The following is a 144,179-nucleotide window of genomic DNA, read 5'->3' as shown; positions in this document are numbered from 1 at the left end:
TATCATAAAATAATAAAGAAAACAAAAGATAACATAAGACACAAAGCTTTAATATGGTTCACCCAATCCTTGGGCTACATCCACCAACAATGAGTACAATATTATTATTATCTAGTGATTTCAACTTGACTATAATTTGCAATCCCTTATAGCTCAATACCACGACAAGAAGCTACTAAATCATCATACATTATAAACTACTTGACCCTAAGCCATTATATACAAGTTTTATATTGCTTACAAAATTAGGGCTACAATAACTTGACCAATAGAAAACATAACTCTTGAAATCTTTATAATAGTAAATTCATTTATGGCTTTGAGGATGTTGCCCCTAGACCTTTCTCTATATCATGACAAGGATCGCACCTGGGTCCCTTGAACCCATGAGCCCACAAGAAGCATTGTCCCTTAACTTTGCCTAGGATGCTACCCCAAGACCTTGCAAGGGGTGTTTTCCCTTGAGCCTTAGAGAATGGGGGTGTTGTCTAGTTGTAAAATGTGGGATGAAACATCGTTGAATAAGTGGAAAAAAATTAACCTCTAAATCTAATTAGGCTTCACATAAGAATAGATAGAACCACAACTTGAATGAAGAAATCCAAAACCTTATCAATTCTAATATTACCTTGAAGAAGGGAAGGAAATACAAGCTCATTCATGACCCCATCATGTAGATGGGGGTTAACTACATTGTGTCATAGAAGATATACAATAGCATTATTTATGTATTCATGTTGTACGAAAAATAATTGGGAGCATTAACCTTCCAATGACTCCTAAAAAGAGACCTAACATTGAATATTGAATGTTTTGTCCATAAAGACCACCTAAAACAAAGTAACAAGCAATAACCATTTGTATTATTTGATTGAATTACAAAACATAGACAACAAGCTCAAGTCACAAAGTACAATGATCACAACTCAACTAGATCAACAAGTACACAAATTCATAGATTACATAATAAATCTAATTGTGCACTATGCAAAGTTAGTATTGTGATGTACTCATAGACAACAATATAAATACATCAGATAACTATTTGTGCACTGTTACCAATTTTCATCACCGTGAAAAAAATTGGTAGAAGGGTTGACCAGTCTTTTCCATCTAAGGTGGTAGCCATAGTTCATGTCCTTTTATTTGATTCATTAAATGTCATGCAAATTAGAGTTTTATTTGATTCATTAAATGTCATGCAAATTAGAAGGGTACGTAAAAAGGAAAAAACATGCATATATTTTTATCCCTAGGTTTTTGGTCATACTGCCTTGTTATTTTTTACCTCTAACATATCTTAAGTTGAGACTAAGCAATCAATACATGGTGGTTGTCACAGCTTCACAAGGGTGAAGAATGCAATTACATTTTATGTGGCGACGGTGTGACATAGTTAATTAGGAAGTTAAAGTAATCCATGTTCACATGCTTGCAATGAGTTAAATTTAATCTGAGTTAAAGGTGACGATGTTGCAAAAGCCTTGTTCACACAGTCATGGGAGTTTAAGGATAATCATGGGTTTATGTGGTGAGGATGCGAAAGCTTGTATCTCTTGATCGCAAGAGTTAATGGCCAGTAAAAAATTTGTTGAGATAATGGGTGTTGCACACATTGCATAATATTGTTATTTTATTATTTTATTTTATTATGTAATGTTCCATCTAGATGGACGTGCAACATGTAAAGATTCCCATGGAATATTCTTGATGAGTTATATTGTAACATTGTGAAAATATTTCATGTAATTATTTAATATTGGGGAAAATAATTAAATGCCCAATATTAAATGTGGGGTCAGTGGGTTAAGTAGCACATGGTTTTAGCACATGGTTTATGTAATACCACTTGGTGGTTTTGTGGGACTTGCTACTATATAAGCAGCCACAAGCGTAGTTGTTGTATAGGGAGAAAGAGTGACAAGGAGAAGACAAAAGGCAAGAGTTGAGCAGGACAAGGCTTGACAGGTTAGCCAAGGGAGCATTTGTGAAGGTTGAAAGCATGGCATGGGATGTGTGGATTCATGCTTGTTCACATAGTTTGCTCGGTTGTGGCTATGGCCATGAAGGCTTCCATGGTTGTATGGCAATGGTTATTTTGCTGAATAATACATGGTGATGGATGCTTTTGGAGGCTGGGTTTTCCCTCAATGAGGGTTTCCCAAGGTATATCTTGTGTCACATTTTATGGGTATGTTGTCTATTCTCTTGCATGTGGATTTTAATTCCGTGTTTATTTTAGATCTATTATGGGTTATGTGGAAACGGTTATATTCTTTATTGCCAAGTTTCCTTACAAAATTTAAGTTGCAACAATGCATTTGTGTGTAAAGTAGTCAGTCAAATAGTTAATCACATAATTGTAGGACTAAATGCTAAAAGCAAGAGCTAAGTTGAAAAAGGGTGGAATGATGACACATGTACCAGGTGGGCCCATCTCACATTTTCAGATAGTTTAATCAGTTCTTCCAAAACCATTAGATCTTAGAAGATCTACAATTGCCATATACCCACTTTTAAAAGATGAGAAAAGTTTAACGAAAGTGGGAAAACACCCATGTGACACGTGTCTTGGTGGAACAGGATTACGAGTTTTAGCCGCTTAGTAAATAATGGGCCAGAGTAACCTAATGAGGTGGTAGTATATGATTCATCAGGAGTACTATTGTGCCAAGTTTTTTCAAGCTTTTCAACCACCCTCAGATATTAGAAGATCTATGGTCAACTTATTCCCACTTTCTGAACATGAACAAACTTTAAGAAATATGGGAATATGCCCAAACAATGTGTGTCATGGTTGACCTGTCATTTTCAGAGATCCTTGATCGCAGCTTTGCAAGTAATAAACTCTAAAAAAATCATGCATTGAATGAGGGCTAAAGATGTTAAATTGATATCTTCTATCAAAGAAAGCTTTAAAGTAATAATTTGTGATTGAGCGATCAAATCTTATGGCAGTTGTCATAAGTTCACAACGATGAATGATGTAGTCACATCTTATGGTACGACTGGGTGAAGAAGTTAATCAAGTGGTTGAAGCAATGGTTCACATAGTCGCAAAAGGTTAATGTTGATCATGAGTTAAGCCTATGATGATGCAAAAAGGTCCTATTTGCAAAATCACATAGAGTTAAGCATTAACTAGAGTTCTAGCTGCGATGATGTGTTTTCCTTGTCACTTGATTGCAAGAGTTAAATTCAAGTTAAGTCGTTCAAGTTGCAAAGTGGCAATTAGAGTTAAGGTATGCATTTGTCACCTGGTCACACTGAGTTAAAGTTAATTTGAGGTAAAGGTAGTGATAACGTGATTCCTCCTTGGTCACATGGTCACGAGGTGAAAATCTTAATCCCTGGTTATGACTGTAAAGGTGCAAAAGAGTGATATCTATGTTATGGGCATCATTATTTTTTAAAGAGAACAGATGCATCTTCCTAGATCAAGGGCGGACGTATGCATACATTCTGAAGATGATCATGGTTTAAAGAAAGTATGGATATACTTGCATGACACGTGTACCATTGGACCAATTTTTTAACAATAGATCATATGCCCTTATCACAGGATCGCAATGGGTTAATTGTAACATAAGGTTGAGGTTCTGATGTAGTGATTCCTTTTTTTCTTGGTTGAAAGGGTTAATGTTGAGTTATTCTTTCAAGTTGTGACTGATCAATCAATGGATAGATGCGCCTTTGTCACATGGTCGCATGAAGTTTACTTTAACCTTGGATTTATGGTGTGAAGTAGTGAAAGGTAATGGATTGCATGATTGTTGGGGTCAATGGAAATCATGGGTTAATGTTCTAAAGGTGTGACCAGCAGCCACATATGGATAAACTAGATGACATGGTAGTGCAGTGTTAGGGTGACATGGCATACAAAAGGTTCTTGAGTGGTCATTTTTACTGGCATGAATGTCAAATCGATGTTTTCTCCTCGTTGTTAGATGATCAATGATTGATGGTGGGTGTATGACCATATTTTGAAGATGTGCATAGTTTAATGAAAGTGAAAATACACCAAGCTAACATGTGGACAAGGTGGAACATGTTTCAGTTTGGGGGGCACAAATGGGAGGATATCATATTGAGTTGGCATACAAATGCCTTCCAATTGGTCAACGAGATTGACATAGACAAAAGATGAATTTTTTTCCCAGCCATTAGATGATGAAGATCAACAATCTACATATGCCCACATTCTAAAGGTAATCGACAGTTAACTAATGTGGGGATACACCCTTTGACATGTGTCCTAGGTGGGCCAAAATGGTGAAGCTAGGGTAGGAAGCGAGAAAATTAGGTGATGACACATGGCATGCTCTAGATGGTTGAATAGTCAACAAGAAAATAGTGGGCCAATTTTTTGTATGAGCTTCATGTGCTTGATTGATAAAACATAATATATGTTCATTAGATATATTCATTTTAAGAGTAGTTAACATTCAAGTCTGCCACATGGTTGTATTGGTTTTTGGTTAAACATGAGTTAATGTTGTGAGGTGGTAATTGCTTTGTCGCATTTCTGCATGGGTTAAAGGTTGAGTGTATACTTAAGTTGTTAACCTATGATTTCATGTCAAAAGGTCAAGAGTCAATTTTATGTTTTGGCACATCGTTGCAACCCAAATCCAATGGTTAGAAAAAGTGTTGCAAAGTTACAATATGGTCAATGTTCCTACCTGTTGCATGTTCATGATCAGAAGTGATGCTAGGAGGTTAACTATTGCAAAGGTTTGATTCCAGTTTGATTACAGTGTCAAAGCTTCACATGATTGCATGACATGGTAAAGTTCAAGTTATTGAATGAATATGGGATCGATAATGCTAATGTATGTTCATTCAAAATTTATTTTGACAAAGAAATTCAAGGGATAAGTCGCGATGGTGCAATGATTCATTGTTTCTATCATATCATCATGTTGTTGTTGAGTTGCAAGGTGGGCTCATTTTTAATTGTCGAAGGAATATTGATCAAAACCCAAAGAATGCATTCATCTGATGTATCATTTAGTTGAAAAGAAAGGAGTTACAATCTTATGCTCAGTCATAAGATCATATGAGAAAAAGGTGGTGAACCTTGCCTGTCAAATGATGACATGTGGCTCTTGCTAGACAGTCAGTTAGAATTTGAGCAAAGGTGGCAGAAATGATAGTTTCAAGCTTTAAATCACAAAAGGGAATATGAAGATTGGATTCCAGATAAAACAAAACTAGAAAAGAGTATCATGATTAAAGGGAGTGGAAGAAAAAGAATCAATTAGGGAGTCCCTATAGAAAATGTGAAAAGATGTATCATGATCATCTTAATGGTTTTAATCAAATACAGAAATGGTAAATGTAAGATGTAATTTTCTAAAAATATTTGTGTTCTTCCAATAGTTTTTTTTCATGTGCCCTTTCCATCTGAAGCTTGTTGCAATCCCTCTCTTTATAAGGATTTCCAAGATGTGGAAAAGGGGTTGGCTTGTTGAATTCTTAGAGTTTCTATGTAGAATTGATTTTTTCATGATCTCTTCTGAGTCCTTCATAGCTTTTTTTGTATTTTTGCTTATAGTTAGTCTGGAGGAATGTTGTAGAACTACCTTTAAAATATAAATAAAGGAATAATTTAGAAGTCCTTATTATGTCTTTGCTTCTTAAATTATTGACGTAATATAGCTTTCATCATTTATTCTGAATCCCTAAGTCTGTGTCTTAGTTTTATTTGCAATTACAGTTTTAGATCTGTTCATGTAGGTCATTATTCGTGAATCTATGCTTCATCTCAAATAGTTAACTGTGAATGTTAGTATTCCCCTTAGCATCTTGTCTAAAGTGCTTTCATTCTTATAAAATATAAATGTATGAGTTTCCAAAGATTAATATTGTGTTTATTTCAATTATTTAAAAGTGTTTCATCATGCCAGTCCAACAATATCCTCGTATTGATACTTGGTGTATCACCTCAATTTATCTTTCAGCATTTCCTTTCAAGCAATCCGTCTATCCCTTTCCCCCTCAATTTTAATTTTAGTTTGAAGAAATAAATAGGTGAACATCATAAGGAATTGACCTATAATCTAGAGATTCACTCCTAACCTTGGTACACCCACTACCTAGGAGTGTTTCCATCTTACTCAAAGTTGACTGAGATAGAATCCAATCTAGGTGCAACTTCTAGAGATAACAATTCTGGCACTCCTAATGGGATTGAGAAAACAGTTTCCAGTCTTTTCTTCAAATTTTCTTGTTGTTTTTGATGTGTACAATAGTGAATCAACTTGTTTAGAGGTAAAATAATTTACACATCTAGCAACTCTAACTATGAAAAGAAAGACAAGTGCATATGGTTTATGAGAAGAGTGCAAACAAGAAGCCACTCTACAAGTCTTAAATATAGAGAGTTGTCCCCACCTAGAAGGAAAGGTGGAACAAGATAAAGGATCCAGGATACCCTCGTTCATATGAGAAATGCTAGATCTACTCCTCCACCAACAATCCATGTCGTTGTTGCAGTTCCAAGGAGAATTTTTCAAACACCAAAATTAATGCAATTTTCTTTCATCCCTTTTAATCAAGGGAGTCCACTACTTTTCACTCAACATCATGATATTCCTCTATCTACCTTGAAGAGTTTACCAAATTTTACTAGAGAAGACTAGACAACAACATTTGAGCATTTTAGAGATGTTGCAACATTATGCAAGGTGCATCATGTCATTGAGGAAGACATTGTTGTGAAGCTCCTTCCAACCTCATTCAAAGGAAAAGCTCTACAATGGTTTCAAAGCCTTGTTGTGGGTTCAATCAATTACTGGGATGTATTGGGAGATGTCTTGACAAAACATTTTGAAGACAAGTTAGATTTTTTGTCTCTTGTTGAACAACTTACAACCATCAAGTGTTCTCCTTGTGAGCATATGATGGATTTCAACTATAGATTTCAAAGGACATGGAGCAGAATACCAATTCAGGTAAGGCCTTTAGAAGAACATGTTTTTCTATATCATTTGAGGAGCCTAAATAGTGATATCTCTACCATGATCCAATCTATGGGAAGTTATTCATTACCACAAGGTTATGACATTTCTTTAAGAGCTGAGAATAGTCTTATTCAAGCGGGTAAAATTGCTCCTAGGCCTCCAATGCCTATATATCCAGATATCCAACCTAATACATCCCTAGCCATACCACCTTTTAACCCATTATCAATTATTCCAAGCTAAGAAGTCATGGATATAGGCCCTTCACAAGAGCTAACATATGGCCAAAAAAGGATGGAAAGCCTCGTGCAAAACCTGACCAATGAGCTAGTAAATATTAAGAAGGGAGGGTAATAGGCTAGGCATCCATCCTAACCTCAGAATTAGTTTCCAAATTAGCCTTCCTAGTAGCAATTTCAAAGCCAATACCCACCTAATAAACAATCCTTTAAATACTACTCCTCCTCCAAATACTGTTAGAGATATAGTCCCTATTCAAAATAACCTAGTAATAGACTATGATTGGTGCTATCCTTGTAATCAACAACATAATCAGGCTACATGCTCCAATGCGATGATGAATCAAGCCTTAATGGTGCAAGGTGCTTCTAGTGCACAACCTACATTTGATGTTGATGTTGAGAGGTAACCAAAGGTTCCTCTTGGAGATGCTACATTTATGAACTAGCAAGAAGAAGAACATTGTGGTGTGAATAGATATAGTACCACAAGTGGTGTCTACACTAGATCAAAGAAAAGAGCCCTAAATGGTGATGTAGGGACAAGTAAAGACATGTTAGATGAGAAGCCATCCTCACCCTAAGGACAAAAGGAGAAACAAAGAAATCTTCTTGTTGTCACTCAAGAACAATCACAACAACAAATAAATCCTGTTGTTCCTAAGGTTCAAGCAAAGGTGCATGCTACTGTGCCATTTAATATTGTGGAAAACATGAAAAGGATGAGCATCACCATGTCTATGTGGGATTCTCTAGCTATTCTAGAAAAAACTGACTTGTTGAAGGAGGCCTTGGTAGAAAACATTTCAAATCAAGCTGATGTTGAGCCTCACAAGGTTGTTCTCACAAACCAAGGAACAATTACTCTAGCTAGTTGCAAGAAGGAAAATCAGATTCAAGGTAAGAATGTAAAACATCCACCATTTTATGTTTCATTGATTATTGGATACAATTTGGTTCATAATTATATGGTAGGCAATGGGGCCACAAGCTATGTTATGTCCAAGAAGATAGCAAACCAACTAGTTTTGAAATATGAACCCTTATAGAAAGGTGTAGTCTAGCTAGATGGTTCATGTGTCAACACATTAGGTCTCATAAAGAATGCAAGTCTATACCTCCATGTATGTCCTACTTTCTCTATTCCCCAAGATATCTTTGTGATATATTTACCCCCATATTTTTCCCTTTTCTTATCAAGAGAGTTCACAACCAAGATAAGAGGCTATTTATTAGTAGACTGGTCTCACATGCTATTTAGGACCATATATGGAACCAAAGTAACAATCAGATCTCACTTGCTTGCCAAAAACCATATTGAACCTTACCAACCCAGTGTGATCAATGTTATTTGTATTGCACTTGATCAAGAAGAAGAAATTGTTGCCCAAGATACAAATACTCAAATTGATAGCATCCCTGATGTCTTGCTAGATGAGTGGGCAACAAAAAACACCCCAACAAATGAGACCAATGACATTAACATTCAAGATATTACAAATATTGGTCTAGGGAATTATGTCTTCCAAGAGGCTAGGTTAGTGATGTCAAACCTTGTCAAGGAAACAACTGATCATCTTGAGCAACAATATCAGATTTGGGAGTTATACTTTGATGACTCTAGGTGCAAGAATGGTTCAGGTGGGGAAGCAATGTTGATCTCTCCTCGGGGAGGTAAATATTATACAACCTTTTATTTCAATTTGGCATGCACAAAAAATATAGCTGAATATGAAGGGTTGATCCAAGGATTAGAATGGGCCAAAATAATAGATATCAAATGCATAAAAGTATCTAGAGATAATGAGTTAGTTGTCAACTAGGTGAGAGGATTGCACATGACTAAGAATGAAAAATTAAAAGGATATAATCAAAGAGTGTGGGATATAATTGAATATTTTGATGATTTTAATATAGTTGTTATTCCTAGAAGATTGAATTAGCATGCTAATAGATTGGCTATTGTAGGGGCACAGTTTGATATAGTTGAAAAAATTAGCAAAGAAGATGTATAAAGGCATATCAAAGTTGTGGTCAGACCCTCCATACCTGATAATGATGTTAATTGGGAAGTTTTTGATAGTGATGAAAAAATTTTGAATTTTCTTCTTGAAGAAGGCATGCATTCAACTTTCAACCAACATAGAGTAAAGGAACAATATGGTGATTAGGTTATACAACTGAGTTCCAATAAACTACTCAAGGGGTCAGTTACTCTAGATTTTGTCTTTAACACAAATGACCAAGTCAAAATTAATAAAACCAGGTTGGTGATTCAACAACATCACTATGAAGATCTTGAGATTGTAGAAGGAAAGAATTTAAAGTTTCGTAAGGCAATTCCTGCTGAAGAAAGGCAACAATGATGTTTTTTCTTGGGGATATGCAGACCTTAAGGGTTTTGATCCATGCCTTGCCCAACATACTATTGAGTTAGAATCCAATTCCAAACCCATAAGGAAAATGCAAATCCCAGTCAATCCAAGGTTAGAACCTTTAATGCAAAAAGAGGTTTTCAAACTCATTGAGAGTGGAATAATATTTCTTATCAAACACACTAGTTGGGTGTCAAATTTGGCTTTTTTTAGATTAAAGAATGGGGAGCTGAGATTATGTGTTGATTTTAGAGACCTATATAGAGTGTCATTAAAGGATTGTCACCCTTTTCCATCCATAGAAAAAATGCTTCAATATATTTTAGGTTCTAAGAGATTTTCACTTCTTGATGGATATTCTGGTTATAATCAAATTCTAGTCAAGGAGCAAGACCAACTAAAAACTACATTCACCATAAAATGGGGAAACATAGCATACAGAAGGATGTCTTTTGGCTTGTCCAATACAGGGGCAACTTTTCAAAAGGCCATGAAAATGGCTTTCAGTAATTTGATATACAAATTTGTGCTAATCTATCTAGATGATATCACCATTTTCTCCAAGCATGCTTTAGATCACCTTGGACATCTGAGGAAAATCTTAGAAAGATGTAGAGAGTTTGGCATATCTCTCAATCTAAAGAAGTGTGTGTTTTTTGTCCACAAGGGAAAATTATTGGGATATGTTGTATGCAAGAAAGGCATCACCATTGATCCAAAAAGGGTTGCAGCCATCCTAGAGTTGCCTTTGCCACATCACAAGAAAGTTTTGCAAAGTTTCATTGGGAGCATCAACTTTGTCAAATGCTTTACTCCAGATATTGCTAACTTAAACCATTGAGCTCAATGCTTAAGAAAAATATTGTTATCAGCTGGTCAAAGGAAGCCAAAAGTAGTTTTGAAGCAATAAAAGAAGCATTATCAGCTGCACCTACTTTGGTAAATCTCATTTTCTCAAAAGATTTCACATTGTATGCATATGGTAGTATGGATACAATTTTTGCAGTGTTGGTTCAGCAAAATGATCAAGGTTTATAACAACCCATTGCTTTATTTAGTAAGGGTTTATAAGAATATGAGAAAAGATACAGTTTCATTGAAAAACATGTTCTTGTTGTGGTAAAAAGCCTAAAAAATTTCAAACATATGGTTTCTAGCAATAAGATTCATCTTATGGTAGCTCATCCCAGTGCGAAAGAATTCTTGTTAAGTAGGGATCTCAATGAAAAGAGAGCTAGTTTTATAACTCGAGTCATGGAATATGACGTAGATATCTAGGTGACCAAGCTTGTTAGAGGAAAAGGCTTATGTGAACAAGTAACAAATGAGAAGGTTCAAACCATTGGTGATATAGAAAAAGTTGTCCTTGTTAATCAATTTGTTCCACAACAGAACTAGTCAGAGAGCTAGATACAAGATATGGTTCATTACTCACGAACTGGAGAATGTTCTCCATCCCTAGACAAAGCTAAACAAAGGTATTTCAGGTTACAATATGTACCTTACATTTTAGTTGATGCTCTTTTTTTTCAGGAAAGACATGAATGGAGTCCTCCTTAGGTGCATTGACAATGACTGCACCAGTAAGTTTTTGGAGAAATTCCATGATGATGGAGGTCACTTATCTACAAAGATAACAACTTATAAGATCATGAGGATTGGATATTATTAGCCCAACCTATTCAAGGATTCTCATGCATGGGCAAGACAGTGCAAGCAGTGTGCATTATTTTTTGGAAAAGAAAGGGTGGTTGCTTTAATTGAAGAACCATTCATGAAACGGGGCATCAATTTTATAGGCCCTATAAATCCAAATTCTAGTGTTGGCCACAAATGGATCTTGACAGCCACAGATTATTTCACACATTGGATAGAGGTAATGTTAGAAACAATAGTCCACCAAGACAACTAAGAGTGGGGGGGGGGGGGGCGCGGCTGTTGAATCAATTATCCAATAATTAAAACATTTATCAACCTTAAACAATCTTATCCATTCAACCAAAGTAAACAACAACCATACAAAGATGTACATACACAATTACACCATATATGTTAACTAGGGAAACCCTTGATTAGAGGGAAAACCCTGGTGGGAATGATGCCCACAAGATGATGTACTAATATAAATATTCCTTGTTAGAGGATGGATCCTGTTAGGAGTCTATTACAACATTTAGTACATATGAGTCCCTATTAGGAGACTTTGAATCCTTGTTAGAAGATTTCAACCCTGTTAGGAGTAGTAGAAGACAAAAGGACCCACTATCCAAACAACTTCTAGAGCAAGATCACTGAACTCATTGTCCAACTAATCTCTCAATTATTCCTTGCAGAATAATTGTATGTAATAAAATTTAACTTCTTTCCTATGTCCTATCAACCAGACCAATCAATGTCAAACCTTGTAGACCAGGTCAGGAAATCAGATCATAGTATCCAACTTCAGATCACACAATAAAACCTCAACAATGGAGTTTCCTTCACTTCTGCTCTACTCTGCTTATCTTCACATTCTACTCTTTGTGTTGCTTACAATCATTCATATTCCTCCTTACAAGATAAAGGAAAATGTCCTTCTTTATATTGAATTCATAAAATAATTCCCTGAGTTTACTGCTACACCTTGTTAATTAATTATTATAGGACTACGTTAAGAACACGTCACACTTAGCGATAACATCAATCTTTCACCTTGTAACTTGAATAACTTTCTATACATGTAACATTATGATGAGCAAGCTTAGCCACACCATCATCAACATGTCTTCTTTACTTCTTTAACTTTGGCTTCTTAGAATAACAAATCTACTAAGAGATATAACAAGTTTACCAGAACATGCCTCTGTAAACTCTATCTTAGAACAGTCTTCACTAAAACTTGCATAACTTCTTCCAGCCTTAATATCTCATGCTTCTAAGGTTAGCTGCATATACTAGACACATAGTATAATCTCCCTTTAACCTTGCTACTTGAAAGTACTCAACAATCTATGTGTATCAACTTGATCTTTACCTCTATTCTTCTGTTAGATACCACATAAAATTGCTTTGTTGACATCAATGACAAACACAGTCATGTATGTAACTATCATCATGATAATGATTTAATCATGTTTCTACAATACTCCCCCATAGGAATATCATCACTATTCATGCTTCCAACAGGAAATAGCTCTAAAGGAGGCCAATGAAACCACTATATTGAACTTCTATGATGATTTGATTTGTAGGTTTGGAGTTCCAGACTCCATCATCTCTGATAATGCCTTGGCATTTGTGGGGACAAAAATAACTGAATAGGCATTGAAGAATGGAGTATATCTCAATACTTCATCAAACTATTATCCTCAAGGTAATGACCTAGCTGAAAGTACTAATAAGAACCTACTGAGGATTTTGAAAAGAACTTTAGTAGACAACAAGCTTGATTGGCACTTTGAGTTGAAGTCAACCTTATGGCTTGATAGAATCACTCCCAAATAGATTCTTGGAAATTTAACTTATGTTCTAGTATACGGGAAACAAGCCAAGATGCCTATTTATGTAGAATTTACCTCATTAGAGCTGGCTGATAACCTAATGTTTTTTGAAGAAGATGATCCATTAAAGATGAGGAATGCTAAATTACTAGAGCTCGAAGAGAAGAGGAATAAAGCATTCCAGACAATGGAATAACAATAGCTTTAGACTAAGAAGGTGTTCAACAACAAATCCAAGCTCAAAGTTTTTAAAGAAGGAGATTTGGTTCTACGTTGGGATGTTTTAAAAAGTAGACTGGGCCACCATAACAAGTTTGATAACATGTGGACTAGGTCGTTCATGATTTCTAAGTGCAAAGAGCACAATGCCTACCAGCTATCAACTATGAAAGGAGATGTTTTTCCAACCCCTATGAATGGGATTCACCTCGAGCTTTGTTTTGAGGTATGATCTTCAGGTTCCTTCTTGTATATAGCTTTTCTTGTTTTCATTCTCCCTAAGTGTTGTTCCAACACAAGTGTGTTTAGTTTCAATTTTTCCCTATTTTTAATAAAGTTCCTGAATTTCAAAGGTTCATGCAAGAAAAGTGTTGCATTCATGCTAGTATAGAAGCATCCTCATTCATAGCCATTTCTACAACTATTCATGACCCAACTACATATTTTTTAGCATAGATAACTAGTTTTGAACCCCATTATCATATCTATTTCAACTCTATACCAATAGATCACGCAAGGCCATTGGTTTGATGTCTAACAGGTAGCCATTTAGTAGAAGTCACCAAAAGTGTTACCAAAATTTTCATCACTGTGAAAAAATTTGGTAGAAGGGTTGACCAGTCTTTTCCATATAAGGTGGTAGCCATAGTTCACATCCTCTTATTTGATTCATTAAATGCCATGCAAATTAGAAGGGTACGTAAAAAGGAAAAAAAAATGCATATATTTTTATCCCTATGTTTCTAGTCATACTGCCTTGTTAATTCAATACCTGTAACATATCTTAAGTTGTGACTGAGTGATAAATACATGGTGGTTGTCATGGCTTCACAAGAGTGAAGAATGCAGTTACATCTTATGTGGCGATGGTGCAACACAATTAATTAGGTGGTTAAAGAAATCTATGTTTGCATGCTTGCAAAAAATTAAAGTTAATATAAGGTAAAGGTGACGATGTTGCAAAAGTGTTGTTCATACAATCACAGTAGTTTATGAATAATCATGGGTTTATGTGACAAGGATGCGAAAACTTGTATCGCTTGATCGCAAGAGTTAATAGCCAATTAAAATTTTAAGTTACGATAATGTGTTTGTGGGTGAATCAGTTAGTGAAACAGTTAATCACGTGATCATGAGACTAAATGCTAAAAGCAAGAGCTAAGTTGCAAAAGGGAAAAATGATAAAACATGTACGCAATAGGCCCATCTCACATTTTTAGATAGTTTAATCAATTTTTCCAAAACCATCAGATCTCAGAAGATCTATAGTCGACATATCCTCACTTTTTAACTATGAGCAAAGTTTAACAAAATTAGGAAAACACCCATGTGACACGCATCCTAGTGGAGCCAGATTAAGAGTTTAAGTTGCACAATAAATAGTTGGCCAGAGTAACATGATGAGGTGGTAGTATCTGATTCGTCAGGGCTACTATTGTGCAAAGTTTTTTCAAGCTTTTTAGCCATCGTAAGATCTTAAAATATCTATAGTCGACATATTCTCATTTTTTGAACATGAGCAAACTTTAACAAATGCGGGAATACACCCAAGTGATGCATGTCATTATGGACCCATCATTTTCAAAGATCCTTGGTCACAGCTTCTCAAGTGATAAACTCCAAAAAAATCATTCATCAAATGAAGGCTAAAGATGTTGAATCAATATCTTCTATCAAAGAAAAGATTCAAAGCAATAAGTTGTGACTAAGCGATCAAATGTTATGGGAGTTGTCGCAACTTCACAAGAATGAATGATGCAATCATATCTTATGTTGTGAGTAGTTGAAGAAATTAATCAAGAGGTTGAAGCAATGGTTCACATAGTCATAGAAGGTTAATGCTAATCATGAGTTAAGCCTATGATGATGCAAAAAGGTCATGTTCATGTAGTCGCATAGAGTTAAGCATTAACTAGAGTTCCATCTACGACAATGTGTTTTCCTTGTCACTTGATCGCAAGAGTTAAATTCAAGTTAAGTTGTTCAAGTTGCGAAGTGGAGATCAGAGTTAAGGTATGCATTTTTTGCCTAGTCATGTTGAGTTAAAATTAATCTAAGGTAAATGTGGCAATAATGCAACTCCTCCTTGGTTTGCGAGGTTAAAACCTTAATCCTTGGTTATGACTATGAAGGTGCGAAGGAGTGGCATCTGTGTTATGGGCCTCATTGTATTTTTAAAGAGAATAGATGCATCTTCAAAATTATCAGATCTTCCTAGATCAAGGGTGGGTGTATGCCTGCATTATGAACCCTCAACCGTGTTAGGCTCTCTGGTGTAGGCCACTCCACAATAACACGAATCTTATATGGGTCCATGCAAACTCCATCAACACCGATAATATGCCCCAAATAAAGTAACTCCGTCATACCAAGAGCACACTTGGACTCCTTGCCATAAAAGGAATCATAGTTTTAAAAAAGTGTAGATACGCCTACATGACACATGTACCAATTGTCCCATTTTCATTATGGTAGTTCATATGCCCTTGTCGCAGGATTGCAATGGGTTAATTGTAACCTGAGGTTGAGGTTCTTACGTAGCCATGCCTTTGTCGCTTGGTTGATAGGGTTAATGTTGATTTATGTTTTCAAGTTATGACTAAGTGGTCAATGGATAGATGCACCTTTGTTGCATGGTTGTGTGAAGTTTACTTTAACCCTAGATTTATGGTGCGAAGCAGTAAAAGGTAATGGATCACATGATTGTTGGGGTCAAATGGAAATCATGGGTTAGTGTTCCCAAAGGTGTGACCAATCACCACATATGGATAAACTAGATAACATGGTAGTACATTGTCAGGGTGACATGGCATATAGAAGGTTCCTAAGTGGTCAGTTGTACTGACATGAATGTCAAATGGATGTTTTTTGCTAGCCGTCAGATGATCAATGATCAATGATCAATGATGGGTGTATGCATGCATTTTGAAGATGTGCATAGTTTAATGAAAGCAAGGATATGCCAAGCTAACACATGGACAAGGTGGGACCTATTCTAGTTTGTGGGCCGCAAACAAGAGGATTGCAAAGTGAGTTTCCATAGATATGCCTTCTAATTGGTCAATGAGACTGACATAGATAGAAGGAAGGATGTTGTTTCCTAGTTGTCAAATGATGAAGATCAATGATTTGTGTATGCATGCATTCTGAAGGTGATTGAAAATTAACTAATGCAAGGATACACCCTTTTGATGTGTTTCCTAAGTGGGCTCGGACGGTGAAGCTAGGGCAAGAAATTAACAAATCACATGACATGCTCCAGATGGTTGAATAGTCAATAGGAAAATGGTGGGTCAATTTTCGAATGAGCTTCATGTGCTTGATCAATAAAACATAATGTATGTTCATTTGATATATTCATTCGAAGAGCAGTTAACATTCGAGCCTGCAGCATGGTCACACTGGTTTTTGGTTAACCATGAGTTAATGTTGTGAGGTGGTGATTACTTTGTCACATGTCCACATGGGTTAAAGGTTGAGTTTATACTTAAGTTGTGAACCTGTGATTTCATATCAAAAGGTCAATAGTCAATTTTATGTTTTTTCGCATCATCATATCTCGAATCCAAGGGTTAGAAAAAGTGTTGCAAAGTTGTGATATGGTTAATGTTCTTGCTTGTCGCATGTTCATGGTTAGAAGTGATGTTAGGATATTAATTATTGTGAAGGTACATTTTTGGTTTGATTGCAGCATCGGAGCTTTGCATGATCACATGGCATGGTAAAGTTCAAGTTATCAAATGAATATGGGATTGATAATGCTCACATTTGGTTTATTTGAAATTTCTTTCAATGGAGCAGTTCAAGGGATAAGTCATGATGGTGTGATGATTCATGTTTCTATCATAGCATCATGTTTTTCGTTGGGTCACAAGGTGGGCCCTCTTTAATTATCAAAGGACTATTGATCGAAGGAAGAAGAATGCATTCATCTAATGTATCATTTAGGTGAAAAGAAAGGAGTTATGATCTTATGCTCAGCCATAAGATCGTCTGACCAAAAGGTGGCAAAACTTTCCTATCAAATGATGACACATGGCTCTTGCTAGACAATTAGTTATAATTTGACCAAAGGTAGCAGAAATCAACAGTTTCAAGCTTTAAATCACAAAAGGAAAGATGAAGATCAAATTCTAGATAAAACAAAACCATAAAAGAGTTTCATGATTAAAGGGAGTGGAAGAAACAAAATCAGTTAAGGAGTCCCTGTAGCAAATATCGCCATATGTATCATGATAATCTTTCTGGTTTTACTCGAATATAGAAATGGTAAATGTAAGATGTAATTTTCTAAAAATATCTATGTTCTTCCAATAGTTTTTTGAAATGTGCCCCTCCCATCTAAAGCTTGTTGCAATCCTTCTCTTTACAAGGATTTCCAAGATGTGGAAAAGGGGCTAGTTGGTTGAATTGTTAGAGTTTCTATGCAGAATTGATGTTGTTAAGTCCTTCATAGATTTTTTTGTATTTTTGCTTATAGTCAGTCTGGAGGAATGTTGTGGAACTACCTTTGAAATCTAAATAAAGGAAGAGTTCAGAAGTCCTTATTGTGTTTTTGCTACTTAAATTATTGATATGATATAGCTTTTTTGATTTATTCTAAATCCCTGAGTCTATGTTTCAATTTTATTTGCTAGTAGATTTTTGGATGTGTTCATGGATGTCATTAAGTCATGAATTTGTGCTTCATCTCAAATAGTTAATTGTGAATGTTAGCATTCCCCTTAGCATCTTGTCTGAAGTTCTTTCCTTCTTATGAAATACTTATGTATGAGTTTGCAATGATAAATATTGTTCTTATTTCAATTCTTCAAAAGTATTTCATTATGCCAATCCAACAATATCCTCATATTAATATTTGGTGTATCACCTCAGTTTATCTTTCAACATTTACTTTCAAGCAATCTTTCTATCCCTTTCCCCCTCAAGTTTAATTTTAGCTTGAAGAAATAAATAGGTGAACATCATAAGGAACCAACCTATAATCCAAAGATTCACTCCTAACCTTGGCACACCCACTACCTAGGAGTGTTTCCATGTTACTCAAAGTTGATTGAGTTAGAATCTAGTCTAGGCACAACTTCTAGAGATAACATGCACAATGCAAAGTTAAGTACATTTCATCAGTAAACACATCACCTAACTAATTGTACAAAATTAATGTACTCATTCACAACATGATATAAATGAACATGGAACAACATGGTATTCATTAAAACATTAGAAAAGTAAGACAATGTTGTGAAATTTGAGAGTACACTTAAAATAACACTAGTAGATAGACATGTACATTTAATTGTACAATACATTATAAAACTATTTGTGTAGAATGCACAACTAGTTTTGAAATGTACTCATTGACAAAATTACAAAATGAAGAGAGCAATGTGAATTCTAGGTGTAGAAAAAAAAAAATTGGTAGAATGACGACTATATTTCATGGGTGAATACATCGCATAACTAAAATCACATTATGCAAACTTCATTTAGTAATGTACTCATCAATAACTTAGTGTAAAAATAAATAGGAATACAATGACAAAAGAAAGGCTTATAGTTTTCAACATACATTAAGCATCACCATAAAACATTCATTAAACATATACACTAAGCAGTCAAAGTAGAAAAATATGAAAAAAATCATGCAATAGAAGTTGAGAAAATGGATGAAGTACTTATATTGAACTTTATGAAAGCCTACATTATGCATATGATAACATGAAAAAAGTAGGATGAAACAAAGAGAAATAATGCACATACCTTACAACATATGTTAGTCATGACCATGAAGTACTCAGTTAGTAGTCAAAGAAGTAAAATTGGATAAAATACATAATTTAGAAGTAGACAAACTATGAAAAATCATGCATAAAAAGCACGAAAATATGGAAAAATGTTGTGCTTTCAAACCACTAAATTAGGAAAGAAACATGAATTGAATGGTATGTTACAAGCTTGAACAAGCACATAGAATTCACTGACTGTAGAAAATAAGGTTTGGGAGGATTTAGACAAGGAATTTTTCCACTATCCTAAATATAAAAAACTTACAGAATGTAGAACATTAATAGTAAAATATCACAAATAACATCCACACAAGTTTGACACTAGGATTTAATGTGAAAACCCAATTTGGGAAAAACATCCAGTAACATGTCACTAATATTTTCACTCTTTTGAAGTGAGCTCTGTTAGGAGCCAACCCTATAAAAATTACAAAACACACAGCTAAATGTGACTTTGTTTAAGGGTTTAATCACATTGTTAGGAGTGGCATTGTTAGAAGACTTTAGAAAATTCCATTAGAATGCCACCCTAATTAAAGAATTTACATATGATTGTTAGGTCAACCTTGATTAAAGGATTTCAATACTGATACAATGGTTAGAAAGTAACAATAGGTTTTGATCTGACAAATACAACTCAGTTTGCAAATACATATCACAGTTTGACTCACATGTTGATCCACTGACTGACCTTTATTGTCATCTCTTTCTCTGATCTTCCTGGCAACCCTTCAAGCAATCACACTTCACCTCTTCACAACTCTTCTCAGGCTCCTACTTAAGTTCACCAGTCAATAGCATCAACAACTGCTCCAACCTTATTAGGCTAGCCCTTGTACCTCCTTAAATAGGTAATTATGATATTTTTTCACTTGAAAACCATCGTAGATCTTAGGTTTAGGTTAGATTTATCGAATCCTTACAACATTTCATCTCCTCTTTTGTGTTCTAGAAACTTCTCCAAACTTCTCCTTTAATCCTTGTATAGAAACATGCAAACACAGTCTCCCTAGATTTAAATGTTCTAGGTCATCCATCCTTATCTTCAACACACTTTACATATTCCAAGAGATCAACTTTGTCAGTAAAAAATCATGATTTTCTCATAAACTATTAAAATGTTGTCAGTCGGCCAACACTGTGTTTTAATGTTCAATCATCACTGGGTTACTTAGTCACTACCAACATTCTTGTTCGGCATATATATACTGATACTTGGTCAATATTGATGCTTGGTCAATACTGATGGTCAATCATCACTATTTCTGCTTGGCACATACAACCACTTAGTTGACACTAGCATTACTTGACAAACAATGCAAGTTCCTTAATCTTCTGCTCTTTTGCTTGGTTAAGCCTATGCATTTGGTCAATCTTTGATTACTTCTTCAAGGCTTCAGTACAATTGTCTTCTTCACTTATAGCATGATTAAACGATCACTTTATCTTGTTAAAGTCTAACTAATCAAGTGTCCATTGTAGTTTCTTCTCATAACTCAACCTTTCCTCTGGGTGTTATTGTTATGACCAACTTCTCAAATCCCCTTCATCAATAATCTAGATATGACACTCGAATCAGATAGAAAATTGTCTGATAAATAAGGTTTGACATCAATGACAACATAAGAATTGTTCCAATTGTAGTTTCCAATACCTTCATGCGATGAATTCCTGATTTCAAATTCTTATTATTTGTTTTTTTTTTTTATGCTTTCATCTATTTAATTTAATTCAATTTCTTAATTTAATTCAATTGGTGAGCCTTATAGCATTAACCTTCATCTATAAAAGAAATTGACTCTAATAAGTGATTCACATTGGTAACATCAAATGATATTCAACTAAAATAATTATTGAACAACTTGAAAATGAAGTTTATCACTTAATTGTAGACAAAAATGCTTGACATTGCACATAGATTTAGGGGAACATTAGGTCAATGTAAACTTGTTGTGGAAAGAATGTTAGGTGAAGAATGGAAAGTAGCAGGTAAAAAACTAGAGTAATGCATAGAATGGAAGTGAGTTGAAGAATGGACACATGCATACAATGACTTTCAACAGAAAATACATACATGTAATGGTAATTTGAGGAATGCATATAGTTGATATCAACTTGACATATCATACATTTAATGTCAACTTTGCAGGGCACACAATCAATATCAACTTAACAATTCAAATAGTCAATGTCAACTTAAGAATGCACAGAATCAATGTCAACTAAGCAATGCATACATTGATGACAACCTAATAATGCATGTAGTTACTTGAATAAGGCAATGCAGTCAAATAGATGTATGCAAATGAGTATATTTAGGGTGGCCAATAAATGAATGTCAAATTAAGAAAGGTCATAGGTAAGGTAAGTTTTACAAAGGTGGGTGGTGGGAAGCATGAGCAGGTGTTGTAGGTTTTTGGAATAACAGTAAGTGGAAGAAAATGATGAGCACAAACAAATCCCCATATCTTAAATGAAGAGTGGAAGAAACTATGGAGATACACAAATAATATAATGTAAGAAGTAATGATTATATTGACAATGTACACTATTTCTCCACCATTTCTTCTAATTAGTTTTTTCTATCACATTATGTGTAATGATTTGAAGGTGAAAAGATGGTAACATAAATCTATGGAAAGATTGAATCAGAAAAGCACAAAAGAAAACCAATCTCTATTTTCAACAATGTAGACAATTACTTGACCATTTCAACTAATTATTTGTTCTTATGGTTGTACATTCAATGATTAAAAACCCTTAAATCATTGAAAACACTTGACCCTAAATTATATTACAAACCCTTGAATCATCCCAAAACCCTTAACTGCAATTCAATTATCATTTCAAAGAATCCCTTTTATATTTTATCTAATCTTTGCGAAACCAATTGAGACCCCATTTCATTTCCTTTTTCTTGTAATGATTTCCTTCATTGACATTATTAGTTGCAACAAAACCTTAAAAAATTATTGAAACACAATAAAAATAATAATTTCAGTAAATATGTAAAAGAAAATCATAAACATAGACTAAACCCTATATTTGTGCTGAAACTTGTAGGCTACTTCAAACATTCACAAAAATCACAACAAAAAATGATGATTATATTGACATTCTACACTAGTTCTTTGCCATTTTGACTAATTATTTGTTTCTATCGCTATACATTAAATGATTAAAAATCATTAAATTTAAAAAAAGATAATAATAATAAGAAAAAACCTTAATCTCAATGATTAAAAAGCCTTGAATAATCCCAAAACCCTTAATCTCATACCAAAACTCTCGAATACCCCTTCTACAAAACCAAAATTCAAATTCAATGATTAAAAGCCCTTAAATCATTACAAACCCATAACCAAAAATCAATTCACATTTAAAAGAATCCCTTCTACATTTTATCTATTTTTTCAAAACCATTTGAAATCCCATTTTTCCATTTTCCTTTTCCTATAATGATTTCCTTCATTGACATTATTAGTTGCAACAGAACCTTACAAAATGATTGAAACACACTACAAACAATGATTTCGGTAAATATGTCAAAACAAATTGGACACAAACAAAAGCCCATATTTCTATTGAAACCTACAAGATACTTAAAACATTCACAAAAAACACAAAAGAAAGCAATGATTATATCGACATTCTACACTTTTTCTTTACCATATCCTCTAATTATTTCTTTCTATTACATTGCATACAATCATTTTACAGTGAAACCAAAAAAATCATGCAACAAAAACTACATGAAAATCATGGAAACAATAGGTGAATGATAAATAATCGCGGGTGGTAATGTGAGATTTGGTGAACATGGAAACGTATCACCGCGAACAAGTTTATGGTCGGTTGTGGTTAAGTGGAGTGCACAAAGGGGCACAATAACACGAGGTTTTGATTATCACTAGGAACAATGTGTTTTAATTAAAATGACCCCCTCGCCATCTTTTCTATCTAGTGCACATGTTCACATTATAAAGTGAACATTTATTGACACAAAAGCTAATGCTAATTAGATAGATTGTAACTGTTTTTTGGATTAAAAGATATCAGTCATGGGGGGTTCTGAGTGGTAGGTTCTGGATGAACATTTTAAAATTACACTTTTTGACCACCTTGCACTCTAAGAGTTCTACAGAGAGCTCTGTAAATGTGGGAGAGCTGAAAGGTTAGCTTTAAGCTCTTCATTCACCTACATAAATTTATCAAAAATATTGACAAATTTCAACATACGAATTGAAAACTATAAATATGTGAAATTAGCCTCTACAACTACTAACTCGTCTCCTCTACCCATTACAAATATATTATAACATAACAAAACAATCTTAATTAAAATGGATCCCAATATAAGCAAAAGTGAATGACAATTCAAATTAATCCTTTTTACTCTATCCAAACTTCATCAAATTATTAAAGTGGCTCCCACAACCAACCCAAGACAAGGACAATTAGGAGAGGGCCATATACACGTAATAGCCTTGGTGTACAGCTCCATTATTAGAGACAAAATTCTTGTTTCATCTGTAGTAAGAAACCAACCAGCAAGTCTCCATAGTCTGCCAAAGATCATGACTTATTGTAATTAACGCTGGCACAACCTTCGTTGGGTTGTTCACAGACAACTCTCTCCCTTTCTTTGCCGTCACCGCCAATCCCTATGCAAACTTCTTAGTATTCTCACCATCCCTGTTTCTTTCCATTAAGGTTGGCTCTGGTTTTGGCTTGAACTTGTTGGGTCTGGTTTTGGCTTGAACTTCAATTTCAATTCTATTCTACACATCAAAAATTTCAGAGATTCCCATACTATATCTGATATTAAGTTATAATTCCTTCTCCAAAGAATCGCTTAAAAAAGGCTGGTACAATTTACCAGGTTGGAAAGAATTGGGCAGATTTTGTTGGCCTCATGAATAATCAAAGTATGAGGAGTCCTAAGCGACTCTATCGAATTTGGAAGGGCAGAAATGTAATGTCCAATCTCAACCCTGTTTTTAATGGTTTTTCAGTTTTATCTTCTTTGTTTGTTGAGTGTTTATCTATGGATGTTTCAAGTTCTGGTTAATAATAATGTGAGGTCTGGAATAGGACTGTGGAGATAATTAAATCTTAGAACAATTGAAATGCATTGATAGATTGATAGATTATGTATAAGTGATTTTATTATAGAAAGTTAAGTTCAGCAATATAGTCTGAGATAATCTATCTTTTATACAATGTATGGTTATAGTTGTGGTTCTTTCTTTTATTTATGTTTTATGAGAAAGGTTTACAAGAATTTATCTCTTACAATAATGAATGGTACATTTACTATTTTCAGGCAATGTTCAAAGAGATGAAACATTAGACATGTAGTTTTCAAGTCAAACCTATGTAACATGAGTAATTTTGAAGAACTCATCTTTTATGAGAATGAATAATACATTTATAATCATTGCATTTAGGTGATGCTCCATAAGTAAAACATTGAGCCTTTTTAGATGTTCCCTTATTCTAAAACTCTCCAACTCAAATGACCTTAAACATAAAATTTCTAATATAAATTTGTTTCTGAATTCAATTGTAAATTTTTTTGACATCAACATTTTAGATCACATTATCTAAACCATCATCAGAATTCGAAAATAGAATTAAAAAAAAAGGTAAATATAAAATTTCTCCCATATATTTACAAAACTTTCAAACAAATTTTATTTTTAAAAACATCCTTTTTTCTTCTTCTTAATCCTGTAGTCAGCTTTATCTTTTACACAGCGGTCCTCTTCATTTCCAAATCTTCGCTAGAAAATCATTTGGGTGCTTGTTGACTGGAAGGCATCATAACCAATGGACCAGTTGTGAATCTGCATTCAAAATGTGACTTATCCCATAAAGGAAGAATGGTATATCCAAATGCAACCAAAAAAATAATCAGATAGAGACAGAATTAGTTACACAGTCGATGCGGCCATGAAATTTTTAATCCTAAAATATAAATTCAATTCATCAAATATAGCTTTGACACTTCGATATTAACTACAAAGTTTGTCACTTTATAACGTACAAAAATATTTCACAACTGGAGCGCCTCGTAAGAAAGACAAAATACAGCATATTGGGAACGATGAAATTAGTTTGACTTAGAATATATAAGATTTATATAATCTGAACGGCAAATTAAATACGTTTTACTTAAATATAATTTTTGTGTTATCATACTAACCATTTGTAAGGATGAGGAGATGTAGTCTAAAATTTTAATACACCCAGTTTTTGTCAGAATAATCTTCTTCTTACTAAAATCTAAAATCTCCTTAAAAAACACAACTTTAAAAAAAAATTTAAAAAATTATGCACATTATTTTTAAGAAACTTTTAAAAAATAAATTTAATTTATATTTGTAATAATAGTATTTTTAAGAACCTTTTTCAATATATTTTGAGTAATATATGTAATAATTTTCACTTTTTCTAATGTTAATTTATATAATTTCATATGATAGAATTTTTAAAAGAATGAAATAAAATTTTGGAAATAAAAATTAAATTATTAAAATATTAATTTGAATTGTTAATTATTAAACATAAGATTATTGATCTATTTAAAAAATTGAAGCCTTTTTAGTTTTTACCTTTTCTTTCATTTTAATTAATATTGAAATATATTATTAAATAATCATAAATTTTGTTGTATAATTATTTTTAAATTGAACAAAGTGAATTTATATATGAAAAATAGAATTTTAAATACTTGATTTATATTGCAATAGAATTGGATCTCCCTTTTTGAATGATTGAAATTTTATTTTGTCTTAACAAACATTATAATCTTAACAAGTTCAAATTCTACAAGAAATAAAATATGTACATGTCATTTATAGAACTATAAACGAACCAATCTATCTTTCTTTCTTTCCATCATGATATTGTCCTATAATCTCTTAATTTTTATTTTCCCCAAATACTAAATTGAATGTTCCATAAAATATGAAATTCACCTCCTTTATTGCTAGAGCACTCTTAACTTTTCCTTGATTTTATTTTTGAAAACTTTTTAAAAATATTTATTAAAAAATAAAAAAATTATATAAATGTTTAAATTAATTAATTTTTTCTTATTAATTAGTGGTGAAAAGGTGGACTACATGTGATATCTTGTTATGAAAAGGGTGGTGCAATAAAATAATGCTTTTAGAATTCATAAATAATTAAATACTATAAACCAAGAAAAACTTTTCAAAGTGTTACTAACAAATAAAAGACATATCGATTGCAAAATCGTTATCTTGAATGGATATGATAAGTGTTTTACGTTTGAACCTTTAAAGGGACACCACCACCACCACTACTCATGCAAGTGATAAGCATAACAACTAAGCACATGTTGATGTAGTGCAAGGTAGGAGAATCCCCAAAGGAGATGTCTTAGCCCCCAACAAATAACCACACAACATAAACACAACACAAGATACAAGATCTGATATCGATTATGACTCTTTATTCATAAAATAATTGATTACATGCAATGTGTTAGGCTATGATGCCTTCCCAATTATGGCCAAATACAATAGCAATTACAATAATAGTTCTGCAAGATTCCTCAAGATCCAACTCAAGTACTAGCTAGTCTAGATCCACACTCTTGTAGAAATCTCTAAGGAAGATCTAAACTTGTGCAACTAACTTAGTAAGTGGTGAATCCTCAAGTGTAGATTCTTTTTTATTGATAAAAATAAATATTTTATCAAAGAAAGAAGAGACTAAAGAAAACCTTTACAACCTATTTTTTTGGTGGAATCAACAAAACTACGTTTTGATTGAAAACCAGATTTTGTCGAAGTCAGGTTTTGTATTTCAAAATCTAGTTTTGTAAAAATTATTTGTCCCATTTGATTCACCTGGAAGATGAGTAAGAAGATACATCTTTTGTGTTTGGTTCGTAAATATTATGTGGGAATATGGGTAACTAATGATCAAAGAGACCACCGTTGAATCCACCGGGAGGAGCAGAGACACCTTCATATTGTGCACCTTTTAATCCTACATATGAGAACACATGCGATGGTTGAAAACTATTTGGTAGAACATTTGCGCTAGTTTTCAACAGATATAATGCATATAATTGGGGTTAACCATGAAATGGTTGACCAAATATCCAGAATACCTCAATGTCCTATTGGCTGCAACTACAGGAAGTCAATAGAAACGAATTCATATTCTTAGGAACAATGGAAGAGAGCGTGGACATACACTAAACCCTTTATGTTGTTTAGATTATATTTCCCCAAGATCAAATAGAAGGCACGACAAAGACAAGGTAATGCCATTTATTAATAAATACCCTCATATCCAGAACAAATATATGCAATACTTGGCATGATATGAAGAAATATTTACAAAGAATGAGTACCCGATCAAGCGTGCATAAACAAAGAGAGCAAAAATTATAGTGAGAGCAGAAAATGCCAAAGATTTGTACAAGGGAGACGCCATGGACTTAGACACAAGTACTATTAGAAAATAATATACAATGCAAATAAAAATGAATTTCCTCATTACCTTCTGCAATAGAAAAAGCTTGATAACCGAACCAAACCAGTAAATTGTTAAAAATGGTTACAAAAAATAATGCTCGCATGGTAACATATCTCGTGTTAAAATATATTAGGTCAAAAAAAAGGAGAGGACTTAAAAATCATTCGATTTTACTTTTATTCCAATTCTAAAAAATTCAAACTTTGGATTCAATTCTCAATTCCACCTATTGGAGTGGAAGTGTGGTAACCTCATTTTGGGGCAAAATTAGAATTCTCCAATTCTAATTCCACTTTATCATTTTTGACCCAAACGACGAATTTGACAAAACTAGATTATTGCTATCCCAATTCCGATCCAATTCTAGGAAACAAACGGGGCCTTAGTGTAGCCTACTACTTTTTTCAATATTTTTATAATCCAGATTCATGAGATTCAAGCATTTACATATCCGAAATTTATCTATATAACTTTTAGGTTCATAATTTCACCATCTTATTAGATAGATAAAACAATAAATAATAATGTCAATCATCTTAGCCAAGTGGCTAATCTTCCAAGTTCACAATATTTGTAGATTGAGTTCTCACTACTACACTTAAACAGTGCCAATATATAGGATTCTCATCTCTTCAAATTTGAAATAATGTTAAGACAAAGACAGTAATCATGAAAAAGAATTGTAGTTATCTTCTTAGATCAAAATTTAACAATCAAATTTCTAGAATTCTTACTTCACATAATGAAGTCATCTAAAATTTGATAATCTATTATTTATCAACATCAATCAACTCGTGACTAAAATTATTTTAAGATTTTTGAACTATTTTAAATTATTTAAAGAAGAAAAAATAATTAGTTTTTTAAAGATTTAGAAAACAATCTTAAATCAATTTTGAAGTCAATCTAATTTAGAATATCATGTAATTGAAATACATTCTATAGATTAATTTTTTCCTACGTCAATATATACGAAACTCAAGTAGATTCAATACAATGCATTGTAACGTATTCCTATTAATGATATCATTGTATATGTTATTTAATCATAAGTTAAATTTTAAAAATATTTTATTAAAGCAATAATTTTATAATTTTTTTTGAGTATATTTTTAAAGATAATTCTGTAAAAAGTCAATAAATACTTTTATCAAAATGTTATTTTTAGGCGAACATTTGAAAACCTTCGAGAAAAAAAGGAGGAAACCTATCTATAGAATTGAGAAAGCCTAATTTATCAATTTTAAATCATCTAAAATTTACACCAGATCACTTCAGATTGGAACATCTGCAAGGAAGGATGGCATTACGAATCTCCAAAAAGTTAAAACGGAATGAGGACATATTTTTAGTGCGGCGCCATCCGTTAAGAGTCCGCGGAATTCGGAGAACAACTTATGCATATCTAGGGTTTCGAAGATACCCTCTGTGAAAGCGTGCAGGGCTGGCCTTCAATCTTTGCAACTCTATCAAATTGCCCTCTTCTTGAGTCTTCATGCTCAATGTACTAGTGCAATCATCTTTCTCTAACCACTTGTCGAAGAAAACCCTCTGTGCTCTTCCTTCTCCTAGATGTCTTCTCCTTGACACTCTTCTAACCTCTTCCCTCTTTGGCACTCATGTAGCAGCACTTGCTTCTTGGTCTATGACTCCTTAAATAGAAGTCTTGGAGTTCTTTTCTTGCTTGATTTTTCCTTCTTTTAATTTCAATTCATATGGATTAGGTAGGATTCATTGTATCTAACCCTTATTTTGTTTCCTCTACAAAATTCTTGAATAATTCTTTTGAATTCACTCAAAAATGGTTTACATAAAAATTTGTACCACCAGCTGTTGCACCCCAATCGTATAATTTGCCGCTGAACGAAAACTCCGAATTCGAACGAAAAACAGATATCAATTCGGAAACAATGCAAGATATGAATAAACTCAAATGTGAAAAGTATTCTTTCAATAAACAAAAGATGACATCACAAAGGCAGAGACAAGAGTTTTTGAACACCGTTTATCCTTCAAGCCCTCAATGTACATTTTGCTGTCTAGCTGGCATTGGCTACAACGGTCGTTTGCACGATTTGGATAGCGAACAGGTGCTAATCCAATCTATCAGACGCATAACCATTTTTGCTATATCTAGACAGAGTAAGGGGAGAATGAGCAAGTAATTCAGCGGGTTGAAGAATTTTGTGACGAATTGGTTGATGAGACTGGCGAGAACATGGCTATTTCTACAGAACATTTGAAGACCTCACTGTAATATGAAATCCTACCATCTTTTTGTAAATCAATGTTTTATTTTGCTTGTGAAGTGGAATGAATGCCTTTTCATAAGATGGTATTAAACTCCTGTTTATGCAATCCCGGTAAGCGTTTTAGAAGTGATTAGAAAGGATGATAGCCTAAATGTGGATCGACGGCCCTAATGCTCTTTTCTACTGGCCAAAAAATCCAAAAGAGGTGTATTACAAACTTGTACAGCATTTACAAACTTAATTCATTACTACAGAACTGCAGATGCAAGGATAAAACAGGTTCGTACTGGTCAGACTTGGGCAGAAGCCACAGTAGATCATATGGAAGACGAGTAGCAGAACGATCTCCAGAGAATCAAACAAAGATATAGGTATTAACAAAGCTCTTTAAAGAAGGTATCCAAGAAATTGGAGCAAATTAGACCTTATGTCAAAAAGATCAGAGTTACACAAGCAGAAAAAGAGAGCTGTGATGGCGAAACGGATAAGGCTATCCATTACTGGTTCTTGATTATAAGTCACACCAAGAAGGAGATGTCACAAAGCCACCACATGGACAACAACTTTTGATAAGGAAAACTGTTTGAACAATTCAAATTAAAAGCTGTTGTTGAAATAAAGAAAGATTGGTTAGAAGAAGCAGGCATTAGTGAACGAGTCAAACTCCTGATTATGTAATCATGTTAGGCATTTTAGAGGTGACAAGGATGACAGCCTAAACAAGGCTTGACATAGTGTATTCAGATTATAAAAATCAAATAACGTCTACAGCTAGAAATTTGAAAGCATTGATGTTTTATCATTTTCTCTCCTTGTTTCCTTGCTTTTTGCATGGCAAATCTAATTCTAGGATTGTTGTTAATTGGGTGTACCTTTTTAGTTGGTCCCAAAAACACCCTTTTCATCATGGGGATCCAAATGGATGCTCTGAACGCCATAAGTCCAAAAATCATGTAAATAGATGGAAATCTCGGACTTTGCCAAGGCCCAAAAAAATAAGCTGGGAGGAAAACTCAGTAACTTGAAAAATTGCTTAAAACTAATTAGAAATGCTTTTGTTTTGCCAAGTTCAATGAGGAAATATCTCATGAGTCAGAAATTGAGTAAACAAAAGAAATAAGTTGAGTCTAGATATATTTAAGTGCAAATTGGGTACAATACGACATCCTCATGTGGAATGCTGATGACCGGTATCTTGTTAGTCTGAAGCAAAATTAGAATAGAAAATTGTCTTTGTAAAACTATAAGTGAATACAACATCAAAACAATCAACATCTCCCTCTTCCCCTTCCTAACAGCTCCAGTAAAAACTATGGGAGGGGTAGGGGGTCTAGTCTTAGGAGTCCATTGTGGCTTTGCCTCCTAGCTTGATAGGACTGGCCGTGATTCGATCTCCATCCTGAAGTAGATGTTGCTATTATTGGCATTGGCAATGACTCCTCATTATCCTCAACCTCCTCATCTTCCTCAATGTCACCCAATACTAGTTCAAATCCACCCCCCTCCTCAATAGTCTTCCTCTCCAAATCATAGATCTCATCCTCTGTAGACAATGGAGGCTGGTCTAGTGATGTTCAATCATTGTAAGGAGCTATGCCATCCAAATCAAGTAGACCAGTTAGTATTTTCTCTACCTTTTTTGTGCGCAATTGAAGGTTATATTGCACAAACACAAGGTCATTGAGGCATTTCTGTGCTAACTTCTTCCTCTTCTTAGTGTGGGTTGCCTCAAACAAACTCTAGGTGGGCTCACAACTGGATGAACTACAAGGTTGACATAAGATCCAGAGGGAATTTTTTTGCAGATTTGGGACATTTTCAACCCAATTTCACCACCGACCATCCGCAAAATAAAATATTGAAGAGTTCGAAAGCAAGATGAAAACACATTTTAATATTTATCCACTTATTATGCATATGAAAGATTCCAAAATCCAAATATTATAACTGGAGTATCAGATTTGGGATATTTTCAACCCAATTTCACCACTAACCATCCTCAAAATAAAATATTGAAGAGTTAGAAAGCAAGGTGAAAACACATTTTAATTTTTATCTACTTATTATGCATATGAAAGATTCCAAAATCCAAATATTGTAACTAGAGTATGAGTTGTTCTTCCTCTCTAGGCCAAGTCTAAAGAGAGTAGCTTGCCCCTTGAATTTTTGTAAGTGTCTTATCTAGACACAATGAGTTCTCTCAGCTCAATCTCAGACATAATCTAATGCATGTAGTGAGACCTCCACGATCTCTGCGTTGTGATCCGAGTAGGATGATGAGAAGCAGACACGAAGGTTGAGGGAGTACTCTGGTGAATGAATAGGTTGGTGGAACTAATTGTTCCACCTTTTATAAATAATTTCCCATATGGGGTCAAATTTGAGGTCGTTCTGCTTTAGTAATTTTTGATAGACTCCTTGGCCTTATCCATGGCCTCATAAAGATACCCCATTGGGCTTCGATGGTCCTCTACCAAGCGGAGAACTCTAAATAAGGGCTCCAACACTTAGAAATTAGAAGTGCAAAATGATTAATGACAATTGTTAATTACAATGTAATAATGAAAAACTTCAATACAAAAAAAAATTTCTGGTTTTCAAGTTTTCTTCACAACCTCCTTAGCTCTTCGAGAAAATATGTTGTCAAAGATAATGTATGTAGCACTCTCTCCTTTAGGCTTCTTCAAATAACTTGAGTCTATCCACTCTTTTACAAACATTTGATTCAAAGCTATCAAAGAACTAAGAATACTTTGTGTTGGCTCCTGACTTAACAGTGATTTTAACTACCAAGTAGCAAAGACAAGATTACATCTAAGGGAAGCTATCTCCTATGATGGACACAATTTGTCAAGAACCTAGGCCAACAATAAGGCTGAACTCCTTCTAGTTTAGGCTCTGCAAAACCTAGGCGGGTAGACCTTTAGATTCGTTCATATGGTACTAGTTCAAAGCATACATCTGAATCTATACAAAGCAGATTAAACCCTTATTTCTCCTATACTTATGCAATAAAAAAGGTATGCAATAGAAAGTTACAAGACCTATGAAATCCACAAGCTGATGAGGGTATCCCTTCAGCTCCTAAACAGAAAGGGAAAAAGGATAATTGATATTTGATTTTGAATCAGCAAAACCCCATATGCAACAACAAGCTGAATTGATCCTGTAGCTGATCAGTGCCCTATCCATTGGGTATTTCACAAATCGCAACATACATCCTGGATATCAATGATCTATCATATGCATCAAGTTATCAGATCAATCCTATCACTTTGTGAATTAGACATCTATGTTCATACTGAACCTCATATTTATCAGACATCCTTCTCATGAAATCTGCAACCCTATAAAATATATCAAGCATTTACTTGATTCTTTGAACCAAAAGCAAAACACATCAAGATATACAACTCAAAACGAGATGCAATTGGACCTATATTCTTTGTCCACAGATCACAAAAGTTTGCAAACAATAGAGGCAAGAGACAAGATTTGGAATGAAACTAAATAACTTGCTGCTCTTTGCATTCATTCCTTTGAAATAAGTACATTCAAGATGCATGAAAGACTCATAAAACACATAATAGATCAGAACTATACTATATCTTTATTATTGCTGTTCATACAGAGAAAATGTTGAGGAGAATGGTGGAGTCACAACTAGAGTTCTGCTCAATAGTTTGGAACCAACAACATCCAACCGTAGTGGTATCACACCTATGGAAACCTGTCCAAAAGTCTAGAACCTGTTGAGTTGTCATTTTGCACGATGCTTAACGACAGGAATCCTTTCGAACTCCTCTCTTAAAAAACTAATTTGGGATCAACTCCAAGGTTCTGTGTGATCTTGCGACCTACTGTAATCCACTCAGTAGAAGATAAATGTGAGTGTTCACGAGGAGGCCTTTGCTGGTTTTGAACAATTTCGGATAAGATATGGAATTTGCTTGCTATCTCAAAAGAAAAACCACACAAAAAGAAATATATTTTTATATTTTTTTGTTTTTTATGAATGCAATTTTAACTATGCAACTATATGAATTCCTAAATTAACCAAGTATTTGTAAAAGCAAATAAAGAAGATAGGGTAACAAGAAGTTTAAGCAAATAACTTGAAAAGTAAATGCCTAACAGACATAAGCCATAGAAACAACACGTCTGCGAGTTAAGCCTTTGAAAAGATCAGTAGGTAACCAATGAAAATAGGAGCATCGCTTCTTTAATTCCATTGATGCAGTCGTCAATGGGAATTCAGTAACCGTAAGATGTTTCACTTTTCATTAGATCACAAGGCCATGGAAAGTGTGCTCATGTGAGACAAAAAACTATGTAGGAACAATAGGGTGATCTCTTCTCCAATTAAGTACGTCAGCGGAATTTGTAAATATGTGGCAAACACCAGAATTAAAAGATCGCTCAATCAAAATAACATAATAAAACTATTGGCTCAATTACACTCCATGAACATACATTCACAAAATATAACACACTTAGGCAAGAATAACTACATTCCAAATGAGAGCACCAATAGCATGTATTATTGCATCAAAATAATGGCCCGGAATACATATTACAATCTTGAATTTATAAGAAATCATCTCCTCAATTTGTGTTGAGAGTGAGAGATCTCTTTATGCAAACATATTCTTCTAAACTAATAAAACAAATCTATTTATGTACAAACTGACTCTCTAACTGGTGCTAAGTAGGACTCCACCTTATTTATATCATTTAACGGGTGCATGAGCCTTTACATGTCTTAAAACAAAGAGATCATGAGAAAATAAGAAGAAGAAAGCCATTAGATGATGTAGGAGTCTCTGGAGATGCTAAAAATAGAAGCTCAACCTTCTCTGGATGTTTTTAGGAGTCAAACTGCTGTTAGAATGCATTTCCGGTACATGGAAAGCTCTAAATTTGGAATTAGTAGTTAACTGTCGGTGCCCCTAAAACTTCTTCTAAAAATTCCGGTGCACCTTTGGAGAAGTGCACCTTGGAAGACAGGTCCAAAAAATGCAAAATTTTACCAAGTGTCAAAACTGAAATTCTAGCTTTTGGGTTTTGTTCCCCTTCATACTATAGCTATGTTTGGGTATTTGCTCTTGAATTTCTCTATAATCTCCGTCACTTGAGTTGCATCCGGCAAATCTAAAGCATCAGATTCATCCTTTACTTTTGTCAATAATTGCCCACCTTTATGCGAGTCTCTACAAAATCTCCCAATTTCCCATCTAATTCTAGCAATGCCTCTTCGGTCTTAAATGCATGTCTAATATCCTCATCAGTGGAAGCTTCTTCAAAAGTCTTCTGAAATTGTTCAACAACTGCTTGCACAGTCATTAGTTTATCTCTTGAATCATCTTCAAAAATGTCCAAACAAGCATCGCTGTGATGTCTCTCTGCCTCCAAAGTCTGCTCGTAGGTTTGATCCTTGAGCTTATGAATGTCCACATATAATGTTTCCATTACTTTATTACCATCCGCAATCTTCTCTATCCAACCATCTATCTTATCTAACTCATCTGCAGTATATACATCCATCAACATCCGCTACCTCCAACCCTTTATTGATTGTAACGCTTGTAGGTCTTTACCCCAGGTATGTACTTCATCCATTAATCCAAAATCCTAGTTCAATATAGCAACCAGCTTATCTGCACTATTCTGCATGTGGTGTAGCAGTTTAAGATTTCCTTGTATGATCTGCACACCTTTCTCTTCAAAAATTTCCCACCATTGTTGACAAGCCTTCAAAAATGGATCTAATTGTGCAGTCTCCTTATCCCTCTTATCAAGTGCTGCCTCTAAAGTCTCCTCGGGATTTTCAGGATCAATGGACCAACTACTTTGTTCGGATAACCCCTTAGGATTTCATTATGCTTTTGGAGGTTTAACAATTCAGGCTCGTTCTGTTCTAAGTGCCTAAACACTTCTTTGATTCCCGTAGTAACCATCAATTTGGCAGTATCCACAGTGGCTTTACCAAGCAAGCCCTCCTTGATTTGATAATCTTTTGGAGTCAAATCCTCAATATCTACATGTAGAGGAGGGATAGCAACATGGGCGAACAAGTCTTGATTTTGATCACTCATAACAAAGGCCAATGTTTGTGCATCACCTACGGGTGGCTTAGGTTTCTTGAGAGCTTCAATTAATTCTCTCATTCCCTCTTCCTCAGTACAATACAACTGCCTTTTGTGTCTAAACATCACCTCATTTCTCAACCATCTTGGAGTATCTTCCGTCAGAGATTTATCCTTAGATGAAGGAGCTTTACCGCTAAGCCTTTTCCCATATCACTCCTTTTCGAAGTCTTCTCCTTTTGTGAGAGATCCACATCAGGCATCTCTGTGTCTGTTGAGTCCACAGTCCTCACCTCTGTATCTTGGGAAGTCTGTTGAGGTTCCTCATATATTTGACCCTCTTTTGATACTTCATCAGCAAGTATTTGTTGTGGCTCTTCTTCCTGTTCAGCTTGTACCTGTTCTTCATTACTTGGAGGGAGAGGAGTGATTGAACCTTTATCAAAGCAAGATAAATCTTGACTTGATGATGGTGAAGCAATTAAAGGTCCTTGTGGCTGAGGCAGCAATTGATTCCAATCCTCTCGTGGAGGATGATTTGTCGGGATATCCCTTATCTTGTCACCTACTAGGTCAGTACCTATAGGCATGAAATCAAAATCTGACATCTTAAAGACATCAGCCCCTTGGTCTTCTTGCTCATCAATCCATTGTTGTAACTCATCCTCTGAAGTTGTAGCCTGAATAGGTTGTGTAGGAATGGATGGTGGTGTTATAGTGGAGCTTCTTCTCCGTTCTACCTCTGTAGCCCTAGCAAGACGAGTCCTTTGAATCAAGGGAAGGTTATCGTCTTCGTCTTCGTCATCCTCTTCTTCTTCTTGAATAATTTTTGGGACTAATGGAAAAGGAGTAACCTTTCTTATCACCTTTTGTCTCCTTGTCCTTTTAATCGGAGTTTTCATCTTTCTCTTCTTGGGAGCCGATGGAGAGGCTTCTTCCTCTTGTGCAGGTGGAGACACTTCCTGTGCTTCTGCTTCAGCTTCTTGCCCTTGTTTTGGTAGTGGCATTGGCAGATTATCCTAAATCTGGATGACTTCTACATTTTCTGCCCTTTCTAAATTCTTTGCCCCTTGGTGTTCTGGTGCTTGAGTTGCCTCTTCTTCAGGCTCAGCTTGTTGAGGGGAAGTTCTTTTTCTTTTATTTTTACCCTTTTGTGCCTTGAAGTATCCAACTTCTCTATCAAGCTGATGCACTGTTTCTGGCCTTTTGGAGACTGAGCTTTGAATGTTGGCACTGTCACCTTCGCTCCTCTACCTTTCACTGGGCGAGCTATAGCTTGGAAAACTACAATTTGTGGAATCGGATCTAGCTTGAATGGTCTCTTGATCCAATCCTTGGTTAATTGGATGATATGCCTCGCCCTATGATTGATATATGCATTTTCTTCTCTATCAATCTCTGCATTCATGATAGGCTGATCAGATATCTTATCTCTGTTATATAAGGGATCTAAGACCTCTTCAGTGCCTTGTTGCACAATCTTTAATGGGACCTTCATTTTCAAGGCATTGCCTGCCAAATAGAGAGTCATCCTACAATAATCCCTTATTCGGATTCCGTAGTCATCCACTGCATTCATCCAATGATCCTTTATGGCATCTTCATGGTGGAACTGTTTTCCTGCCAAGTACTGAACTCTGCCAATGTTATCAAAACAGGGACTAGGAGAGTTATAATCCTCCAAGGGATACTGATCCCATTCAGACTCAAACGTCGCGATATCTTGCTTCTGTTTAACACTAAACAAACCTATACTGATGGGCCATACCTAGGTCTTCTTGTGTTGCTTCCTTACTCTCTCATATGTAGACGAGAGTTGTCGTGCAATCTCTAGCAATATGAGTCTATCACATGGATACCTTGGGGGGTTTTTTGGATTCACAGTTGTACCCGCTACCTCAAATAGGTGAATGTCTTAAATTGGATGTAGTAGGCGCTGATTTCTAGAATCTTTACTGCTGCCTCTTCTAACATCCTTTTTGCATAATCTCCTTCGATGAACTGGATGATTGCAAAAATGAAGACATCATTCACTATTCTATATTTCTTCTTGTGATCCGAAAGCTTTTTCTTTCCAACTGGGGGTATACCACATAAGGCCATGCGTTAGCATCTTGCAAGTTGCCCTTTTTGAACAACCCCGGATAATTTGTTGCTCTTGCAGCTAACAAATACACCAAATAAGATGTAATATAGAACCTTTGGTTGTTTTTGACTGCCACCAGTTGTTCATCTAAATTCTCACTGAGAATTGAGGCCCAGTCAATTGGCATCTTTGTCGTTTTGATGGTTTCAATGAAGTGTACCATCCATATATTCAAGTGTCCTGCTCTTGGTAATCCCATGACTCTACTCAGGAGCATTATGGAATGTCCGATATCATCTTTCATATAGCCCCTCATCATATCTACTTTACTTGCCTTTTTCCTAGGAGGAGTCTTATCGATGAGATACGAAGATTGGATAATTTCTGATGCTTCCTCTCCATGCTCTCTATACTATCTTCTTGCTTGATGATATGTTAGTCTTATATATTGCTCTAGCCTTGGAAGATGGAATACTTTCTTGATGTTCGTAGGTGTTAGATCTAGGACAATCTTTCTCGTTATGCTTTTTACAAGTCTCTCCTTTGAAACATAGTTTTCTGCCAATGCCATAATCAACTTTGAAGACTATACTGAAATCAGGTGTGACGCTGCGTTTACTAGTCCCGATCTAATAAGTGTAGATACCGTAGGGAGCCTTTCATTTGGCTTGTTGCATAGCACCACGAATGTGTTCGAGTCAATATGGCCTAGCTCAGTGTCTCAGATCTCTGAATATGCATCCTGGAAGTGTGATTTGAAGACCACCAGTTTTGGAACCATCTTTGTAGCGAGGGAGGACGAGGAGGAAGCCATTTAATCTGCCCAAAACATACATCCATTAGTTTGGAATGTTGAAAAAAAAATTTAAAAAAACCCTAGTTATGACAAAAAAAAGCCCAGAAACCCTAAATCCCGAAGACTACAACAAAACACTTTAAAAACCTATAAAACATCACTGATGGGGAAAAAAAATTGGTGCACCTTGCGCACCTTAAGGGTGTGTTAGGTGCGCACCCTTATAGTGCCAAGTATGCCAAGTGTAGAAAACAGGGTGTGCACATAGTGCACATAGCGCACCCTTATTTTGAATAGGGGAAGGTTTTGCCTTTGTAAAGGTGTGAAGGTGCGCACATGCGCACCTTCACCTATAGTGAAGTTAGCTTAGATTTAGTTTAAAGTTTGTTTGTTAAGTGTTTTATTAAGTTTGTGCAAAATGGGTGCGTACCTTTTTTGGTTGCTCTAATGTGTTTGTGTGTTGTGTGTGCAGGTTTGCAAGGATGAAACGCACCTCACAATGTGCAGAGGTGCGCTTGTCAAAGACTTAGAAAGAAGAATGAGATAAGGAAGGGTGGGTCCCGGGCTTTTATAGGCCTAGGACAGAGCACACCTTTGGAGGTGAGCACCAGCGCATGTGCGCACTTCCAAAGGGAAGTGCTTCCACACTAGTGCGCTTAGCACACTAGCGCACCTTGAAGAGTGCGCTAGGTGCACCAAGTGCGCTAGTGCGCCCTTCTAAATAAAAATTGATTTTTTCTCCTTAAAATCTCCAGTTCTCGGCAACTAGGTTTTTCGGTAAACTAAAAAAAAAACACTAGGTAAAACCCTAAAAAGGACTCAAACCTCGGACTAGGGATCTGAAAAGCTAAAAAAAATATGCTAGGGGGTCAATGGGGCGTGCGTTGTGAAACCACAAAAAAACCCTTTTTAATGAGAGAAGAAAGAAAGATATAGAAGAAGGAAGAAATCTCGGATCTGACCTGGAATTGACACTTGTCCACTTGAAAATCTTCCATCTGTTGAAGCCAAGCCTCTCACTTCTCTCTACAACTGAAAACCAGATCAAACCCCATCATTCTACATAACCAATTCTGAAAATATCTCTCTGAATAATGAGAAAAGTCTCTTTCTAAAAAAATATCTAATTTGTTGACAAAAGTTTCCAAAACCCCTACCAAACTGATTTGGAGGCAAAATAATACTTCTAGAATGAATCTCTCCAAGTTTGGTGCATACCCATCTAACTGTTTAGCCACAAACTGAATCTGAACTGCTCACACCATAATGCAGTTGAAAAAGAGTACCGCGGACAAAACTGATCACAGCTACTTCCCACTGATACCTGTGCAGAATCTGATGGCATATCTGGAAAGTAGATATCGAGAGCTTTCCGACGATATATGATAAGCCTATACTTGCTTAAGAGAACTGCCCAAGGCAGCCATTTGAAGTTGTAGGTTGAAAATTGGTTATCAGACCTTGGTTTCTTGCAAATGTTTCATTTTATGCTAAAGTTTGAACTATATGATAAAACCAGTTTTAATTTAAAAAGTTTGAATGTTTATTTCTAAAAAATCAATAACATAATATTTTTTGGAACTTTGCATTTTTCCCAATTTTCCAATTCGGGTCAAACTTGGTTGACCAGCCACTTGACACGTGGCGCTCTTTGATTAGCTGGCTTTGCACAGTCATAAATGACATCAGCATCCACTTGCCACCTCCGCCACATCATCGCCACATGTCATGATTTGATTCGCTCACACATTTGCCATCTCAACTGCTCGCAAGCCCCTCAATGCCACGTGTCGTCATTTCGCGCCTTTGCAACTCTAAACTTTAACTACTTGCTAACCGTGGCGACTATGCGACTAATCACTAGTGGTTAGTTGCATGGTTGAAACCACTAGCATCTAATTACGCTCTTAACTGCTGACCACGCGACTAACAACTAGTCGCATGGTCGAAACTGCCAGCCTGAAACCACTACTTAACTGCCGACCACGCGAAACCGCCAACTGAACCACTTCATGCTGTCGCAACCGCCAATCGTTAGCCGCCAGTCTAATTGCCGACTTCATGACCATCGGGCTCACCTCGGGATGTGTGCCATGTGGTCTCATTTGCCCATTTGCCTCAAACTCGTGCCAAGTGTCACATTTTGATTTGACCTTAGGCTGCCACATGTCGCTGCCTGGTTGGTCCTCCGGTCATGATGTCACCTATCTGGTCCACGTCATAGTCCAAGTCATCGCCACAAGGTTTGTTCAAAATTATCTTATTGTGCCCTCTAGCTGGCCGAGGGCCCACATGCGAAGCTTGATGTCTCAAAAGGCAGACATCTTTAATACAAATCCTTATTGTGCCTTTGAGTATAAAAACATCAAAATGTTGCAGCACACAACCAATATGGGATTAACATCCTGCCTCTGATCAAAATACATTAGCTTCAATGAGCGCACCATAATACGGGGAAAAATCCTTTGAAACAGAGACGAGTGGAGATTTTTTACCCTCAATTGTGTGGTGCCTCCATGGATCTCTTAAATTCACAATCTAATGCTTCTTTTGTTGAAAGGAAATGATCTTCGCAAGTATCAAACCCTTTCTTTTGCGTGTGCTTCACTGTGTTTGGCAGTCATGGCAAAACATCGACTCCTTATTTATTTCCACCAGTATGAACTTCCTCAACTTGCACAACACGGACTATTGTAGGGCATATCGCAAGTCTCCATTTGATTTAGTTTCACTAACCTGGGAAATTTTATCATTTTGAAAGCTGCATCATCCTTGCATTATGTTTTTTGCCTGTCTCTGAACTGTGTCTTCCTCAACAATAAGCTTGGTTAGCATTTACTTCTCCATTATGGTTATAAAATACATCAGTGCTATGTGCATTATTGCCCTCTACCTGGAGAAATGGCATCAAACTTATTTTGAAAATAATGCCTCCAACAAAGTTCTTTTGCACTTCAAGATTTGCAAGCAGCATTTAGACTCAGAGAATTCACATGTTCATTTTTGATATGGCTCTCCACAGACCATATATTTGATTTGGCGAAGGAAACTAAGCTGAAACAATCCATTTGTTATCCTGCGGAATTTGGAGCAGTGAATTCAATGTTGTAGGCTCTTAACTTTGGTTATGAATAACAAGGATGATGCACCATCGAACCCTATATTAAAATCTCTACCCTTTTCCCCTCTCTAAGAACTATCCATTTTGTGTCAATAGGCCCCAGAACTGGCCTTAAAACTGACAAAAACACCTGATAAAACCTTAGCACCTAGCCTACTTGCTCTCTGGTCAACAAACTCTCATTCTACAAATTATCAGCTCATGATGACGTCTGGGTCAAAAGTTATTGATTGTCAAAGTTATGCTTTTCAAACTACTTGCAATCAAACATGTCAGAAACAATAAATTGGATTCGGTTTTGACTTTGAAAACAGGTTAGAAGAACAGTTGTGGGCCTGAAATCTGGGGCATTAGTTTATTGTCATATGAAGAGTATAAGTTTGCGGTTTGAGCTCATTATGAATAATAGGGCAGATTTGGCAAGTGTGTGAAGTCGGGTACTTGGAAATGCAGAACTGGGTACACTAGTAGAACAATGATTTTCACAAACGGAATGGACCTGGGAAAGTGTGCAGATGGATTCGTCAAGACTTGAAAACTGACACACTTGAAGTATTTTTAGAGTAGAACACAGTGGTACAATCCATTTGGCTCAAAATATCATGGTTCCAAGGTTATAACATCTTGAACATGCCTTCTGATCAATTTGCACTTTTAGTTACTAGTAAAACTTCAAAAATTGCATTTGGAATCGATTTTGCAAACTAGTCAAACGGATTCGTCATGTGCGCAAAATTGGAACACAGCAATTCACTGACCCCTAGAATGTAATGCAAAAGGAATCTTCTCATTTCGGTCAATTGGGTCAAAATTATAACTGGTGAAACAGGGCTACTCGAAATTTTGAGCAATATGCATTAGTATGACAATAGTGAACAATCAATTTTGAGGGATTCAAAACCTGGTCAAAACATATCGAAACTACTTGAAATCTGAAACATAGGTATTCTGATATGCATACTAAACACTTCCAAAGTGGTGAGTCATGAAACTTAACTGGGTCCAAGGTCTTCAATTGCAAACTAGGCTTCCTGTCATTGTTTGACACTCAAGCAAAAATGCAGATTTGAGCAATGCTCAAAATGATGCTTTACGGAATGACTTGGAATTACAATTTATCATCATAGGACACATGCATGTACTGAATGAAAGGTGTTAAACAAATGAAACACATCATAGGCCTCAAAATGACGGCCGGCTACATATGCATGAAAAGCTCTTATAGGGGCTTATTTAGGCTTAGTTTTCGGAATGGTACTCAAACTCAATGCTTCAATTTTGTGTCCCAACACTTTGCAACATGAAGGAAATTGTTATAAACCTTGTGACACCCACCCTTACCAACTTTATCCTATGGGTGTGTTCTCTCGCATCCAACGAAGAAGTCGAGGGCAATTTTCAATGTATTTTGTGGTCTTCCTTGCATCCTCTACAACCAGTCTTGCCCAATCTAGCTTTCCTAAGTCCTCTAAAAGAAGGTCAAGGACACGAGCTACACAAGGCGACCAAAAAAGTGCACTATGTTTCTCTTGGGGGATTTTACCCCCTTCCACATATACTGCTGCATCATTGATTCTTATTGCATTTTCAATTTCGACATTTATGGCAAGTTTCAACATTATTTTTGGCAACATCTACAATTCTGCACATAAAAGCAAGCATAGTTGAATCTCACTTATCATGTTGCAATTGAAAATCAAAATAATAACCAATAATGCAACGATATATGTGGAAGCTGGTAGAATCCTCTAAGAGAAACATAGTGCACTTTTTTGGACATCTTGTGTGACACGTGTCCTTGACCTTCTTTAGAGGACTTAGGAAAGCTAGATTTGGTGAGACCAGTTGTAGAGGATGCAAGGAAGATCACAAAATACATCTACAATCGCCCTTGAGTTCTTCATTGGATATGGAAGAACACACTACGGAATGGAGTTGGTAAGAGTGCATGTCACAAGGTTTGCAACAGTTTTGTTCATGTTGCAATGTATTCTTAGTTCTGTTCAAGAATACCAAGAGAACATATTGCAAAGAATGGTTCAATCAATTTTTTACCATTCTATTCCTTACTCTTCCAACATTTTCAATTCTAATAGTATAGCTAAGTTTTAACAGTCTTCACCTTGTTGGCGGCATCTATGGATTTCAAGAACAACACATCATTCTTGCAAAGAACCAGAAAATTAATGATGGTATGGATCTTGCCATCAATCCACCCATTGAAAAGAATGATGCAATCAATTTTCTTCCTTTCTTTTCCTTACTCTTCCAACATACTTTTGTCCTCTCAACTGCAATTTGATAAAAAATTTAAAGAAAATTTCAACAAAAAATAGTAATTACTAATTACCATTAAAAAACCATATATCTCGTCTACCCTTTAAAACAACACGGCTAACATGCCACTCAAGTCTGCATGAGAAGGTGCCATGTAGCCTTTTCTTGCCACAATCATTGCAATAACCAAATTAAGGAAGTGTAAATTTTTTGCTACATTGAAAGGGAGATGGGTGTGCTTCAGGTTTGTTTTTTGTGCACAAAATAATCAGCTATAGAGTGCCCTTGCAGCACTGATTGTGACTTTCTGTTGGGAGTAGCATGAATGGTGTTTGTGGGGGTGGTGGATTTGTAGATATGCAGGGCACAAAGAGAGCCCACTATGCCCTCAAGTGTTGCTTCTTCTACAAGGTCTGATTATAAAACCTTGAGACAGCTATACTTTCTTTCATGGCTAGTTTTCTCTTTCCCTTTGCAATTTTTTTTTTTAGATCCAGAATTGTAGCTAAGTTATGTGGTTATTTTGGTTACATTTTCGATTCTAACATTACAGCTAAGTTTCATGGCTAGTTTTCTCTTTCCCTTTGCAATATTTTTTTTTTAGATCCAGAATTGTAGCTAAGTTATGTGGTTATTTTGGTTACATTTTCGATTCTAACATTACAGCCAAGTTTCAATAGTCTTCACCTTGTTGGTGGCATCTATAGATTTTAAGAACACCACATCATTCTTGCAAAGAACAATAAAATTAATGATGGTATGGATTTTGCTATCCATCCACCCATTGAAAAGAGTGGTGCAATTAATTTATTTCCGCTCTATTTCTTACTCTTTCAACATTTCTTTTGCCCTCACAACTGTGTTTTTGGGCAACCTACAAGTATGAAGTGATTTAGCATTAAATACACAATTTTGACAATTTTTTTAAAGAAACTTAATTTCAACAAATAATAGTAATTACTAATTACTATTAAAGGAGAACATATTTCTAGTATATGCTTTAAAACTATTACAGTAATAGATAGTTTCTATTATCTCTGTTTAGTATCGAATGGTTATCTATTGTAATCTCCTATATATATTAGAGTGTTCCTAATATTTAGTTTTCTATTTCTAGAATAAAATGTTTCTATTCTTTACAATTGTTTCTTAAAGAAACATCGTTCAATCTCTTGTATAAATTGATCTTTTGATCTTTGTTAATATCAAGCAAATATTTTCCAATTACTTCGTAATATGGTATTAGAGCCAATACTCTAAATTTTCAAAAATAATTATAATTTCTTGGTTGAAATTATTTGCCTTTTATTTTCGAAATTATTTTCATGCATATTTGCCTCCAAAACCTCTGGTTCGACTAGGCTTTTCTACCAAAAAAATCTTGCCATTTTGTCTATAACTCCTGTAATTTTTTTGGTTTGCAAATTCACACCCTTCTATCTGCAACTAGCACGACTGAAACCTCTGAAAATCGAGGGTTATTTTGTGTTGTTCACGTGGAGGTTTGTTGGGCGCCATTTCTCTACAATTCACGCCCAGATTTTTCTACCACTCGTGTCCAAATTTCTTTGAAAAATTGCGCATCTGTTTTGTGGCCCGTTTTTTCCATTTTAAAAATAAAAGTGGTCGTTTTTTGCCTATTTGGAGGCATCTAGGTTTTTTACAAATCTCTACTGTTTATTCATGCTCAGAATCAGCTATTTCTCTGCAAATCTGCCATTTTTCTAAGCTTTTTTGCAGCCAAGGCCGTTTTTGTTTGAAACCCTAATTTTTCAGTACCAGATCTAAAATATTTTTACATATTCTTGGTGGGTTTTTCCAGAGCTCATCTGTATTGTTGTCCAATTTTTTTGGGTGCAAATAAAAGATAAATGTTTTAAAAAAAGAAAGAAAAATAAATCTGAAAACCTAGCTGAGAATCTAGTTTTTCTTCAAAGTCCACTTCAAATCCACTTGAAATCCTTGCAATAGCTTGGACAGGTTTTTTGTGGCTTTAGCAGGAAACTTATAAAAAAAACCAAATGAACTTAATGTTTTATGTTTGAATCCTTTTTGATGCTCACAACCAAGTAATTGGCATGGACTTGCCGAGTTTTGAGTTTTTTGGCAGTTTCCTGCAAGTTGTTCTGAACTTATTGGTAAGTTTCTCTTCGTGTTAAAGTGGTAAAAGACTTGCAGACCATAACTACTTTTGAGTTAAGTACCAACCGAGTTGTCTGCAATTTTGCATCTATGGTCTTGTATATAACTGGTGTAGTTGAGAATGATAATCATTAGTGGGTCTCACCTTATCGCAGCATGAAAAATTTTGCCTGTTTTTAGCTCAGAATAAATTCAAGGAATGAAGATTTCACTTAATTAAGTGGGGTTTTTCAATTTATTGCCCTTGCAACTAGACCGTGTTTTTCCATTTTTGTTCTGGATCCTTGATTGTTTGATTATTTCCATATACTATTGTAATGAAAATAAATACTTTTCCCGAACTATCCTGCCTAATTGAATAAATACAATCAATAAGAACACAAGTTAACCTATATAATAGAGTTGGGACTTGATAATTGAAATGGAATTAATGCAATTATCAAATATATGGATTAGGTATTCTTAACATTAAGATCAGCAATGCTTAGTTGTTGCTGGTGTCATTTTGAATCAATTTACTGCTATAAAAAATTTAACCACCTTGGTATGATGAATGTCTCATAGTCTGAACTGTCATAGAAAACCCTATGTATTAACTTTGAGCCCCTCAAGAGAGACCCCTACTGCTGCAAATATTATCTGTGGTTTAGGTTTGATTTGAGAGATGTGGTAATGATTTGATAGAATGTGTACCTGAAAAGCAACTCGTCTTTGCCTTCTTGGTATTTGAATTTGTCAAGTAATTATATAAAAACACCATTGAGGAGCCTCCTAATTCAATAGGTGAACAGGTTCCCTAGGCCAAACCTTGGTGGACTAAATTTGGAGATGGAAAAGATCAGAGATAACATTTGCAGACATGCATATGGCATATATGTAATGAAGGAAATTTGATTCCTCTGTTATTATTCATCCTTATGAAATTAAGTGCACATGTAATGTCTTCAAAGAACATGACAGAGCAACTTGTCACATGAAATGTATTTTCCATTGATATCTATTTACCCTAACTACACTTTCTCTTATATTTTGGTCATGATTACAAAGCAAGGGGATCCACATAGCACACACGCATCCTAGGTTAGTTGACTCGAGAATTTCAGAAACCTTTGCTAAATGAAGATAACCCAACTTTTAGTAGTCATTTACACTAATGACTTTTTTCTTCCTGAATGTTGCTAATAAATACATAGGTCAACTCCCACAAGAACAGAAATTCTAATTAAAAATGCTTGTGAAAGACATGAAATAGAAGATACTTTATTGGGTTGTATTTGAGTTAATCCTTTGTTACTTATAATTGTGAGACAATGGTATTTTAAGATATTAGATATTAAAAAATGAAGAAGTCAGAGGTTCTTGTGTGTGGAATGAGTCCCTTTACCTTGTAATTGTTACCAAAGTTCACAAGGAAATATATTATCTGAATAAGTTACTAATTGTGGAGGCCATCTTATGATGATTAAAAACACATGGATCAAATCCCACAAAATTAAAAATAATAGTCTAACTAATTTTCAAGCATCGATGAGTTTTTTTTTTCAATGTAGCATCCAAATTTGCTAGATGGATGCTTCTATTTTCATGGACCTTTTGTAATTTCTTGGGCTCACCTTTAACTATTTAAATTTTGTGGCCCTTGGCTCTTTCCTAGTGTACTTGAGAACTATCATCTCTAGTTTTGTCCTCATCACTTTATGTTTTCATTATGCTACATATATATTTTTTTCTTCTACTTCTATAGATCCTAAGAAAATTAAAAACTGTTTCATGCAAATTGTATATTTTCACTTTTTTTCCTGCAATTTTTTTCTATTGTTGAGTTCGTTTTCTACTGCAATTTGAGTATTGCAATATATATTCCATAAGAATCACTCTATCTTAACTATAAATTTATCTTGTGCATAAATTTTTTCTTGCCTTGCATAGTGCATTATGCTTAGATTGTAGCAGAAAATGGTTTAGGATACTCTTGCCTTCCATCCAGCATGACTTGTGCTATATCAATGCCAATATTATTGTTTGCTCTAGGATAATATGCAGCTGACATTATAATTCATCTTCAATGGACTTAAGCACTTTCTTTTATAATATGTTTTTAAAGTGTATTCCTAGCATTTGTTGAGTTTAATGACCTGCTATATGTTGTGATGATATGGTAACATTTGAATGCGGTTGCACTCTTCAGAAAATTGTTTTTAAAGTCTTTGCTTCTTCCCAAATTTTTAGCATCCTTTATCGGTAGGAGGTAGCAATGTTGCTTTTTTCTAGAGGGATGTTTGACGTGTCCTTTCAAATCTATACTGCAGCCCTCAAATAATTTTTCAGCCTTTACCATTTGCAAAGGTTGAAAATCTTCTTTTACTCATCTTCTGGTCTGTTTGTTGGTTTGAGATATTTTAAACAATCTCAATGCAAACTGGTTTTTGTCCTGTCTGTTGATGGGCGTCACATCTATCCACAAATTCCAAACAATCTCAATGCGATGTAGATAACCATTGAATTGCTAACTTAATGTTCGCTATAGCCTTAGAAACTTTGCAGCATACATGGCCACTAACTGCTTGATTTTCATGCTCCAAGATGATTTATTATTCTTCTTGTATTGCCCGCCTCTAAAAACTCTTAATAAATTATACATCTTTGCAAAAATCTTCTTATTAATTATGCTTTAATTTAAGTATATCTTGTTTTCTTTTATTTGTTTGCACATTCAGAGCAAGCTGTCTCAGAGAGGGTTATTTTTCCTATTATTCATACCATTTTGGCAGAACAACAGTTTAAATAAACTTATTTTCAGATTATGACCATTTATACCTCACATGGGTTCATCCATATTCATCCTTCTTGAATGGTTATGTGTGTTTCCCCTTCTGTCCCCATTTTTGAAAATGTTTTGTCTGGTAAGAGAAGAAACTATCTTAAAGTACAACCATATCTTACTGATTTTCTTCAGAAGTGTTAGAGAACTTGATGACTGGGAAAGAATATGAAGGGGTTCACTAGTGAACAATGAAAAAACTGTCAAACTGAATATATCATTTCTAAGGCTTCTCTTTCTATTGCAGCACACTTCACTTCTGTTTTGCTTTAATTAGAGGGCTTCCTCCACAAATCCCTGAAAGTGTTTGCAAGTTTTCTTTTCATTGTTTTGCCAAAACTTTGTGAGCTTCTGTATAAAACTTACTTCAACCTTGTTGCATCTTCACATACTAGAACCTTTACTCTTGGTCATTGTGCCTTTCCTCCTTGAATCGTTTTGAGAGGAGCAGTGCATATGTCAAGTCAAGCTTGTCTCAACTCTAAAGTACTTCTTTCTTGAAAGGGTTGAAATTCAATAGTCTAATGAAGTTGCACTACTTGGTAATGTATACCTTTTCCATGTTGAATGCAACAAATGGTATATGGCTGAGGATACTGTTTTCTAGCCCCGTTCAACTTCTTATTGATGTTGGTTGAAATCAGGTTTGGTAGCTCTATCCATGATAAAGAGCAAAAGATGGGTTTTTAGCAATTGCAAATATAGATGGCATTTTTGCTTGTGCTAAGATAGTTTCCCTACGTGTGGAATTCAATGTTTGTATGTTTTGTGGACCAGTGTGAATCTCATCTGTTATCCAATTGTTGTTGCACTTTCTTGTTAGATTGTTGCAGTTTTGGCATCAAAAGAAATTTGTTGATGTTGTTGGCATGAGTGATTCTATTATGCCGTTGAAAATGCTTTTTATTTCAGATTTGGCTTTATGCTAATTGTTTCTTTCACCATTAACATGTGCCTTTATTAGTAGCTTACCTAATTGAATCTTGAAGATTGTTGATTGAAAGAAATTTCAAGTCTACCTAGGCATAAACCTCGAGGCCTTTATAGCATATTCAGGGTCTTTATGTGCTAAGGGGCTCTGGTTGTAAGTTTAATAATAGTCAAAGATACTGGTTCAGATTTGGGGATAGACTCAAATATGAGAATGCAGTATGTGGGTACATTATTTTTTTTGCCATTATGATACGTACTAGTACGTGCGTGTATATATATATATATATACAAAAAAAAGAGAAATATACATAATTGTAAAATTGAATCATTTCTTAGTATGATGCTTGATCATTGATCAATCCCAAATGTCAAAGACAAACATTAAAAAATTAAATACTTGATCATTGATCTATGCTCACAATTCTTAAGAGAATCATCACATTGAATTACTAAGTTACAAAATGAAAATTTAAATAATATTACATTAAAGTTAGAAATGTGATTCAATGTTCATCAATCATTAAGTGGATTATCAAAAAAATCAGCATCAATGGGGTCTTCAACAACTACAAGTGGTAGATCAACATCACCATTAGAATTTAGAACCCAGTCCAGTTCTACTGGCACTAGAAGGTGTTGTATCATCATCATCATCCACATAAAGCAAAGTGGCTCTAGCAAGATCCTGAATAGTCAAATATGAAACTGTGTCATCATCATCATTCACATCAAACAAAGTGGCTTTAGCAAGATCTTGAATGGTTAAATCTAGGTTAGCAGATTCAAGTGCTACATCCCAAAGCTTCTTTGCCCCCTTCTTGTTGGATCCTTATTTGCCATAGGGCGCAAATTGGTGTGAATAAACACCAAGTCTTCTTTTTTTGCAGCCAACAGATTACAGTTCACTGAGTAGATAAAAGAGTATGTACTCCAATCCCTCTCAGCGACTAAACAACTTGCAACCTAGAGACAAAACCAACAAAAAAAAAAATACAAGATAAATTCAAGAGTGTTAATTGTTAAATTCTACAATGCAATTGACCAAAAACAACTTAAAAGCTTACTTGTGATAGGATATTAATTGCAAGAGGAAGGTCCATATAATTTTTCCCATGAAGGTATTACCATGTAATAACATTCATTCTTCTTTGGTCATTTACAACAGTAGGGTTTGCATCTTTTGCTGAGATAAACAAGCCAAACTCTTTTCTAACATTTTCCCCTGCTGCTAGATTGCTGAATAGTCTACTAAATAACCTCTTGTGCCTACTAGCAATCTAAGCATCTCTATATGGTGGATCTCTACCTGAAATAGCAAGTACTTCTGCGCTATAGTACCTAGGAGATAAAGCATATGCTGGGAGGTGCAAAGGTGTGGCCTTTTTGTTCTAAAGATGAAGAACAATTGCTTCCACCTTTTTTATAAGGTGTCCTCAGGATCATTCTCTCTCCTTTATATGACATGGGATGTCAAATGATGTTCATGTAAGTTATATCTCTGTAAGTTATGTCAATTTAGATCTCTTAACAAACAATGATAGATGAATGTATTATAAGTTACCAATTTCATTTTATCCAACAATGTGTCCATGCTATCATAGATATTCCCCAAGCATCATTCATTAGTGTCAACAAACCCAAGCATGGACATGATAGGTTGGGTGAATTACAATACATCATCCACATGAGCCCACTAATCATCATACAATATCATTGCCTTTACCTTTTGGGCCCTCACTGTATTGGATTGCTTCCAAATACCCCATTGGTTGCTAATAACCAAATATGGAAATGCCTCTTTCACCCTCACAAGTGGTTCAAGAATGATTGTGTGAGATGCAAACCGGGTTTCAGCCACCTAAGACCATGTTAATATTAAGTTAATAACACATTTAAAATATGTAAACGACACTAAACATATTTTATTCAGTTACATAAAACATGGCATAAAATGATAAATGAAACTAAATAAATTAAATTTCAAAATTTACCTTCAATAATTCCAATCTTGGGAAAATTTTGAAAATTGCTTGTGACATATGGTGGTTTGTCACAAACATTTGAGTCTTCTCACTCATCATATATTTGTTTCACTCATTCTATTTGGGTGCCAATTTCTTGCATCACCAAATTGAGTGAGTGGATGACGCACGGTGCCCAAAAGATGTGATCATATCTAGCCTTTACTAAAGTACATGTAGTGTAGAAAACTTTTGCATTGTTTGTAATTACTTGGACAACATTATTATGACCCATTGACTCTATGGAATCAATGAGAATCTTGGCAACAAACTCTACATATTTTTCTTCCCCCTCACAGTTAACCGCCCTAAGAAACATTGACCCCTCGGGGGACACAACAAGTACATTGATTAATGGATGGTTTTTGCAATCTTTCCATCCATAAAAAATAATAGATAGGCCATAGATTAAAATCTCTTTGAGAAGTAGCAAATATCTCTGCTTCTTGCAAGAACTTTTGCAAGACAAGAAAACTTATGGTTTTCTCATGAGAAATTCAAGCCGAGATGACCTTAAATGCTCACCGATAACTTGCCACCTCTTTGCAATAAATTGTAAACTTCTCACCATAACTCAACTACTTCTCGTGGACAAGACCAACAAAATTGGGATGCCCAACAACTTTCCCATTCATTGTCTATTTTGTAATTTTGAGTGTTTGGAGGACAGGAGAAGGGTTTTGGTAAAAAGAAATAGTCTTTGGCAGCCTTGTAGATCAATTGCAAGTAGATTCAAAGAGATTTTTCAACCAAATCTGGATTCACAAGTAAGTTTTCTAAATTCCTTTTCTCTTTAGTGGGAAGGGGAAGAGGCCGATGTAGATTAGTTTCATATTGTACTTGACATCTGTATTTTCTTATCTTTTTACAAAGACAATATGCTATTTTTAGTTTGCTTCAAAGTTCAGAGTCTTTGGATATGGCTGCTAGCCATTGAAATTCCACACTAGGATGCAATTTTGTTACATATTGCATTAATATATATCTAAATCAGCTTGTTTGGTTTGTTTACCCATTTAATGACTCATTAGATGCATCTCCATATTGAATTTTGTAAAAAATGCGTTGCTAGTTAAATTTAAGTCATTTTTGAAATTCTTAATATTTTCCCTAGAAGTTGCCGGTTTATCTCTGATTTTTGTCGAGAATGTTTTTTTGCCTCACCAATAAGTGGCAGAGAACGAGATTTTGAACTATGGATGCACATTGTGATGAAAAAGGACAAGTTGGCAGTAGATGATTAGCATCCTCCTCGTTCATTTGGCAGAGAGGGCACATGGGTGGCCTGTAGAACTCAAACCTTTTAAACTTAACCATAGTCAAAATTTTCCCTTGTAATGCTGCCCTTCTTGCTTTTGACAGACACACTTTGTTTCAACATAACCAAATTGGCATTCGAGACTTAGTTTGATTTTGTTGATTGGAGACTACCTTGCGCCCTTCCTTCATACTATATTTCCTTGACTCAATACCATTTAGATGAATTCATCACTACATGATTTAAGAATGAAAACCCTATCTTTGAGGATTTTATTTAGGTTATCTATGTCTTCTCGATGCAAGTTTATCTTTCCATTTGTTTCCGTTTCCACTTACCTCAGGGTTAGGCTCTAGAATTGTAATGTAGTCCTTGACATATTTTCCTCATCTTTCATGACATATGTTTTTGATCTTTTCTGAATCCATTGGTTGACTGATAATGGGGCATCCTCCCAATGAATCATCCCAAAATAAAGCTTTACTGATGTAGAAGCATCCTGGGTTTTCCCTTGTAATCCTGCACGTTTTGTTCATTCTGTCAGTTGCTACCAAGTTCCAGTTTCCAGTTGCTACCAAGTTTCAGTTGCTACCGAGTTTCAGTTTCTAGTTGCTACTAAGTTCGTAGTTGCTGCCGTGTAATTTCTTTGGATGCTGAGCTCGTGTGGATGCCGAGTGCCAGTTTTGGAAAGCTTTCTTTTGCCAAGTAATCTATGTCTGGTTCTTGTTTGGGCCGACTTTGTTCGCATTTAATTTTGGTATAGGTAGTTATATTTGCTGAGAGCCGACTTGTGGCTTCTCCATGTTCTAGAATGTTCTGTAAGCCATTTTGGCAAGTATAAATAGGGTGTTTAGGCTTAGAGTTAGGGGGATTTTTTAGAGAGTTGAGGAATAGAAGGCATATATATCTGGAAATGTGAATTTAAAGTTGGATCGTGGATCTAGAAGTTGTATTTGTATCTGGTCGTAACCTAGAAGGCCTTACAGCTGGGCATCTATGAAGATATTCTGAGGAATCAATAAAAGTGTTTTGCTCTTCCCCCTCCTTTGGTTACTGTTCTTTGTGTTTGCTTCTGTTGTGTTAACTCTGGCAGGGTGGTTTGGATAGTTGGGTGAGCCTTTGGCCCTAGTTATTCATCCCTTTGCTTGCGTCATTTACTTCCCTCCTTTGTGTTCCATGTGGTGTGGTCTAACATTATTTTGCTGGAGTCAGATATGAAGTTTCATATCTGGGATCCTCTAGGAAATTTTGTAACTCTCAAGGCCTCCTCCCCAGGTTAGGTTGGCAATGTATTTCCGTCTTAAGATTTTAGCCCATTTGAGACGTGATTCATGACGAATTTTCCAAATTCGCTTTGCCCCTAAAGATTGATTTGATTTAGCTGATTTTTTTATATCCATTCCTTCATATTTCAATAGTTTGCAAATTTTGTCCCAAGCAGTTACCAAAAAATTCTTCTTGGTACTTGTTCTTTTCTAAAAGAGTTTCCTCATTTTCTTTACAATATCCATATAACTATCTATTGGTAACGAGATGCATGACATCAATTATATCTGCATTGCTACTAGTGTGGCTTTTAGTATAATTATTCTACTTGTCTAGGATAACCATTTTAGATTTCCAAGACTCCATCCTCCTGTCCAATTTTTCTCCAATAGATTTCCATGCTTGAGTAGATGTCATTGTCTTGTCAACTGGACCCCTAAGTAAATATATGATGGCTTACCCTCCCTAAATCCCAAAGTTTCTAGTATTCATCGTTGTATCTTTTGGTTGACTAAGAAGATGATTTTTTTTGACTTCTTTGTGTTCACCTCTTGACTCGAGGCCTTTACATAGTAGTTTCTTCAATTGCCTTGCTTTGGCTAAAGTTCCATTCACAAACAACATTGGATCATCTGCAAATTATTGGTAGTCTCACTAAAGATGTGACTGCCACACTTGTTACTATCCCTTAATTTTGGAGACTACTCAACCTCCTACTAAGAGCTTCTACCACTATGATTAAGAAGAACATGAAAATTGTGTCAGCTTCTCAAATGCCTCTGGAGATCTCAAAGTAGCCATGAGCCGAGCCATTGATCAAAATTGAGAACATTGGTGTTGATATGCAACAGAAAATTAAGGTAATCCATGATGTAGAGAAGCTAGATTTTTCCATACACGAAGCTAAAAATCTCCAATCCAACTTGTCATAGGATTTTTTAATGTCTAGTTTTATTATCATACTAGGTTTTTTTTTCTGGATTGAACGAATGGCTGCTTGGGCCATGTTGACTACAAATATTGATCTACCTGGGACAAACCCTGTCAGCTCGTCTCCAATAACTTTGCGCAAGATCTTTTCCAATCTATTAGCACGAGTTTTTGTAAGAAGTTTGTATATGGTGTTGAATAGAGAAATGAATCTAAATTCATCCAAACTAGTGGTGTTTGTCTTGTTTGGGACGAGGGCAATAAATTTGCTATTGATTTCCCTCAGAAACTTGCTTGAAGATCTTGTAGAATGCAGCCCTATCAATTTTGATCCTAGGGTCTACCAACATTTTTGAAAGAACTAGTTGGGAATCCATCTAGGCCCGAGGCTTTATCTGAGGGCATTTGACAAAGTGCATTGTGTTCTTCTTCGTCTGAGAATTTTACCATGAGCATCTGATTGTCCTCTACAGATATTATTGAGGGGATGTCTTCCAACATCACTCATTGAGAATCAAGATGTGAACCTTCAAAATTGTTTAGGAGTTTAGTGTAGTAGTTTACAATTTCCGTTTGAATCCCCTTATGATTGTCTATAGTCTTACCCTCTCTGCTGGTGATTGTGCTAATTCTATTAGAGCTTCTCCTCTATTTATTGCTATTGCAAAAGAACTTAGTGTTTTTGTCCCCTTTGGCTAGCCAAATTTCTCTTAATTTTTGTCTCCAATATTTCTCCTCCTTAGCCAAGATATCTCCGTATTCTTTGAGGGGACCTTTTTCCTTGATGTAGCATTCCTCATTCATTCCTTGCTGAAGAACCCCCTCACTGAGATCTTTGATGTTCTGTTATAATTCTGTTTTGGTTGTGAAGATATTCTTTAAGTGGACTCTATTCCATTCCATGCGATTACATTTGATCTCCTTTAGTTTGGACGTAAAGCAAAAATGTTTTGATCCTTTAGTTGTTCTCTCTTTCCACCATTGGTCAATTAATTTGGTGAAATCCTTATCTTTCATCCACAGATTCAAATTTGAATGAGCAAAGTAGTAGGTTGTCTTTTCCTAGTACGTCCAACTGTATTGGAAAGTGGTCTGAGCCTGATATAGGAGAGATTGAAGCTTTGAAATCAAATGGGAATGCAGTCAAATCTCCTTTGAAGAAGAACCTGTCTAGTTTCTCTGAAATATTACTGAAGCTCATCCTCCTGTTATAATAGGTGAAGGTCCCATTCTCCATTTTTTAGTTCCAAGAGGTTTTCCTTCAAGATCTAGTTTCTGATATCAATTTGGGGCTGTTTCTCTTTGAATCCCCCCACTAATCTAGCAAATATTAAACCCTTAATGTATTTTTAAAACCATTTTGAAAGATTTCTTAATATTTTAACTTGTTAGATAACTAATTAGAAGTAATTTCCAGTGGCAGCAATATAATAGCAAGTAAAGCATATGTTTAGGAAAAGGAGTGATTGCACAATAAATGATGTATATTTAACGTGATATACATTTTATGGTTGGGTTTGGTTATATATTTGATCCTTTGCCTTATGTAGTTAATGAGTCAATACCTTCTGATTTTTGTGTAGATGTTTCTATATTGTATGGCATAGACTTGTTGGAGATCATTTTAATTATTCTCATAATTAATGAAGGCCCACTAATGTAGCAAATATTAAACCCTTAGTCTATTTTTAAAACCATTTTGAAAGATTTCTCAATATTTTACTAACTTGTTCGGTAACTAATCAAAAGTAATTTTCAGTGGCAGAAATATAATTACAAGTAAAGCATATGTTTAAGAAAAGGAGTGATTGCACAATAAATGATGTATATTTAATGTGATATACATTTTATGGTTGGGTTTGGTTATATATTTGATCCTTTGCCTTATGTATTTAATGAGTCAATACCTTCTGATTTTTCTGTAGAAGTTTCTATATGGTATGGCATAGACTTTATGGAGATCATTTTAATTATTCTGATAATTAATGAAGGCCTTCTTATTTCTCTGAAATTGTTGTACATCTGTTTCTGTATTGATATCATAATTAGCTTCTGTAAAATAATAAAATTGTGCATATTTGCCAAGTTTATAATGGTTTTCAATCAGATACTGTTGTCGAATCGAGTATCTTTGGTTGTTATTGAATTTCTACTTGTACCTGTATTTTTTGGGATTAAATGTTTATGGATAATAATACCCAGCTTTTTTCATTGCTTTTGTTGTTGTTGCATGCAGAAGTTTTTTCTTGGTGGGAGGTTCATATTTGGTCCAGATGTGAGATCGGTGGCATTGACTCTTTTCCTCATCATGGCTCCAGTGATAATTTTTTGTTATTTTGTTGAATATCCTTCTGACAAGTTACCTTACAGTAGATTAATCATCACGCTTGTTGCCATTGGCCTCACAGTTCATGTTAGTACCCTTTCTTTATCTCGGCAATACATATTTATCATATTGGCATGATCTTTTTTGATTTGGGCTTATATTTTAAATTTTTAATGCTTAGACATAGAGTCTCAAGATGGTTTCTTTTGAGTCATTACACTTTATTGAAAATTTATGAAAGGATTGTAAACCTGGGCAGAATCAGGTAGTATTTTATGTTCATAAGCTTCTACTAGCTTCACGCATCATAGTGTATTTTATTCAAGATCTAGTGAACTTGGTGAATATCATATGTTGATATTCTAAAGGCCTACTCTTGATATCATATGTGATATCAAAATGTTAAATATCTTTTGATCATAGATATTCTTATATTACATCGAGATAATATATGGTCATGTGTTTATCCTCCCTAGCTAAGAGGGAGTGTTGATGTTTTGTAGCTTTACTCAAATAAATTACATCAAGATATATATATATATATATAATTAATTATGATAATGAACATACATGTCCCATGAAGGGACATGTCTATTCTCTCACTCTCTTATAAAAATATAAGGGGAGGCTGCAGTTGGAAAACATATATCAAGAAGGTAGTGCTATTACATTTGCAGCGATCTCAGAAAACCAACAAGGTATCTTATCCTCCAATATCCCATGTATACTAAGATTGTGAAAGATCATATAGGTGACTCCAAGGTTCTTTTATGTCAGGTCTTGACTTGCGGATAAGTTCAATAATTGTTGTGATATATTGGTAACACAATGAAATCTGCATTTGAATCATCCTTCAAGTCTTCCACAATGCTAACTAAAGCTTCTTCATATATTGCAATCTTGTGATGCCTCTTCCATGAGCGACACAACTGCAAAATGAACTAATATTGAAGGGGATAAGTGTTAGAATGATGTAAATCTACTCCTAGGGGAAACAATATCAATATACTTCTCTGATTGACAAATTCCAAATAACCAATCTCTACTTTGCCAAGATCAACTATAACATTGCAAGAAGTGGGGCAATATTCCAAGGGTTATGCGAAGATTTTTCATATCACAATGTACATCATCATAACAAACAATGCACATTTAATAATCAAAATTAAGCATCCACATTCCAAGGGCACAAGCTAACTTTACACAAAAGCTAATAATCAATAGGATGCATAAATAATGAGTCACGCAAATTCATGGAATATCATTACATTCTCCAATGAAATCAAAGCACTTTATCTAGCAATTGAGAAATTGGAAGAACAACATGCAACAAGTTGAAATGAACATGAATCCACCATATCTTAATGAAATATTTTTTTTATTTCCCCAATGCTTACAATAGTGTCTTCTCCTTCTACTATTCTTATACTCTTAGGAGCAAGAGCTCTTTACTTTTAATAAGCTAACCATCCATCTATCTTCTTGTCTTTTGTCCTATGCGTTGAAAATGATAAGGTAGGGCCTTTATATAGATTTTCGAATAACAATGTCCAGCTCATATTGAAACAATAGGGGGATTTTTCCACCTCAACCCTAATTTGGGTTAGGTCACAAGAGATTCCATCATGAATAAGCTAGTTCATATGGACCAATAAGAAGGTTGCCCACTATGTAAGAGAGCGGTCAAAGTTGACCCATAATGAGGCAAGATGCCCACTAAGCATTGAATGACTGCTTGCCAAGATTATATTATGCTCAAGTCCCTTCTTTAAATGTAGTGAATTCAAACATGTTGACTTGAAGACCCTTGATTAGTTGGTGATGATGGTTGGGGGCTATGTTAGCATGTTGGGAAATTCCCTAATTGGATCATTTTGTACCCAAGGTTTCAACTTTGATTTACTCTTTTAAAACACTCTCCTTGAACACTTTCATCCTTCCATGCACTTGAGAATTTACCCTCTTGAAATGGACTGGACTCCCTCATCGATAATTTTGTCATTCTGGAATTTCTTCTCACAAAACAACTTGACCATGATCTTGGATTTCTAGAGGAAATTCAAGATATTGCATTCTTCCTTATATATTTGCTCTTGGACTTTCGATCTTTGAGATCTTGAACCTTGAATGCCTTGAATTGGATTGCTTGAAACTGGGAGATCTTCAACATTAGAATTGGAATTTTGGGACTTGAATGTTTTCCTTGAATGTCTAATACTAGAATTCTTCCTCCTAGTACTTTCTTGATTGAGATCTTTGAATTTTTAGAGGAAATTTAAGGTGATTGTAAATACTTTTCATTTGTACGTGATTGATTGACTTGCCAAATGCCATATTTTATCAAAATACCTTTTTAGGAACTTCAATTTCATGTCTAGATGGTCATGTACATATTATATATGGAAATAAATTTCATGATAACTAATTTTTTCATGTCTACTTTGACCTTGGCCTTAGATGCACTTGAAATATAGAGAAGTATTCCATACTCAGGTAAATTATATTGATTCCATTCAACTTCTTTGTGTCCAAATGAGATATGAGGAAGGAATATAACACTTCAAAGATTTTTTTACTTCGCATACATGGATTCCTTCTCTTGGGCATGAATTGGATAAAGTAATGGATTTAGCATTTTCAACAAATTCCTTGCCGTACATAAAGTCTCCCCATCGAGCATGATTTAAACTCATGGAAGGATTTTCATGGTTTGGACAACTTTTGTGCCTATAGAGGATTTGTGCTCTAGGGCGTTGATTAAGCATATTGAAGGATTTTGAAACTTTGGAACACTTTCGTTGGCATGTGCGAATGAGTGCTCATGGGCGCTATTTGATATGGAAGGTGGATTTCAGTGTTGAGGAGAATTCCTTTCCTTTGGGAAATCTATGCCTTGGAGCACAAGTAAGCATGTATGAAGGAATTTCATACTTTGGGCACATATCCATGCCTCCCAAGGAATAGTGCTCTAGAGACCATATGTTGCTTGGTGAACGATTTCCGCATTTTAGGGAAATTCCTTGACTCTTGAGGATTAGCACCTAAGAGGACTCTTGAGGCTTAGAGGAGGAAAACTTTGATACTTAGCCATTTCTTGCATTCTTCCATGCTCTTGGATTGATACATAGCCATTTTTGCCACACTTGAAGGGGTGTCTTGGAATTCCTCCGACTTAGCCATTTTATTATTTTCACGCCATCTTGATCAATAATAAACCATTTTCTTTATGCTTTTCCAGCTTGGGTGCATTTGGGAGTGCCATGAATTTTTTTCACGTCTTTTTCATTTTAGTGATTTTCTTCTTTTGGGAGTTCCTTGCGGAGTACAATCAAGGATGCATAGTCAAATTCAACATTTTCTCTGCCATTTCCTCTTTTAGATGTTCTTCATTGACGTTTTTAAACTTGCCGTTTTAGATCACCTGCCTCAATTGCTCATTTCTTTGAATATAGCATTGGATACCTTTAAGCCTCTTCCTTAGCCATAGTTCATTTGTTCCAAAAATAGGCTTGCTAAAAATAGACTTACTATAAATATTAAGTTTGTTCAAACACCAAATTAGACCAATCTAGGTGATAGTGAAACTTGCTAAAAATAGACACTACTAAAAATATAAAGTTGTTCCAAACTTAAAATTAGGCAATTTCAGGGTGCAATGAAATAAAAAATATGTAATCTCCCCAATTTAGTAGGCTCCCATAGCTAGGATTGGCCAGTTCATCATCACAACCCTCATGAGTTGATAGTGAGTTTCAAGGGTCTCTAATACAGACTTGCTATTTATAGGAAGTCTAACTTTGGGTGATTGCTATTTTTGGCAGTGTAATGGTCGCTCGGTTGATTGATTGTCATATGCAGTTGATTGTGCATATTATTCATGGAGTTTGTATTTTATTAAATCATTAATGAGGCTTTCATTATTATAAGGCACTTCATGTTATAAAATGGAATTGTGAAGACGAAGCCTCTTAAGTCAGATGTGTGAAGAAGAAGCTAATTTGCACAATTGCACAATTGTGATAATAAATATGACTCCAATTATGAGAATTGATGATCCAATTATCATTTATTGTTTTGGTATTTTCTTGAGGGTTTGAAGATTGAATTGTGCATTCAATCCATTGCTGAGGTAAAGTGGATTTGAATTGAGTTCTCTGATATATGAAATTGAGTGTCTTCTCTTACTGTCATATTTGTGGCTGAGAGGGCATATGTTTGCTGAAATAATTGATATTTCATAGCACTGTGTTTGTGAGCAACTTGTTTCTACATTTGGACATTGAGGCTTTAGCATTTAGACGCCAATTTTCCTGTTAATTGGTATTGGATTCATTCTTCTATCTAGCGCCTAATCATATAAGCGCTATATTTTCTGCCTGTGATTTTTTATGAGATTTCTTGGCGGCATTTTAACTCCTATCATGGTTTGATATATTGCCTAGTTGGGCGATCAATTCACATATATTTAAACACCATTTTGGTGCGTTATTCAGAGCAGCTGTTGAGCTAGTAAGCAAGTTGGGCCCTGGTGATTAATGCCATTGTTCAGGCGTTGAATGTTTAGGCTGCAACAATGCCAAGCTTGGCAATTTGCAAGGAGCTGCGTTTAAGACAAAAGTATGGGTTGTGGCTGCTAATTTTGGAATGTTCGACACAAATCAGATTCTTTCAAGAATGTATTGTAATTTCCCCTATCATTGCAGCATTTGATTTGTTAATTAAGAAAGTTTCAAACATTCAAAAATTAATAGTTTATGTGAGTTATATGTTGCATTTACAAAATTTCGTTTCGTTTTAGTGTTTCATTTCATGCTTAATTAAAAAAAAAACAAGAAAAACACAAAAATAACATCATTGCATTCATCAACATATTGAGTTCTTTACAGTGGTATCAGCGTAGTTTCCTATCACACTACAAGGAATTGGGTTGAGACTTATCGATCGGTGCATTATTCAAAGATTTATTATTAAACTCTATGGGTCAAAGATTTAGTTTGGGTAGGCATTATACCCATAGAGGTCACACTTCCCCACATGGTGATGGAGAACATTCAGTTTGGTACTATGGGCGATAGGGGTACTAGCAATTTAGGGGGTTTAGCTCGTTATAGAGATACTAGAACTGATTCTGCGATAAACAAAGAGGCCAGAGACACATTCAAAGACTTGGCAGCTGGACAACACCATGTTGCAGATGTGTTGTGGCAATTTTCTGACACTCTACAGTCGATTGTAGTCCCTTGAGGACGGAGTAGGGAGAGGGCTACTCGAGACGATTCTATCAGTTCACTCTGGTCTCAAGTTGATGACATGTCTAGTGATAGTGATAGGTTTAGAGTAGAGGACTGCGTCTGGATTGATGATATGCTCGACAGGACTAGTTACATTGGTGCTTATGATAGGCTACAGAGGCCTAACTTTTTGAGACCTGAGGTAGATGTGGTTAGTACTAAGACAAAGGCCGCACCCTTTGCAAATGATTTTGTTGCACATTTTGCTGAGTGGGATGCTCCTCCACAAATTGTCAAGCAGAACCTTAATTTTGAAAGATATTTGACACAGAATCAAGAGCAATCTAGAGATAGGCCTGCTCTTGATAGACGAAGGCCTAGACAGTCGTGACTTGCAAGAGGTGGTCAGCAAAATGATTCTGGCACATTTTGACGGTAGTGGTAGAGTGATAGCTTGAGCTTGGGTCCACAAGCTTGACACTTATTTGGCTTTGCATCCTATGACTACGGAGGACGCTATTAGATTTGCAGTATTACATCTTGATGAAGTTGCTCATGACTGGTGGTATCATGGATTGGTTTCTCTAGATCATTGTCAAAGTACTTCCTATTAGGAGTGTGTAGATAGACTGATAGAGTATTTCAATAGGAAGAATCCTGAGGTGTGTTTCTGGGAGTTAGCTCAACTCAGGTTGACAGGTGGATTGAAGGCCTTCATCAGTGAGTTTCAGAGGCTTTCAGTGATGGTATATGGTATACTTGAGCAAAGGAGAAAGTTGTGCCATTTATAGAGGACCGGTCTCATTGAGCCACTCAGATGATGGATTAAGTCCTTGGACCCATCTAGTCTACAGGAGGCCATGAAGAAAGCTAGGAATTTAGAGGCATCCACACCTAGAGGCAAGTTTTCCTTGAAGCCTTCTAGCTCGTCTTATGGCAAGGAAGACCCTAAGATGGAAGAAGAATCAGATTCTAGGCTATCCTATGGAAGCCCCCTAGAATCATTAAACTATTGATGATTTAAGGAGGAAAAAGTTGTGTTTTTATTGTAGGGGACCCTATTATGTTAATCATGGTTGTCCCTTGAAGCCCAAGGGCAAGACTAAGATGATGGGGTAGTTCTATGATGATGGCGATAATTCTGATTTTACCGGACAGCTAGTTGATTGTGATCACGATGCTCATAGAGTTATAGGTGATGATGATGATGAGGTGGATGATCCCCACCTCAAGGTTGCTTACCTTTCTAGCATGAGGAAGGAGAGAGATTTTAGGTAGCATGGGCTCCTGGCTAGGCAATGGGTGATTGCATTCTTTGATATAGGTGCCACGCATAATTTCGTTAATTCCTATTTGGTCACTAGGAAGGGGATTCGAATTGAGGACATTGTGGGGTTACGAGTTCAAGTGGTTGATGGTTACACCCCTAAGTGTAACAAGATGATTTCAGATCTTCCGATCAAGATGAATACCTATGCATTTAAGGCAGATTTTTATGTGGTGGATATGGGCAGCACATATATTGTTCTTGGCATGGCGTGGTTGCATACCCTTAAGGACATTTACATCAGCATAGAGATGATGGAGACGAGATTCATCATGGATGGTAAACCACAGGTCCTTAAGGCTATCAGTAGTGATGATCTTAAATAGATTTCTTTTAGACATATGCAACACTTGGTTCACCATGAGGATGTTGACTAATTGGGCAACAGAGTGCAGGTTGATGTCGACATTTGACAATACGGATAAGCCTCTCTACCACCCTTGCATTCAACAGTTGAGGACGAAACACTCCAAAGTGTTTAGTGATCTACTAGCTGGCAGGCCACCTGACTGAGAGATTGAGCATATTAAAGAGTTGGAAGCTCATTATGATGACATCTTATGAGCACCCAAAGTGGCTGAAGAATGAGATTAATAAGACTATATAGGAGCTGCTTGATATGTGACACATCAGGACGAGTAAGTCTACCTTCGCTTCATCAATTATATTGACAAAGGAGAAGGATGGTACATTGAGGATGTTTATCGATTACCGAATACTTAATAAGAAGACTATTAAGAACCTTTATCGTATCCCTTGAATCAACGAGGTTATTGATGAGTTACATAGGGCACAAGTCTTCTCCATGATTGACTTGAGATTAGGGTACCATTAGATCTGGGTGAGAAAGCAAGATGTTGAGAAGACATTGTTCAGATGTCATTGCAGCCACTTCGTGTTTCTAGTCATGCCTTTTGGCTTGACGAAAGCCCAAACACTTTTTACTCTACTATGAACAAGGTATTTTATAGTCAGCTATGGAGGTTTGTGTTAGTATTCTTTGATGACATCCTTGTTTATAGTAAGACTTAGGACAATCATGTTGCACATCTGGATGCTGTATTGGATATTCTAGACAGGGCTTCCTTGTATCCCAAGGAGTCCACGTCTGCACTTGCTATGACAAAGTTGCTATATTTGGGTCACATTATCAATGCAAATTGTGTTTGCATGGACCTTGATATGGTTCGTGCTATTCTTAAGTGGCCTACACTAGAGAACCTAATGGAGTTGAGAGCGTCCATTATGATTAGACTTTGTGAGTGTTATTCGGGACATGTCCCCAATAATGTTAATCGTCGAAGCTTCTAATTCACCTATTGTTTATTAGTGAGTTGTTGATGGTGGCAAGAATATAAACTTTATCTCGAATACTTATTTTTGACAAGGATATTGCTTGATTGTTCCTTATTTCTCTCCAATATATGGTTTCACTTTTTACACAGCCATTCTTCATTCTATATATTATAACTATTTATTAGTCCCTGCCTTGCTAAGGCAGGTTACTAATGTTTTCAGTAGTGGCAACAATTAATTAATTTGCATGAGAAACAGATTGTGAAATTCAAAGGTTTTGGTAGCAATGTTTTTTAAATCAATTTTTCAAATATAATTTCTTATTTTTCATTGGCTGAGAGTAATTTTCCCAAGGGTTATTTTTATTTTTTACACAAAAAAAAGAAAAAAAGTACGATGCAATTATTAGACTCAAGCTGATGATTCCAGACTATTCTTTGATTTTTAATAACATCGATGGTTCGAGAGTGTTCCAAAGCCAGGAAGTTGAGTTACTATCCAATCACCTATCGTATGCAGGTGAAAACGGTCCATTGCCAAATTCGGTCACGACTGAACCACATGCTTCTCACAACCTTCCATTGCCTCTTTTCCTTTGTATAAGGTTTTTATATTCAACACGTCAAACACACCTACCGTACCCGTCTAGCATTGAATTTTAGATTATTATTTTTTAAATTATTATTATTTGATATCGTTCACCACATGCATTTATTATTATTATTGATACATTGTGTTACTTGTATATTTTTTGTTGTAATGTAATTAAAATAAATCTATTAATTATGTTATCATTTTATAACTATATAAATTAATTTAAATTATTAAAATGTATATTAAAAATAAAACTATAAATGTAATAGTATTTTCTATATTATATATATTTCAATAGTGTAATTTGAATAGTTTGAATTAAAAAAAATTTAAAAAGTAATAATAAAACAAAATAATATTGTTTCAATTTGAACATTATACACATTTCATTATATTAATAATAGTAAATAGTTATAAATACTATAAATTGAACATATTGTCATAAAATATGAAATATATTTGAATTTACATAATAATCATTTAAAAAAATTCAAACTATATTTCTAAAAGATATGATCCACTACACTAATTCACTTTAATTTGAAGATAAATTATAGTCTTCATATATCAAAAATATTTGTAGATAATTTTCTTTGAAGAAATTTGATCAATAAGTAATTTTATCATTTTTTCAAGTTGTTAAAAGTTTTAAACCTAAAATTTTCAACAATTAGAGGTTTAGAAGTTTTTAGCAATGTCAACAACTCAAATTGTAAAAAATATTTGCAACAATAAGAATATTTTATTGGATAATTCGATACAAAATGCAAATTTACTATTAAAATAATAGAAAAGGTTCTTAGTCTGTAAAATAGATTCCCTCAAAAATGGCTAATATGGGTTAATTATCCCAGCTAATATGGGTTAATTATCCCAAAATTACTTAATTGATGAAAAATTACCACTAAAAAAAAAACTCTTAGCATTAGTATGAAGATATTGGACTATGATATTTTTATAGTTTTGTCATGTTTCTAGGAGTTTGTACTATTCTTGAACTTTTTAAATATCTAATTCAACTAGCTCTCAACATTGAAAGCACATCTTCTTTGTTTCAATATTGCCGATTATTTTTTATATTACCTTCTAACCCTTGCATAAGGCAGGGACTCAAGCTCTCTCAGAGCTCTTGTTTATATATCTTTATATTTAATATTATTAATATTTATTATTAATCTTATTTAATTGTATATTTGATATATATATATATATATATAATAAGTAATATTTACATTTATTTTGTATGTATGTGTGTAATGCAAAACACCTCATTTTGAGAACTTGGACTTATTTTATAGGTGTGCAATAAGGATTAGGTGCACACCTCAAAGAATATAATTTTGCCTATTATGAAAGGAAGATTCTCCAACATGTGATGAAGGAAAAAATAATATTTTTGTACAATTTAATTTTTGAGAAATTGCCTCCAATGTATTGAAATCCACTAGGAGATTGTGTGCACCTATACGAAATTGCTTGGCTTTTGGCAAATTTCCCCCTAAGTGAATAGGTGCAAGAATTGACATGAGCCCATGCTGATGTAAATATTTGAAAATTTGAAGTCTAGCAAAACATGTACACGTAGACCATGGTATGCACCAATCAAGAGGAGGATTTTTTTTTTGTCATTTTTCCTATTGTTCAAGCACATGTCCGAGCTTAGGTGTGTGCCAATACAAGGAAACGTTTTTGGTCAACCCCTATTTAGGCATGCTTGGATAGGGATTCACCTATACAAACGAAATATGAAAGAGCAACTTTCTCAAGTTTTTCATAGGGCTAGCCATGATTAGAATACAAATTAGAATTATTAAAGTCGTTCATAACTACTCGATGAAAAGTCTACTTTTGTATCACCATTTTCAAAGACGAGCATATTCAAGATTTTATTAGTTTCTAGTTGGAGCTATTTATAGACCACGCTATTTTTAGCACAAGGAGTCCATGCCGTGTTTGTAGTTCATTGCATTAATCAGCTATAATCATGCAAAAAATGAGAGCTTTTAATGGATAATAGTAATATTTTGATTGTTAGTTCAACAGATAGTGGCATGATTGTAATTTTAGAATTAGTAGATGAGATAATTTCTAATGAAATTTGCATAACATAGGTAGGGTAGAAATGCAATTAGTTAATTTATTTGTTCTCATGCAATTATTTGTAAATAGTATAAATAAGTGCATTCTTGTTTTGAGGGAGAAACATTAGTGAATGGTAATTCTCAAACTTGCATATTGCTGAAATTGCTATACAGTGTTATTGTCAATTTAAAAATTACTTGATCAATAGAATCTATGCGTATAAACGAGGGTTTAGATAAAAAAACATTGCACTGGCACTAAGATAGAAGGATGTGCTTTATTATGGTATGACCTACTTTTGTTAGACCACCCCCTTGTTTAAAAAATCTTATTCAGGTTTTAATAATTGGGATTTCAGTAATAAACTATACAATTTCTTTATATTCCTAATCATTTACAAATATATTGCTCATATGAGCATCAAGTGAGATCAATAAAAGTTCTTGCCAACACAACAGTGAGACTAATATTAGGTCATTTCAAGAAAGCACACTAGAAACCTCCTATAGAAGACCAAGAGACGCAACTTATTTATCCACTTATTCAAAAATCACCTCCATATTAGAAACCAAGCAGACCAAGGTTCACAGCTTAGAAGTCCATGTTAGATGTGTCATTGGGATTTGAATTTCATTCTCCACACTGAGAACACAGTTCTTTGACCATTCAGCCTCAGCCCCCTGGACAGAATGTACTGTTTTCTAATCTCTAAACTCTTTATCTGACATTAAATAAAGTTTTAAAGAATTTTTTTTTTCTTTTTCTTATATATATATATATATAAATTTCCAGAATTTTTGTTTAGTTTTTCTTGATTTAAACTCAGGCAATTGAATTATATATATATATATTTCCAGAATTTTTGTTGAGTTTTTCTTGCTTTAAACTCAGGCAATTGAATTATATATATATATATTTCCAGAATTTTTGTTGAGTTTTTCTTGCTTTAAACTCAGGCAATTGAATTCCATTTACAATTTTTCCATACTGTATGAAAGCTGCCTAAATGAAATCCTATTATGGACTACTATCTAGTGTGCCATGCTCTAAATTGGTTCTTTGATACCATGGATAGTGCCTTGCACTCCTCAGGGATGATCTCCTTGCATTGCAGGTTAGATAATGAAAAAAAGTAGGTGGTATAATATAGGAAAGGGAAAAAATTAAAAAGTGAAAACAGCGTAAATATCTCTTGAATTGGATTGCAAACATTTATATGCAATGATCACTTCATGGCAGCTTAAAAAGAGAGTCATAATGATCTTTAGTATGTTTGCAAGCTGAAAAGTTAGGGGCATTTGGGCGGAGTTAAAAGGGCCACTAGCCTCAATTTTTAGCAATAGTTGAGTGCCAAATACATATTTTCCAAGTACATGCCAGAATATTGCTTCATTGACTCATGGGAAGGTTTCTGGACTACCAGAATTTTTTGTGATCACTCACAAATCAGGTAAGTAATCGTTGATTTTTAATACTATTGATCAGACTATCTGATACATGTGAACAATTTTTTTGACTGAGAGATCAAACTCTTTCCTTCATCTCATTATGTGCATGAAATGTAGTGTAAGTAAGATAATCAAATAGATTGTTTTTATGTATTGAATGATTTACAAAGAGCTTACAAGCTCATATATACAAAACCAATATACAGAAAATAGAAACTATCTAAATAGATAGAGCTTTAGTAAATATTAGAAATATTCTAATACCCTCTCATAATGCTCAATCTATCAATAACACCAATAGCTTCCTTGAATTTTACAAATTTATCAGAACCGAGAGACTTGGTGAAGATATCAGCAGATTGTTCTAAGGTGGGAACATACAACAACTGAATAGATTTGTCTTCAACCAGCTGACGAATGTAATAACAATGTGTTTCAACATGCTTGGTTCGTTCATGGAAGACCGGATTCTTTGCCAGTTTGAGTACGCCATGATTATCACAGAATATAGGAGTCAGTCCTGATTGAGGAACATGCATATCTACAAGCATCCGCCAAAGCCAAACTGCCTCACAAGCTGTCTTAACTGCTCCCCGATACTCTGCTTTAGTCGAAGACAGGGCCACCGCCTCTTGCTTCTTACAAGTCCATGTCACAGCAGCAGATCCTAAATTAAACACATATCCAGCAGTAGACTTACAATCATCAACAAAGCCGGTCCAATCTGAATCTGTTTAGCCACATAGTGTAGAATCAGACTTCTGAGTGTATAGAAGACCATAATCAAGAGTACCACTAACATAGCGCAAGACATGTTTTGCAGCTGTCCAATGATCAGTTTTGGGTGCTGTCATAAAGCGGGAGACATAGCTTACAGCAAGACTAATGTCAGGTTTGGCGACAGTAAGAAAAATGAGACTACCCACTAGTTGTCTAAACAAGGATTCATCTACAATAGGCGAATTAGACTGAGCTGATAACTTGAGCCCAAGTTCCATAGGGGTGAGAGCAGGTTTGCAATCCTACATTTTGAACCTATCCAGAAAACTTCTAGCATACTTAGACTGAAAAAGAAAAACACTGCGTTCAGTTTGCCAAACCTCAAGTCCGAGACAATAGTGCAAGAGTCCTAAATCTGTCATATCAAAAGTGTTGCACAAATCTTGTTTGATCTCAGTGATCAAATGTGTTGAACTTCCAGTGATGATCAAATCATCTACATAAACAATGATAAAAAAAACATCATCACTTGCATGTTTGATATATAGGTTTGAATCCGATGGACTCCATTGAAAATCATGATCAATTAGATATTTATCAATTTTCATGTACCATGCCCTAGGAGCTTGTTTCAGACCATAGAGGGCTTTGACAAGTTTACAAACTTTGTGTTCATGACCAGCAACCTTAAATCCAGAAGGTTGCGTCATGCAGACCTTTTCCTGTAAGTCACCATTCAAGAAAGCACTCTTAACATCCAGCTGATGAACTTTCCAACCAAATTGAGCTGCTAATGCAAGAACAAGCCCTATGGTACTCATTTTAGCTGTGGGAGAAAAAGTCTCCTCATAGTCAATACCTTCCCTTTGTGAGAACCCTTGAGTAGCAAGACGAGCCTTATACTTGTCTAAGGTACCATCAGCTTTATATTTGACCTTGTAGTCCCATTTGCAGCTAACGGGCTTCTTCTCTGCAGGAAGATCAGAAAGAACCCAAGTTTGATTTTTTTGAATACTCTGAGATTCTACTTCCATAGCCTGTTCCCATTCAGGGATACCTTGAGCCTCCGAATAAGTTTGGGGCTCATAAACACTATGAGTGTTAGCCATGAGAGCAAAATTAACAGTTTGTTTTCTCTTATTGTGAGAAACTCTACCTTCGATGAGCTCATCATCCCTAAGATCACTAATAGTTTTAACCCACCATTTGGGTCAGAGAGTAGAAGAGCCAATCTTTGGAGGAGCTAGAGGAGATTCAGGAGTAGCAACAGGAAGAGGGACATTCTCAGGAGCCTCAACAATATCAGGGGGGGTCTAGTGTATGTAATAACTATAGCATCCCTCTCATCAGATGATGCTAAAGGAAGAGGAATACTATGAGGTTGTTCTTTAGAAGACTGCTCAGAAGAAGGTAGAAAAGGTCCTCGAGTTTCATCAAAAACAACATCACGGCTAAAGATGAGATGATCAGTGTCGGCATCTATCAATTTGTAGGCCTTATGGTTGTCACTATACCTTGTCATCACGAGTCTCTGAGTCTTGGAATCTAATTTGGAACGATTAGCTTCAGGAATCCAGACATAGGCAAGAGAGCCAAAAATCTTTAGATGGCTGATTTTGGGCTTATGACTAGACCACAATTCTTCGGGAGTTTTGTTCTTGACAGCTTGCGTAGGGGAATGATTCAAAAGGTAAACAACAGTAAACATTGCTTCTGCCCAATACTTATTAGGAACACTCCTGTGTTGTAACATGGAATGAGCCATCTCAACAATCGTACGATTGTGACGCTCAACAACACTGTTTTACTAAGGAGTGTAAGGTGTGGTGAATTGGCGCTTGATGCCATGTTTAGCACAAAAACCGGAGAATGCATGAGAACAAAATTCCCCCCCATTATCTGTTCTAAGAGAAATGATACTGCAGCCAGACTCGTTTTCAACCAACAACTTAAAATTCTGAAATGTACTAAGTGCATCTGATTTTTGTTTAAGAAAGTACACCCACATTTTTCTACTAAAGCCATCAACAATAAGCAAAAAATATTTGCAAGCAGTTATTGACGATGTATTCATAGGACCACAAATATCAACATGAAGTAATTGAAGTACCTGAGATGCACGCCAAGAGTTGCCATCTTTGAAGGGAGTCCGATGGCTTGACAAGCGCCCCATACTCCAAGATATTGCGTCTGAATTGGAGGTAGACCAGAGACAAGTTCCTCCCAGGACAGCTGAGATAGATATTGGATGTTAAGATGTCCATATCGCTGATGCCACAAAGTACTGAGAGATAAATCATGAGCTGCCATAGCTATTTCAGGAGAACCATCATAGTCAGTAAGCCGATATAGGCCATGATCCTCTAGACTAGTAGGAGCAGTACGACGAGTCTCTTGATCAATAATGGAGCATTTGTGGACACTAAATACCACATCCAACTGAGGGGAATTGCTCATGATTTGACTTACAGAGAGCAAATTGAGTGCCATGCCAGGGACATAACATAAATTGAGAAAGATGAGCTGACACCCATCAAACTGTATCTGAACATTTCCTCTACCAAGAATTTTGAACTCCTCTCCACCACCAAACACAACTAAATCACTGTAGGGATAGAAGTCTGTAAACCAGTCAAGCCGATGATAGAAATGACATGATGCACCAGAGTTGATATACCAAGCGGACGATCGGGCTAAATCAGAAAGGCTTTTAGCCATAAACGCATAGAAAGCAGATTCCTTTTGCTCAGAAAGTTCAAAATGTTCAGCTACATTTGCCTGTGGATTTGACCTTTCCAGCTTCCTTTTTTCGAAAGCGAGTCACTGACGATAGTCTTTCTTCATGTGACCATGCTTGTGACAGTAATGACATTGAACACTCTTTTGCTGATAACTGCCTGAGAAATGATGTGAACTGCCCTATTATGATGATTGAGAAGACTGAAGTGTTGCTGCAAAGGCTTGTTCTGATGAGGATCAGGAAGTATGGTTACCAAATTGTTGCTTCCAATGATCTTGCTGTAAGAGTTTGGTGCACAGCTCTAGAAATTTTAGATCAACATTAGTTGAGGTAATGTTGAGAGTCTCTCTGAAATGCTCATAAGATGTAGGTAGGCTTTTTAGTGTAATAACAACCATATCTTCTTCCTCCATCTTCCGACCGATGGCGTCAAGCTGATCACGAATGTCCTTAATTTTCATGAGATGTTCCTGTAAGCACATTTGTTCATCCATCATAAGGGAAAACAATTGATTCTTCAGAAAGAACACACAACTCTTGTCGGATGTCTCATGCAACTCTGCTTAAATATTTCCAAATGTCTATTGCAGACTTGCCAGAGGGAATTTGAGGCAACTGATCATCTGTGACAGAGAGCTTGAGAAGCATAACAACTTCTCGATTTCAATCATTGAATTTATCCTGATCTGCTTGAACGGAGGTTGGATGGGTCTCTGTGCCTAGAACCAGCTCATCCAAACGATGGTACTTGAAGATGGTCAGCATTCACTACTTCCAGGTGTTGTAATTGCTGCCATTAAACTGCTAACTATTTTCCAGCATCAGGTTGGTCAAAGATGCCATTTGTACGGATTTCAAGGCAAATTTTAAACGGACCTAGAAACAACTGACAAGTACCTAGAAGAGTAGGCAAAAAAACACAAGAAATTTGAAGTTGGATCACAAATCCGCTGGCTCGAAAAACAAGGTACCCAGAAAATTTTGATGAAAACCCATATAAGGTTTTGAAAAAACCGCCACAAATATGAAATCCAAAAAAAATTATGAGTTCAAAAATTAGGGTTTTCGAAGAAAACCCTAATCGGCGGCGAAGGAAGGACACGATTTTTGTTCTAGATGTAGTAAAACAATGGTGGTTAAGATGCCTAACCCGTGAATATTCAGATGCCTAAAAAAACGTGAATCTGGTTACAAAAGACGGAGCACATGAGCACAGGTCGCAACGTGAATGAGTTCTGGGCGGCACCACTAGTAGAAGCTTGGACGTGAATGATCAAATAACCTTGGACACGGGCAGAAGCTTGAATGCAGGCGGAAGACCAAGACCGGGAAACAGGTCACAGAGAGCCGATATTGATCAGATATCTTCGAAAAAAAACGAAGTTATAATATCTTAGCTCTTAGAAAATTTTGAAAACAAAAAACAAACAGGCTTTGATACCATAAAATAATCAACTAGATTGTTTTTATGTATCGAATGATTTACCAAGAGCTTACAAACTCATATATACAAAACCAATATACAGAAAATAGAAACTATCTAAATAGATAGAGCATTAGTAAATATTAGAAATATTCTAATAGTAAGAATGGCTTAGGTAATCACATAATTAAAAGTAGGTTTTGCTATACCCTAGTTCAAAAAGTATTCAACTAAATGGGTTGAAGGCAAGGATTTTGAGATTTATTAGCAATTGATATGCCAAACATAATATATGAGATTATAATATCTATTTATGGATGCACTGTGAATATCATGAGTGATCATAAATCAGGCCACAGAAAAAAGTCCAAATAACTTGTGATAAAATATCATAGATTATTTACTTATTCCTCAAGGAGAATAGACAATTACAAACCAGACAGAAAATATCGCTGTCATAATTTCAAAAAATTGCAGATTGATAGTCAAGATTGGGAAAAATTGTGGCCAGAATGCGTATCAGTTTGCAAATGAAGTGTACAGCGATAGTAATACTTACCATATTTCATAGAATAAGAGTAGGACAGCAAGGTCTGCTCACATTTCAGTAATGTATGGCCAAAAATCTATTATGCCCATAGAGTATTTGGTTTTGCATGTGAAGGATGTAGGGTAGTCACTAAAGGGATTGGAAGTCTTAAACCGAAGACTAGAATTCACTGCACAATGGATGATCAGAGAGACACATCACTGAAGCAAAGATCAGCGTGAACAGCACACGAAAAGAATGAATTGAAAAGTGTCATGTTAGTGTTAAATTGGGAAATCCCATACAAAATAATCAAAAGAAAAGATGTTTTTTGAATGGCCTTTCAATGGTCTGGAAATCATGGATGATTATGCTATAGAAGTATCGAACTGGGATGATAAACCCCATAGTAAATATTATAAATGTAAAATGTCTTAAATTAGCAGAGGAGGAAGATCAGTTGAAGCAAAACTTGAACTTTTTTTTGACATATGCTCCATTGCAGATGACAAAGTAGAATAAAGGTAAATTGATGATATTATTGATATTTTTTTTCAGGCTGGTGATTAATTTAAAGTCTTTTTTAAATTACCAAATATCTGTTTTCTAAATTTCCATGTAGTTCACATTTCCTTTCTATATACAAGAGTTGTGTTTTAACCAAAAGGGTTTTGCATGCATATAGTGATGTATGTCCTATAATGGTAGATGCAACTTGAAATGGCTTCAAAAGAATCCCTTTTGCTATGTTTATTTGCTTACAATTTCATTTATATCAATGTTGGGCCTCTAAAAGATAGGAACCCTGCATTCTTTAAAGTTCTCTCTGTTTGAATTTGAAAGGTTCTTTTTCTCATGAAAGGATGTACTATGGCTATTAAAAAGATTGAAAATTATTTGGTTGAAAACATATACGTATTACACATCAAATTTAATAATTCTTACTATATGGTTTTATGTTGTAAAATCAAATTAACAGGATTTGGTTCTTCTTTTTCTCACATCTGCAAGAGATCCTGGGATAATTCCTCGGAATAAGAATCCACCTGAACCAGAAGATTATAATGGGACTCCTCTTGCAGAAAGTTTTAGTGAGCAGACACCACGATTGCAAATACCTCGCAATAAGGATGTGATTATAAATGGAGTTGCAGTGAGGGTCAAGTTTTGTTACACATGTCTGGTGTACCGAGCTCCACGTTGTTCCCATTGTTCTATATGTGACAACTGTGTTGAACGATTTGATCACCATTGCCCATGGGTTGGTCAATGCATTGGACAGGTATGTTTTTATTTAGTTTAGATCACTGAGACGTATGTGGATTGATATTAAGATTGTATTAATTTCTTGTTTTTAAGAAACAAATTCTTCAAATAATGGAGCTATAATTTAGTTGTAGCACAATTTTTGTTTCTATTTGCTACTTGTTGATGTGGTTTCAACATGAATATTTAAGGTAGTTCACTGTAGAGCATAGACATTTTTTCATACATGTTATCTTACTTCAGATTTCCTAACGTAACATTTTTTTTCTTTTTGATTGACATCTATTGCATGCAAGTAGAGATAAATCATAAAGCTTATATTTAAAATCCTCTGTTACATGATCCACATTCAATATTATTACTCTCTTAAATATCTAGGTGGTTTTTGAGGATTTCATTTAGTAATCAATACAAACAACATTAATATCTGGCCTCATTTACCTTTGATATTTTTGTAAGACAGAAATCCCTTAGGATCCAGTCAAGATTGGGGGCCTCTGATAAAGGAATGCTTTCTCCTTGCAGCAAGATAAAATTCTACAAAAACTAAAACATAGTATATCCTGATGATATCTGAATTTTATTCATCATTTAGGGTGAATATGTTTTTTCCAGCATTTGAGAGAGCTTAGAAATTCATCAAATCTATTGAACAGGTTCTGAAACAACACTACATTGCAGCTCAAGTTATAAAGGTGTCAAAACATCACATTAACAACTTAACTTTGTTAGATTAAATTTCTATCAGATTCAGAGTAATTGATATCTTTTGTATTTCAGAATTTAATAATAAATCTCCGATTCAATATGTGCAGGTTTATATCATAACATGAGGATTTCAAACTTATGCCTATATATAGGAGCAATGTAATTTGGTATTCACAAATACTGGATATTATAAGTCTGATATGCTTCTGATTATTCTCAATCTGCTCTTCACCTCACTGCGCCTCCCAGCTGCCACCTTTTCACCTTGTCCATCATCGGTGTGGCCATCAGTGTCATAAGCTCCAGTAGGGTGGCTGATGAGGAGGGTTTTCAGGCTGAGCTCCTTAAGCTTGGTATCCCTACCTTGCTTTCCTTTCTTCCTGTGCTCTTCAATAGAGTGGTCTGCATTGGTTTTCTTGACTCATGGTCGAGACACATCATCTACCCGATCCACAAGGTAGGCTTGGCTTTAGACCCAAGCAACTACAAGACTATCATGATTGGGCACACTTTTGCCAAGCTCTATTCTACAACACTGAACCTTATTCTTTCTAGTGAGCTTGACAGGAGAGCTTGCAAAGCTAGAGGCCAGGTTGGCTTCTAGGCGGATTACTAGACCATGGACCATATCTTGACTCTTTGGGCCATTATTGAGGAGGCTTGTAACCACTCTGTGAAAGTCTACTATTGTTTCATGGACTTCCATAAGGCCTTTGATGCCGTCCTGTGTGTGGCCCTTTTTCAACATTTGCGTGACTTTGGCATTTTAGAGATCTTATTGATAGCTATTAAGAGACTTTATGAGAGTGTGATTGGTAGATTCAGGATGCCAGAGGGTTTCACAGCTCCCATTCAGAGTACTATTGGGGTGAAATAGGGCTGCCCTCTTTCCCCCACCTTGTTTGTTATCTTATTGATGAGCTTGAGTCCTTCCTTAGGGACTCCCTGAAATGACCCTAACTATTAAGGTCACTTAAAATCCAATGCTTAATCTTGAAACAATTTGTCAAACACCTGTCTTGTAGTCTGAACTGCACTTATGGTAAATATTATACTATGAATTTTGTCAAAACTGGGCATGTACTGAATGCTACTGCTGGAGGTAATTACCTGATTATTGGGAGTTGTTCACAGAACTAACAACTTGTTGTTAAATGATGCCCAAACGTGTTACACTAACTGAGACAAATTCACAAACAATTGGCAGGAAAAATAGAGGTATAGCTGTAAACTTAAAAATTTGCCATAATGCTGAATACTGCGACATTAATTATTCAAATCATTCTTCATCCTCATATGTCTGATTATTACAATAAATGATTACTCAATTATATCCTTGGCCTAGTCTTAAAATTAATATGCAAACAATTTTAACATAAGAACCTGGACATGTCAGCGCTGCCCAATTGCTGAGGAAACTCTACAGCCGAACAGACCTATGCGATGTGTTTGTATAATTCGCAATCTTCAAACAGTGCCGAATCCAATAAGAATTGAGTTCGCCCGGTGTCAAGGGAGACAATGGCACAAAATCGCATGAAATGTGGATCAGCTATGAAGACTGGGTTGCTCCTGCACAGTTCTGTTCCAGACTAAGTGCCAAGTTCCTGTGATTTTATATGGACTGGATTGAGACCACTGATCGGTTCCAACCTGCTCTTCTTGACCTGTTAACACTGCCGTACTTGTACGGCCCTGTGCAATTTTTATATAATTCTCAGCCCTCCAAAACAGTACCAAAACTAGCATGGATTGAATCGCCTAGGGATGTTAGATAGTCCCTTAAAAGCTTAAATCGAAACTCTCAACAGTTTGTGACAAATTAGCAAATTGTGACCCGAACCTTAGTACAGCTCTGTTTGTACGGCCCTGCTATAAATTAATCTGCTTGGTATTGGGTGCCAAATTTGGTATGGTTTGGAACGCCTAGGGTTAATGTATAACCCCTCTCAAACATAAATTCAGATTCCCTTGCAATAAGAAGTTATGAATAAAAATGTGCTTCCAGCTTCCTTTCGAATTTCTCCAATTCTGCAATGCTTGGTGTAGATGGCAAATAATTCCACACAAGCTAATCCTCCAATGATCAATGATCCTCAAAATTGGCCTTAGGCCACAGATTTTGCCCTGATGAAATGACTGTAATGTCACCTCCAATCTGCAATAATTCAGGTGATATTCCACACCCTCAAAATTGCGTACCAATTGAGAGTTTTCGTTCTCAATGGCCAGTTGTGTCTATTGCAGAAACCCTAGGTTCCACAATGCACATCAACAAACATCAACATCAACAACAACAGATCTGGATGCTTAGAATGAAGCCCAGGGTGCCTATTTATTCTTTTTCCTCCACTTTCTCCAGAAGCTTCTAGAACATTATTTTATTTTATCTATTAAGTGACTTTATAAAATATTTTATAATTCAAGTCACTTTATTAAATTAATTAAATATAAAGTTACCTTTTAATATTTATTTATTTGATAACTTTATAAATAATTAACTTAGTACCACTTATCTATTTAATTAAAATAATTAATTAGTCATCCCTATAAAATATTCATTATTTTGGACAACCTAATTAATTAAATTAATTAAATCAAATTGCCTCCAAAATGGGGACATGACAGTCCGCCCTTCCTGAAATTGCTAGTCCCCAAGCAATGGCTGAACAATAAACCAATCAATCCGCCTGGATCCCAAATGTAGTCATGTAGTATACTGCTATCAATCAACACAGGCTCCTGCAATATCCTCTGCAATATAACCAAGAGGAATCCATAATCATAGTGACAATGACAGCTCAACCAAACTCCAAAATCACAACTGCCACAGTCAGAAACCCATGAGACACAAACTCCTAGAACATCAGAACCCAAGTAGAGTGGACAAACCAAACTGCTAACACAGTAAATTCCATCAATGCATCCCACTGGCCTATACAGAATGTACAATCCAACTCTACAACAATGGTGAACGCTCCCGAATGAAACTGTACCAAGTATGGAGAATCCACACACTGTACAACTCTTGCAGTCAACACAACTCTGCAGATCACCGGCCACTGTCTCATAGCCATAATTCCCATGCACCGCTGATGGTGAAAAGACATAGCAAGAAATGGAACCCAAACCAAATTTGTCTGCCATCAACTCCTCAGCACAAGGACCAAATGCTAACTGATGCACATGCCCTGCAGCATAATGCTGATTAAAAGAACCAACCTCAGTCAACAGCTCACCATGAACAAGTGATACAACCCACTGCGACTGATCACCGGCTAAGTCAGGAGATGTCATAGCCAAAGGAGTAGAATCAATAACAACAACCGCTGAAGCATCACTCCCAAACTCCTGCTCTAAGTCATGTATTATCAACCTCACAGTGTAATGCTGATAGAATGCGCCAATCTTAGTCAGCGGCTCAGAATGCAATCCAGATGTAACTAACTGCAATCGATCACTAACCGAGTTGGAACTGACTACGACCTCCGAAGACTTCGCCAAGGGAGTAGTATTACTAGCAGGAACCATGCCAACTGTCGGCTCACCAACATCACACATGACCTTTGATACAATATCTCTAGTCTCCGTGCCATCAATACTAGAGGCCACCACCATGTCAGACATATCACAACAATCTGCTGCAGCACCCAACTCAACTGAACTTGTCTCTAGTGGGAATGAACTCGATATGCCAATGTTAGTATCAAGGATGGATGCATCCCCATCTCCACTATCTCTGATAATTTCGACCATGGACATCCTCGGATCACCAGACACCACAGCTTGTGACTGTACAGAATCTAGTAAATACTGTTGTCGCTGTAACTCCATGGTCACCTTAGTCAAATGAAACTGAGACTCCTCGAAAGCCAACTGTGTACTTTCAAGAATCTCAGAAGTCACCTCGAGCTGTTGAGTAAGCTCACTCACCTCATCTTCCTTGGCTAATAATGCATCATATGTTGTACTCCCCCACTCCATAAGATAATCTCTGTTGGCTACCAACTGCATATAATTCTGTCTCAGAATCCGAATAGCCTCCCATAAAGAGTGGATCTCTGTCAAGGAAAGATAACTGCCTCCCTGCTCATCACTAGTAGGAGAACCCCATCCATAAACTGCTAACAACTGACGAGCAGCGTCGAAATGTTGGCAAGTGATAGAAATGTCTTGTTCACTAACTCTTAATTGACTAGACACATGATGGCACTGGCTAGACTGTCTCCTACAAACCTCCTCTGACGCACTGTCTAAAGGAGTATCCTCAAAGTTAATGGTCTCTAGAGTATTACCATCCATATCCTGCAAATCAACTCCAAAGCTCATATCGACATACAGAGTATCAAAAACTGTAGCACTGCTGTCCAACTCCTCTATACCCAAAGAAACTGCCAAGGAAGCTAAATTTTCAAAACTACCCACTGCATTCTCCTGGATGTCATCAAGGTTAATATGATCCTGGGACTCATCAACATCGGACAAGTTGCTGGCACAGGAAAAAACAACATCGTGCAATCTGTCTGACATTTTCCCTATATCCTGAATGTGAATGCAAGATGAACTTGCGACATTATCAATGACCACATATGATCCACCTACTGCAGAAAGCTGAGTATCAGGCGTGCAAGATGGAACTAAACTTAACTCCATGCCATGCTTATCCCCATGTCTCTCCTAGTCCTGTAATGCCAATGGAGTATTCACCAAAGAAGCTCGAGTGTCCTCAAGCTCGCAAGAAAGCCTGTCAACTTCCTCCTCCTTCCTCCTCAAGGCATCTGAATAGTCTCTGACAAGTCTAAGAAGATGGTCACGATCTGATAGAAGATGTAAATAACTCAACTTCGTCATTCCCATTCCTTCCCTAATCACCTGTAAGTCAACACAAGAAGACTTTGCCTGAACTCCCTTATGTCTACCCTGTAACTGAATCATCTGGATGAGGTCCTCTATCATATCTCGCATCCTGTCATGATGAGATAATGAAGTCACAATACCATCTTCGCTCATCTTGAGCTGGCTGGACAAATCATGTGAAGTACTACCAGCCTCGACCTCATGTGACGAAGCATCTATCTATGCCTGGTACTCTCTCTTAGCAAAGTCATGAATGCTTAATGTCTGCTCATCTCTACCAGGTATCTCACCATCATGTACAACATCCTCATAATCATCATCTGAACCCACTATGTTGTAGTCACTTCCTGTTGGAATCAAACCGTCCTGAGTACCTGAGACATCACCCTTTGGCAGCCTGTATACAACTGTCTCAACTTGAGCACCAAGTTGACAGTTACTATCCATCAGTGTAATATCCTTCAGCACTTCTTCCTGTGGCTGAACTGAGATCTCTGACTGGTTGCAAACTTGTTTCTTGAACTCCTCATTAAGGTTCCTAGTAACATCTCTCACTGTATCAGTCAATGCTTTGCGAGAAGATTTGCCAAATAAAAATCCAGTTGACTTATCCACCTTAGCTTGGTCGGACAGCCTGTCATTTATACGGTGGTGCTTAACCAACAGTTCAGACATGTTATGCCTTATTTTCCTAAGTTCATCTCGAATGTCTGTATAGCCATCCTTTCCACAATTCCGACTCTGGATATTGTGTCTATCAATTGTCCAAGATTGTGTCCTCGGAGACTTTGTACTGTACCTGTCCATTCTGGATAAAGTAGAGTGCTGATCACTCATGTAAGTCGGTTCTTACCCCACAGGATGGCAAGAAAACCGCTCTGATACCACTGAAATGACCCTAACTATTAAGGTCACTTAAAATCCAATGCTTAATCTTGAAACAATTCGTCAAACACCTGTCTTGTAGTCTGAACTGCACTTATGGTAAATATTATACTATGAATTTTGTCAAAACTGGGCATGTACTGAATTCTACTGCTGGAGGTAATTACCTGATTATAGGGAGTTGTTCACAGAACTAACAACTTGTTAAATGATGCCCAAACGTGTTACACTAACTGAGACAAATTCACAAACAGTTGGCAGGAAAAATAGAGGTATAGCTGTAAACTTAAAAATTTGCCATAATGCTGAATACTGCGACATTAATTATTCAAATCATTCTTCATCCTCATATGTTTGATTATTACAATAAATGATTACTCAATTATATCCTTGGCCTAGTCTTAAAATTAATATGCAAACAATTTTAACATAAGAACCTGGACATGTCAGCACTGCCCAATTGCTGAGGAAACTCTATAGCCGAACAGACCTATGCGATGTGTTTGTATAATTCGCAATCTTCAAACAATGCCGAATCCAATAAGAATTGAGTTCGCCCGGTGTCAAGGGAGACAATGGCCCAAAATCGCATGAAATGTGGATCAGCTATGAAGACTGGGTTGCTCCTGCACAGTTTTGTTCCAGACTGAGTGCCAAGTTCCTGTGATTTTATATGGACTGGATTGAGACCACTGATCGGTTCCGACCTGCTCTTCTTGACCTGTTAACACTGCCGTACTTGTACGGCCTTGTGCAATTTTTATATAATTCTCAGCCCTCCAAAACAGTACCAAAACTAGCATGGATTGAATCGCCTAGGGATGTTAGATAGTCCCTTAAAAGCTTAAATCGAAACTCTCAACAGTTTGTGACAAATTAGCAAATTGTGTCCCGAACCTTAGTACGGCTCTGTTTGTACGACCCTGCTATAAATTAATCTGCTTGGTATTGGGTGCCAAATTTGGTATGGTTTGGAACGCCTAGGGTTAATGTATAACCCTCTCAAACATAAATTCAGATTCCCTTGAAATAAGAAGTTATGAATAAAAATGTGCTTCCAGCTTCCTTTCGAATTTCTCCAGTTCTGCAATGCTTGGTGTAGATGGCAAATAATTCCACACGAGCTAATCCTCCAATGATCAATGATCCTCAAAATTGGCCTTAGGCCACAGATTTTACCCCAATGAAATGACTATAATGTCACCTCCAATCTGCAATAATTCAGGTGATATTCCACACCCTCAAAATTGCGTACCAATTGAGAGTTTTCGTTCTCAATGGCCAGTTGTGTCTATTGCAGAAACCCTAGGTTCCACAATGCACATCAACAAACATCAACATCAACAAAAACATATCTGGATGCTTAGAATGAAGCCCGGGGTGCCTATTTATTCTTTTTCCTCCACTTTCTCCAGAAGCTTCTAGAACATTATTTTATTTTATCTATTAAGTGACTTTATAAAATATTTTATAATTCAAGTCACTTTATTAAATTAATTAAATATAAAGTTACCTTTTTATATTTATTTATTTGATAACTTTATAAATAATTAACTTAGTACCACTTATTTATTTAATTAAAATAATTAATTAGTCATCCTCATAAAATATTCATTATTTTGGACAACCTAATTAATTAAATTAATTAAATCAAATTGCCTCCAAAATGGGGACATGACACTCCTTGCTCCTCGTTGACGGTTGCTACTTGCATCAGGTTCTGATCTCCATTCTCCTGTTTGTAGATGATGTGATCCTTCTGGCCTCTTCCCCTGAGGGTCTCTAGAGGCTTCTTGTTGGCTTGGCTTCCTTTTGTGACCTCCGATAGCTTTTCGTTAACTTGAGTAAGACTCGGGTTATGGTCTTCAACCACTTGAAGACTTTGCACTTGCACTTCTATTTCCAGGGTGAGGAGATCGAGATTACCACTTCCTATGTGCACTTAGGGGTCAAGTTCTCTAGAACTCCCTTCAGTTTGAGACCCACCATCCAGCCTAGAGTTAGTAAGGGGTTGGGCTCGCTCGCTATGCTCGAGAGACAATGCTTCAAACATCACTTTTAGGAAACTTTGTCCAAGCTGTCCCTCCTAGACTCTTTGGTCAGGTTGACGGTTCTTTATGGCTCAATGGTTTGGGGTCCCTCTCTTGTTGACTTTGATTGGGCCACCATTGAGCATGTCCAAACTCTGTTGCTTTGACATATTATCAAATGTCATTGGCTCACCCCTCATAGTTTTATTTTGTTTGAGTTTGGGGCCCATCTGTTCAGGTTGGCCGCCATTTTTTATCTAATTTGGTTTATTCACCATCTTTGAGGCTTTGTGAACTCAATGGGCGACCGACATAGATACTCGTACTTGGCTTATTGTTCCTTAGTCACTGTCACTGAGTCTGATCCGGCCTCCCGTGCCTGTTGTTGGTTTGCATAGGCTTCTTCATTACTGGGTTCAATCAGGATTGATATTGACAACCTCCCTCCTTTTCAGTTCTCACTGGATGCACCTGCACACCTCCTCTCACAATAGGAGTTGAACGAGCTTGTCAGACTTGACATTTATAGACAATGCATCACCATTTACGTCCGAAGATGGCCTTTTATGCTGAGCACTTGATATTCGAGACAGTATTATTGTGCGCCCTAGCTATCTTTCTTAGCATTGGTTCCATGCCTTATACATCTCCCTTGGGTCGTTTAGAGTTGGTTCCCATCATCTTCGGATCCAGACTGACCATCACATTGATAGAGAGGATTAGACTTGTCATTTGTGCACCATGGCTATGGCTGAGACAGAGATCCATTTCATTTTTCACTAACCCGCCTACTACGAGATTAGAGGGAGCTTCTATTGCTTATTCAAAAAGTCTAGTTCCCTGACGACCTTTTTCAACTACATGGACCAAAGGTTCCTTGCTTTGTATCTTAGAAAAACTACACAGTTCCACGACCACAATTTGCAGATTCCCCCAGAGAGAGGCCCTAGTTCAAGTCATCACTGATTTCTTCTCTCCCTCATCTCCTGTTTGTGGGATGAAGCGACCTTCTAGCACTATCACCACTAGTCATTCCAGATCTGTGAGGCCTCGCAGTGGTTATAGTTGTTAGCAACACCCCCCAGTAGCTCTTGGTGGCAGCTTGGGGCCCTTGCTCACCCTAGTCCGTACCCTTCGGTGCTTGACTTCTTTTGGCCGAGGAAGGAATCCTGGTCATTGGCTCGTTGTGTTGTGGTTCCTTGCTTCTTTTATTTCTTGTTTGCTCTTTCCCTTGCACCATTTGGTGCTTTTGTAGTTGGTTGTCTTTCTTCTTGTACACTTTTCAGTCCCATAGACCCATGGGTGGTCTTTTGTTGGACATTAATAAATTCATCTTATCTTATATTATCTTATTTGGATAACATTAATGAATTTCGATGTCTCTTAGGCATATCAATTCTTGAATATACATATTATTTCCAATGGATATGTCCTTGAATGGACACATCTCTACAAGTTGGAGACATGTCCATTCAGGACATGTCTTCCAAAATGCAACGGTTCATTGCAAGGATGAAACCCAATCATAATCAGGATTAGTTAAGACATCCTTAACTAAAATAATATATAAATTTGTGGTCACCGATCATGGGATATTAAACAGATTTAATCTGATTGAATATTATATGCAATCAATGAAACATTTATAGATAATCTGCAAGATTAGATTTTCCAAAATACTTGGTTCACAACTACGATATGGTATATGGATGATGAACTGTTTTCCAATCCATATATATGGATATATATCAGTATATATAGTATATGTTGACACACACAAATATGCATAAATTATTAAATACCATTTATGTATCTGACCATAGCTATTATACTTTAACACTCCCTCTTAGCTAGGGAAGATAAAGATCTAATCAAGTGTATATCGCAATAGGTCATCTATTGTGAAAAGAGATTTCACCCAACTCATGATATCTAAAGATATAATATACTCAAGAATATCAAGTCACATGACATTCTTATATATCCATGTTGTGGCATGTGCACTAATATCACGTCTCATGATGTCTACCACAACAAATCATGGCATATCCATGGATATTATGTCACTTAATATCCACCATAATTATCTCATAAAGAACATAATGATCTGCAACTTATATCAAGTCTCATGATATTTTCAAAAATGTCCAAGAGATACTATCTGATGCAGTGAAAATTCCTCAAATAATTAACATAAACATAGTACAAAAAGAGTACAAAATAAATTTGAGAATTCCAAATTATTCTTTATTATTCTTCCAAATCCTCCTCCTCCTCCAATGGGAGAAATTACAATTTTAAATACAAATTCGAAATTACCATTTTTGCTAGTTCTTTTTCATAAAACTGTTTTTTGCCATTTTTGGTAATTTTTTAAAACAACTCAAAAAAAGCTGATTTTTGTCATGAAGCTTCATAAAACTGAGATAAGATGAACTGCCAACTAACATTCAAAATTGGTAGTAATATTTTGAGGTTATTAATAAATACCAACTTTCTAAAAACTAAGGAATTTTTTTTTTTAAAACTACTAAAAACTCCTACTTAGAAAGCCACTAAAAGCTCCTGCATCATTCTCCTTTGGTTGAAAGAATGCAGCTCGAGCAAGTTGTCTTTTGAATGTGTATAGTTTCTTTTTTTTAGAACTTTTCCTTCCATTGTATCAAACATTGATATAATTGACTCAAAGGAATGCAAGTTTATTCTTTCTTCCTAGTCTTCCAATTTTTCAACATTTTGTCATTCATCTTTGCAACTATCACTAGATCCCTCTTCCTCTGATTTTTCTTAACCCATAATCTACTCAACGTCTTCTCATCCTTTAAAATAAAAAATTCCACTACTTCTGTATAAACCTTTGTACCATAATCATTTATGTCTTCAACATATAATATATCAACATATTGATCATTACCACAATTCAGATAATACCCTTGCAACCTTGCATCTACTGCATTAAAAAATAAATCTGAAAAATATTCATTAGAAACCTTATTGTCATCATGCATTTTCACTTGCTTAGTAGAAACATCATATTCAGGTAATTGAAAATGACACATGACTCTTCTGGAATTGTGTATACCTTGTCTTCTTCAATTATTGATGTCAAAATAGTTGTATGCATACTCACCATTTCATTTTCTACCTCTTTCTTTATTTTATGTCTCTTCTTTCATTTTCTTCTTTTGAATAATCTTCTGAACAGGCCATGTGATCTTCGTCTTGACTGGTAGGTACCATTTTTGCATTTCTAATTCCATTAGCTTTCTTAATTGTTGCCAACTTTCTTGTAATTTTCTTATCATTTCTTTCAACTCTAATTTCCTCATCTCTTCCTCCTTCCTCTTCTTCTCTTTCTCTTTCATTTTCTTTTCTTCTTTCCTCTTATGCAAATACTTCATCAACAAATCTAGCTCTTCAAATGAGTTCATCCTTCGTCACAACTGGATCTTTTCTTTTCTACCTTGATTTTTGGAAACTAGTTCCTCTTCTCAACTTGCATAAACATAAACTCACAACTACACAAATACAAAAATCTCCTTTTCCCAGACCTTCTGTGCTCTGATACTAGATGATGCAGCGAAAATTCCTCAAATAATTAACATAAGCATAATATAGAAAGAGTACAAAATAAATTTGAGAATTCTAAATTCTTCTTTATTATTCTTCCAAATCCTCCTCCTCCTCCAATGAGAAATTACAAGAAATTACCATTTCTGCCAATTCTTTTTCATAAAACTGTTTTTTGCCATTTTTGGTAAATTTTTAAAACAACTCGAAAAAAACTGATTTTTTTCGTGAAGCTTCCTAAAACTGAGATAAGATGAATTGCCAACTAACATTCGAAATTGGAAGTAATATTTTGAGGTTATTAATAAAAACCAACTTTCTAAAAACTAAGGAAAAAGCTTTAAAAAAACCACTAAAAGCTCCTGCATCACTATCATGACATGTCCATGAATATCAATCACATTATATTCATCACGATAGAGAACTAATCATTGTAAAGTTGTCATCTTATAATGTTAGATACAAGTGTATATTGTCTGAAAGATTTTCACCTTTCAATAATGTACAAAGGGTGGCCCATAAAGTCATAGCCACACTTATGAAAAAAGAGTTAACACAAAGTCACCACATATTCTCTTAGGTGGTGTTGTCATGCTGTCACACACATGACATCCACCATGAACCATATTAGAAGGTGGATCCATCACAACTACTCTCAGATGGTGGAACTGTTCCAATTTAAGCTTCTCTCTGATCGAGAATAATCCAATACAAGTACATTTCAAAAAATCATTGATGCTAAGACTCTTGCTCGTCAAGGGCTTCATTGTGCACAACTCCAAGCTAGTCTCTTCTTTGGTATGAGACTTGGTGAGAATATCAATTTTCTATACTCTAGTGATAATGTACCTTGTCTATAACCCATCTCCATGGTCTACTTCCTTTGAATCATTATTTTCAAAGGTCCAAATTGGCAGATCTTCTGGCTACTCTCTGTTTTGATCACAACAATATTCATAGTAGTTTCTTGTACATAAATGTACTTGTCTGATTTCATAGTAACATGAGCGAATGTAATACCTATGGATTTATCCCCAGGCTTCGTGATGCCAACATTTATGATAATGTGGCTTATATCTTAAGCTCCAAGTACATGCATCAACCGTTTGACCTTATTGTCAGGATTTCTTTTTTTGAATGTAATATCAAGGTTTCCTCTGGTAGAGTGTCAGATTCCCTCTGAATAAGAATGATCAGGATCCTCAAAAGTAAAATGAAACATATCCTCTATTTGCTCCCTCTATGTGTCCAAGGTTGCCTCTAATGGAATGTCAGGCTTCTTCTTGATATAAAAGGATAGTCATAATGTCAATCATCAAAGATATTCGCTTCAAGAGCCTCACTTTATCCAGCATGATCATCAGATGACCAATGAATCCTTGATCAAAACCTCTTTGGAGCTACTGGCATGAGTCTTGCAATATTTGGTAGCATGCCTAATATACCAATCTTCTTTTCCTCTTTTGAATCATCTCCTCACTAAGGATGCTTCCAATCGGAACTCTGATAGTATCTCTTCTCTAACATCTCCCCTCTAAAGATGGTTCAAGTGGGAATGAATCATTGGTTATTATTCCCCCCAAAATGTGAAATGTCCACTCTTATATCATTCACAGAATTTTGCTTCAAATATGACAAGCTTCTTTTCGAAGGTATTTTTCAATACCTTAGAAGCATCTAAAAATTAATTCTGCTTGTAATTATGGACTAAGTTACCAATTCGGGTCCGGGGACGAATTTAGGTTCGAGTTTGGCTTCGTGGGTTCGAGCAATTTTTTTCTCCCATTTGGGTTCGTTGGTGGGTTTGTGAGAATATATATATATATATATATATATACAGAAAAATAAGAGAAACTCACGGGTCCTCTCGGGTTCGCCACAAGTCCTCCAAGGTTTGCCACGAGTCCTCCCGGTTTCGCTAGGGGTTCACTAAGGTTCAACTAGGGCAGGGTCCTTATTTTGGACTTGCAACGAACTTGGGCACAAATTCAGACTCGGATGAATCCGGAGCCAAACCTGAGCTCTAGGGTCCGAACCCAACTTCTTGGCGGACCCGCAGTCCAAAATAAGGACCCTACCTGGACCTGCAGCGAGCTTGGGCTCAAATCTGGACCCAAATGAATCCGGAGCCAAACTTGAGCTCCAGGGTCCAAACCCAACTTCCTAGATTCTAGAGAAAATAAACATCCTTCTTAATGTAATCTACTTCTTTCTTCCTTTTGAGTATTGGTCCTCTTCCAATATCCAATTTGATCGTTCTACCAAGGTAACTATGCATCGCTCCATTTAACAATGGGGATAATCTCTCAAATAAAATTATATTCTTGCTGACATTAGATTCGCTTAGATACCGATCAATCATTGAACAAACTATTTACAAAAATGTTGTATAAAGAACTTTACACATCCTTCAAAAATGGTAGTACTTAACTACCCAAGGAGTATTAAAAGAAATAATCAAGTAATCATAGTTCAAGAGAAAATCTTGAAGATGTCTATATACTCAGGCTGCAGCAACAAGAAGAATATTGACTTCTGTTTGTGAGTTGGTTTATAACAATAATCAAGAAAGCATCACCTGATACTCTATGATTCAGTAATGTTGATTTTGTCATTCATCACTGTATAAGCATCACTGGATTGAAGAATTAACTTACTTCATAGCTTTGTCCAAGTTATAACAAGGCACTCCAATACAGTGCTTCTATTCAGCCACTGATCACATAAATAACTCACACCTCAGTCTTATAGTGCACTTTGAAGTATCTGAATTTTGTGTTGATCAGCAAAACCATTCTATTGACAGCTACAACTTATTGATCACTTGAGAATCCATCTCAACATGCTTTACTTGCTCTGAATCAATATGATCAAGACCACCAAAGGTTCACTGAATCATATCCTCTTTCTGCTTCCTCTCTTTCAAGGTTGCCTGAAATGTCAGTCTCCCTAAGAATCTCAATCTCTGTCTTTTTCATGCAAGAACATTCTCAGAAAAAAAGAAAGATCAAGGCAAATAGCTCTAATAGTATGTATAGAAATACAATCAAGAAAGAGACTATAGTGAGTAAATAAATGTATTACTGAAAGGATAATAAATACTTATTTTCACATCAACATCCTTGATACAAGTTTCTTCTGCCAAATACTAATTTCTCATACCAATTAATCTCATCAATGAAAAATTGAAAACCTTCTACCTCTTAGTATTTTCTTTCTTTATTATTCCTTTGCCTCACCAATTTGATTTGGACAACATTTTGATCATGTCTTCTAATCAATTACTTGCAGATATTATTGTTTGAAGTAGATTATAGATCTTCTTGTATTCCGTTTGAGTGTGTTGTTTACACTTATATTGTTGGCAGAAGAACTCCTATATATAATCGCTTGTCATTTATAAACATAATCACTTAAATGTGATGATTTAAATCAAACTGGCTATTCAACATAATTCATCCTTAAATGATCTCTTTTGATCGTTTACCCAAATCCCTTCTCATTCGTTTGGAGATGATTCACTGGTGGATAGACTTTATCATTGAGTTCCCCCTTAGCATCAATTATATGATTATCAACACCAAAGTGTTAGTGTACTATTGTCGTGTTTCTGTCATGTATTCTCCTTGCTGCACAATAGTCTTCCATGCCTTAGTCTGACATTTTAATATATTTTTGTTGGTCTAAGGAATGAATAAATTTGTATCATGATGTCCATGCTTCCTTCTATATGGATGTTGAATGCCTTTGGAGAACAATTCTTCCTCCCAAGCATTGAATGTTACGATTGCATGAACTTTATTTGCTATCTCATCTACAATCCTGTGTAGTTGATTACTAATTGTCTTAATTGCTATTATGTCTTTATTATTGATGTAGTTGTCCTTATCACCAGCTTGGTTTTTTTCTTCATCTGTGACTTATTCAGAATGTTTTTTTAAATCTCCTTATTCATCAGTGTCCACTTTTGATGCGCTTTCGCTGAAGTAGAATCAAAGCAAATGTAAATTAAAATGTTGATGATTGCCGCACTAGCAAAAAGAACACTTCATTTTGACGGTATTTAATCCTGGCATAATCTATAACCTTCGTTGAAATATATTTCTTCAAAAATTTGCTCCAGCATTATCTCAACATAATTATCTCAGGAAAGCAATAAAAGAATGGGCTATTGTCTTCAACACTCAAAGTGCTAATTTATTCATATTGGACTCCGATTGTATCTGATTTGTATGTTATCCCTGCTGCATTCCTCCATTCTTATAAGGCAGTTTTGACAACAACATGGACAATACTGCAAATATAAGTCCCTCCCTTAGGTACAATATGTTCTAGTTGTTGTATCCATGTGTATGTCTTGCAGGGAAAGATGATTTTAAAACTCTTTGACACTCCCGATGTCAATGTGGGGTCCTCTTCAATGGTTTTTTGTGAATTTTTATATATTCTGCAGTATTGAACCTTTCAAATCCCAACAAGCCATGCAAGTGAAGTCTCTTCGGTGCTCAGCAGACAGTCATAGACAATGCATTTCATATTCCAATTTGTTGTTATTTTGTAACCATGGGATCGGCATTGTGTCTCTTATTTTCTTACATTTGCAGCCTGTTCTGATACCATGTTAAGGTTATGAGGATCTCTGCCAATGTAATAGCACTGCTATAATGTTTGGTATGTGTTTTCCAAATGGCAGCGATCTCTTATTTAAATTGAGAAAAAGCGAATTTAAAAACTGCAGTTTATTCGTCCTTTATAATCATCTTTAAATTCCGTAAACAATTTAAATGTCAGATAAGTGGATAGGGTCATTTATGGCATTTTAAACTCGCTCATAGATATAGATATAGATATTGTTTTGGTATCTATGTCGAGTTTGTCTCCCTACCTTAGGAATTAAAGTGCAATTTGTATTACAATAATAGATAAGACATCTATTATTAGTTAATGGTTATCTTGTAAATATCTTTAGCTTTAGTTTGCTTTCGTTTTTTGCTTTCTCTCGAATAGAATGTTTCTATTCTTTACGATCGTTTCCTAAGGAAACATCGTCTTATTCTTTTGTATAAATTGACCTTTCGATCTCTGTTATTAACAAGCATTTACCAATTACCTCGTAATATGGTATCAGAGCTAAATGATTAAATTTTTTTGTTAAAATTTATAATTTCTTCTTGAAATTATTTGTTTAAATTTTTCCAAAATTATTTCAGCTATTTTCTCCAAAAACCCGCCTAGGTTTTCTGTCTAGAGAAATTTTGAACTCGGGTCTACAAATTGCATGAAAATCGTGGTCGTTTTGTACCATTCTCAGCTGGTATCTGAAAATCGCAATTTCTTTTGCCTAACATCCTCTGCAAATCGCGTTTTTTTTTACACTCCATTTTCGCGTCTTCAGCCTGCACCCGCGCGATTTAGAGGCTCATGTTGTAGTTGCAGGGGTTTGTACTTCCTACCAAAGACGCGGAATCGACAGTTTTGGTTCAGATCTTTATCTAAGACTTTTTTTTTTGAGATCGTTTCTAACAGCCGCGCGACTAGCAGACTCGCGTTTTTGGGGTGAATATCTGCATGTTTCTATATCAAATCTTCATGCTCTTAGCCGTCTCATTCTGTCATCGTGCTCTGGGAAGCAGATTCGACCATTTTTTATCAAGAAATCTAAAGTTTTTTCAAGCTTTTTTCAGCTAGGGCCTTTTTTTCGAAACCCTAATTTTTGGGGTCGAAAAAATATTTTGTTTGCAGATTCTTGGTGGGTTTTTCGAGAGCTCAATTGGGTTGTCCATCTTTTCTGGGTGCCTTGATTTTTGTGCCTTGATTTTCGAGCCAGCGGATTCAGAAAACGACAGCAGATTCCTTCTAGGTTTTTCGAGCTCTCTTCTGGGTCATTCTCTGATTCTTCTGGGTCTTCCGTATTTTTGCTTCGAAGAACATGCCTTCACAGATTTTCACAGTTTTTCATTGAAAAACGTGCCATGGCATCTCTGACAAATATTCTGCTCAAGCATAATTCCAAATTCAATGGTCGCAATTATGGAACTTGGAAGCAGCGCATCATCGCAATCTTCGAATATCGAAACACTGATCAACTTGTTCTGGGTGTTAAGCAGCGTCCGATTTCTCCGAGTCCTGATCAAGATACATGGGATCTGAACAATCGAGAGGCAGTAATGCTTCTCAAACTCTTCGTAGCTGATGACCAGCTTTCTCAGATTCCATTCGACAAGACAGCGGCCGAAATCTGGACACATCTCAAAGGTCTTCATGAGACTTCCGACAAGAGCAGAGCCTTCTTTCTGAAAAACACTCTGTTTTCTATTGTCATGGATGAGCGCACCTCGCTCTAGGCACACCTGAATCGGATTCAGGAAATCCGTGATCAGTTACTTGCCATCGGTCGCAAGATGGAGGAAGAGGATATTGTGGTAATCACTCTTCGGAGTTTACCAAATTCCTATGAGCATTTTATCGAGACTCTCAACATCACATCTACTGGTGTTGATCTAAAGGTCACTGATCTCTGCACCCTACTACTTCAGCAAGATCGGTGGAAACAACAGTTCGGTAGCAGCTCCAGTTCCAACTCCACTGAGCAAGCCTTTGCTGCGAAATCCTTTCAGAAGGATAAGGGCAAGTTTCAGCAACCATCTCAGCAGAAGTCTTCTACTCCAGCATCCGATGGTATCAAAAAGAAGAACATTCAATGCAACTATTGCCACAAGTATGGTCACATGAAGGTTACATGTTGGAAACGCTTAGCTGCCCAGTCTAAGCAATCAAGTTTGCAACCCAAAGTGAACAGTGCAGAGCACATTGAGCAAGCGAAATTTGCCTTTTATGCCTTCATGGCTAAAAGACCCGCAGATCATGTGCAGTCATCTGCCTGGTACATTGATTTAGGTGCCTCTCGACATTTCACTCACCGCAGAGACTGGTTTACTGACTACCAGCCTTATTCAGATTCTGTTATCTTTGGTGGTGGAGAAGAGTACATGGTTGTTGGTAAAGGTAACATTCAAATTTAGTCTGTTGGGAGGAAGCTCATATTCCTTGATGTGTACTACGTTCTAGGGATGGAACTAAATCTACTCTCGGTCAGTCAGTTGCTGCGACATTCTCCACACTTGGCAGTCACCTTCAGTTCACATCAGTGCACCATCACTGATCGGGCGACTAAGTCTACTGTTGCAGTTGGTCTTGAGGATCATGGTCTTTTCAGACTTACTGATTCTGGTGATTCTCAGGACTTAGCTATGGCTGCTCGGCGATCTTCCATCAGCACACTTTGGCATCAGCGATATGGGCACTTAAATGTGCATTATCTCTCACAACTTGCTCGGGATGAGCTTGTTCTTGGTTTGCCAGAGATTCAAACCCAACACCTTGGAGTTTGTGATGCATGTCAGGCTGGGAAGCAACATCGCACACCTTTCCCCAGTGGCGATTCCTGGCAAGCTTCTCAAGTGCTTCAGCTTGTTCATGCTGATATCTGCGGCCCTATGGCCACTCCTTCTGTTCTTGGGTACAGGTATTTTCTGTTGTTTGTAGATGATTTCAGTAGAAAAATGTGGGTGTATTTCCTTAAAAAGAAATCCGATGCATTTACTGTATTTCAGAAGTTTAAACCCTTAGTTGAAAAAGAGTCTGGGAAATCTATTATTACTCTTAGATCAGACATTGGGGGGGAATTTTGTTCTAATGTTTTCTCCAACTTCTTGGATACACATGGCATCCAACGTGAGTTCACCACACCCCACATGCCACAACAGAACAGTGTAGTTGAACGTCGGAACAGGACAATCACCGAGATGGCTCGTTCCATGCTCGAACACAGACATGTTTCGAAGCGTTTTTGGGCAGAAGCAGTTAACACTGCAGTTTATCTGTTGAACCGGTCACCCACAGTGGCGGTCAAAAGTAAAACTCCGGAAGAGGCCTGGTCAGGTCGCAAGCCCAGAATCAGTCACCTGAAGGTTTTTGGCTCTCTTGCTTTTGTTTGGATCCCTGATGCTTCACGCACCAAGTTGGATGCCAAGAGTCAAAAACTGATGCTTGCTGGATATAGCAGTCTTCACAAAGCCTACCGCCTTATTGATGTTGAGACATCTCGTCTCATATACAGCCGCGATGTAGTCTTTGATGAGCAAGGAGGACCATTCATGCCTGTTTCTCTTGTTCCCGATCCAGCAGACCAGCCTATGCAGGTTCATGATTTGGGAGTTCGGCTTCCATTAGGTCCACCTGATGGGAGGGCTCCAGTAGCTCCTACAGCTCCAGTCTTGCCAGTGATACCTGTACAGACACCTCGGGCTTCTCCTGCAGGATCACCTTGTTTTGAAGATGCTTCACCTGAGTTTGATCCAGATTCTTCTGATCAGGATCCTGCTGATCAAGCATCTCCTAGTACTACTGTTGGTCATTCTCCTCTACGGCCTAAGTGGTGGGCTAAGACATTTGCTGATCTTCATGATGATGAGCTCATTGATGGGAGAACTGCTCGGAAAAAGAGCAAAACTACAGATTCTGTTAACTTTGCTCTTATGGCCAACATTCACAGTGTGTTTGAACCTCAAACATATTCCGAGGCTAAAGGAATTCCAGAGTGGGAACAGGCCATGCAATCTGAACACCAGAGCCTGCTGAAGAACAACACTTGGGTCCTTTCTGATCTTCCCCCAGGGAAGAAACCCATTAGCTGCAAATGGGTCTACAAAATCAAATACAAATCAGATGGTACTTTGGATAAGTACAAAGCTCGTTTAGTGGCAAAGGGCTTTTCTCAGCGTCAGGGCATTGATTATGAGGAGACCTTTGCTCCTACTACAAAGATGAGCACCATCAGATTAGTCCTAGCCATGGTAGCACAGTTTGGCTGGAAGGTCCATCAGATGGACGTAAAGAGTGCTTTCCTAAATGGTGATCTCCATGAAGAGGTCTACATGATGCAGCCTCTTGGTTTCAAGGTTGCTGGTAAAGACCATCAGGTTCTCAGATTGGTAAAAGCTCTCTATGGTTTGAAGCAGGCCCCTCGGGCATGGTACATCAAGATTGATACGTACCTTAGTGATCAAGGCTTCAAGAGGAGTTCTTCAGACTCAAATCTGTACATCAAGACTACTGACAGTGACATCATCCTTCTGGTTATCTATGTGGATGATCTGATCATCACTGGCAGTTCGGCATCTTTGATTCAGGGAATCAAACAACACTTATGCCAGTCCTTTGATATGACTGACCTTGGGCTCATGCATTATTGCTTAGGTGTTGAAGTTTGGCAACAGTCTTCTGGTATATTCATCTCTCAGTCCAAATATGCCAGGGCCTTGTTAGACAAATTCCGAATGCAGGATTGCAAACCTGCATCTACACCTATGGAGAAAGGTCTCAAGTTATCAGCCAAGTGATTCTCCTTCTGTTGATGATACTACGTATAGGCAACTAGTAGGCAGCCTCATCTACCTATCTGCTACTAGGCCTGATATCAACTTCGCAGTCAGCTATATTTCACGCTTTATGAAAGCTCCTAAGGCTGATCATTGGATGGCAGCAAAGTGTGTGCTTCGTTATGTGAAGGGCACTTCTGATTATGGACTTCTGTATTCTCGGAGTTCTAATCCTAAACTCAGTGGGTTCACAGATTCAGATTGGGCAGGCTCTGTTGATGATAAAAAGTCAACATCTGGATATGTGTTCAGTTTGGGATCCGGTGCAGTCACATGGACCAGCAAGAAGCAGCAAGTAGTTTCTCTCTCTTCTACAGAGGCTGAATACAGAGGGACTGTTAAGGCAGGATGTGAAGCTGTTTGGCTTCGTCAGATGCTTGGGGATATGCAGATGTCACCAGCAGGACCGACTACTCTGTTTGTTGATAACGAAGGCGTTATCAAGTTAACACGGAATCCAGTCTTCCATGAACGAACCAAGCATGTGGATGTTCATTGTCATTACATACGACAGCTGGTTGAAGACGGGACTATAGATCTGCAGTATGTTCTTACCACAGATCAGACTGCAGACATTCTCACCAAGCCTCTTGGTCCTGATAAGTTTGTCAAATTCAGAGGACAGCTTGGTTTGTTAGATAGATTAACCATTAAGGGAGGGTATTACAATAATAGATAAGACGTCTATTATTAGTTAATGGTTATCTTGTAAATATCTTTAGCTTTAGTTTGCTTTCGTTTTTTGCTTTCTCTAGAATAGAATGTTTCTATTCTTTACAATCGTTTCCTAAGGAAACATCGTCTCATTCTTTTGTATAAATTGACCTTTCAGTCTCTGTTATTAACAAGCAAGTATTTACCAATTACCTCGTAATAATTTGGACTAGTGTAAAATTGTGTAAATATACTTGATCTGTCATGCCTTGATTATTAAATTGTTTATAGTTTAAGTGCATAGAACTTTATAAAGTTGGACATGATAATTTTCATTGTAGTTGACTTTGTTTCCCAAATAAGCAAAGGCACTAATCTTTTAAAGTCATTGAATTGTAGTTATTGGATCTATATCCAAAGTTAGAAATCTATATACTTCGTGCAAACATCAAATCAATTATTGATGACATTATACAAAACATTTAATCAACTCAAACATTCAGCATTCAACCATTTTAAGCACTCAACATTCAATTTCATTTTAATTGAGTTTGAGGACCTTGCCAATCGGAGAACTCACAAAGCTTAAATATGCTATAGAAAAGCTTTGGAAGTGATTAGGTTTGGAGTGAAGGTTTACCCGCCTAGTTGTAGCGAAGCCTGAAGTATAGGGGAATTGAAGTCATTCCCGTTCGTTGGCTAGAATTGATTGTGGAATCTTATTGAAGAATTGGAAAGCTCTTGGATTTCCAATCTGTAGTTTTGGGAACCAACAAGTCCAAGTGCATATTGGAGACCCCAATCAATAATCTCCATGGAAGATAATTTCCAATGATGAAAGAAATCTGCTTTTATGTGCTTCCATCTTCTACATCCTGCAGGCTTCCGCACAAAACAAATAGCCAAAGTGTAATGGTGAAACATGACTAATAGGTAATAATGAAAATGCCTCCTTTGGCAAGCAGAAATGGTGATATCAAACTTTAATTTCTCCAATGTTTTGTAATCAGGATTGATCAAGTGTTAATTGTGCGATGAATAAATCATCCGCTATTATCCTAGTCTTCCCTTATGAATCACAGTTAGAAGATGTTACATACGATAGATCAGACCTCAGATCTCCAATCAAAATTCGCTCTGAGATGTGACTGCAATATTAAGACTGTAATCTGATATCTCAATTTTAATCATATCTTCCTTAGCAAGGCTCTGATACCATGTTAGTTAGATTAAATTTCTATCAAATTTAGAGTAATGGATATCGTTTGCATTTCAGAATTGAATTATTAATCTCTGATTCAATATGTGCAGGTTTAAATCATAACATGAGGACTTCGAACTTATGCCTACATATAGGACCAATGTTATTCAGTATTCACAAATATTGATTATTATAAGTCTGATATGATTCTGATTATTCTCAATCTGCTCTAGGTAACATTGATGAATTTCGATGTCTCTTAGGCATATCAATTCTTGATTATATATATTATTTCCAATGGATATGTCCTTGAATGGACATGTCTCCACAAGTTGGAGACACGTCCATTCAGGACATGTCTCCCAAAATGCAACGGTTCATGGCAAGGATGAAACCCGATCATAATCAGGATTAGCTAAGACAGCATCCTACACTAAAATAATATATAAATTTGTGATCGCTGATCATGGGATATTAAACAGATATAATATGATTGAATAGTATCTGCAATCAATGAAACATTCATAGATAATCTGCAAGATCAGATTTTCCAAAATACTTGGTTCGCAACTATGATATAGTATATGGATGATGAACACTTTTCCAATCTATATATATGACACACCCACAAACACGCACACACAATTATATATGACACAGACACACACACACTCGAATGCATAGACAGCATTCATGTGTCTGACCATAGCTATCATACTTTTAAAAAATTCAATCATGAAGCAAGAAAAGAAATGATTTTTTCTTTTCAAAGATTGTCGAACATTTCTCCTTAACTCTTAACTGTTAGAATCTCAAAAGTGGTTGAGAATTACACTTGGAATTTGATGGATTTTACCAAAAGACAAAAAAAACTAGATCAAAAATGCTTTCCAGTTCTCCTAATTTCCTGCCAAACTTTGTTTTGATTCTTGTGATTTGTATGCAACAAGGAGCAGCATCTGATATCCAATTTGCAGATTTTCAACATATTTACTCTGATCCAACAAACCCGAGTATATCTCTGTTTTCTTCAAATTCTCCCCATCTTTCTAACTTGCACGCCACTATGTTCAACTATGTTTCTTTTCTGGGTATCAACCAAAGATTTGGATTTGGTGTCACTTCTTGATTGCCTCCATGACATTAATGCTCCCCTTTGATGGTTATTCCTTTTAGTTTTCCCTAGTTTTCTCCATTATATCACGCTAAGACAATTATAAATGACAGGAACATTTGAAAATGACGTAAGAACAAAGTTATGATGTGCAGCTTTAATTATGTTAATAATTGTAATTTTAAGTGTATATAGAATTGAACTACCATTTAATATCATCAACCTCCTCAAACTAGGCCATATGTCTCCTATGTATTCTCAACGAGATCGAAAAGCATGTCTTTCAATATTAAAATGCCTTTCACCCTTCCAAAGTGAGTTGCTTCAATCACATAACTGACCACGGATAATATGTGTTTAATTTTGGTGTCTCCCTCTTGAATGTTGACAACTATTAAAAACCAATGAATGTAGGAAGAGGATGAATAGGGCTTTCATGAATCTCAATGAGGAACACCAAATCCAAGGAATCCATAACATCAAGGAGAAGACCAGGAGAAGACCAAGCCGAGCCATCACGGTTCCATCAACTAAACTGAAGAGTTTGAGACACTAAAGCATCCCCCAAACATAGATGTTTGGAGCATCATTTAGTGGTCGCAACTGCGGGTTTGGCCTCCCCGCAAGGAGGAAAACCTTCTTGAATCACTGTCCTAAGGCTTCTAATCACAACCCATTTGTCGTCTTGTTGTGCGGCCGTCACAAGTGCTCAAGCCTGTTGAAGTTATATTGCTTATGATTTAGTGAGGTCCTCATTGAGAAAAATCTTTTATGGTATAGGAAAGTGTTTTCTACATGCTTTAAGCATGCAAAGTCTATTCGAGGGGTTGTGGAATCGTAGAAACAGGGTGGAATCACATCCAACCCAAGTTCTATCAAGAGAAATATTTGGGAGCTCAATCTGGCCACAAAGGAATGTATAAACAACATTTAGAGGGTCGGAAGAAGACTTATAGATGCTAGAGATGAGATTTGTTTGATTCCAAAGATTGAACCTAAGGATGTAAGTGAAGCATGTAAAGATGTACATTGGATGAGAGCTATGGAAGGAGAGCTAGATCAGATTGAGAAGAATAAAACATGGATTCTTGTTCCCAAACCTAAGCACAAGAATATAATTAGTACTAAATGGGTTTACATAAACAAATTGAATCAAGACGGAAAAGGTTTTAGGAATAAAGCAAGACTTGTTTGCAAGGGATATTCACAAATGAAATGTATTGATTTTAAGGAGCCTTTTGCTCTTGTTGTTAGATTTGGAGCTATTGGATTATTTCTTGCTTATGCTTCTTACAAGGATTTCAATGTCTACTAGATGGATGCAAGTTTACATTTGCATTTTTGAATGGAGAATTGGAAGAAATTCTTATAAGCAACATAAGCATTATATGGTCTAACAACTCTGATTCTAGCAATAGGAGCAAAAGTTTCCTCAAAATCAATACATTCCATTTGTGAATCTCTTGCAAACAAGTCCTTCTTTATTCTCAACAATTTATCCATCTTTATTCAATTTGTTTTGGTAGACTCATTTAGTACCTATCACATTCTTGTCCTTAGGTTTGGGAACAAGAATGCATGTTTTATTCTTCTCAACCGATCAAAATCTCCTTTCATAGTTTTCACCCTCTAGACAGGAAGGGGTCCTAAACCTTCTGAAGTCAGTTGCCTGCCCGTCTCGTCGGCCCCGTATCCCTAGCTAGATATACCCGAGGGGAGCGACTGCCCTATACCTATATAGAATAGATAGCTGCTGATCATTGGGAAGCCCTCTGCATATCTCTCTCGACCCTCTATATGTGGGCACTTGATATCCATGAGGGTTCACCCACCTTGGTTGCATCATTCTTCTCTATCACACCTAAAATTTCTAATCTTGTGAATATGTTACCTCTTTCTATCCATAGTTTCTATGGAACAACATCGCAGCAAATCTTCTTCCTCCGCAGCTTCGTAATTGTAAGCTTTTCAGGCAGAATTCCATATATATGTATATATATATATATATATATTACATCGCTGTGGATGGAAGATTGGCAGCAAAGAGTCTAAAGTCCACAATGTCGGCCCTAGATGATATAAAGGCACTTATGTTATTTATTTCTTTATTTGCCGCTGAGACGCCTTCCTTATTTAGTGATTCACGCATTGATACGCGCATCTCTTGACATAATATATCATCAAGATGCCTATTATTATAGTTCTGAAACCAATGCTATCGCGGCAAGCGCTAACCTTCTCAATTGACTTTGCAATCTTGTTCTCGAACCAATGAAATGAAAGAACTACTTTTTTATCTACCTCTGATAATCTACCTCTGAGATCTTTACTGTTGCTTCTCAGTTTGGTCAATTGATACATAGACTGGATCACGATCAACTCCATTCAAATAGATTACGCTTTTCCAGCACCGTAGGGCCTAGCCCCCATTCATATTATTGTAGGGGACCCTTTGTTGGCACCACCAGAGAATTGTAGGGGAGCCCATTTAGAATAGTAGGGGGCTAGCCAGCTAATTAATTACCATCCCCACACACCCCATAGAATTGTAGGACCCCCCATAAAATTATAGGGACCCATAAAATTTTAGTCTATCTTATCATTGGCCCCACCCCATACCTAAAAATTCTAGGGCTAAGGGAATCATAGGGGCCCACAATAGTTTCCTTAAGCACACCTTGGGGATCTCCCATAGAATAGTAGGGGCCACTGCAGAGGGAATAGTAAGTGTAGGGTGGGTGGAAAGTAAGCGGTGGGGATTGCCTGCCCCTACTATTCTAAAGGGCTAGCGGGTTTATAAATGGCAGTGGGATGCTTGTCCCCATAGGGGCCAACTAGAAAGGTTCCCTCAAGCACACCCTGCATAGCGAATTGTTATGGTGGGTGCCCTATTTTAAGGGCCCCTACTATTCTAAGGCACGGGGAACATGTGGGCTAGTCGATTGGAAGGAATCCAATGGGTTTATGTCCTTGCATTATAGGCCTGACATTTATTCGTTGAATCCATTATCTATATAAGGTAGGGGTGGTTGAAACCATAGTATCTTCCATCAGTGATCCCAAGCTCTTATCCCCTTCATCGTCTTTCCTGCCAAAGGGCGGGGTATGCATGTGAACAAGGCCCCCCTGGTAGCTTGGCAGCCCCGCAGGGCTCTGTGCAACTCAACTACTCTTCCTACAACTTAGGAAGGATACCCCGGTTAACCCTCCCTATAGAATGGTGGGGCACTATTGTTCAGGCCCTACAATTCTCAGGGCCACCCCATTGTTTCTATAGGTTATAGGCCCTACATTTGAATGCCCTATATTATAAAGGAATGTTGCAGTTATGGGCCGGTTCTCTTTTTGGCAACTGCCCTTTGGAACTCTAGTTTTCTCGGCTAGTTTCCCACCCGAAGTATACAGTTCTCTCACCCTGCATTGGGGGATTATATTGTAGTTCCACTCTACATAGAGAATATTTCATGGTCTGCCTCCAAATCTCCTTCCCTATCCCGAAGCGCAGTCATTGTTCCGCGACTTCTATCCGAGCCCCTTATCCTTATAAATAGTAGGGGTGGGGGGAGTGATGACCCTACTATATAGTTCAAGCATTCCTCCATACTCATTTGCCGGAGGCCTACTATTATAATACCCTACCATTCTATGGAAAGGGGGTACTCACACTACCCAGCAAAAAAGTATGCATCAAATTGACCGACCTGGTGGCCCAAGGGTGGTGTTGATGCCGACCCTTCCCTTAGCCTTATAAATGTAGGGGTAAGGGGCTCGAAGCGATTGAAACGTTGCAGTTGAAATTGCTGAGAATAATGATAGGAGGAAGGGAGGCAGCCATAACTACTATTACGAACCGACCCATCTGCTAATGCCTATGCACCCTACTATTCTGCATATAGGCTATGGGGCATGTTATGTATAGATTACTCTAGATGGCCGGAATAATCAGGCTGATAGCGATAGAGCATGTCTGCCTGCCTACCTAAAGTTCATGGGTCAGTCCCGAACCTATAGAATAGTAGGGCATTGCCCGATTCTCTATTACATGTCAAGGGGGTAGGGGGTAGGGTAGGTAGGCGGCATCAGGGAGCCATAGAATAGTAGGGGGAAGTGGGAGGAGCAATTATACGAGACGACATCTACCATAGAATAACTATAATTGGGGGGGGGGGGGGGTGGTGTTCTAGGGGGCACCTGATCAGGGAGTTTGTTGGATGCTAACCTAATAGGCTTTCACTGTCTCGGATGGTATTCACAGTCCCATGTCCTTCTCAGCAATTGGGTTTCATGGTTTTCATGTGATTATAGGGATGGCCCTACAATAATCTCCCTACCCTACCCTATATTTTAAGGGAAGGGCCCTTAAACAGATTATTGCGGGGCCTATAATTTTCAACAATCTCCCTACCCTATATTTTAAGGGAAGGGCCCCTAAACAAATTATTGTGGGGCCTAGCCCTAGCCCTATAATTTTATGGTATAGTCCCCCCTAGCCTATAGTTTTATGGTATGGGTAGACCCTAGCCCCCTAGCCACTTTATGGGCTCTACCCCTAGCCTAGCCTAGAATTTTTAGGTATGGCATGGTGGGTATGGCCTATCATTTTAGGTAGGTAGGTATGGATAGGGCCCTATCATTTTTGGTATGGTATGGGTATGGGCCCTACTATTCTAAAGGGTAAAGGGCGAATAGTAGGGCTCTAGCAGGCCGACATTTATCACCCTTTGCTTCATCAAAAGAATTAAAACCCACTGTGCACCATTCTTCTGCAGGGAACTTTACCCCCTCCCACCCAAGCCCACACACGGAATCTGCCATTCTCCTGTAGGGGCGGGTGGGAATGTCGAATATAACCCCCCACCCCCTGGTGAATAGTAGGGCAACTAATCTACCCCTTACCCCCTCAACGACACTATAGTTCGGGTGCGTGCAGAGATAGATTATTGTAGGGCTAGCTGGGGCCCTACCATTCATTCCTGTTGATTATGAACTTGAATTATTTAAAAGGTTGCAGAATCTGAAATAGAAAGATATGTTCGTGAAAGATTATACCGAGGAGTTCTATGCCTAGGGCAACTTGGCTTAATTATAGGGACAGGGCTTGTGCACTTCGATTAATGACCAGCCTCCTTAGAATAGTAGGGCCCTTAGAATAGTGAGATCTAATAATAGGCCATTGCACCGGCCTGTATATCATTACATGCTTTACTTACATTTTTAGGCTCTATCTTTGAAACTAAGCAAATCACATCTCTAACTTCTGTAAGTATTCTTTTGACCCTCTAGATGTTGCTTATGCATTCCTTTGTGGCTAGCTTGAGCTCCCAGACACATCTCTTGATAGGCATGGGTTGAATATGATTCCGCCATGTTTCTGGGATTCCACAACTCCTCAAATAGACTTCGTATGCTTAAAGTATGTAGGAAACTCGTTCCTATACCATCTAAGATTTTTCTAAAAAAGGATCTCACAAAATCATAAGCAACAAAACATAAAGAGGCTCGAGCTCTTGTTGCAAATGCACATGGGACAACGAATGCATTATGATCAGAAACCTTAGGGTGGTGATGTGGACAGGTTTCCTCCTGGCTAGGAAGCTAGACTCGTGGTTGTGACCACGAAATGATGCTCCAAGTGTTTTTGTTTGGGGGATGCTTGAGTATCTCAAACTCTTAGGTTAGCAACTGGATGGATTTTTATTGACTGACTAGAGTGAATATTGTTCACCAATTGAAGAAAGCATTGTATGGATTGAAGCAATCCCCAAGAGCTTGGTATGCAAGATTGCATAAGTATCTACTGAAGCTTGGATTTAACAAAGGTACTGTTAGTAGTAACTTATGTTTCAACATTGATGATTCTAACATTTTGATTGTTGATGATATCATCTTTGGTGGAAGTGACAACTTTAGTGAAAATTTTGCTAAAAAATGAAAAATGAATTTGAGATGTCTATTATTGCAAAGATGAAATTCTTTCTTGGTTTGCAAATTACTCAGTCTGAGAATGATTTTTTTATATCACAAGCCAAGTATGTGAAAGAGTTGTTGAAGAAGTTTGGAATGGAAGACTTCAAACTAGATAGTACACCTATGGTGACAAGATGCAAGATGAAAAAGGATGATGCTTAGACTAAAGAAAACTAGACTAAATACAAATCAATGATTGGTGGATTACCCTATTTGACTCAAACCACCTGATATTATGAGTGTTGTTTGCATTGTTGCTAGATTTCAAGCAGATCCTAAGGAATCTCATGTTGTTACTATTAAAAAGATATTCAAATATTTGAAAGGGATAGTTGACTATGGTTTATGGTATACTAAGAATCACAATTTTACATTGAGTTCTTTTACTGATGCCGATTGGGCAAATAATGTGGACCACAATAAGCAAGTGGTGGTGCATTTTTCTTGGGTAAGAGATTGGTTTCATGGTTAATGCTTATAAGCAACATAAGCATTAAATAGTCTAACAACTTTGATTCTAGCAATAGGAGCAAAAGTCTCCTCAAAATCAAAACATTGCATTTGTGAATATCTCTTGCAAACAAGTCTTGCTTTGTTCCTAACAATTTCTCTATCGTAATTCAATTTGTTTTTGTAAACCCATTCAATAGCTATCACATTTTTGGCCTTAGGTTTGGTAACAAGAATCCATGTTTTATTCTTCTCAATCTGATCGAAATCTCTCTCCTTAACTTTCACCTAATGTACATCGTTATATGCTTTACTTACATTTTTAGGTTCTATCTTTGAAATGAAACAAATCTCATCTCTAACTTCTGCAAGTATTATTCTGGCTCTATAGATGTTGCTTATGCATTGCTTTGTGACTAGCTTGAGCTCCCACACACACCTCTTGATAGGGCATGGGTTGGATATGATTCCATAATGTTTCTACGATTCCAACTCCTCAGATAGACTTTGTGTGGTTAAATCATGTAGGAAACTCTTTCCTATACTATTAAAGATTTTTCTCAATAAGGATCTCACACATCATAGGAAACAAAACTTAAATAGGCGTGAGCTCTTGTGGCAGCTGCACAATGGGATGACAAATGGGTTGTGAATCCTTAGGGTAGTGATTTGGATAGTTTTCCTCCTGGCTGGGAGGCCAGACCCACAACTGTGACCATCAAATGACGCTCCAAGTGTTTGTGTTTGAGGGATGCTAGAGTATCTCAAACACTTTAGGTTGGCAACTTGACGGATTTTCATTAACTAACTAGAGCAAATATTGTTTGCCAATTGAAGCATTCTATGGAATGAAGCAAGCCCCAAGAGCTTGGTATGCAAGATTGAATAAGCATTTACAAAAGCTTGCATTAGCAAAGGTACTATTAACAGTAACTTAGATTTCAAGATTGATCATTCTAACATTTTTATGGTTGATGATACCATCTTTGGTGGAAATGACAACTTGAGTGAAGAAATTACTAAAGAAATAAAAAATGAATTTGAGATGTCTATGATTGGAGAGATGGAATTCTTTCTTGGTTTGCAAATTACTCAGTTTGGGAATGGAATTTTTATAACACAAGGCAAGTATGTGGAGGAGCTATTGAAGAAGTTTGGCATGGAAGATTCTAAACCAGCTAGGGCACCTATGGTGACGATATGCAAGTTGACAATGGATGATGATTATCCTAAAGAAAATTGGACTAGGTTCAAATCAATGATTGGTGGATTACTTTATTTGACTCAGACCACCTGATATTATGAGCGTTTTTTTTGCATTGTTGCTAGATTTCAAGTAGATCCCAAGGAATATCATGTTATTGTTCAAAAGATATTCAAATGTTTGAATGGGATAGTTGACTTTTGTTTATGTTATCCTAAGGATGACGATTTTACATTGAGTGCTTTTACTGATGTAGATTGGGCAAATAAAGTGGATCAGAAAGCAAGTGGCGGTGCATTTTTTTTGGGTAAGAGAATGATTTCATGGATTGGCACAGAGAAATAGTACTTCACAATCTACTGCTGAGGTAGAATATGTTGTTGCTTCTATATTAATTGTATATAGGTGATATGGATGAAGCACATGTTTAAAGATATAAAAGTATGTATTGATTGTTTGTTCAAGAGAGCAAGACATCCCCATAGTCCATGTATCTCTTAGTCCACGTAGACCAAGATACCGACAGTCTACTAAGACTATACGTTAGAGCCCAATAGGGATTAAACACCACCAATAATGAATGCTGAGCAGACAAGTGACGGGGCAAAACTAAGGCCACAACTAAGAAATGCCACAAACCAATGTCACATGACCTTTTAAAAAAGACACTACAATAGGAAGTCACACCCCTTGATCACAAGGGTATAAAATAATAATGAACTTGAAAAAAGATGATCATCATAAAGAAAGAAAATGAATAGTAATTAAGTCTACTCTTAAACATATACAACAATTATCATCGGGGGTGAACCCGACATCATACTCCACTCAGTAGCATGGAAGGATATAAATAAAATAAAGCAATTACATAACCTATAATTGATCATTGCTCCCAACTTAGAAAGGAAGTCACCTTTCATATAACAGAGCTTTATAGATCTCTGAGGCAGGTATGCATCATATCATTTGTTTTAATTGACAAGAGCTCTGATCGAGCTTTAGTCCCTACCTTATGTGGGGAGAATGGAGGAGGGTTATACATACAGCCAGATATATTTTTTGGTTTAATCCATGGAACTGTAACATTGATTTCAAAAGTTGCTGCAACTTTAGAGAAAGGGAGGAAGGTGACAGTTAAAAAAACAGAATGGTGAAAGATTTCTATTTGTATTTCAAAATTAGCAAATTTTCAAAATGCACAAAAATAACACATGTAACATATGAATAAGTATGTTGAGCCACAGATGAAGGAAGGAAGAACATGCAAACTATATCACATCTTCATTCAACCAACACAGCCTGATTGAAACTTGCACAATAAACCATCTAGACCATCAACTGATCATGGTATTCAGTTAACAAGCTGCCTTCTCCAGCCTTGCATCATCAAAGGCGTAAAACTAAATAACAAGATATAAAACCAAAAAGAGTACGTATAGCCCCACCAAACTATTCTACAAGATGCAATCATCTAGACATCTAGCAGCTATAGAATGCATATGGATGGCATCGGTTAATGGCGTAACATGATTGTGGCAGCCTATCACAATGTAACTCCTTGTATTTGTGATCATTGTTTCTATTCATGAATGATAAAATGAGGAGAGCCTCAGAGCCAAGATCTAGCTGCCAACCTGTCTTTTCTTGTTGATCTGTTAACACTCAAGCACATGTACTAGTATGATTTGTAACACCACACAACTGATGTTGTTACCTTGATTTTTTTTCAAATGGCAATTTATTATGTTTGTTTGTATGTTTTGAGAAATGTATAAGTGCTTTTCTGTAAAGGAAAACATAGATAGTACTCGCAACCAGTACATTTTGAACACACTTAGATTTTATCTTCGAAGCAACAATGTGGATGATGAGTGGTTTGTAGTATTTTTACTATATGAAATCACACGCAAAATACCATATGTGTCTGCCAGGGTGCCGTAGAGATTTACCGCCTTCCGATGAGACCTTCGGTGCCAGACTCCCTCCGCGTTCTTGCCAGCGGTTTTGTGGAAATGAGAGCCAGTGACATTGTTCAAGACATTTTGAATGCGTGGGTTGGGAGCTTTCCGGTGAGAGCCATGCAAAATATGCACAGGGTTCGAGTCCTTGTGAGGGTTGCCCAGGTTTTGAAGCATGAGTCGCAGTTGATTTCTAAGGTGGTCGAGGGTTTTTATGATGGGGATGTGGATTCCATGAAAGTTGCAGCTAAAATGGAGAAGTTTTTGGGCGACAAGGAGATGGTGGATGTGTGTGTGAAGATGTCCAAGGCGATGTATGCATAACTTGTGCAACAGGCTTCCTCGAACCACAGATACACTCAATTCATTCCTCGGGCAAGCTTCCTCAAACTCCTGTGATATGACATCTGCTAACTCTAATAAATTCTGACATTATAACATTTATTGCATCCGCATCTTTAGATTTTTTGAATATTTTCCAATTTGAAAAAAAAATTAATGCCCAGGAAAATGACCATTAACCAATAAGAAAAAAGGATTTTTGTTCCAGTAAATAAAATTAAAAATATTCAATCTACAACTTTAGGAAATGATGATTTTTTCTTGAAAAAAGAAATGGGGGGGGGGGGGGGGGTGTTAAATAAAAACATTAGTTCCTTGCGTTATAAGGCAAGGACTAATAAATGGTGTATCAAACTCATTTATTCCATGCTCAACCCAATTATTATTTCTAAGCTAGAAGAGAGTAGCAAGGATGTAGTAAGGGAGAGACTTGGGTAAATCCAACCAACAAGTCATTCCCAAGATAGGATAAGGATTAGTGTTCCCGATCGCCTTGAGGACATGTCTAAGAAAGGCTCAAGGGCATGGATTTATAAAACCTCAAGGGAAACTAGTGAGTTTTCTATCCAAGCAACCTATTGCATCTCAACATCCTTCTAAAGTAGAATATTAACCCGATTAGCATGAATTTCTTAGCTCACATAGAGTTTATTCTTCTATTACCTACAATAATAATCTTAATGTTATGAATTTAGTTAATTCAAGTGCAATAAACATAAGTTCATTTATGCATTACTAGTTGAATTTACTTAGGTACATTACAATTGGTATCAAAGCATTCATCTTGCCATCCTATTAATGCACCAAAGCCAAACTCAAAGGACCTTAGAAAGAGAAAAAAAGAAACAAACATCAAACAATACAATGAGTTAACTAGTATCAAAACCTGGGTGCACATGGTGCGGGTGCGTCACGCACCCAAGCACCCCTGCCAGCAGCTTTTTCGCCGCTGCACCCTCGCCACATCGGTCGAGCACCCAAGTGGGACGTGGTGCTCGGGTGCTTCCCAGATGCGTGGGTGCGTCTCGGGTGCTCGCGTGGTGCTTCCCGGGTGCTCGCAGGGTGCATCGAGAAGAGGCCCAAAAAAATTTAAAAAAACAAAATTTTTTTTCTTTTCTTTTTTTGTTTTTGTTTTTAAAGTATGCTAACCCTTATTGGGTGTGGGTCCCATGTGGTCTATTTGAAGGCTTAATAAGACCAATAGATCTCATTTTCATTTCACCATTTTGGAGCAAGAAGGAGCTAAGTGAGAAAGAGTGTTTGGAGGAGCTTGTGAGAGATTAGTGGGTGGTGTTGCAAGGGATTGCAAGATCAAGAGGAGCAAGAGGAGCAAGAAAGTTTGATTTGGCAAGTGTCTCCTCAAGTTCAAGCCTTCAAGGTAGGGTTTTTTTAAATTTTACTTAGTTTTTTTGGTTTTAAAAATCAATTTATAATTTTTAAATTTAGTATTTAGTATTTACTATTTAGTTTTACTAAGTTACTTTCAAGTTTCAAGTTTCATTCTTGAATCTTGTTGATAGTTGAATCTTCTTAGAATGAAACTTGAAACTTGAAAGTAACTTAGTAAAACGTTTCAGCATATGCCATATTGCCATATTTTTATTTAGTATTTACTATTTAGCTTCATTTTTTAATACTTTAAATTTTTAAATAGTAAATGCTAAAATTAAATAGTAAAGTTTTAACTTTTAAGTTTTAAATTATTTTTACTTGGGCTGAAATGTATCATGATCATTTTTATAATTTTATTTTCATTTTGTGAAATGCAGTTTTATAAATGGCTTCTAGATCCAGCCAAAGTGCAGAAGACATGGAAATTAATGAGCCAAGTGCATTTAATTATGAGCCTGAACCTGAGCCTGAAGGAAGTGATCATGGGGTTGATATAGGTGGTCAATCTGAGCCTGAGGTAGAGCCTCCTTATGTTGCACCAGGGGTGCCTTCTACTGATTGCCCTTCAGAGATTTTGAAGAAGTATGCTAGGGGTCCTTATGACCCAAAGTCCCCTCTGAAACAGTTTGCTACAAAAATTACACGCCCTACACCTTCAGGGGGTGGCACACGCAAATGGAAGTGCAATATATGTGGAGCAGAATGGTTTGGCAGCATTACAAGAGTTAATTCACACCTTCTTTTTTGAAGTGGCTATGGTGTGAACCCATGCATGTTCTTGTCAAATCTTGAGAATGTCAAATATAGAATTGAAGTGAATAAACTATGGGGCATTCCTGATGATAGTGACGTTGCAGTGCCTAGATCTTTGTTTGCTAGGCAATAGGTACAGCATATACAACAGTTACAGGGGCAGCGAGATACATCTACTCGTATCTTGCATCAGAGAGCAGGGACTATGTCACCTATACCATCATTCTCCTCACCTACACACAGTTCAGCAAGGGACAGTAGTAGGGGGAAACGGAAAGCAACCACAAGTCGTAGTGATAGTAACCCCATTGCTCATTTACTTAACATGCATGCAAGGGACCGGTTAGATGATGCTATTGGTGATTTCTTCTTTGCCAATGGCATCTCTACACATGTGGCTCGATCTCCCTATTTTGTGAGGATGATGACCATGGCAGTGAATGAGGGAGAGCCATCATATAAGCCACCAGGTGACCACAAGTTGAGGACTACAGTGTTGGATAGAGCCTATGACAAGGTTGGGATCTTGATGGAGCAAATGAAAGCATGGTGGATGGAGTCAGGTTGCAGCATTATCATGGATGGGTGGACGGACATTAGTCATCTTCCACTCATCAACATTATGGTTACATGCACGGAGGGCCCATATTTTTTGAAGGCAGTTGATTGTTCAGGGCATCGTAAAGATGTTGATTTTCAGTTTCATGTGCTTAGGGAAGCCATTGAGGAGGTTGGACCACAAAATGTGGTCCAAGTTGTGATAGATGTAGCACATGTGTGCAAAGCTGCAGGGAGGCTTGTTGAGGCAGCTTATAGGCATATTTGGTGGACTCCATGTTGTGTGCATGCCATAAACAATGCACTCAAAGACATGGGAAAAATAGAGTGGATTAGAAAGGTGGTTAATGATGGGAGAGAGGTGTAGATGTTTATCTGCAATCACCATACTTCACATGCACTTTTCAAGAGCTTTGCAAAGAAGCAATTCCTCAAACCAGTTGAGACCAGATATGCATCATATTATATTCTCTTGGAGAGAATGATTGAGTTGCAAGAGCCATTGCAACTCATGGTTATGACACAAGAATGGAATCGATGGCCTGAGTCCATAACAGAGCAAGGGAAGAGGGTAAAGGAGACAGTGAAGAGTGATCAGTTTTGGAGTGATGCAAAATACATAGTCTTCATCATTACTCCAGTGTTTCAGGTGATCAGATATGGAGATGCAGATTCACCTAGCCTTGGAGCGGTTTATGAGTGCATTGATTCCATGCTTGGGCAGATGAGGGCTGCTGTACGTGAGAGAGACCCCACTGCTGTACGTGAGAGAGACCCCACTCTAGCATTCTATACGGAGCACATTGAGCCTATCATTCACCGTAGGTGGGAGAAGTTGAACACTCCTTTGCATATGGCTGCCTATGCATTGAACCCGAAGTGGTACATACCTAGGCCTGGTAGAGTCACACTACTTCGGGATGATGTGGTGAAGAATGGATTCTTCCGATGCATTGCTAAAATGTATGATACTGAGACTGCTAGTGAGATTTGCATCAAGTGGTCTGAATTTGCTAGTCTTTCAGGTAATCCTTAAATCTTGATTCAGTGCTCTAAACTCTTTATAATTATTAAATTATAAGTTCTTTTAATAATTAATTGTTACTTTACTTATGAGTTATAAGTATAACTTTATTTAAGTTATTTATAATTTTAATATTATGTTGTAAACTTTAAAATTTGTAACTTGTAGGATACTCGAATATTGCAAAGGTGGATCTGAAAACCATGGCACAAAAGAATCCCATTTTATGGTGGAAATGTCATGGTTCACAAAAGTTAAAGATCACCTCACTAGCCATTCGACTGCTTTCTCAAGTTTGTAATACTAATAACTAATTCCAGCCCTTTACAATCTTAACTTGAAGAGTTTTACCTTGCTGATTTTAATTTATGATTCATTGATTCAATAATTATTAATCATCGATTTACCATTTATCATTTGTTACAAATTATATGAACATTTGTTTGTAACTTGTAAGTTGTAACTTTCAACTTTGTTATCTCAAGTGTCTAGCTCCTCAGCTGCACAGAGGAATTGGTCAACGTATAGCTTCATTCACTTTGTTAAGAGGAACAAACTTACCTCTAAGAGAGCGGAGAAGCTGGTTGCTGTACATGGTCACTTGCGGCTCAAAGATCGCAAGACACGCAAGTACAAGGAGAGCCCTGCAGCACGATGGGATGTGGAGCCAGAGGATCTAGCTCAGATTGATGCGGATGCTGATGCAGAAGCCAATGTAGGGCTAGTTGTTGTTCCTTTAGAGGATTAGGATCTTACCCAGAAGGAGTCTAGTAGTTCTAGTGATGAGGACTTCGGCATAGGGGATGATTAGAGAGCACTTGAGAATCATCCATTCTCATTATTGGCATTTTGTCATTTTGTTGATTATACTCACTTTGATATGGCTATGATACATTATTATTATTTCACTGTTTCATGCTATTCGGCTCATTGTCATCATGAGCATCTTTATGATATATGATATATATAAAATCATATTTGAACAATGAATTTTGAATCTTGCATCTTGAACTAAGTTAATTTGTCAAATGGTCATTAGTAATAGTAATGGTAATGAAATTTCAAGTTTCAAGTTTGAACTTATGGTTTATGAATCACATTTTAATTTTCTCTATTCATTGTAGTCAACTATATTTGGTATGTTAATGTTACATTGTTATATAATATATTTAAGTATCGTTTCATAATTAGCATTTTCAATCATATATATTAATAATATTATATATATACTATGCAACCCCCTCCCCCCACTCCCTCTCCTCCCCCCCGCCGCTCCCCCGCCGCCGCACCCCCGCCATCCCCAAATTGAGGCTTTTTTTTCCCACACCCAAAACTCGTCTCGACGTCCCCCCCACACCGCCGCACCCCCGCGTCGGGGTAACACTGAGTAAATGTGATATCCCCATCAAAATAAGAATCATATAATTAAAATATAATAAATCAATAAAATAATAATACTATAAATAATGATATAATTAATGATTTATTATAATCATACTATAGTATTGCATAATATATTACTATTAAAATATGAGATTAAATATTATTATTAAGAATATATATAAAGAAAATATATTATGTGATAGTATTAAAAATAATATTATTAATATTAATAATAAGAAATCTAGTTTATATTAGTATTAATATAATATGTATAATTAAAATTATCAATATATTATAATATTTATTTAGGAAGGACATTGCTCTAAGAATTAAAAGATATATATATATATATATATATATATATATATATATATAATATTAACATTGAGAAATTATCATTTAGAAGAGAGAAATATGGAGATGTACATAATTTATCTATAATTTAAAAATATATATATATATACAATAGGGCGATTATTTAAGATCCCAGCAAGAGACATTACAATTGGAATCAGAGTAGTGTGTTTTGCCATCCTATGATGATTCTTGAATAGCATAAATGAATTTGTGAAGATTTTATCAAGATAATAATATCAAGCAATACTTTCTATTACTGGGATGAATTTTCAGTGTATTTCTTTAGTCGTGAGTCTACGACCCTTCGTTGGAGAAATTGCTAAAAAAAAATTCTAACCTACTGCAAGATTATTAAATTGTGGGTAACATATTTGTGAAAAAAAAGAAGAAAATGTTCAGTGGCTTTGGTGAAAATTCATTTTAGCGTTTTATGTTGGAGCCGAGTTCAAAAAATTTGGAGGAAATATTACCTTGCATGGAGTTCAATATCGAAGTTGAAATTATTTAGGAATTTTTGCGGCTACATCTTATATTGGTTGTTGCTATGATTTATGTTCAGCTAACATCCTTTGCTTTTGAGAACTTCAAAGTTCTTTTAATGCTTTCAATCATCATCATAATTAGGGCTTTATGTTGCCCTATTCAGGTAGTGGGAGGAAGATAATGTTTATAATTTAATATTTAACCAGTTGAATAATATTTAAGGCATTCGACTTCATTATGGATTAAATGAATTATTTTGGTCCGCTCATTATTAATCAATGGTTCGGAGGCATTAGCATGAGTGAGTGGTGATTCAATTTATGGTGTGAGTAAAAACATTGGAAGCTACCATGAATACTAGACTACGTAGAAAGACCAATAAGTTGCTACATCAATGAAGATTGGTGACTGATACAGAGTTGTGGAAGTTTTTAGTTTTCTTCTGTATGCATGTTTGGGTGCGGTTTTTGGAGTAGAGAAATAATGGTGAAGAGGCAAATACTCATGTCATGCTATGAACAATCAATCTTATTAATCTTGGCTGGAGCCTAGGATTTCTGCTATATTGGTAATAGAACTATTAATGGAGAATTTGGCTTATATATTTGCCCTACGCTGAAGACTTGTATAACTTGCTGAACAAATTTTGTGGGAGGTTTCCAACACATGACCTTAAAACCTTTGGAGTTCTTGCATAGGGCTGATCATGTAATGGAAAACATCAAGCTCTACACATCATTGGTAGCGAATTGATCAAAATCAGATGTCATTTTTATTGAAGCCTTCTAATGCCAATAGTACCTCAGTTTGGTCTACCAAAACTGTCTATTATATTGGTAAACTATATTGAAGTATTGGAAACTAATTGGAATTTGTCCATAACTTATTGAGGAACATTTCAGACAGTTAGGATGAGATCGTTAGCAAAATATATTATACACTCCAACATATATATGCTATAATGAGATGATAGACTTCAGTGGGGCGACATTACATGCTAAATATTGATATCAAGCACCAAGAATGCTTGTGCAGTGTTGTTTATTTGAGACCCACAGTAATGATCTATCGGTGGAGGCTCATAGTACAAAGAAAAATCTTGGATTGCATTCCTATGTTGCATCGAAGGAAGAAATAAAAAGTTAGGAACATTACAAGGGAAGCTCAACATGCATATACTAGAAGTTCATAAAGATGTATAAATACATGAGGTGTCACATATATAATCCCTTCTGGAAAACATAAATCCAAATCTCATGGGACCTAATGTGACTACAATTAAACAATTATCAATAGTAAACATTCACCAATCATAAACTAATACTAGATGCAACATTTGATAGTATATCAGATTAATACGCTTGACTAGGAGGTAAAGCAAAATGTTATATTCAGATAAAGGAATGCACGCAACACAAATAAAATGATATCTCCAATCTAAAGGATACATGTGCATCTGGAGCATTGATTGCAAATATAAGAAAGGTTAACTTTATTTTAAATCTATTCATGCTTTATCAGAGGATAGTCCTTCAACATATAAAATATTCTGATTGAATTGATGGTATTATAATAAATACTATTCCCTTGAAGCAATGTCCTTCATATATGGAGAAAATAATTGGGAAGGAAGTCTACAACACATTCCACATAGTTGTGTGGAAGGAATATAAGGAAATTAAATAATTACATTGACCTGCAAAACTATATGTTATAGACAATCAGATATAGATTACACCACCAGCACATAAGGAAAGATTTTGTTGACGTGTGCAGATTTGAGGTATGTTTTTGATAAGAAAAATAGATTTTGAATGGAGCTTGAAACCCTTTACAAATCATAAAATTTTCAAAGAAGCCTAAACCAAACAAAACCATAGTCCAAAGGTGAAACAGGTCACCCAACAAGAGATAGTGACCAGGGTGGCATCGTAGATAACACTGTACTTATCAACCACACAAACAAGTTTTGAACGGGCATTGAAACCCCATGGTAAAAAAGAAGAATAGACAATAGGTCCCTTACCATGTTAGACAACAAAGAACAACAGGCCAAAAGAGCCAGGAAAACCAAATAAATCAAGCTTTCCCTTTCGTTCCCAACTTTTGAGAACATAATGCCATATCAAAAGGAGTGGAGGGCCTAACCTTTTTACTTTTTAATATGGTCCATCCCTCCACCAAACCAGTTGCCCTCTGCCCTGCAAAGTCAGCAACACCACAACTATCCCCTAAAACCCCTGCAGCCAACGAACGGACCATAGGAGAAGAATCAACAACGTCCAAGGATGGGGCAACAAAATCCAGAGACGAAGCCACAAGTGGGGCAACAGTCAAATCGCCGGAGACAGAATCCAGAAGAAGGTGATTAGAAGAGGTCACCACTGTAGGGACAATTGTACCATTAGAAACAGCAGTCGAGTCTGCCACCACAGTGTCCTAAGTAGAGTCGCCATTCCCATTAGAGGAATCTTTTCCAACCGTGTGATCATCCGAGACCCCCTTCCACCAAGAAGGAGACTTATTTGGTCTAGATTTTTTAGAGGAGCAGCGAGTAGCAAGATGGCCGGTCTTGTGGCATATCCTGCATCGGAAGGGGATGCCCTCATAATCAAGAGGCTGAATCCAAGGGCCATGCAAATATTTCAACGTAGTCATTTTAGGGAGTCTCTTGGAGACATCTATCTCAACCAGGATGTGAGCATACGTCATCCTAAACACATTGGAAGATGCGGAATCTACCATCAAGAAGTCCCCAAGGGCTTCCCCCACTGTCTCCAAGACAGAATCCACCCAAAGGTGAAGGTTATACCAAGGTTTAGCCATCAAAGGAAACTTCTCCCCCCATGAGAAACCACAGTGCAGGATTGCATTTCTATCTTCTAAAGATTCAAATTTCACAATGAAAAAACCCCTTGTCACATGGTATATCTGAGTTGTACCTAAAATGAAGGGCTTCCAAACACGGGTGATCCAGGCATGCAACTCTAGCAAAGAGGGCCAGAAACCCTTAAAACGAAAGATAGCAACATTGGAGGAGAGATTATCCACATAAATAGAGACCTTATCAACAATATCAGGCTCTAAATCAATCATTATTGGGTTGCTAACTGCAACAGGCACAGCATCACAGGGCCCTAGACGCACAACCTGGCCACCAAGACCAACCTCATAAGCAACCAAATTAACATAGGAAAAGGCCAAACCACCCACAGCTCTTGGGGAACAAATATCCCTACTAGGATCAGGAGAAGCCCTAGCCCGAAAAGCAGCATAAGCCCTAGCCCGCAAAGCAGCAGAAGCTGGAGTCGGAACGAAAGCCAGAGCGGCTGCCATAAAGGCGGACGTGGGAGCTTAAGCCAGACATGGGAGCTGAAGCCGGATAGATTTGAGGTATGTCATTTATTAATCAATTCATTTAAATAATATCCATGCTCTGACCAATTATAAAATCTAGGCTAGAAGGAATAGATAGGGATGCAATATTGAAAAAGCATGTATAGATCGAACCAATCGGTCATTTCGAGATGGGAAAGGATCAACATCCCTATAAAATGCCTTGAGGTTATTCCAAGATGGGATTAAGGGCTTGGATCTACAGAAACCTTTAGGAAGACCACTGAGTTTGGTGTCAAAGCAACCTATTACATCTTAACATTCCATCTAGACAAGAGTTACAAGTAGAAAAACATGACCTTTTTAATTCACATATAGTTTATGACTTACCGATAAAGGTAGCTTCAAGAGTATTCAGGCTAGTGTAAGTCCAACCAATCTATCATTCCGAGATGGGTAAGGACTAGCGTCCTTTTAAGATGCCTTAAGGATTAAATAAGATGGGATTGAGTTGCCTTGAGGTTATTCCAAGATGGGATTAAGGGCGTTTAGGAAGACTGTAGATTTTGGTGCCTAAATAATCTGTACTATACATTCTAAGTAGTCTTCTTCACTAAGAATGATAATAAGAGAAAAACAAAACAAGCATCCTCATGTGGATGCGTAAACAATGCCACCGAGCTCAAGGGGGCCAAAGTTCCGCTCTTGGACTTAGTATGAGATATCATGACACATTTTCCTTGAAGCTTATATAAACACATGTACTAATGATCACTTGTGGATGTAGGATTCAATCAAAGAAGTAAATTTTGTAAATCATCTTCATGACTCTAGTGAATTGTACGACATTGATCAAGAATACATGTATTATGTGTCTAGATTGTGTCTTCTTCATTTTTTCATGCATTCATGTGTTTGCTTTGTGTTTTCATGCAATCATGTATCTACTTCATTTATACTTTGTGTTTTCATGCATTATGATATATACTCCCTAAATACCTTATAACTTCTTGCATCCAATTATATGTTTCATATAATAATTCTACAAAAAGTCATGTAAAAATGATTTTTGCTTGAGGGCAAGCAAAATTTGTGAGGGGGGACCGTGATATCCCCGTCAAAATAAAAATCATATATTAAAATATAATAAATCAATAAAATAGTAATAATATTAATGATGATATAATTAATAATTTATTACAATCATACTATAATATTGAATACTATATTACTATTAAAATATTAAATATTATTATTAAGAATATATATAAAGTAAATATATAATGCAATAGTATTAAAAATAATATTATTAATATTAAATAATAAGAAGAAATACAATTTATGTTATTATTAATATAATATATAATTAATATATTTTAAATCATTAATATAATATAATATTTATTTACGAAAAGACATGACTAAATAGAATATTAACATTGAGAAATTATCATTCAAAGGGCAGAAATATGCAGATGTATAGAATTTATCTAGAAAAAAACCCTTAAAGAAATATATAATAGGGCAATTATTTAAGGTCCTAGTAGGGGACATTATAGAAAAAGATAAACTAAGAGTGTTCATGGAAATAACATCTATAACATTAATGGAGCAAAACGAAAGAACCATGAAACTCATGAGAATTGAAAAATATGTCAATAATTCAATGAGCAACCTTAAAAATTCTAGTGGGAAGGACACTAGCACAAATCATTCAGTAAACAATAGCCAAACAAATACTCCCAAATTAAGAAACTCTCATTCCTACCCTATCAAAACACTATAATAGAGGAATAAACCATTCACCTTCCTAGCATCATAGAAGAGCTAGTAGAAGCTTACTCAAAATCAAACCGTGAAGTAAGGAGTATATCTTTTAGGGAATATTATGAAGCAAAAAGATTAGAAGATCCTAGAAGAGAAAAACAAGAACCCAATAAGAACTTGAAACACAAAGCAAGGAAAGTCACCATTCCAAATTTTGACAGATTTGACAAGATGACAACACATGGATAGTTGCAGAAATTAAACACATTCTAGAATCTCAATCCCATGTTAGGAGAAGACAAAATCCAGTTTGCCATTCTACACTTCGAAGATTCTGCACATGATTGGTGGAACATAGTGTTTGTACCCAAGGATACAAAAGTATAACCTCTTATGAAGAACTCACATAGAAATTGATTAAACAATTTGATCGTAAACATCGCCAAAGAGTTAACAAAAACAAAAAGGATCAATAGAGAAATACACTCAAAGGTTTCAAAGAATATCTGTGGGAGTCAGTGGGTTAGATGAGGAAAAACTAACCTACTTATTCGTAAAAGGGTTAAAATATTCAATAAAAGTAGTAGTGGCCACCTTCAAGCCCACTACCTTGGATGATGGGATAGAAACAACCTTGAATGTGGAAACATCAGCCCCAAACAACAGAAGCTCAAACGGTCATGTTGAATATTCCAAAAAAGAGACCATCTTCGAAAGGGCAACCCCATCATTGATGAATTAAAGAAAAAACCCTTATGTTTTAATGTTAAGAGCCATGGTAGAGGGGTCACCAATTTCATAAGAAAGGGTTGAATCCATGTCACAGAAGCAAGGAGAGATGGGATCCTGGCCACAAATGTAAATTCAAAGTCTGCAAAATTGAAGAAATGTGTAGGGAAGAGGATGAGGACAAACCAAGAAAGAAAGCTAAGTATGAGGATGATGATGATGATGACGAACAAGTAACCATAGCCACTATCACTTCTCAAAAGGCCAAACACTGTCCTTTTCGTATGAAAATTACCCTTAAAGGATGACAATTATCACCTTGGTAGACAGTGGGGCTTCTCATAACTTTATAAGCAAATCCTTGGTAGCAAAAAGGAAATTAGAAACTAAAGACTTCAAAGGGTTCTTAATAGAAACAACAACAGGGTCCCTAGTTAAATGCACAATAAAGTTTCTACAATTAGAAACACCAGTAGGAACACATCCTATTAAAAAAAACTTTTATGTGGTACCATTGGATATTGACATAATATTGGCTACCCCTTGGATGTACTTGTTAGGATGCTTTTTGTTTGACCTACCTAACCTAACTTCAAATCCAACATAAAGAAGTAATATTAAAAGGGCTACCCAATGGATCTCCGAAGCTAGTCTCTTGTAAGAAGATGGAAGTATTTTTTAGCAAATATCAAGGGGAGTGGGCAGCACAATGCATGCTCCTTGGCAAACTTACCTCTCAAGGGAAATCAATTCACATCGATATAGAACTGATCCTAAGGAAGCATTGAAAGGTTTTTGATGATGTCCCTCTAGGACTACCTCTTAAACAAGGATTTTAACACATCATAGAATTAGAGAAAGGAGCACAACCAATAATTTCCACTCCCTAGCAATATCCACAAAAAATCAAAGTGGAGATAGGAAAAACTATAAACAAACTATTGGAGATGGGTCACATTCAACCAAATTCCAATTTGTTTGCATCATTAGTTGTACTATTCAAGAAGGAAGAAACAATAAGAATGTGCATTGATTAGAGAGCTTTGAATAAGAAAGCAATAAAAAATAGACACCCTATCCCTAGGGTGGATGAACTTATTGATGAACTCCAAGGAGCTAAATATTTCTCAAAAAGTGACCAAGGTTCAGTTATCACCAAATAAGAATGAGAGAGGAGGATATTCCAAAAACAACATTTCGGTGTCATGGACATTTTGAATTTTAAGTCTTACCTTTTTGGTTACCAACGCTCCCACTACATTTCAGTCCTGCATGAGCCATACTTTTAGGAAGCAACTCAAAAAGTTTTTATTGATATTTTTGATGATATCCTCATATATAGTAGAATGTGCAAGGAACATTGTAAGCACATTGATGAGTTATTAGAAATTCTCGAGCAAGAAGCACTATATGCCAAAGCTTCAAAACATGAATTTGGTCTAAAGGAAATCCTATGCTTGGGCCACAAAATCAGCAAGCAAGGAGTAACTATTGATGAGGAAAAAATCAAGGCTATTAAGGAATGACCCAAACCCAAAACGTTGACCCAACTAAGAGGCTTCGTGGACTTTGTAGCTATTATTGAAGGTTTGTGAAAGGATTCTCAAAACTAGCAGCACCCCTTACATATTTGACCAAGGGAGTTTTCGGATGGAATGAACAAGCTCAACAAGCGTTTAAAGACCTCAAAAAGATCATGAGTTCATTCCCTATACTAGCCATTACTGATTTTTCTCTACCCTTTGAAGTATAGTGTGATGCATCGGGAGAAGGCATTGGTGTAGTTCTCATGCAAAATAAACACCCAATTGCCTTTGAAAGCAAGAAACTCAAGCCCATTAAAAGATCATAATCGATCTATGACAAGGAGATGTTGGCAATCATGCATGCATTGGCAAAATTTTGAGAATATTTGGTTTGTGGAATGTTTTTGGTCAAAACAAATCACAACTTTGTGGCACACTTCATGGCCATATCTATTGAATATAGAGCACCTCAAATCATAGAATTTTTCTTCAAAGAAGTGTTTACGCTACATGGATTACCTAAAAACATTGTTAGCGACAGAGATAGTAGATTCTTTAACATGTTTTGGCAAGAATCAACACCCAGTACAAGTTATCACCCGCAAATTGACGACCAAACAAAAATTGTAAATAAATAGATAGATATATATTTAAGGAATTATGTTATAGGACAATAGAATGCATGGGTGAAATGGCTACACCTTGGTAAGCACTATTACAATACCGCACATCACCTATTCATTGGAATGAGTGTTTAAAGCATTATACAACTATGAAGCCAATTCTTTCAGAAGCTTGACCCTTCCAAAAAGCAAGGTACCAAGAGTAAAGGATGTTGGACAACAAAACATGAACATTATGAGAACACTTAAAGATAATCTTCACCATGCATAGAAGTAACAAAAGATTCAATGACTAGAATTGGACTAAGTGAGCATTTGAAGTCGAGGATTGGGTTTTCTTGAAATTACAACCATATAAGCAAGGATCAATGAAAACTAGCGGAGCAAAGAAATAAAAACCACGATTCTATGGGCCCTACAAGGTCTTAAGAAAAATTAGCAAAGTAGCCTATGAATAGGAATTTCTTGAGAACAACAAAATCCAGAATGTCTTCCATGTATTGCAGCTAAAGAAGGTCCTCTGACAACAAATTACTCCATGCGAAGAATTTGGCCCCACTTGATTATGAAGGGAAACTAATCCTAGAATTGGAAAGAATTCTTAATATGAAAAGATAAGTTTCCATTCCCAAATATCTAATTAAATGGAAAGACCTACTGGAGGAAGACACAACTTGGGAAGGAGCTGAGATTTTTGAACACCCGAACATTATTTTGCTTGAGGACAAACAAATTTAAGAGGGATGGATTGTAATATCCCCTTACCTGTAACAAGATTTTTATTATTATTTAAGTTAATCTTCAATATTATTTAAATTGGTCATCATTACGGATAAAAAAATAAATGAATAAATTCATGAATGAATCATGCATATATCAAATAACAACAAATAATTATTTTTATCGTTCCTAAATTATAAAATCAATTATATATATATATATATATATATATATATATATATATATATTCACACGAAACGAATACACAATTTTTAAAATTATTATTTCTTACATTTTACAATCTATTATTATTATTTACTATTGACGGTGGAATTACACACAATACAAAATACTGACTGACTGTTCAGAGCATGATATCCCCATATTCCATGTATCTCTAAGTCCACGTAGACCAAGATGCAAACGCTCTACTAAGACTATTCGTTAGACCCCAATAAAGATAAAACATTGCCAATGATGAATGTCGAGCAGACATGTGACGTGGTAAAACTAAGGCCAATTAAGTAACATCATAAACCAGTGTTGCATGACCTTTTAGAAAATATGCAACAATAGGAAGTTGCACCCCTCAATCATGGTATAAAATAATAATGAACTTCAAAAAAGATGATCGTCAGAAAGAAAGAAAAGGAATAGTAATTAAGTCTACACTCAAACATACACAACAGTCATCATCAAGGGTGAACTCGATAGCATACTCCACTCAATTGCGTGGAAAGACAAAATAAAATAAAGCAATTACATTAACTTGTAATTGATCATTGTTCCCAACCTAGAAAGGAAGTCACCTTGTTCATAGATCTCTAAGGTAGGTATCTACCATATCATCTATTTTGATTAATAAATGGTATATCAGACTCATTTATTCCATGCTCAAGCCAGTTATTATTTCTAAGCTAGAAGAGTAGTGGGGATGCAGTAAGGGAGAGGACTGTCTAAAGGGCATCCCAAGATAGGATAATGATCAGCGTTCCCGACTAGCTTGAGAACACATCCAAGAAAGGCTTATGGGTTGGATCCATAAAACCTTGAGGAAAATTGTTGAGTTTGGTGTCCAAGCAACCTATTGCATCTCAACATCCTTCTAAACGAGAATAATAACAAGATTACCATGAATTTCTCATCTCGCATATAGTTTATTCTTCAATTACCTACAATTGTTTTTGATTTAGATAAACAGATTTTGAAGGGTGCCTGAAACCCTGTACAAGTCTAAAGATTTTCAATAAGTTCAGATACAAAGATACAGCAAACAAAGGCAAAACTAGTCACCCCCTGAACATAGGGTAACCAAGGTGACAAAAAGCCTATCACCAACCAAAAATAAAGATCTAGCAAGGGGGCAGAGCCAGATATATCACGATTTTCCCTTTGATTTAGAGCCACCCTTGCACGATTGGAGGTTCATTTCAAAAGGAGTAGCAGATGGTCTAGTGTTCTTTCTTTTCATCGTAGTCCAACCATCCTCCACCTTAGCTGCCTCAGCAATCCAATCCCCAGAAGAAATTGAACAATGAAGCCCAGGGGAATCCAAAACACCAACAATCTTCCTAGAAGGGCCCGTAGCCAACTGGCCTCCCACAATTGTTATCTTTATGGTATATATTAAGTTAATTCAAGTACAGTAAACATAAGTTCATTTATCCATTACTAGTTGAACTTACTTGGAGACATTACATGTTAGCGTAGTTAGACAATGACCACTCTTTTCATCTGGATTCAAACCAACTCTACCAATTGATTCAACTGAGTTAGGGGCACTCCCATTGAAGGAACAACTTCTTGCTGCAATGATATTGAATTCCACATATCACAATGTGGCATAGAATGAAAGTAATTAATTTTAATTCATCATTTGCGTTGAATTTGCTTTTTGAGATACAAATAAGAGCTTAAAATGTCAAGAAACCTATCGAATAATTTCTCAAACAAGTCTGTAATGATCTTTGAGCTATGAAGGCACCAAACAATGTGCGTGAGAAGCATATCAATTCAAACATCAAACAAGCAAATAAGTGAAATTCTAGTTTAATATTTTCATCAAACACTTTGATGATATCTCACATTAAAACCTCACTAATTGAAAGTTACATCTTGGAGTTGATTGGTTCTCCCTCGAGAGAAAACATAAATAAAAGATAGCATGTGCTTCTCTTGAACCTTTGTCAAACTTCCGAACCCTCACAGTGCCAAATTTCCTCTGTTTTGACTATTATGTTTTGTATGCAAATAACAGGATCCGAACTTTGCTTCTCTGAGTTCTACAATTCCACCTTGGTCTCTGTTGAGTTGTTGTTTTGCATGATGCTTAACGACAAGCATCTTTTCGAACTCCTCTCTTGAAAAGCTGATCTGGGATCAACTCCAAGGTTCTGGGTGATCTTGCGACCTACTAGAATCCGCTCAATTGAAGATAAATGTGTTTGTTCACAAGACCTTTGTTGGTTCGAACCAATTTCGGATAAGATGATCAATCTGCTTGCTGTTTCAAAATTCACCACAAAAGAGATATATTTTTGGTATTTTTTGTTTTTAAACGAATGCAATCTAACTATGCAACTATATGAATTCCTAACTTAACCAAGGGTTAGTAAAGCAAATAACAAAGATAGGGTAACAAAAAATTTAAGCAAATAACATGAAAAGTAAAATCCTAACGGACATAAGCCATGGAAACAACACGTCTGCGAATTAAACCTTTGAAAAGATCGGTAGGTAACCAATGAAAATAGGAGCAACGCTTCCTTAATTCCAATGATGCAATCATCGAAAAAGCTATGCAGGAACAATAGGGTGATCTCTTCTTGAACTAAGTACGTCAGCAGAATTTGTAAAACCATAGCAAACACGAGAATTAAAAGATCGCACGATCAAAATAATGCAATAAAACTATTGGCTCCATTACATTCCATGAACATACATTCACAAAATATAACACACTTAGGCAAGAATCACTACACTCCAAATGAGAGCACCAATGGAATATATTATTGCATCAAAATAATGGCCTCTTGGAATACATATTACATTCATGAATTTATATGAAATCTTCTCCTCAATTTGTGTTGAGAGTGAGAGATTCCTTTATGCAAATATATGCTTTTAAACTAATAAAACAAATCTATTTATGTACAAACTGACTCTCTAATTGGTGCTAAGTAGGACTCCATCCTTATTTATATTATTAAATGGATGCATGAGCCTTTACATGTCTTAAAACAAAAAAAGCATGAGAAAATAAGAAAAAAGTCATTAGATGATGTAGGAATTTCTGGAGGTGCCAAAAATAGAAGCTCAACCTTCTCTGGATGTTTGTAAGAGTTAAAACTGCCGTCATAATGCATTTTCGGTGCATGGAAAACTCTAAATTTGGAATTGGAAGTTAACTGTTGGCGCACCTCTGAATTCTTCAAAAACTTCCAACGCACCTCGGAAGAAGCGCACCTTGGAAGCAACGCACCTAGCACACTTGCGCACCTAGGAAGCTCATAAATTCAATTCGCCAAAAAATCATAGTTCTCAATTTTGAAAATAGTTTTTGAGTTTTTCTCAAACAAGAACTAGGAGCACTCTAGTGTACTTATTTTGCCCCTTTTTGATGATTTATACCCTCTTTATAGCCAAACACTTTTGGAAGAAACGCACCTCAAAAGCTCGGAAGCTCAATTCACCAAAAAATCAAAGTTCTCAATTTTGAAAACGGTTTCTGAGTTTTTCTCAAATGAGGAGCACTCTACTGTACTTATTTTGCCCCTTTTTGATGATTTATACCCTCTTTATAGCCAAAATACTTTCGGAAGAAGCGCACCTTGGAAGCTTAGTTTGCCAAAAAATCAAAATTCCTAGTTTTGAAAACAATTTCTGAGTTTTTCTCAAACGAGGTCTGGGAGCACTCTAGTGTACTTATTTTGCCCCTTTTTGATGATTTATACCCTCTTTATAGCCAAACACTTTCGGAAGAAGCATACTTCGGAAGCTCAAAAGCTTGGAAGCTCAATTTGCCAAGAAATCAAAGTTCTCAGTTTTGAAAACGGTTTCTGGATTTTCCTCAAACGAGGTCTGGGAGCACTCTAGTGTACTTATTTTGCCCATTTTTTGATGATTTATACCCTCTTTATAACCAAACACTTTCGGAAGAAACACACCTCGTTAGCTCAGAAGCTCAGAAGCTCAATTCGCCAAAAAATCAAAGTTCTCAGTTTTGAAAACAATTTTTGGATTTCTTTCATATGAGGTCTAGGAGCTCTCTAGTGTACTTACTTTGCCCATTTTTCATGAATTATATCCTCTTTATAGCCAAACACTTTCATACATTTGAACTCTTGCTTTTTCTATCTGAAATCCCAAGACACTCGTGACTCCTTTGGAGGTGAAGATTACCAGCTTAGTTGAGATCTCTATTGCTGCTGATAATGAAGATGCTATGAAAATTTGTGCACTTGCGCATTATGCGCCACACCGTGTTATGCTCACTTCGTGCACTCTGAAGTCCATTCCTTGATTTCTTCTTCTTTCTGACTACCCGATCCTTCCCGGTTAGAGACCAAGTGATCTAGATTATCCAAAATGATCAAATGTTTAAAACTTTTATATATCTTTTTCAATAAGCTTTTCTAGGTCCTTTTAATTGGCTTTTTTGGAGGTCTTCTACTCGAAATTTCAAGTTGAAACTTTCATCGGTCTCTAAAACTGGGAAGCCGAATGCTCACTGTTTTAGGGACTGAAATTAGATTTTTAGTTTTTCTTTCCAACAATGTAAATGGTTTTGAATTTTGAGCTCTAGGTCAAAAGTTTTGACCCTGACAAGTTAAGGATGCATTTTTTATCTGCACAAAGAAGCAAACATTAGTCCAAAAAATCAAAATTCCCAGTTTCGAAAACAATTTTTGAGTTTTTCTCAAACGAGGTCTGGGAGCACTCTAGTGTACTTATTTTGCCCCTTTTTGATGATTTATACCCTCTTTATAGCCAAACACTTTCAGAAGAAGCATACTTCGGAAGCTCAAAAGCTTGGAAGCTCAATTTGCCAAGAAATCAAAGTTCTCAGTTTTGAAAACGGTTTCTGGATTTTCCTCAAACGAGGTCTGGGAGCACTCTAGTGTACTTATTTTGCCCATTTTTTGATGATTTATACCCTCTTTATAACCAAACACTTTCGGAAGAAACACACCTCGTTAGCTCAGAAGCTCAGAAGCTCAATTCGCCAAAAAATCAAAGTTCTCAGTTTTGAAAACAATTTTTGGATTTCTTTCATATGAGGTCTAGGAGCTCTCTAGTGTACTTACTTTGCCCATTTTTCATGAATTATATCCTCTTTATAGCCAAACACTTTCATACATTTGAACTCCTGCTTTTTCTATCTGAAATCCCAAGACACTCGTGACTCCTTTGGAGGTGAAGGTTACCAGCTTAGTTTAGATCTCTATTGCTGCTGATAATGAAGATGCTATGAAAATTTGTGCACTTGCGCATTATGCGCCACACCGTGTTATGCTCACTTCGTGCACTCTGAAGTCCATTCCTTGATTTCTTCTTCTTTCTGACTACCCGATCCTTCCCGGTTAGAGACCAAGTGATCTAGATTATCCAAAATGATCAAATGTTTAAAACTTTTATATATCTTTTTTAATAAGCTTTTCTAGGTCCTTTTAATTGGCTTTTTTGGAGGTCTTCTACTCGAAATTTCAAGTTGAAACTTTCATCGGTCTCTAAAACTGGGAAGCCGAATGCTCACTGTTTTAGGGACTGAAATTAGATTTTTAGTTTTTCTTTCCAACAGTGTAAATGGTTTTGAATTCTGAGCTCTAGGTCAAAAGTTTTGACCCTGACAAGTTAAGGATGCATTTTTTATCTGCACAAAGAAGCAAACATTACTCCAAAAAGCTGAAAATCAAACCTTAAACAAACTCTAATTGTGACAAAAAAATGACCCAGAACATAAAACCTTATTATAACACCTAAAAAACCTAATTTACACCTTTGAAGAACAAAACATTGGCATACCTTGCACACCTTGAAGGTAAGCTAGGTGTGCTAGTGTGCACCTCAGCACCAAAATTCACTTTTCCCTAAAAACCTCCAGTTTCTATCAACTGGATTTTTCAAACAGTGGGCCACACTAGGCTTAGACACTGGGTAGGATCCTAAAAAAAACTTAGACCCCGGACTAGGGGTCTGGAAAACTAAAAAATATACTAGGGTGTCCACATTTTGTGACTCAAAATGGAGTGTGCATTGTGAAACCACAATAGTCTTACAAACTTGATGACATCCTCTGTTTGCTCCAGAATGTTTCTCACTCTCATAGCTTGCATGCAACTTTCTGTAAAAAAAAATATCTTTTGATATCAGCTGATATTTTAGGATTTATTTATATTTATTGGATGTCCCTAGTATGCTTTTAATGCCCTGAATTGATGGCTGCAATTTTCCCTTTAGTTTCTCCTTGATATTTATCTAAACCAGTTTTTAAGGCATAGACATGAAAATAGATTTTATGATGTGCAATCACCAACCCCAGAATTGTTCATTATTTTGTCTTTTTGGTGTATATGGACTTCCAATAAATCTCAGCAATGTTTTCAAGACTAAAATGTCTTCCTCTTGTGGAAAGCAATCTTTTCAAGACTAAAACGATTACTGCCATTAACATGTAAAAAGTAAAAATGGCCAACCCTTTCTATTGACTGCTTTATACTCTGGAAATCACCACATACAAAGCCATTTTTCAGTGGTACAGATTTTCTGAGCATGCATACTTTTTGCAGATTAGTTGCTGAAACATCCTCAGTTGCTGCAACATTGATGACCTTTCGTAAAATTTATATTGCCTAAACTGATAAATTTTGAATACTAGGGAAGAGTATTTTCTATTGTGGAAAAATCAATGAATTTCTAGGCAACCACATCAATGTGATCATCACAACTAGCAACAAAAATCTCAACAGATGAAATTGTTAACTGACACTATCAAAACATTTTCTGAAGCCTGTACTTAAGCTTTGAAATTGTACCAAAAATGCCATGTATAGTTTGCTGGTATAGCACTTCCACAATAGCTGTTCTCACCTGTCACTAGCTCAATTTTTGTTAGTGTATTTTTTTTAATGAACATGATCTCCATAATCTTTGATTCGGTATAGTTTCAATAAAGACATTTTGAAGTAACTAAATGAATTCTGTAGCATATCAAAACAAATATATACATTTAATACTTTTTATTATCAATAAAAGGCCGATGTCATATTGATTATATTAATTATAGTAAAAAAAATATTATACATTGTGTTCGTTCAAAATGGGCCTTGGTAGGAAAGAATGGAGAAGAAAACCTCCAGTCTTGCCCAGGACAAATGTCCAAATAGAATATACAGAAATAAAAAGGGCATACCCCAGTGAGAAACAGAGAAGATATCAGAAGCTAGGGGAATTCCATAGCATACACAATGCATAGATACCCTAAGACCTGAAAAAATAAATCATTGGTTAATGTTTTTGCTGAAGTGCATCGGAATCTTGCTTAAGGATAGAGCTTACTAGCATGACTTGCAAACAAGTCTTGGCAAAGATCAAGGTTAGCAAGCCCAAATAACATCGAGAGTGTTAGTAACATATAATTAAACCAACTACCAATGGTTTGTTATGTAAGAAACAATCTAAACCGTAATCCTTTCAGAAAGCAAAAATTAGAGAGCAGAGACGAAATAATAAAGGAGATCGGCTACTAGAGAGAAGAACCCACAATTAGATATCTAATAGAGGTTAACGAGATAAACAAGCCCCAAAAATAAATATCCAAGAATAAAGAATTCGATCAAAGAATAAATAAATGGAGGTAATTACAAAAATGAGGATTATAAATATAGATATACATATATAAAAAGAGTGCATATTGAGATATATGCACGCTAATACACACACACATGCACAAACAAACAAAAAAATTGGATCAACTAGAACAAAAAGGCTAAAACTGAAAGATAGATTCTATTGGAAGAAAAAACCAAACGGCAGAACTGCAGGTGCCCACAAAACCCTTCCCATCAAGAACAGATGGAAATAGGGAGAGAATCAAACAAATCAGCTAGGAAAGAAAATCTAAACTAGGAAACCAGATAAGTTTCAGATTCCTAGAAGAAACCAAAAAAAAACCGAAAGCCAGAAAAGATGCCTAGAAATTATAGCTAGAACAAGAGCAGAATGAATAAGTGAAGGCGAAAAGGATTGGAACCCCTGATAGGTAGCCTTTAAACCGATCATCCAATCACTGTGGATCTATGGTAGAGAATAGGTATTTAAAGGTAAAGAAATAAATCTTTTTAAACTAGCCAGCCCACCCCCTCCTTATCTGGACAAGAGAGTAAGAAACAATCTAAACCTTAATCCTTTCAATAGGCAAAAATTAGAGAGCAGAGACGAAATAATAAAGGAGATTGGCTACTTGAGAGAAGAACCCACAATTAGATATCTAATAGAGGTTAACGAGATAAACAAGCCCCAAAAAGAAATATCCAAGAATAAAGAATTCGATCAAAGAATAAATAAATGGAGATAATTACAAAAATGAGGATTACAAATATAGATATACATATATAAGAAGAGTGCATATTGAGATATATGCAGGCTAATACACACACACACATGCACAAACAAACAAAAAAATTGGATCAACTAGAACAAAAAGGCTAAAACTAAAACATAGATTCTATTGGAAGAAAAAACCAAACGGCAGAACTGCAGGTGCCCACAAAACCCTTCCCATCAAGAACAGATGGAAACAGGGAGAGAATCAAACAAATCAGCTAGGAAAGATAATCTAATCTAGGAAACCAGATAAGGTTCAGGTTCGTAGAAGAAACCAAAAAAAACCAAAAACCAGAAAAGATGCCTAGAAACTATAGCTAGAACAAGAGCAGAATGAATAAGTGAAGGCGAAAAGGATTGGAACCCCTGATAGGTAGCCTTTAAAGCGATCATCCAATCACCATGGATCTATGGTAGAGAACAGGTATTTAAAGGTAAAGAAATAAATCTTTTTAAACCAGCCAGCCCACCCCCTCCTTATCTGGACAAGAGAGTAAGAAGCATTGTCTTTTCATATCCATAATGCTCATTTTAGTGAGACAGGGTTAAACACCAAAGCGAATATATACATTAGTACTTTGAATTAAGTGTTGATGTTTGAAATTTTGAATTAATGTCTCAGTTGAACACACATTGTATGTTAAGGTTCTATGATGTATATATGCATCCTTCATCCATGTTTTCATATAATATAATGTATATATGCATGTTTTATCCACACACACACACACATATGTACTGGGTCATGGAAATGCATCCTCGCATCCCCCCACTCCCCCATCCTAGAAAACTCGAGGTAACCTTGGTCAATTTGTGATTTGCAAACCTACCAAGTACTTTCATTGCTGTTTTCAGGCCGTAGCATCTCACAGTTTGCATCCCAAAGGATGTAGGCTATTTGAGAGAGAAGCAGGCCTTTGTAACTTACAATGCATTCTGGGAAATTGTAATTGCATAGGACACTAAATGTGTTCGTGCTTGTTAGAGTATTGCAGACAATTCTTCCCAACTCTTGCTTAAGAAAAAACATCCATTGAAGGAGCTACAAAAATACAATCTATTCCTTTCCAACAGAAGCGACAATATCACATCCCTGTGCTGCATGAGGAAGAGTGTTTTCTATCATAGTATGGGTTTTAACTTTTGTTTCATTATTTCTGCATAGCTCGTTTAAAATAAGGAACATCCAACTGTTTAAAATAGAAAAGAATTGTTACTGTCATTCATCCTGCCTTATGATGCCAATGATAAATGAACAGAAAAATGTTCATCTTGAGTGTTGGAAGTAAAACAGCATTGATAAATCAGAGAACTGTTTCTCTTGATATATTATTTTGCTACAAGAATCTTTATGATATTGCTTTTTGACACCATTGTTATTTTTTGAAAAGATACAAAACTACGTTGAAGGTTATTTGAAATTGGCGATAATATGGCTACAAATTGATGACTGCAAGAATGCATTATTGTGATTTGTCAATAACCACATAGTGACTGTTAAGTTCAACATCCACTAGTAGCTATTTAATATTTTTGATTAATTCATTAATCAATATATACAAAGGCAAACAAATTCAACCGCATCTGAGACAACATATATGCTTCTCCAATTGGGTGCAATCAGTTTCAATGTTGCTCTAGATTCCCAACAGAACTCGATGCTTCAAATGGGCACACCTAGATACATGCTTTGAACTTTCAATGTATACAATACGCTTTCATCTTATCTTTTTATTAATTTGTTTACTTCTTTTCCCTTTCGACATTTTTTTCAAAAAGTGCCCCTTTCCAACCATAATTTTATAATTTGTAATGATGCTCTTGACATGGAATAAGTTATAACACAATGCCCTTAAATATGCAATTTGGATTTGCTTGGTAAGGTATACTGCAGTATTTTCGTTTCTTCAATTTCAAGAATGCTGACATATTTGCTTTTGAGTTTTATGCAGCGCAACTACCAGTTCTTCTTTATGTTTGTTCTCTTATCCACAGTGCTGTGTGCTTATATCTTTGTCATCTGCTTGTTCGACATTATTGAATACAACCATAAACAAACTCTTACCCATATTCTCAGTAAGGAAGGAAGAATTGCTTCAGTTGTGCTCGTGGTCTATACTTTTGTTGCATTTTGGTTTGTTGGTGGGCTTGCTGCATTTCATGTCTACCTGATCTGTACAAACCAGGTGATTCTTATGCTGGGGCAGTGCTAGAAGATTTAAATATTACGGTTTACATTGGTTAATAGAATGCTTGTGCTATTCTCAATATGCAATTTGTTTTGTTGCTGTATTTCCTTGGTACAACTGACATTGGGATGGATATGCTGGGATTGCAGACCACATATGAGAACTTCCGTTCTAGGTATGAAAGTAAAGTGAATCCCTACAATCGAGGGGTTTTCTCTAACATCACAGAAGTTTTCTGCACAAATATCCCTCCTTCAAGAAACAATTTTCGTGAAAAGGTGCAACCTGATTCTCCAAGTAAAGATATTTCAAATTCCAATGTTTACAGCAGTATTATCAGTCAACACACAGGCAGTGACATTGATTTAGAAAGGGGTGGTATGAATACATTGCCAGCTATTGTCACTAAATCATCAGAGGATCTGGAAGGACATAATAGAAATGCCGACAGCATTGGTTTGGGAAGCATTAATGTTTATGGGAATACCCTTTCTCATGTTTTTGCAAACAAATTCTTAGCCAACTTGAGACAAATCAATTTGGCAAAAGTCCCTTCTACAGAGAATGGTTCTGATGAAAAGGTGCAATGCGATTCTAATCATGGTGATCTTGATTCCAATGGTTGCAGAAATATTGTGAGTCCGGACATAAGTGGAGAAAGCATTGATTTACAGATAGATATTGGGTCCACTTTGGCAGCCATTTGCACTGAAGCATCAGAGAATTCAAGAGATAACAACACCGATAATGGTGGCACCCATTCTGTGCATGATGTAGCTGAAAAAAGTCGAGCTGATAATAATGGTTGAACTCCAGAAACCCAATGAATGGAATATGGCATTAGTTTAGGTGCTTGAACCCTGCTTTTTAGCCAATGAGTGTTTCCTGAAATGTAATACATTTCAATGCAGATTTACCTTGCAACTTTAAGATATCCCCCTTATCCTTTCTTGATTAATGGCCATGGGTGGGGTGATTATGATTCAACTTCTCCTATTGTAAGTGTCATCTTCTGAGATGAAACAAACGTGTATGTTAAAATTCGACCTCACATAACTGGTCACATAAAAAATGCATGGTGGTTATTTAGTTGCATGTATCATGTCGGGTGGGGGTCAAGAACAGGGTGGCTTGGATAAAACTGTGAATACGCTGTACGAAGGCAGTATTATCTGATATGAATCCCAAAGGACCATATTTCTTTCCAAAGTGAACATGCCATAATTGTTCTATGGAATTCGAGCTGAAAAGTAGTCTTTTCCATCATACAAATACCTCATTGCTCTGGAATAGGATGTGTAAAAGAATGCTTTTAAGTTTGGATTATTTTTTCAATTTAACATTTGATCAATAATATGTCCAAGCATATGTCAAGTTGCTATGGAAAACAATTAGGTTTGGCAATTTCACACCTCTGTGTCGAAAATGCCCACAATATCAGTCATGGAGCTATTATATCTATTTTATTTTATTTTTATTTTAAAAGATTTTTTATTTGCATAATTTATTTTATATGTTTAGAATTTATATTTATTTATTTGAGGTGTTTTGTGAAAGTCGTTTCATTATTATTTTTTTAAAACAAAAGACCGGAGTAAGATTTAGCACTAAAACTCAGTTGACAAAATAGCCATATAAACCGAGAGAGAAGCAAAAGGAATAACCTAAAACAAGGAAGAAGTAAGATCTAGATCAGAAGAAAAACTATAACTGCGAAGGAGATATGCTAAAGAATATAGACAAGGAATATATACATATCATAGAAAACGTATGTATGACCAATATGGGAACTAAAGAAGTAAAAAATCTTCATTGAAGAAGACAAAAGTAGCACCCCAAAAAGATAGTAGTAGCCATCAACCTGCAAATAGTAGAGCCAGAGTTATTCATCCATAGAATCACCTTGTTGGGCAACAAAACCATTCCCATGGACTCGAGAAGAAGCAGCGTGAGTGTGCGCCCTTGAAGATTGTACATGGCAAAAATTAGTGGAATGACAATGTCGACCCGGCAGAGGAGCCCCAACAATGTCATGAATATGTTTGATGAGAGAAAACAAAGCCCCAACAATGTCATTAATATGTTCGACGAAAGAAAACAAAGCACAAACCTTGGATTTCAACACTTTGATCATTGAGTACTCCAGCTCATCACCATGTCTACAAATGGCCCTGTTCAAATACTTGAAATCTAATGTATCCAATGTAGACTTAGCAGCAACATAAACAACGTCATATGGACCCATCTCCAATTCATAATACTTGCATTCTTCATTGGACCCATCTCCAACACTCGAGCAAACATGCACTATAGGAAAAGGTGATCAACATCCTCATCAAAAGTCCTACAAAGGGGGCATTGGAAGGGGATGGATATGTTGAGTCCGACAAGCTATAGAGCAAGTCAAGAAACTCAAGGAGCAACTCACTCACTCTCTGAAAAGAAGAAAGGAATTGAGTATACAAATGAATGACAACCTCTACACAGAAGAAACTATAGAAGACCTATACAAAGAAAAAAGCTCCAAGGAAACAAATGTAGCTATAGAAGATCTACTAGTGAGAAATGCTACTTTACAAGAAGTGAGAGAATTGAAAAGAGAACAAGAAAGTCACTTGGTTAGATTATGTGAAGTCATGGAGTAAAAGAACAAAGCTATAAATGATAAAGAAATGGCAGATGAAGATAGAAGACTACATGGTACAAGGCTGGAGGAAAAGACCAATGGAGTTCAACAATTATCTCTAAATCAAGTAGACATGATTGATCAACTAGGTGATGCAAACCAAGGAATCGCCAATCGAAGAGTAGAAAATGAGAGACTCCAAAATGAGTTGAGAGTTGAAAAGGAACTAAATGAGAGAAGATTGAGATCACAAGAAAGTGTGAATCAATCATATGAGAAAACTTTCAATAGGCCCAAAGGCACTATTGGCTTAGGGTACACCGATCAAGGAGAGTGATCTAAATAAGGAGCACAAAAGAACAAAAGGCCTACATGCAACACTTGTGGAAACTAGGTCATACTTAAAATGTTTGTTGGAACAATACCATGCAACCTAAGTTCAAAGGTTAGTGCTACAATTGTAACAAGTATGGTCACAAGGCAAATGAATGTAGAACCAAATCAAAATTTGAAGGGAATTGTTTTACATGTCACAAACAAGGTCACAATTTTCATAGTGCAAATCAAATCCAAACACTCAGCACAATGGAATCAGACAAATAACATTTATTGCTTGGGACTACAATACATGGGGAAGATGTCATTATTGTGGAGAATACGGGCACATTGGTATAAATTGCGTAGAAACTCACATTAGAAAAAGAAATACCAATATAAGATGATATGTATGCAAGAATATAGGTCACTTGACAAGAAACTGCATGAATAGAGATACGACAAATAATGATGAAAGAAACAAAGGTAAGTCAAAATTTGAAGAAATAAAAAATTAGAGAAATCGGGAATGGGTAAGGAAAATAGAGGAAAGCCCAAGGCAAGAAAATATCATCATCTAATCTAATGAGTTGGGTGAAGTATTCACATCCAACTAGGCATTCATGGAGATGATTGGAATTGGAATATCAAGAACATCTCACAACAATTCCAGATGCACAAGAAGAAAGCAATTCAAATCGACATAAAAAGATGCTCAGGGTAATGTAGTAGAGTTATGTCTTGAACCGAGTTACAACACAGTTGTAACTGAGTTACTTGTTGTCATTGAGTAAAGTTAGAACCTAGTTCTACCTGAGTTATGGAAGGATTAGCTTAAGTTATGTTCGAATGACTTACTTGAGTTGTCTGACCTACCACTGTACAATACATTTAAGAGGCCCTAAATTTTGAAAATGCTTGATAAAAGGTGAGATTGGGGGTTTTATTGTCACTTTGCATTCAGATTTCGAGCACCAGAGCAATCTTCAGGCAAATTAGTGTTGGAAAGAAAAGCTGAAGTGAAACTCTTAGTTTTTGTGCATTCCATTGTTCATCGAGCAGTCATGGCATCCAACTCCAACACAAAGGTGAAGAAGGGTTTAGAAATGTTAATAAAGAATGTGGCTTGCAAGGCACCAAATTTCAAACTACATCTAGCAATTGCCGAGAAAAAAGATCCAATGGGAGCGCCCTTGACCATACCACCTAAGGTATTGTTGATTAGAGATATTAGGTCATTCTACCATTGCATTATTCAAGATTTAGGAACATTTGAGATGAATGAAGCATTCAATAACTTGTGTGACAATGGAGTACTCAAATGTGTACATCGACACTTGGAGATCAAGGGTTTAACTCATGCCCTATATATGTTGAGGGATTTCAAGATCAAGTGGATCAGGTTCATTCTAAGTAGAGTCCACGACATGTCCTTCTAGCTCAAGCAACTTGTGAAGAGTATGTAGAAGATGATTCACCGAGTAATGGGTTACCCTATGCTGGATAGACCCAAAACAATGAAAACCCTAGCTCAAGGAGAATCAACAAAGAAGACCCTAGCAGAATGGGATGGTTGGGGAATGAAGCTCAATAATGTCATTGACATGAAAATCAAATTCAGGATCCATGCCATTGCCAATAAGATCTACAACTTGAGTAGACTTAACAATGTCCCATTTGAAGTTGTTGACTTGGCTTACAAAGTTGTGAAGAACAACTTATCATTTGACCTTGGCGATTACAACTCAACAAGCTTAGCAAGAACTTGGAGAGCATTCGAGCTTCAAAGAAAAACATATGTTAGTTTGGATTCCTACTCATGTGCTTATTCTTTTATGTTCAAAAGTTTTTTCCATCCAAAGGTAGTGTGGTCTGGAGTAAGGACAGATATGTTATTTATCAAATCAATGATTTCATTCAAGAATTTGGAGAGAATTTTGATGGGATAAAAGAAACATACTTTGATAATTTCAAGGAGAAGATGCAGAGCAGGTATAGGATACCTCAGCAGATGGTTGAGCAATATGCTCAAGACATTTGTTTCTTAGTTGACTGTGATAACACTCACATTCAGGCAATCATTTCTAGGACTGCATGGGTGAAACCCTTGGGATATGAGGTTAACATTGATGACACAATGGATATCATAGAAGCTCTTCTCAATGAGCCTGCTAACCCCAAGGCAACCCACTTTTGCACCTATGAAGAAGGTAAGATCAAGACATCTCTAGAAATAGAGATTCCTCAAGTCTTGAAAAGAGGGAAGAAGAGGATGGAGAGCCTGAAGAAGAAATTGAAAGGTGGCCCTCTCATGCTTACTGAGGGCAAAGGAGAAGATGAAGAGGAAGAAGAAGAGGAATAAAAAGAACATGAAGAATAGGAAGAGGAGGAAGAGGAACAAGATGTTAGAAGATTGGTTGGAAGCATGAATGCTAATGATTTTTTTATGGGGGAGTACTAATATGATGATATCTTACATTCATGACTAAGTTTGTCATTGATGTCAATATAGCAGTTTTTTGTGGTATCTGATAGAAGAACAATGGAAAGATCAAGTTGGTTTGGATGGCTAGTTGAGTATTATAACCACTTGAGGTTATGGAAGATACTTCTAAGTATCTGGTATATGGAGTTAATGTGGCTAAGCTTGCTTGTCATAATATTGTGTGTACAAAAAGTTATTCAAGTTGCAAGGCAAAATATTTATGTTATCACTAAGTGTAACATGTTCTTAATGTGGTCCTATAATAATTAATTGAGAAGGTCTAACAACCGACTTAGGGAATTGTATTATGGACTCGATATAAAGGAAGGATATTTTCCTTTATCGTAAGTGTGGATTTGAATTGTTGGAAAGCGACAATAAAGTGCAGAATGCAAAGTTGAGCAGAGCAGTGCAAAAATGAAGGAAACTTCATTGCCAAGGTTTTGTTGAGTGATCTGAGATTTGATATTTGTATCCAAGGTTTGTGACCTAGTCTGCAAGGTCTGACAGTGAATGGTCCAGTTGACAGGACAAAGGAAGGAGAAGATAACAATAAATTACTTGTTTGGGCAGTGAGCTCTTCTGGTAGTTGAAATTGCATGTTTGGGTAGTGGGCTCTTCTTGCATACATTGTACTACAACTCCTAATAGGGTTGGAATCTCTTAATAGGGATTCAAAGTTTCCTAACAGGGACTCTTTATACTAAATGTTGTAATAGATTCCTAACAGGGTCCATCCTCTAGCAAGGAATATTTATATTAGTACATCATCTTGTGGGCATCATTCCCATCGAGGTTTTCCCTCTAATCAAGGGTTTCCCTAGTCAACATATCTGGTGTAATTGTCTATGTGCATTTTATTATGGTTGTTTACTTTGTTTGAATGGTTAAGTTTGTTTAAAGAATATAAATGATTTAATTGTTGGATAACTGATTCACCCCCCCTCCTCCGCTCTCAGTTATCTTGGTAGACTATTGTTTCTAACAATTGGTATCAGAGCATCAAGTCCTTGAAGATAAATTTTAACAACTTTGGGAGATCCATGATGAACATGTTCAGGAAAGATAGTCCAAAGTTTGATGGAACAAATTATGACAGTTGAAAGGAAAAGATGAAAACACATTTGTTGTGTATGGGTCCAGGATATTGGATCTTGACAAAATCAAAGAAGACAATCATTGCTAAAAAGGATTTGGAAATTTGCACTCAGGCAGAAAGAGATCTTTTCATGTGCAACATGAGAGCTAGAGAAACACTATTGACTGCACTTCTTGAAATTGAGTACAATTAGGTAAAAACACTTGCTACTTCCAATTTGATTTGGAAAGCTTTGGAAAATAGTTTTGAAAGTGATGCACATTCTAAGAAGTTGAGGCTACAAAGTTGGATTTGTGCGTCTCAAGATGCTAAAATGATGGAAGATGAATCTGTAAGAACATATATAGGCAGGATATCAGAAATTACTGCAGGTATTAAAGCTTAAGGAGGAACCAAAGAAGATGATGAGGTTATATGGAATATATTGAAGACTCTAATGCCACCATTTAAGTCAACAATTTAGATGATATAGTTGTTGATATGTTGTACCAAAGATTTTACAAAGGAGACATTGCTTGGAAGACTTGAAGCAGTTGAGAATGAACTTAGATAGTCCAGAGAATTGACTAGAACAGAGACAACTTTCAGTGCCTTGAATATTTGACCTAACTTATCAAGGAGCACAAGTACTAGAGGAGATTTTGCTAGCAACAGTAGATCTGAGGGAGACAGAAAGATTGAAGGAGTAGCCTTTCTAGCAAGAAGAGAAAAATGAGGTAATTTTTTTTTTAATGTTGGACTTGTGATGAATATGGTCATTATGCATCTACGTGTCCTAAAAGAGAGAAAAAGTATAAGGGAAATCACAAACCTAGAAAAGATAGAGAGTGTTTGTATGCGAATGAAGATAATGATTTTGATGAACAAGCATTAAGTGCTAGTGATGATGAAATTGGATTTGTGGCAATTAAAGAAGAAAGTCTAGAAAAGGTAGCTTTGGTGTCACAGGTTGAGAAGAAATCTAATTGGATAATTGACAGTGGTTGTTCACATCATATGACTGGTGACATGAACAAGTTTGTTGATTTCAAAAGTTAGGACGGAGGAATTGTCAGAGTTGGAAACAATGCAACATGCCAAGTTATAGATATTGGATCTATAACTCTTGATGTTAAAACTAACATTGAGGATGTATACTTTGTTGATGGTTTAAAGCACAATCTTTTGAGTGTTGGACAATTAGTAGACAGAGGTTATTAGTTGCAGTTCACAGAAAAGACATGCACGATCAAAGATAAAGTTGGAAAGGTAATTGGAACAAGAACCAGATCTAGAG

The 144,179-nt window shown here is 36.2% G+C and overlaps 2 protein-coding genes across 4 annotated transcripts; one reads left to right on the top strand and one right to left on the bottom strand.

Annotated features, from left to right (window-relative positions):
* Positions 1–24,471: 24,471 nt before the first annotated feature.
* LOC149535981 (uncharacterized) lies at positions 24,472–138,520 on the bottom strand. Of its 3 annotated transcripts, none has more exons than XR_016357133.1 (2): positions 138,240–138,520; positions 24,472–24,912 (listed from the first exon to the last, which is right to left on the bottom strand). XR_016357133.1 is itself a non-coding variant. In XM_089804965.1 (2 exons), the coding sequence occupies exons 1-2, from the start codon at positions 138,452–138,454 to the stop codon at positions 50,887–50,889; spliced, it is 348 nt and encodes a 115-aa protein (XP_089661091.1). In that variant the 5' UTR covers positions 138,455–138,520; the 3' UTR covers positions 50,552–50,886. The 3 variants fall into 3 exon arrangements, 1 of the variants encoding a protein (XP_089661091.1); XR_016357132.1 differs by lacking the exon at positions 24,472–24,912 and adding an exon at positions 50,552–51,060; XM_089804965.1 differs by lacking the exon at positions 24,472–24,912 and adding an exon at positions 50,552–51,060 and having other exon boundaries at positions 138,281–138,520.
* LOC149535982 (putative protein S-acyltransferase 6) lies at positions 29,403–137,863 on the top strand. The gene is made up of 5 exons (XM_089804964.1): positions 29,403–29,836; positions 57,809–57,985; positions 76,268–76,570; positions 136,142–136,375; positions 136,528–137,863. Exons 2-5 carry the CDS (start codon positions 57,881–57,883, stop codon positions 137,185–137,187), a joined length of 1,302 nt encoding a protein of 433 aa, XP_089661090.1. The 5' UTR covers positions 29,403–29,836; positions 57,809–57,880; the 3' UTR covers positions 137,188–137,863.
* Positions 138,521–144,179: the final 5,659 nt, after the last annotated feature.

The sequence above is a fragment of the Cupressus sempervirens genome, chromosome 10 (assembly GCF_028749045.1).
Source record: "Cupressus sempervirens isolate cs-2001-9-10 chromosome 10, ASM2874904v1, whole genome shotgun sequence".
NCBI classification, from domain to species: Eukaryota; Viridiplantae; Streptophyta; class Pinopsida; order Cupressales; family Cupressaceae; genus Cupressus; species Cupressus sempervirens.
This window is presented reverse-complemented; position numbering and strand designations above follow the sequence as displayed.

Bases quoted from the DNA above. Each gene is read 5' to 3' on its own strand.
- LOC149535982 (XM_089804964.1), top strand. From the start codon at position 57,881: ATGGCTCCAGTGATAATTTTTTGTTATTTTGTTGAATATCCTTCTGAC. The intron at 57,986-76,267 runs GTTAGTACCCTT...TCAAATTAACAG, and splicing joins CCATTGGCCTCACAGTTCAT to GATTTGGTTCTTCTTTTTCT. The intron at 76,571-136,141 runs GTATGTTTTTAT...AGTTTTATGCAG, and splicing joins TTGGTCAATGCATTGGACAG to CGCAACTACCAGTTCTTCTT.
- LOC149535981 (XM_089804965.1), bottom strand. From the start codon at position 138,454: ATGACATTGTTGGGGCTTTGTTTTCTCTCATCAAACATATTCATGACA. The intron at 51,061-138,280 runs GTGATTCTATGG...TTTTGTCTCTAG, and splicing joins TGGTTTTGTTGCCCAACAAG to GTTGCAAGTTGTTTAGTCGC.